Source organism: Chlamydotis macqueenii, chromosome 13 (assembly GCF_036417535.1).
Source record: "Chlamydotis macqueenii isolate bChlMac1 chromosome 13, bChlMac1.mat, whole genome shotgun sequence".
Classification (NCBI taxonomy): domain Eukaryota; kingdom Metazoa; phylum Chordata; class Aves; order Otidiformes; family Otididae; genus Chlamydotis; species Chlamydotis macqueenii.
In genome coordinates, this window is record NC_141568.1 from 3,726,661 (window position 1) to 3,870,839 (window position 144,179).

Consider the following 144,179-nt stretch of genomic DNA (forward strand, 5'->3'; position numbering starts at 1 on the left):
TCTTGAAAATTGATCTTTGGAGCACTAGAAACTAAAGCATTCTTAGCCTTTCTTATTAAGGATTGCTATTCCCCTAAGAACCCTTTTGACCAAACCCAGAGTTTCTGTGGGAATTTCCAAGGCAGAAGCAGAACAGGTAGCTAGCTGACAGAGGACTCATAACCATCCTAAAGCAAGCCACTCCCACATCTGAATTGTGGTAGTGACAGGGTCCACAAGTGGAGAAATCTGTTGGATCCCTCACCACATCCACTTAATTCTAGCAAAGCAAAACAAGGAACGCATTCACTACTTCTCATCAGCAGGCAGGTGTTCAGCAATCTGCAGGGAAGCAAGGCTCCATCACATGTAATGGTTACTTGGAGAAAAAAAAAAAAAGCCATAACTCCAAATGTCCCCCAACACTTCCTCCTTCACTTGGCCTTTCTGTGCTGAGCATGACATCACATAGTGTGGAATATCCCTTTGGTCAGTTGGGGTCAGCTGTCCTGGCTGTGTCCCCTCCTTGACTCTGTGTGAGCCCTGCTCAGCAGCAACTAAAACATCAGTGCATTATCAACACTGGTTCCAGCACAAATCCAAAACATAGCCCCCTACTAGCTACTATGAAGAAAATGAACTACCCCAGCCAAAATCAGCAACAAATGTACTCTCTTCACAAAACAGAAATAGCTTCTCTAGATGGAGCTGCACCATACTACCAGACAAGCCTTCTTAGATTGATCTTAGGGTTGTGTTTCCTTTTTGTGAGTGACTGGCCTCTTGGTCAGATGTTAATACAGCCTTCAGGAGAGCTGCAGTATTTTTTCCCCTGTTCAGTACAGAAAGCACAGCCAACATCACAAATATGTTCCTCAGACTGGATTTATGTGGCTAAAGACTTCACGTCATGTCACCGGCTCATGGTAATACCACCCTTTTCCTCATAGGTGCCCAAGAGGCCACAATGTGAACCTGTCAGGAGATTGATCTGGCTTTAAAAATCAGGTGATTTTTAAGCTGGATCAGTTCCTTGATCCACTTGGCTATATAACAAATTCCTTTGACAAAACCGAGGGCAGGACAAAAGCAGGAGCTAGTGAAAATGCAAGAAGAAACTGGAAGGGCAGCAATACAGCAATGAGACACTATCACTGAATAAAGTCATTTAAGTCATGAAATCACTGCAGAAATCACATTACTGTGCCTTAAGCAGAATTAGGTATTAATACTGATGATAGGTAGCTGTGGAAAGCTGCTTGTGCCCTCAGAAGACTTCAGCTTGAGAAATCTCCACTTGAGAGAGCTCCTGAATGCCTTGAACCAGAACAGGTACACACAGCCATTCTTTCTCAACACAGCAATGTTTAGAACATCTTAACATGTATGTGTAAAGCACCTTAACTAAGGTTTTTACATCCCAGTGTGATGCACAAGATGTGGGTTAGCTCTGAAAACTTTCAGGTAGAGGATTTCAGGGAGTTCATTTTTTTTTTTTCCCTAATTCCTCATCTTTCTCCTAAAAAGTTTAATGAGGAAATATCTTAAAAATCCTGGAAAAGGACAGGCCTCCTGTGCCTATTCAGTAATGAGTAATGGACCAAGTCTGCCAGTTTGTTAATACATGGAGAGGGATTTCTGCTCCCGTCATGCAGTCTGAGAGTAGATAATAAGGAAATATGGCTAATTTAACCACATACCTGAATAAGCCAGCAGGAAGCAATGCAAAACTCTAGATCTTCCTTGAATTTTCTCTCAAACTTTCCATGGGAGAATCCTTTGAAGAAAAGGAACAATGTGTGAGTCACTTAAAAATCTCTCCTTTTAAACAAAGAACTGAATTACTCACCCACTCTAGTGGGGACAGGTATTAGGCTGAAAACCATAACTTTACTGCTTCACTATGCAAATATCTCAGAAGATAATTTATTCCTGTTGTCCCGGCAGGCTGGACATTGCTAGGGAGCAGGGAAGCTGCCCATGCAATGCTTTACAGGACCTAAAACTGGAAGCAAGGGAGGTATGATGCTACTAAAGAGGGGGAAAAACCCACTTCCAGTCTTCATTTACTTCAAAACACAGACATATATTCAGCAGAATTATAGTCTAGGATTATGACAGCTATATAGGAAATAGATGGGACATGCCTCTTCCCTACAAGGATCAGCAATAATAGTGAGCAGGTGAAGGCAGCTGAAGATTGCTGAAGTACTCAGCTCATCACCATACAGCCAGGACAAGCTGTGCCTGGGAGGTAGCAGCTTCTCAGGGTGCTGCGCGCTGCCTTAGGGATGCCAGCCTGCCTAGAACTGGTTGAGCAACGCGCCAGCTCCGTACAGCGCAGACATGCCCACAATTATTAAAATGCACTCTCTGCTTGGGAAAACCAAAGGGTTTAAGAACATCTGTGTAAAGGGAGAAAAGGGAATTTACAATCAGGATATGATTCTTGGGCTTAATGCAGAAGTTACTAGGTGAAACTTTGTGGCCTCCATTATGTAAAAGGCAAGCTAAAATATTATAGTCATCTCACTGGCTTAAAAAAAAAAAATACATCATAGGGCAAATAAGGAAATAGACTTCTGAATGAAAACAAACAAACCATTAAATAGATTCAAGAACTATCACATTCAAGGTAATGCAAATAGACAACACAGGCAGCGTTTCCACACACAACACTGATGGTTTCCTAAAAACTGTAGGTTCTCTCCCTCAGACTAAACAGGGCACAAGAACTGATTTGGACTTGAGCCGCTTATGGACAGTAGAAAGATCATACTGGTGAGTGCATTTTGTACCAATTTAAAAAAAAGCATAGTACAAGACATAGATTGCTCATCTAATTTCTTTGGCAATTTCTTTTCTCACATATTAACAGATACTTCATCTCGACTTTCAAACATCGCTTTCAGTGGGAAGGTCACCTGCAAAAGCACATGGCACTGTGCCTTTAAGAGTTAGTAGGACGGTGTATAGCTACAGCAGTGAAAAGGCAGCCAAACAAAGTGATAGGAAGCAGAAGATTTAGCACAGGAAAGCACAGACTAAACAAGAAGTTCCTAGAAAAAGTGTTTGATGCACCATGATTTAACATCTAAATCACTAGCCTTTCTATTTATTCCTAACGTGTATAAAAACGGGGAAAACATTTTGACTTTTCCTTCCCCCCCAACAATTGCAGGTGGTGCTTCTCAGCTTTGAGCATTTCATCCCTTAAGTTGTCACATATCTGCTCACTTCCTACACAAGCGTTCTACTAGACACAGTCAGAGAAAGCTAATTTCCAACCTAGATTTTCACCTCTGGCATTTAAACGCATCACTACCAACACGCCAGGTATTAGCTAGTTCTAGAAGTTACCCAAATCAAAAACCCTAAACACATCTGAGAAACCACCACGCTGTCCATTTATACAGCCACTACTCCCAATGAGCACAGCCTACCAGCAGGCTGGGATTTATTTATTCCAGAAATTTGTGAATAATTTCTAACAACAAATCCATCTGAGAATTTTGCAATTTGTCAGCAAACAAAAGATGTGGCAGATTTTCTCAGATAAATTAGTTTTAATGAATTATTCACCAAAGCTTCCTGTACAATGAAGTAGAGAACAATTCCACATTGACAGACAGAACTAGGATAACAATCTAACAGTTTTTTTCATATTTTGTTTCTACAAAGTGACAGAGACTAGAAACATTCATACTTGTGTCTTTCATCGCTGCCTTTAGCACCACTATGACCCAAAGCAGATTTAACATACAGCCTATGATGAAATATTTACTGCCATGGCATTGCATCACAGATTTTTACTTTTTTCTAATAAAGCAAAAAGAAATTCTTACACATTTAAAGGCAATTTACAACAAAACATCTCTAAAAATCTTGAAAAGGCATTATCACAGACTAGTTTGCCAACAGAGCATTCCTTCTGGCAGCCTTACCCCAGGGCCCACTCAAAGCTAATCAATCACCCTCTGCCCTCAACCTCATCATTTCCTTTTAAGCAAGGGCTGGAAATGGCCCCATCTGCTTTAAAAATCAACGAGCAGCAGCTGGCAATCGGTCCTCTTTACAGAAGTCTGTGAGACTTAAGGATATTGTCCTGAGCAACTCAGTCAAAATTAATTATAACCTAGATGGAATTAATTAGAGGCTATCTTTATTTCATCGCCATTGTTGGGAAGACAATTGTTTAGCTGCTCCTCACATGACTTGGTAATTACAGTAAGATGAAACCACTATAAAATGAAATGTCCTGAATGGGCTTTGATTTCGATTTACAAGAGTGTGTTTGTGGAGGAAGAAAGAATGCTGGCTGTTAAATATATAGCAGCTCTACACACACACAAAAGGATTAAGTTCTTCTTATCACTTAGTTGTGGCATCAAAACAGAAAAGTTACCTCAGAACAGCGCATTTCAGCAAATATCCACGAGAAACACAAACAGCTGGGTATCTAGTTGGGAGGACACAAGCCCAGAACTGTGTGGGTGCTATAAATCTCCAGGACTTCAATCTAGCTGAAATCATTCATGTGGCTGAGGACTTGGTGTATCTGTCCTGAAATTAATCCCTCAACACAGCAAAGGAAAAAGAAGATTATACCTAGCAATGCATAAATATACACAGCTATAATGGCAGGCGCGAGTGTGTAGATAGGTGCTTACAGCATGTATATTTATTTTACAGATGCATTCACATACATGTGCTAACTGGTACCATGCTTTTTTTTTTTCCTTTTCTGCCAGTAGGCATTCATTTGTTAATTATTAGGTGTTCCCATGATGATCAGATGTTGAAATACTTTGCAGCTGGTAATTTGCCACACTTAGTGAGATGATGTTTTAGAGGAAAATCCAGTCTTATATTCAGAAGTGGCTTTTTTTTTTGTTAATTAAAAAAGGAAAAAAAAAAGACTAGCTAGAAGCAAGTTATCTTTATTGTAGACCAACTTTGGTGGAATTCGGTTGTAAGACTCAGAAGATTTTAGATTCAGGAAACATTCCCCTTGTATTTTAAGGTGTAAGAAACCTCCTGAAATGTTGTCACATGGTGAGGAATCCATAGTTTTATCTTGCACTGTGGGAGTGAGTTCCTCTGGGCGCTTTAATACCAATCCAGATCAAATGGCTCTAACTAGCATTTCCACAACCTGCTATCACGTCAGGCATGTGCCTACAAGCTTCCCAGACTGGTGGTTTTTCAGAGACAGGTAAAAGGAAGGAGTCTCATCAGGACTGAAAAGAGACTGAGGCCATTTTCTATTTGGTTAGTAACTGCTGCTGTCATTGCTAACATCTTTGATTGGATTACAGGAATCAGATTCTCTAGTTTGATACTATAAAAAACATTTGAGAACAGAAAAAAAAAAAAACCTCCCTTGCATTTAAGAGAGAGGAAAACCCACCCATCTAGTTGTAATCTATCGAAGTGACTTCTCTCTATGAACAGAGAAAAGCTTAATTGTTCTAAAATAACAATGTCTCTTGGACATTGGCTTGTGGGAGGCTAAATGCAAGATGACTCGCAATGGACACAAGTGCTTCATGCTTCCAGGGGTCATAAATAAAGTATCCCTTGTTGAACTGGCAAATGCATGCTTGGCGCTCCTGGGAATTAAGACAAGCTGAGTCTATGGCACAAAAGTGAAGGTGGAGCTGAATGCTTAATTTATGTGATGCCTCCTTCTAGGAAGACCCAGAGGCCCTACGTCATGAAGACACTATTTTTAGAGAGTGAAATCCTATGAAATTATCATGAGTTTCAGATGTATAATACATGAGGAGGCAGGGAGGGCCGCGCTCGATCTGGCTGTTCTTACACAGAGGGGTTCATGACAGAAGTTTTGCCTCATCAGTCATGTGGCAAGCTCAAGAGAAGAAAGGAAATGGCAAAGAAAATTGGTTCTAGATAGCAGCAAACTATTGCACGTGGTCAGCTTTCTCCGTTCTAAAAAACTCCCACACAGCAGCAATATGTTCGGAAAGGAAAAAATCAGCCAGTTTTGGGGACAGGTTACAGTTACAGGCAGAGGCGTTTCAGTGGGAGCCCTCCGAGGCATTCTAGATTAATCCAAAACCATCCTGAGAGAAACTCAAATTAAAATGAACTCTCTGGTTCTAGTACCAGCCATCTCTGGTACTACACTACTGGTTTTGGCACAGATGTACAGAGTTATACCCAGTATTATGACTTTGTGTACTAAAATGTTGCCAGTTATACAAGACAAACATAAGATGTTCAGAAAAAAATTAAACTGAAAAAATTACACGACTCTGTTATGGCTGTCACAAATATGCAGGAACAACTAATTGTACCAGTAAGTAAAATAAAATGTGAAGGTGCATAATTTCTTTAAACCCTAACAATCCTGTGACAATCTGACTTGATTTCAAAACATAGAGATTTTCCCATTTTTTTATCCTCTGGACAGCAATTACTGTTTACTGAGTTGCTTCCCAGAAACACTGCAGTAAAATTTTAAGACTACTGTAAGCGGGAAAAGGTCATCAATTACATTATGTTCGGCAGAGCACAGAAAAACTTGATAAATCCAAATAAAATTAAATGTATGTGTTTTTAAAAATTACATCTTCCCATTATATAACTGGTTTAATGAATAGGAAATTTAGTCTAAATCCAAGCTGGCCACAAAAGGCTCTCCATAAATTGGCCAAAAAAAATCTGTCATTTATTTATGTGTGCAAAATCCTAAATATTTCACACACTGTTGTTCAAAGATATCTTTCTGTGATACAAGTCTCATTTTAATCTTAACAGCATAAGACAGACTATTTACAGTTCCTCCTGCTCTAGAAGAGGATTTAAAAACCTTGTGTCCCAACCAGCTACACTCTGATTTCCTGCATTTAATTAGAAAATAGATGAGATTGGTTTATTTAAACTGGTACTTGAAGGAAGCAATTCAGTGCTTCACTATGTGCAGTAAATCTGGCCTTCCATTCCATGTACAGTTCCTAGCACAACACGTTTCTAGTACCACAGAGAAGCTTGCAGGCATTGCTTTAATAAAAATATGCCATTTAAGAATATTGTGATGTATTTCCACCGCCTCTGGGGGACTTACACTAATACAGCCAATTATCTGTCCTTATTACACAGAACTAAGTATGCAATTAATTGGCAATCTGCAGTGGCTTATGGAAACATCCCAGATGGATAGGGATTTATCACAGTATTTTCCAGCAGCAGCTGCTGTAATTTCCTAAGTTTGGGACACTGCATTTACAAGAATTTATTTCTTTGTCACGTAGGTCTTCTGAGCAGAATTTCCATTTCCTTTTACATCAGAGGCGACAGCTCAAGACGTAGCACAAAGCATCAGTGAGATAACACAATATTGCTACAGCAGGCATGTCTTCGTGATCAGACACACAATAGGATGTGTGGGCTGAACGCTCCCTCAAGAAATGAAAATGCAATCAATTGACTTAGTTAATATTTTGCTCTGTGGGAAAAACTCCATCAGACAGTCTGGAGTTTCATTAGTCTGGCATCGCACGAGGGGCAGCAGCCTAAGCTGAAGAAAGCCGCTTCGTGTTTTATTCTCGCCGTGCCAAGCATCCTTAGCAATCTGGGGGCAGGGGGCAGCTGTTAACCTTTCCAGCCTTGCCCTCCAGTGCCACTGTGGTAAGGTAATGCAGAATAAAACCAGGCTGATGTGTCTGGAGCTGTGTCACGGATGGCTTTGCTGTTGCTGGTGCCTGTGGCCCTCAGTAGGGAAAGCTCTCCTGGAAGCTGAATCCAGCATCCAGAGGAGGCCAGCAGACCTTCACAGTACATCACGGACTAGGGTTGGAGTTTTGAACACACCGCTCTCTCAGGGACTGTTCTTTAAGACATTCAGATAAGAGGTTATCGTTGTGCACAAAGCTTGTCAATGTAGTCTCTTTCTTTAGGGAGACAGAAAAAAAATGTATGGAGAGCTCCTTCTGCTCTTCATTTTTTCAGCTATTTTGCATCTATCAGAACATGAGCTCCTGATGCGATGCACAGTGTCTATGCAGTGAACAGAGGGAGAGACCATAGGAATAACCCCTCCCATCGTATCACCCTTCGGGGCAAAGTCACACCATCCATCTTCTACAGCAGCAGTAAGTACTGTTCATCAGACTGTCTAGGCTGGTGTAGATAAAAGGCCACCTTCAAATAGCACTCACATTATATAGCAGCTCTTATTCCATGGTCTCAAGACTTCTGTTTTCTCCTCTCAGAATAAATATACATAAAGGTTACTAAAATGTATGGTCAAGAGTTATATTCTTGTTTGTCTGGGTATACAGTTCCCTAATGGTGAATAGCTGACTGCTTTTTCTATGCACTCAGCAAGTATCAAAATTCCTGGGAAGGTGTATAAATGCATATTTGCATAGATCACAGTTCAGCCAAGTAACCTAATACGCATGTGAACTACACGCCCTGCTTTAGGAATTTTCACTTTTATGTAACTTAAGACATGCACCTGACTGTAAAATAAGCATCTTTTTATTCTTCCAGCCATACCTAAGCCTTCTGCTGATTCCACCTCCTCTTTGGCACTTGCCACTCTCATTTATTTTCAATTTGATAATTGCCCCCTTTACATTTCCATCAACAGACCCCCACACATCCAGTGCATCGCCAAATGGCTTTTGCCATGTGTTAGCATGAATTATTAATGAAACCAGCCGATTGTTCCAAGTGACCCATTATCATGTCAGGGGAGAGGTGAACCAGAGACAAGATAGGATTCATTTCTGAACCTCCAGTTTCAGTATCAAAGTTCAAAATCAAAACACCATCGGCAACATAAATCTATTCCTCTCAAGAGATCTATTTTTTTTCTGACAGGTTGTCAAAAAAGCCCCACAGCCCAAAAAGCAGATAATATCATGCCCAGGGCTTTTAACATTAAACTACTTTTAACAATAAACTACTTTGTTCTTCAGTATGTGACATTTCTCAGGGCTTTTCTGACATTTAAGTATCACCCAGGCATTTAATAATAATCAAGAAGAGAAAAATAGGAAAGGGAAACATATATTAGCACAAAAGATTAAGGGAAATGAATATGTATAGGATACAAAAAAGAATATATTGCTGGTATACAATGGGATGCCACAGAGTAGAGTGGGAGGGCTTCTGTTCATTAAGTGTTGATATAATGGATTTAAATAAAATTGAATAAGATCCAATTTAAATGCTAGAATAAAAAGACTTGAACGACCAGCTAGGGAACAGAATGGGTTTCTGCCTCTCAGAGGTCAGATCAATGGTTGACCGACAACAGCTGCAGATGGTCTGACAGCAGAAGCCTGCAGAAATAAAAAATTACTGGGTTAGATCAAGTCTGCTGCTTCTTTTTAACCCCATTCTTTGCTTTCTTCTGACATAAGAGTTATCCTCTAGCACAAAAACGTACCTATCACAGATGTCTTCACAGAGTTGCTATCTTACTAATTTTTAACATATCTCAAATTACGTTAGTTTCTATGTGCATGATCCTAAGATAGCACTGTTCAATTTTACAAGAATAACTGATACTTCAGCAACCGGACAGTCAATTCTCCTGCTGAGAAAAAGTAAACAAAAAAATAAGTGGCAGCTCATAAATTTATTCCAAGTGATGAGAAAAGCTTTACTGGTGATAGCACTACAGAGCTTATTCTCAGCCTGATGTTAATGTGGGGCTCCCTGCTTTAAGATTATTTAAGGATGACTAACTCATGTTACATTTATTTCCTCTAAACTTGCCCTGGGCTACATGAAAAGCAGGAATCAATTAACTATTTGGATGAACTTTCAGACAGTGCCACAAACAAAATTTAGAAATTCAACACAATACTTCTGTGGGGTGCAATATCAGATGAAGTTGTACCACAAGTTGTACCAAACCCAAAGATGTAAAAATCATGTCTTTTCCAGTGCCCTGGGTTATAAAACCACGGAAGTGTTCTAAGTGAGATAGTAATTCAGAGAAGGAAAAATTGATATCTGAAAAGTTAAAAGTGCAATATGCAATTGTGTGGGTTTCACTGTTTTCAATTGTGTCTACTTTCTATGTCCTTGCTTTACTCAAAGCAAAAATTTATCACTTACCACTCACATAATTAGCCTTTACAGAATGCAAGAGCTGTCTTAAGAGTCATCCTACTGCCCCAGGATCAGTACATTTTCCAGCAAATGACTCACTTTTTTAATCCCCTATGTGTAACAGTAGGGCACAGAAAACAAGAGCGTTTATATTGTTTCTCGTTGGCTGTGCAGCTAGAAATTGTACTGCTCTGACTTCATTCTCACCGAGGGACTTGCTGTTACGGCAGGCTGATCATCATGTTTTAGTCATGACAAAAGAGAAAACCTGTGCATGGTTATTTAAGGCAATCACTAAATCACTTTTGTGTCGTGTCTGATATTGATTCACTCTTAAACGCGCTTGGCTTTCAATGATGACTATGTATGGTCAGCAATCTCATCCTACCATGAGATGCACTAGGTACTGCACAGTTAGGGACTATGTGTTCTTTGCTTAGGGTTCAAAGATTAGCCTCTAAGGTAAATTACAGATATGATCTCTTAGCACACGTTACAATAGTATGGATAAAACATGCCTAAATGGGATATTTCTGCATTCTGTCTTAACGGAGAGTACCTAACCCACACTTGGATCTTCCGCTCCAAAAGATGTGCTGGAAACCCCAGCATTCAGATTAACTACTTGGAGCAACTCTGTACCAGTTTAAGGAACAGCTAGATGATTTATCATGCTGCTCCCAGCTCAAATGCAAATAAGATTATAATGCCACAATACAATGACACCTTGGACGTTATGGTTCCATAATGTCTTTTACTCAGAGAAATTAAGAAGAACCCTATGAAAAACAAACAATAAACATTTCATCTGCAACCTTAGCGGACTGCACATTTGAAGGTACTTATTACCCACAAAGACGTAGGTACCTCGTGATTCTCTGCAGGAAAAGGGAACCAAGACCCTCTCCAGGGATTTTCTGAAGAGTTTGCAAAAAGTACTTCTTAATCATTTTAGAACGGCAGTTACTAAACCACTTGTATCACAGAGTACCAACAGCTGTCTATCTTCGTTTTTCCTGGAAATGTTAAAAGTAAAAAAAAACACTTGAAAGATCCTTGCAAAGCAGCTGTGGATTATTTATGATGCTTCTACTACCCACAGTCTCAAATGCACTGCTTCACATAATTGAAGGAATATGGTTGACCCACGAATGATCTACGAGACAGCCCTAGCAGTCCATTACTGAAAATGGGATCTATTGAGGGAGAAGAATATAGATAGTGAGAGTCTGCTTCAAACAATAAAGTGCATTCAGTACGAATTCATCTCTAAAGTTACCATATGAACAGACTGGCTAGATCCTCTTTATTTGGTTATCGTCCTATGTGCCAGCACAGTGTTATTCAGGGCTACCGAATCAGTTTGTTAAGTACGTAACGGTGTGGTGTGTGACTACATTTCCTGGGGTTACATACGCACTTGACTTTCTGTGTACAAAAAGCCTGACTCTAGCTTGTGCTGGGTCTGTGGTGCCATTCTTCTCATGCATTTCTCCCTCATGTTTCAAAGCACTGACTGAAGTTTCCAGTTTTAGGTCTGCAGATTTTCCTTCAAGGCAATCATTTTGCTTGCCCATCACACTGTTACTGGAAGGAGACAGCAACACTTTCCCACCAAGATAAAGTAAGGGGAAGAAATACCCTCAAAAATCAGATCTGTTGTCATGGAAACCAGAAGAAGGATTTTCAAGGCCAAACGATGCATTTATAAATCAGAGATGAGAAAAATCCTACCCATTTATAACAATGCATTAAGTGGAAAATGTTTTTATTATAGGAAGTCAGATATCTACTAGCTCAACGAATGCTGCACTGTAAAGCAGTATGTGAATAATTATTTTCTATAACACAACATAATCTTGTCAGAACCAATGGTACATGTGTTTGAGAGAAAGGCAGTAGTAGCCATAGAAACAGCCTGCTCTTCCTGAGTGGCAGACAGTATCATGTAACTCCCTGTTTTGGTGGTGGTCTCATGCTCCTGCCAGCTGGGAGGCTGCTTTTGAGTGTGAGGGGGTTTTTGGTGCACCTCAAGCCACTGGAACCAGCACATTTTATTCTGCACAACTCCGCTGCTTGGCAGGTGTGCTGGCTCTCAAAGGAGGTACCTAAGAAAGGGGGGTTCCTTGTGTAGGATGAGAATAAAAGGTGGTTCCAGGGGTACTTGTAACAACAGTGCTATTTTTTCCCGGTGTTGTTAGAAGGCGTATTGCTACAGCACTTGAGTAAAGTCAGGACATTATGCTCTGCACTTTTTCAGTCCTTGAATGGACAATCTCAGCCACAGCATGCTTGCAGCATGACTCCAGGAGCTAGAGAGACGTACAAGAGAACTACTAACTTGCCTGCGGCCATAAAGCAAGACAAGGACAGACCTTGGAAAATAAATGTTTTTTCATTTTTCACTCTGAGTTTTCCCAGCTCTTAGTTCAGGAGCTTATTTTTCTTCCCCAGTGGCTCTCAACCATTTGCAGAGTGTTTCACAGTTTCACCTTCTTCCCCCCCCATCACCTTGAATCTCCTCTTCCCCACGTCAGCTGCCAGCAGCGAACCCAACCTAAAGGCCTGGCAAAGTTTGTTGGTCTGGACTCTGATCTGTGATATACCTCCTGTTTAATGTTGGAAATCACCACTTTAAAGTGCAATTTGAGCCTTGTTTGGGGACACACACTCTCTGAGACACCTCTAGCACAGATGACATACAACAGCCCTTCAAAGCTATCCCAGCTGTCTGTTATGATCTTGATCTCACTGGTACCTTTCTCAGTACAAAAGCACACGTTATCCTCTTGCTTGTGTAATGCCTAATAGGGCCCAAGCTGTAAAAAGCCAGTCTGACCTTCAGGACAGCTCATTATACTGTGGAGAATAGAGTTGGATTTACAGTTCAAGACCATTTGTTGTTAATGATGGTTTACTGTAATGTAATAAAGTACAACTTGAAAACAGAAAATACAGAGACAGCTGGCATGTTCTGCTCAGGAGAGTATCTGTGAGAGACAGATCTGCTACACTTGTTTTGTGAAGGTACTGGACTACCCACACATGGGATAAACACAGAGATGGGAGCAATTTACTGCTCCTACCTTCCTCCCAAAGCTTATGGTTCCACTACACAGGACAGCTGGACCACACAGGAAGCTGCTCGAGAACCAGGCTTTTATAGCCCGAAGTTTTGAAAAAAGCCTGCAACTGATTCGGCATCTAGCGATGCTGAAATGTACAGGGACATGGATGCATATTATTGTTCCAGCCACGGAGGCAGCAACCTCTGGGAAAGGCATAAGGCAGGAACGGCTTCATCTCTCGCACTTTAATCTGGTGTCTCACCTTTTACCAGATACTTCCGGAGCAGAGATCCTAGCACTGAGCAGTCAGCAACAACTGGGTGCTCCCCGAATCTGCACTGGTTTGGCAAGTATTGCTTTGGGTAATAACAATCCCATCATGGGCACTTGTTTACTCAGTGAAAGGAAAGCCAAGGACTTCGGACTCCAATAGACACGCTCTGCTTAACCTGGACAGAAATATGGGAAGGAGTCAAAAAGATGAGCTACGTTGAAAAATAAACTGCACAGCACAAAAAGAAAATTAATAGATAAAATCGAGCCCAGGTGGTAGGGAAGAAGCTAGTGATATGGGAAAAGAAGCTTCAAGTAATAAAGCAGTGCAATGCTAGATGCACAAACACCCTAAAATTAATTTGTTTACTTAAGGACTCTTCAAATCACACAAGCCCTGATCATGTTTCCATCACTTCTTTTCAAAACCTAAGAGTTCACCATACAGCAGATGACAAAACATTGGTTTCTTGTTACATGGTGGGTGTAAATACTGTACGGTGCCAAGAAACACAGCTGTCCTGCTGAAAAAGACTTCCTTCACTAGTAACTACAACTCTAAGATGTTTGTAAGGAGTTTCCTCCCACTATTAGGAGAAAGAGAGAGAGTCTGTATGCATTAAAGAGGTGAACAAGGGTGAAAATGAGTTCAGGAATGTTACTGAGATTTTCCCATCTCCTCCGCTTTTTTGTTTGTCTTATACAATGCTCTAAAATTGTTTGATTTTTTCACTGCATTTCCACCTTATTGTCTTTGCTGGTGTTAACACTTCCAGGGTTTTGGATTGGTAGACCAAACAATCTGACCACAAGAACACCATTGTGATAGCACACTGTGAGATTATCTGTGTTCATACCCTGTTCCAAAAATCTGGGCCACAGCGCTACTACGCATAGTGTCGCCCACAGTACAGTTGAAATAGATGAAATGCAGGCTGTGCTGTGAGGAAATGAGACCTTCTGTTTCCATCTGGAGCAAAAGGATCCTCTGCTTTTCATCCTGAAGTACTATATATGGAAACAGCTAAGGCTATGAATCGTCAGACTCTATGGAAAACTTCCTTATTAGAACAAATACCCTAAACAAATTCTAAAATTCCTTCATGGAAAGCAGCCTTTTTAAAAAACAAGCCAAAACAAAAACAAGCCAAAAAGAAACAAACCCAAGGACTGTTGATACTCAGCAAGAGAGAGAATTCTCACAGTCCAGTTAGACTTGCTCTGCTCCTCAACAGTTTTTATTAAACACAGATTACAAACCTTTGCAAACAACACCTGTTATCCTACCTGGAAGTACATTTTCTAAGATACTGCACGTTACCATCTTTACCTATCATCAGGTTCACCTCTTCACTCACCCTTTCCTTCTCCTTTTACAGAAGGGAGTTGGTTACTAGCAGGCAGAGGTTTTTGCAAAGGGAAGTAGAAAGACTTGCAAAACCCAGAACTTCCTCTGTGACTAGCTAAGGACGCAGTTCTGGTTACAGTCGGACTCCTTCTTTTCGCCATATATGGCTATCCCATAAAAACCAGAAGACAAATCAGGTAACTGCAAGGTTATAGCTGTCACAGCAGCCAACTGAATGCAGAAGCTGAATCATACGTATATAAAAGGGCATCAGTGTGTAGGTTTGGACTATACCTTTTAAAGTCAAAGGAATTTTGTGCTGTCACACTACAAGATGATCAATAGGCAGAGCCCAAAACTAATTTCATCAGATATCAACATTTTTGCAGATTTCACTTACTGTGACGGTAGGTGGCTTGTAAAAATTCAAGTCTACAATGAAAACAGGAAACACAGAGCCTAATGGCATTAAAAAAGGTGCAAGGACTTTTGTGTTCACTAGACCCTAAAACATGAACAAGCATCTTTAATAATTTAACTCCACTGTTTTCACAAAGTCAAGTCTGACCTCTTTTGCAAAGGCCAGAGTTCTGCAACATAATGTAAACTAAAATGCTGAGTAATAACCGGGAAGTTAAAATTATCAAATGTGTTTCCTCCATGTGACTTAAAATACTGCTTATTTAAGCTACAGGCTGCAAGAGAGTTTTGAAGCCCAATGGCTTGTTTGGAAGTATAGTCCCAATCTTCCCTTCCCAAAAGGGGAACACACCCCAAAAATACCCCGCTGAAAAGTGCCACTGATGCGATATCACCGTTCTTTGGAGTTCACAAAATTTTCTGATGCCTGTAGCCTGAGGGGGCTGGTTTTGTGCTCAATGCATGTATGAAAGCAGCTAATTATAAGCTCTTTGGAACAGAAATAATCTGTATCTCTCTGTCGCATAGTCTTTGGTACAGCGGGGTCCCATTCTCAGCTGGCCTTTAATAAGAACAGAGTGGAAGGTATGTATCGTATCAAAGGTGAATCAGAAAGATTCTCTACATCACTGCCACCTTAACATACATATACAAGAATGACAAGCAGCAAAATTTATCTGTTCTAACTCAAGATAGGAAAAAAATAATTTTAAAGAAACTAAAAGATAATCTAGGTAAAACAGATGTGCTTAATACAAACACACAGCTGCTCAGCTCATAATTTACATTCTAGGTTGTTACCTTGCAATAATTTCCTTTAACTGAAAGAAAGCATTATTAGAATCACCTGGAACTAAGGCTATTTAGATTTTTCTATAGTCTTGGCAACTAATAAAATAAAACCTACTCCATTTTATCCAAGTCAAAAGTATACAGTGTTTTAAATAAAGTAGTTTGGGGGTTTTGTGCCTTTGTTTTTTTCACTCTGCAAACAAATACACACCTATTACTAGCTCACAAAATTAGCCACAATTGTTTCCAGAACCCTCCTGTGTCGTCTTCCTCTTTTTTATATACCACTATATTCTTAAATGTCCTTAAAAGGCTTCTTAGTGCATTCTCTCTTTCTTACTGGCAGAAACAAAGTGACTTGAGGCGCCTAACTAGCTCAGCTAGAGCATGTGAAAATACACGTGAAGAAGTAACTAGTCATTTAAAGAGTGTTGCAAACTGTTACTCTCAGGGACCAGGTTTCTAACTTGACTTTATACACTCTGGGTGCAGAAATGCTATGAAAGGGTGTTAGCCCGTGACCTGGGAATTCCCCCACAGTAGGAAGATAATCTGTACGATTTAGTGTTAGCATTTTGTGGCTTTAAGAGTATGTCTACCCTGCAGATTACAGCCTAGTGTTACAGGCAAGTGACAAAACGCCATCCAGTAGCAGCAGGAAGCTCACTTTAGATTGACAGGCAAGGGAAATAAACCCAGAGTTTGCAGTCTGTTACAAAGGGGCAAGACTTGAAGGAAAGAGGGCAAAGCTGCAGACATCTTCTTTGCAAAAGCAGCTGCTTAGAGCTAAGGAATGCCAGGCACCCTTCAGTAGCTCTTGACTGGTTCTGAGCTCATAGTTAGAGAAGAGAGGTCATGAAGTCACTGAATGTTTGTGAAGATGATACTGGTCAGCCAGTCTGCCAGTCAGTCTTAGCTAGCTGGCAGTCAGTCTTAGCACAAGGCCAGTTAGACTAGAATCTCCAGTCCTGTATTGCCAGACCGAAATGATAACCTACAGACAGAGCTACAATATGAAATGCAACCCTTAAAAAAAAAATAAAAAATCTAATTGCATGTGAAACAGTGTGATCATAGAAACATTAGCCTTTAAAAATAAATTAAAGAAAAGAAGAAAAACCTAAATTGAATTCAAAAGCTTTGTTTTTCTTATTCTGTAAATTTCATTTTTTCTCCTTAGGCATCAACTGGAAATTCATTAATACTGATATCAACCAAACCATCACAGCAATTTTTTCCAGGACCTGTTTATGCAGCCCAGGGAGGGAGCTTCACCAAGAACAGAGTTTTGCCCTCATGGTCTATATTATGTTTGAAGAGCTAAGGGGAAAGAGATTAATGTAGGAGTTTTTACTTCTACACACATCCAGTTTATAAACATGGGAATCTAAACACACTGTCAACAGTGTTGAAGCACAGCCGACTTTCTAAGCATACGATGCCACCGTGTGGACATAAAAGTCCCAAGCAGGTTCCAGATGAGCTTTGCTGAATTTATGCTCACATTAGCATGAACTCCCCATTCATCTGCTCAGGCTTTACTTGCTATGTCCTGGCGCTGCTAATAGAAGCTGTGGCTCTAGTGATGACCATAACAAACCTGAATCTTATCCATTTATTCAAACATGACCATCTTGGAATTTGGGTCAATGCGTTTTTAACTCTGAGCTGGCAACAAGAGTAATATTCTGCAGGTTTTTATGAAGTTTTGCATACCATGAAGATTTTTTTTAAAAAGAGGGTAGTTTTGGAACATAGCTTTGTCAGGATTTTTACCTGGTGCAAAAGAAAAAAAAAAATGAGAGCTCTGCCATGGCTAGTACAGATTTTTTTTTTTTTGTGCATATAAAGGAACATAGATTTTTGTTGTTGTTGTTGAAAACACACTGATCAGACTATTATTGAAAGTTAAATGCCAAAGTGTCTAACCTGCTTGATGGTATCTGCTTGCAGGAATGCAAACAACACCAGCTTCGTGAGAATCCACATCTTCCCCCTGGCTGGAAGGAGGCTTCATTCCAAGCTCTGGCTGCAAACAAACCAGAGTTAAACGAACCACGGAGAAATGAGGCATCGCTGCTGCGAAGGCAAAGGCCTTGATATATGACAGGAACCAAACCCTGTGGCTAAAAGTATAAGGGGAGTGCTGCTGAAGTAACGTTAACCGAGATGGAAAGCTGTTGATATCAACAAGTGAGTTCTGGACCAGTTGTGCAACCACTGAGGCTGTAATTTTTCTCGTTAAGTGTTCAGGTCTCTGACTGAAGGCATGGCCGATTGCTAAACACTGTCCCTGTAACCTCCCATCTGGCCCTTGTGCAGCCTTTTCACTTACCCGCCTGCAGAACAGCGTAGAAGTTTCACCTATTCATTGAGAAGTTTCTGTGCTTTCTCTCCACTCCCCATTGCCATTGAAATTCACCAGAGCCTGACTGTGTATTTTGAAAATTACATACGTGTGCGTACATACATTACGCACAGGCATACACATCTTTTACCTTCCCAAAAGCCAAGAGCGGTTTCCAGCACAAACCAGGGCCTGCGACACCTTCTCCACAAACCCTTCTGGGGGCCTGGCAACCCAGGCACTTTGGCTCAGACAGGGGCCACACGGCGTCTGCACCAGCTACAACTTGGAATTTTTCACCTTCTTTTTGAACCAGGTTTCAGGGCCGGCGGGCCGCAGGGAGGAGGGGAACAGGGCCGCCGCGGCCTCCCTCGGCTCCGCAGCTCGCAGGCCGCCGCCCCGCCGCCCGCCTCTCCCCTTCGCGTCGCGTCCCTCCCCGCCGCGGCCCAGCGCCCGCCCCCGCCGCGCTCCGCCCCAGCCGGGCCGGGCGGCCTGCAGGGCCCGGGGGGAGGCGGCCCCGTCGGCCGGGGCGCTGGTGAGAATCCGAGGGGCGGAGACGGCCCGAGGGTGCCCTGCCGGTAAGCAGGGAGGTGGGCCCGCCGTGCTGCTCCGCCCCGGAGCAGGGGGTCTCTCTCATCGCCTATGTGGAGGAGGGGGGCGGGGACGGCAGGGCTGTTGCCAGCCGGGTGGGGAGGGATGGACTAAGCGTACCGGGAAATAAAATGGCAAACCGCGACTCCTTTAGCCCGGCCCTGTACCCCGATCCCGCCTTCCGGTGTGGGGAGAGCGGTGTGACCGCGCCGGGCCTCGGCCCCGCTGCCTAGGAGAGCCGCGCCGGGCCGGCCTGCGCTTCCCCCGGCCGAGGGAGACGGGTCAAGGAGCCCTTCCTCCAGCGGTTCGCTGCTTTTAAATTAATGTCTTCACGGTTTGTCTTGCAGGGTACAGTCGCTTCCATTGACCCTTTGGTGTGCACCCCACGATCGACACCTTCCTGACAGGCAAACAAGGCTTTTGCGTCCGTAGTGTTCTGTGGAGGTAAAGCAGCCCAGCCCAGCCTCTTGTGTACAGTTATTTATCAAAGTCAGCATCAGTTAGTGACAGAAAGGTTGCATGAGGTGAAACGAACAGTCCTTCTGAGACCGCTGACGGGCTGTGCGATGGGCTTGTCTGCAAAAAGTGATTTCCGTGGAACTGGGAATCCCGAACCAAAAGCAAGGTGCCAGAAAGGACGCGGGATTTGTGGAAAGAAAACCACGAAAGGGTCTTTTATTCTGCTTCTCATCATTTTTGTATTGTCATCCCAGGAGCATCTCTACCCTGGGTGGATGGGGAGGATGTTAACAGTGGTGACTGTCATTGCGGTCATGGTGGAATTTGGGATTTCAGGCCCTACTGGGGCACTGCTAGGTCCCGGCTGTGCTGCTCCAGGGAGAAAGCCAGGGCACGTGGCCTAGACAATACTAAAAAATTATTCTTCCTAATGCAGGTGAATCCTGGGACAGTGAGAGAAATCGTAGTTGTACCATTAAATGTGTGAAACAAACAAACGAACCCCAAACCACCCCCCCACTAATTCTGTGGGTACCAGCTCTCAACATTTTGTTGACTTCATATGAAGCTGTGTGTTTTTGATGGGTCTTGGGTCATATTCCTAAATGTTTTTGTTACTGTGTTTCTTGGCAGCTTTTTGAATTAGTTTTGTATTACATCCTTAGGAAAAAAACATTCTCATGTCGTCTTCAGAGACTTTCCAATGATGGTGTTTTAGTGTCACGTATTATTGGCAGCCTTCGCTCCAGTCCATTAATGCATCAGAAAAATGTAGCATAATCTGTCATAAATAATCCATAGTCAGGCTATTCCCTTCGTGTTACTGATGTGTTCCAGCTGACAGGCTCGTGGTCACTTTGTACAAGCTAATTTAATCATTAAATCATATTGGTTTTTCCATTTGATAAGACTGAAATGAGGTTTGAGTCGGTAGACACGGTGGTCTTAGCAAAGAGCTGACAGATTGTCATTTTTTAAAGCACGGTTACAGTTCACGGATGTTCTTCAAGTTCATTAAGTCTCAGCAGCTGCAGAGAGTAAACTAGTTTTAATAACAGTTTCCTGGAAGGCTAGTAATTTGCTCCTTTTGTAAAACTTGCACTGGTATGTTAGTTTGAGATGTCTTTAATGGCTGTTGTGATACCCTTCTGTGTTTACTGGAGTTTTTTTTTTTGTTCCTTTTCCTTTGATTCAGGTTGAAACGATGGGAAACGCAGAAAGCAATGCCTATCGGAATCACCTCTCCAGATTTCTTCCCGAGGAGCAGTCTGACATTGATGGAGTATTTGATACCTTATCAGGATCGAGTGGCTCAGCTGGAGCAAAAAATGGCAAAGCGACAAAGAAAACCGTGACTCTGGCAGCACTACAGGCAAGACAAATCTGTTATTCTTGATACATGTAGGATGTAGTGCATTGAACATAATTCCAGGAAAAAACTAAAGACATGGCAATAGTTACTTTTTAAGGAGTGCTCGTCTTGATACAATACTTAATGTTTTGGGGGAAGATACGTTTTTAACTTTTTCTTACAGTTTAACATGAGTAGTGAATTTCAGGTTTGTCTTTATCTCTTAAATTGCACTGTTGTGTCAATTTGCAGCTTTCCTGATTCTGAAGTAAGTGGGGATGTATGAAAATATTTTTTGCAGAAACCTGAAAAATGAGAAGAATATTCTTCCCCCTGGAGTCTATAGTGTGTGATTATTTACAGATTTTTCTAGAGAAGCTGTCACAAAGTCAGTTTGTATTTGGTTATATCGTTCTCCCTCAATTGCATCACCGTCTCTAATCTTTTCACTTGCATTAAAAGGAGCGAATTCAATTTTGCTTGATTAAGCTGTGGCTCCCTGGTTTAGCTAATTAACACACATTATGCTTTCTGATTAACTTTGCATTCATTTTCTAATCAAGAAAGAAGAGGAAAATGATTCGTTGCAATACTTGATAACTTCAGTTAGGCAGGAACCAAGTGGCCAATATATATTTTTATATATGCTACACAGTTAATGGAATCAAATTAAAACTCCAGGAAAGAAGCAGGATATTTTAAGGCATTTAGTGATTCATCTGCATACAGCCCAGCTTTAGCCCTCCTCCAGCCTGCGTGTTTATGAGCTATCACCAGTTTGGAAGCAGTGTTCTGCTGCCCAGCCTTTCGACCCTGATACGACCAAGAACCTGGTCCCTGGTTTCTGTTATTTGATTGGGATCTGGAAGAAGTTCTCCTCCTAGCTTTGCTCCTAGGTCAATGTCACATTTGATGAACGTTTGTCTTTTCCCTTCCTGCCTTTTTGTTTGCCAACTTAAATAAAAGCTTTTGAAAGACTGCCCGTAGGTACCCAATTCCTTCGTGCAGGGACTAGGGCAATGGCGTGCCTGCCTCGTAGGTGTGTATGCTCCTGCCTGAGCTAGGTTGATACGTGGCAGATTTCCCCTAGCAGCAGTCTGGTAACATTGATGGGGCCCCAAGTATAACCTCAGGTACTCTGCTTAGGCTCAGTGCTTTAAGAGAAGGAAACTACATGGCTTCTCGACCAGAGCAGGCTGCACTGCATAGCTTGGAAAGCAGGTAGAGCAAGTCTCTCTAGATACTTTCTTGAAGCGGTTTATAGCAAGGATTCTAAACTGTCAGAGGTGTAAGTTTGTTAGCTGTTCATTAAAGCTTCCCTTTTTACAGACTTCCCGCCCCCAGCCCCAGGTCTACTCATTGGAATAGCTGTAAGCATAACGAAACAGTGCCACAGAGGTAGTGGTGGGTGGGAAATAGGTAGGTACTACTGCAGTGTGAAGTAAAAAGCCCTTGAATGTAGTGGTTTTAATTATGTTCTCTGCTGCTTGTCTCACTCCAGGCTCATGTAGCACTTTTAGAAAGCCTTTTAAAGAGGCTGTGCCCCCTGTAACCATCCCTCCCTCAATGTGAAGCGCTCTACCATGCAAGGCTGTGGCTGCTAATTCTGTTTCTCCTGAAATCAATAGGAATTTTACCACTGACGTCAACAAAGGCAGGGCACAGCTTGGCATATTGGATCTCACCCTATATACACAGCAGCAGCCGTTAACATCAAATGGGAACGGTCCTGGTGGCTGCAACAGGAGTGGTACTGAGCCAGCAATGGATTGGTAATAGCAGCTCCCTTGAATAGAGCTGGAGTGCTTTTATGAAGGTGGAGCTCCATTGATTTGGGCACAGCCCCCACTGGGCTGCACCCCAGTATGTAAGAGTGCTCACCATGTTATGCACAGTGCTTTGCAGGGTGAAGACACTGTGTAATCATGTCCCAGAGTACGAGTGTATTTTAGATTATTTATTTTTAAACCGTGTAATTATCTTGAACACTGTGAAAATTTCTTGAATCCAGAGTCAATCTTTTCCACAGTGTTGTGATGTATGATGATGTATACCAGTTAGATTTCAATTCCAAGGGGCAGTCATGCAATTTAGATGAATAAGTTTTGATTTCGACTTCAGTGATGCCTTATAAAAATCAAGTGATCTCGATTTTGTTTTGTGCTTGAATCGGATGTTGCTATGCAGAGGGAAACTTCAGAATTGTTTCTACCTATTAAATGCATTGCCTGCATTGTCTTGAGGCCCAAACTGAGATATGTAAAAAACTTTACTTTCTCTTTGTTTTTAAGTGTCTGTGAGCTCCATTATCAAAAGCAGAGTTAAAACACAATTTTAAATGTTGGACTAGCAGAGTTGTAAACCTTTACAACAGTTATCATCTAGAAATCCTTTGCTAATATCCCGTTAACAGTTTACAGTGTTGTTTTTCTTTAAAGTCCATGGCATTTGTAGAATAAAAATGTCAAATCACTAAATAGTATTGGAAAGGAGATATTATAAAAATAGAGATTTTTTTTTTTCTCTTGGAAAAATCAATCCTTTGACAAAAGTTTGTTGCTGATAATAGATATGTGGTATTGAAATCCTTCATTCATAGCAGTATAACTCAGCACCGATTAGCTAGAATATGTTTGTTATTTTTCATTTGTAAAAATACTTTCTTTGCGATTTCTCTTGTTGCAGGCATATATGCGGGAGCCATTGCCAGAACAAATGACTGTTCGGTTATACAATGGAATGAAAACTATTGACGTGACTGGGAAATCATCTGGGCTGAGTGAACAGATTGCTAAGGAGCAGTTTGTAATTTTTATGTCAAACCTTTTAAAAGGGAATGCAGATGAGAAGATTACCATAATAATGAGAATGATCTCCAAGACTGAAGGGCCTGTGAAGGGCAAACAAATCCAAGAGGTAATCAGGCAGTTAAATCTGTGTTGGGGGGACAGCAGGTAACTTGAAGGTAATCTTTAGAGCACAAGATTGAAAACAGAGATTCCCAACTCTTGTATTTTTTTAATCTCTTTACCACTGACTTGCTGATCTGTGACAAACAGCGTAGGCAAACCAGTTTATATGGGGTGACTGTTTCAGCTGTGGGCTTTTCCATGCTGATTTGCCTACTTTGAGAGGCAGGATCTGGATTTTGGGGAGCACACTGTTTTCTCTGGTAGTTTGTGAACTCACTCTAAAGGGTGTAGAGACTGGCTGGAGTTAAGAGCCGGCAAGGGTTGGGGTGTGGCTGGTGCTTCTGGGAACTGAGCAAAATGGTTTCTAGAGCTTTGTTTGCAGGATAGATGTGTGAATTGCATATCCAGCTTTCAAGGTGTGAGAGTGGGATCTCACAAAACAGTAATTCACTAGTGGCTCCTACTACTGCAAAATTTGGAACATGCCCCCTGCCCTTTTCACACCGTATTTTGTGGAGATGCTTTGTGAAGTAACACTTACAAAATGTCTTGAAAAAGGATGCTTTTCAAGATTTACGACACTGGGATAATGCTTCTGTTATTTCTGCCTCTTAATGAGAGGAGATGTTTCTTCCATTGGGATTACAGCTTCAGTACTACTTGACTTTATTTTCAGAAAGTCCTTGGAAGCTCTTGGCAATTTTGTTTAAGAAATGCCAAAATGGTGATGTTTTCACTTTTTAAGTTCACAGAGGATCTGGTCACGTCTGTAGTCCAAGTGCTGAGCTACCGGAAGGAACTGAAAGGTTGGAGGTTGGAGAATACTAGGGATTCTGCAACTGGAGTAAAGGCTCTGGCTTCTCAGCTGCTATCAGAATTGAAGCTTGCAGGTAAGCTGCGCTGATGTAGTAGCTCCCAGAATGGCACAGAGCTCGTGTAATCATTGCTCTCACAAGAATTTCTCTTCAGGTCACATCTTTCAATTTAAATGGTGAGACCAGTATTTCAACCCTAGTGCTTTGTGAACGACTTGGGAATTGTATTTCTTTTACCTTACCATCTTTCTCCCCTGAATTCAGGAGAGCTTTGGTTTGAAGTCCTGGATTAAGTGCACGTGCAAAACTATTTGTCATGGAACATGTCTATTTTACCTGGCTTGCAGGTGACAGGCATTTAGATGCATGGGCATATATTTATGACTGTATGCGCTTTTACAAAGCATAGGTTTATCTTTGCACTGCTGTAACAATAGATTTTGCTGTCTTACAAAGAACATCTCATAAGTTGTAACTAGGAGTCCGTATTTTTTAATCATGACAGGCAACCAATGGATGTCACAGGCAAATGTTTTTCAGTTCTGTGGCTGCATCTGCTTAATGTACTTGACACTTCCCTGTCACTAACTCCTTTCATATGTGGTTTCATGTCCATTAAAGTAACAGAATATTGTGTTTACACTTAAAGCTCAACTGATTATTTTCCAGACTGGGAGACTTACTACTGTTCCTATGTGTCTTACTATTCAGATGGGACAAAACCTGTGGGTCCTCAGCTGATGGAGACAAATTTTGATCAAGGTGTCATTGAGGACTGGGTGTACCGAGTTCCACAGATCTCAATTTTCCTCAGTGTTGTTATCAGGCAAGGCCTCCATGTTCTGCATTCTCTCCCAGACCAAACTAAAGACATACTCAACCTGGTTCCAGCCTGCAAAGGCATCAAAGGAAGAGGACTTGTCAGTCTCTTTGACATCCCATCCATCATCTACATCAACTCCCATCTGCCTGCAGAGCTACAGCACAAGTGGCAGCTTTTATTTTCTTCTAGGCTTCATGGAGAAAGCTTTTCACAGTTATGTGGGCATATAGTGAATAAAGGTCCTTGCATAGTGATCTTAAAGGACTTGGATGGTTATATCTTTGGTGGGTTTGCATCTCACTCCTGGGAGGTCAAGCCACAGTTTCAAGGTAAAACTCACTTTTATTTTTCTCCTATCCAATGGCTCTGGTAAACATTGCCTATTCTGTGCAGGTACAAGAATCCTGTCCACATTTCCCTGTGGCAAAAATAACACTCATTTTTTGAAAAATATAAAATACATGCTAAGTTATTCCTGCTTTGTACCCGGTCAGGCATATTACATACGTAAGTTTTCAGTGAAATCTACCTACCCCTGCAGCTGCATAGGTTGACAAAGAAATGAAAATGAAGGAAATACAGCACAGACGATGAATGAGAGTTTAAATAACGTGTCCGGCAGATGGCAATGTTCCATCTCGGAACAGCTGAGCCAAACGCCACGTTCAGCCTCCTGTTGCCATTTGTGCACAACTGTCTGTCTTTGTTTCCCTCTTAAAATCCATCAGCAAAAGGGTCCTTTGCTAAACTTTTTGTTCCGTTGAAACCTCTGGGGAGAAGAGAAGGCCTTTTTTGGAACTCCAATTCCTGTACTTAATTAGTATTTCATAATTACCACTTGAATCAGTTAATACAATATTGTGTTACATTGATTAGACAACCCTTTCCTTGTATTTTTTCCTGATAGCATAACACATGGAGGGTACTAGACAGTCACACCACAGGTTCCCTGAATAGCAAACTGGGCATAACTAAAGTTGTATTCTAAATCATTGACCCTCAGCTGATCTGCATGTCTGAACAGTCAGAACTGAGGGTGTCTGCACTCGTATCAGTCTGTACGGGTCTAGTGGCTGGCCAGTTTTGGATGAGACAATGCAAGCCTGTGCTAGGTAATGTAATGTGCCAGTCATGCCTCTGACTCTGCCCTTGGTCACAGCCGTATAATCGCATTGATTTCTGTGCCCCTGCACAGATTTAACTGAGAATAAACAATGGGCCTAGATCTTGATGAGAGATAGGTATTGGCTGTCTGAGATTGCAGCTGCTGTCTTTGATTTATTCAGCTGCACTTCTTCAACATTTTTTTCCTGTCCTATTTGTAGCGAAGTTATTGCTTGGCCAGTTGCCTGACCTCAGATGCTTTTCTGTTTACAGGTGACAACAGATGCTTTCTGTTTTCTGTTTTCCCCTCGCTTGCTGTGTACACTTACACAGGGTATAATGACCACTACATGTATTTGAACCATGGCCAACAAACAATGCCAAATGGACTTGTAAGTATTAAGAAATGACAATTTGGAAATTGGATTTGTGGGTTGTGTTTGGAAGTGTTTTATGGTTTTTTTTTTTTTTTTTGCTTCTGTTTTTGTGAGCAGATTTATTTCACTTGTTACTCTCTGAAAAAAGTTTTCATCCCTTCTCTTTGCTATTTGTGCCATGCTTTTAGTAGGAGGATTTTCTTTCTTTTTTTTGCATTAAAGCATCAGTGTAAAGTGTGAACGACAGATAACAATGGAGAGCTGCTTACACTACTAATAAAGTCTATACTTTCTTTACCGTTGATATGTGTATCAACGTTGATATCTATCCTTCCATTGGCTGTTCTCACTGCCACACTGACTGTTTTTTAAATTACGGAACGCTGGGAGAGCCCAACAGAATGAGGGTACAGGAGTTGTGTGTAGGCAGAAGCTCCTTTTACTCAAGTTCATGAATGAGGAGGGTTTCTACAGAGCTACAACACACCACCTGTTTTGAGAAGTGCTTGACAGTTTTGTAGCATTATGTGCTCATAACTTGGAGAGTTGCAGCAGTCTCAGTAAATTTGCTCTAAACAGCGCAAACAACATCAAATTACATTATTTGTAGATACTTTTCTAAAAGGAAAAGAGGCAGCAAACCTGAGCACTTTCACCCTGTTTAAAATGGAACTGTTAGTCGATAAACAAAATCCAGTGAGCTAAATTTCTGGCACAGTACACAGCTGAACTGCTTGCAGATACTGGTATTCTGTAAAGTGCAGAGGGAGGGCAGTACCACTCAGTTTGTCTTCAGGAGTACTGGATTTGGGTACAGAAGCCTAGGGTCACTCAAAATATCCATTTTCACCTACCCATAGAAGTGTGGCGTAAACACTGCAAATAGCAGGTTATACCCTAGGTTTCATGACTTGCCCAGTCTGTTTTACACGCGTAGCAAGTGTTTATTGTGCCGCTTTGGTTCACAGGGTATGGGCGGACAACATGGGTACTTCGGACTCTGGATAGACAGCGACTATGGGAAGGGACACAGTAAAGCAAAACCTCGATGTACCACCTACAACAGTCCCCAGCTGTCAGCGAAAGAGGATTTTACACTGGATGCTATGGAAGTTTGGGCAGTGGGAGACCTCCCTGAAAGTGCAGGGGTAGGTGAACTGCCAAAATTGTGTCCTGATTGGAATGGAATATGGGAATGCAAAACTTAGTTTTCTGATTCAACAGTGTCTCTCTGTGATGCTGTATATTTTGTAGCAAGCAAATAGCAAAACAGTAGCGGAATTGTTGAGGGTGCTAAGAAGAAAACATCAGGAGCCACGAGGTGATGGAGTCAGAGAGCACTACGTTAGTCTGAATTTCAAAAGGCCTTTCTGATCTTGAGGAATGGTCTCCACATGGAACCTCCTTGGAGGGGTTCAGTAAAACCCAGTGTTTGTACAACAGAAAGCAAGCTCACAAGTAAAGCCTAATCTATAGTTCAGGAAGAGAACCTAAAAACCCCAAAACTATTGTTTTACAGTAAATTTATAGATTTATATTAGTCTTTCTGCACTTGGTTTATCTCTGAGAATGAGTAGGTGACCTCTTCCCAGTCTCCTCTGTCCCTGTAATTTTTTCTCTTATTAAACTGAACAAGTCTTTTTTTTTTTTTAATTTTAATTTCATACTAAATTCCTGTGCCCTGTCTGTTCACTGGACACAAATCTCTAAACAGAAACAGAACAAATTGTTTACAAAAACCGTTGAATGGTACCTGAATCTCTTCCCTAAAAAAAGTTCACATCTGCACTCCAGGCTGAGGTCAGGTTAACCAGGATGTTCTGGCTGGCTTGTAACCTGAATAAATAGGGAAATAGTTCACTGTCATTTTAGCAAAAGTTTATTGCTATCTTGTGTAACTGCAGCAATAAAAAATGTTTGATGTATCCCTGTGAATCATAAATTCCTTACTTGGAAAACGTGTATGCTTCATTGTGACAAGCTAGCAAACCTGATTACTTGTGGACTCTTGAGTACGTCTCTTTCTGAGACATTCATAACGTGATTAATTCATAATGACATTTTAAATTGACTGTATTTTTTTTTTTTTAAGACAAAAGGTAAGAAGAGTATCCTGGATGTGGATCCTGAGGCTCAGGCCTTATTAGAAATGGCTGGAAAAAGTCGTCAGAGTGAGGGTCTACGAGAACCCGTTGAAGAGGAGGAGGAGGATGATGAGAACTAAAAGAATCACAGTAACATGGAAAAAACTTTTCTATGCTCCTGAATGTTAATGTTCCTTGGACAGGATATTTTTTTTGTAATTTTTTTCCCCTTATATTTACCTAATTATCTATGATGAAGCTTAAGCCTCATTCTTATGCAATTTTTAGGTCCCATACAATATACTGCCTAAAGGGTTTTGTTTGGGGATGACATAAAAATTAACTAGATACTTAAGCATTAGACATCTCTAAGTTCTAGCTTCATATGGATTTGCTAGCATTCCTGATAGATACTGTCTGCGTACAGAATTGAAGTAAGTTATTGATAGTACTGCTTACTGACTTGGAGAATTGACACGTATTTATTTAAAGGTTGTTCAAGATGTTGATTAAGGCTCTTGTACCTCAACTGCACATATTTATTTGGATGCAAGGGAAGTTAGTCAAAGCTTCCAAATTGTAATGATGTCTTACATTGGTAAATGGAATAGTCCACCTGATTCCATATGAAGGATGCTATTAATTTGCATTGCTCCAGTTAAAGCATTAAATTTCATGTTTTCTGGGTCAGATTTTCAGCAAGATGGGCTGTAAGATGAACAGAATGCTAAGTATACAGCATCCGGTTTTATAATACTACATTTTATAATACTACACTACACCTTAGTGCATTTCACTTAAGATGTTTCTGCAGAAATTTGCCTATTGCTTTTTAAACTTAGTAGAGCAGAGCCACTGGGATTAATTCAGCCATATTGATCCTAAGAATGGGCCATACTTCCAGTGGAAATTCTTTAGGGAAAGTACCTTATTTAGTAGCCTCACTTGAGACTGGAGTAAAAGATTCACAGGATAACTTGTAGGAAAAAAAAAACCCAAACAATCAGTTAGGTCTGTAACAGGTTTAAAGAAGACTGCTGTACATTTTATGTCCACATAATTCATCATGACTGTATGATGGAAAAAAAATACCCTCAATGTGAAATGTAACTTGTGGGTTGGGGGTTTTGCTCTGTTTTGTTGGCTGTTCACCAGTCAATGCCAGTTTTGTCAAGCCTGTTATACTCAGGGCTTTTTCTACTTGAATCCATTCACATCTGTCAGTAATTGTTCGTTTGACCTTGCTAATTCTAAATGTAATTAACTTGTCAAAGATAACTGTGATTTCTACCAGAGACTGTCATTTCTAACTCAGCAAATTGTGTTTGGTTATTAGTAAGTATTACTGTCAGTCTTCCTCCTCCAAAGGAAGACGACTATCAAATCCCCTTTGTCCTAGTGTAAGTTTGTCTTCCATGTAGCTTGGAGCAAAAAATGTGCTGTAACAGTCTATAAAATGATGGCAATTCCTGATCATGTGGCCTTCCTTCAAATTCTTTCCCTTAGCATCTTCTTGTATATGGTATTTTTTTTCCTCACCTGCTGTTTTTATAGGAAGCCAGACTGACTATTCTGAATAATCTGTACTTGTGCCTTAATGTAGATCCCATTTTAAAAAATTTTGTTAAACAATATGAATTTAGCCTTGAAAGGAGAGCATGAAGAAATCACTCAAGCTGGACATCCTAAAACTGAACTGTGCATTTTGTGTGCTACCTGAACTAATGACTGGGGCATACCTGCCATCTGTTCCAGTATAGAGTATGCTGTGAAAAGCCTGAGCTCATGTCCTTTTATCTTGTGTCTGCTTAAATAAACCAGGTAGTCTCCCAAGTTTGTAACACATAGAAAAAAAAAAAAAAAGTAAGCATTAAAACAATTACACTAATACTTTTGTATAATTTTCTTCTATATGTCTTTTCCTAAGAATTTAAAATGGTACAAAGGAGGCAGTGCTATATAGACAGTGATGCTACCTTTTGTTTTAACATTCTCAAACTCTCACCATGAGTCTCAGAGGTATTCTTCCCTTAGGCACTGATCAAGCGTACTAAATACTTGAAGTGGATGGTATATGGGAGTGAGACATAGCTGAATTTCTGCACTTACACATAAAATAAACAACTAGACTTTCTTTTCCTTCCATTACAAGGCTGATATTCTTCTTTGAGGACTGAAACCATTTGCAAGGATTTTGAAAAACACAGTGAGCAGACACCTTTCCAGACTCTCATCTGGTGAGCTGCACAATGCTATTCTTCACCAAGAATATTTCAGTGGCCAAGTTTTCTTTGTTATAAATAAGTGTCCGTACAGCTGCTTCTTTCTAGGCTATGAATCCAAAATGTAATGCTGTTTAAACATCACCTGAAATTGTGTTTTCTGACACATCTGAGACTCAATCTTCACTTTGAATGAAGGTGTTAAACTGGGGCAAGAAGAAAACTGACACTATGGCACTTTTAGCAAATGTATCAGAGAAGCATTATTCACTAGGACACAGATGGGATTATTCAAAATTGTTCTTTAAATGTAAAGGATTGACTCAACATTATTTTTTTTCCTGAACCTAATAATTAAGCAATCTGCACTTCATATTCATGCATCTAAAAATGTCCAGAAAGCGTCTGTCAGCAGTGAGCTTAGCTATGATCTAAACATCTCTCAATCACTTTTATGCAGCTGTTGATCCAACTGCAAGGCTTAACAACCCTGCTATGTACATGAGTCATCCTTATTCTGAGCCCCTTCCCCATTAAATCCATCCACCACTGGGCATCAGATCAGCCTTCCACTTTGCTCCTATTGGTCACAGAGGTACAAAAAAAAAAAAAAAAAAAAAAAAAAAAAAAAATCACTGGCAGCCAAGGGTTGGCACTTTAGCTCTCTGTGCTTTATTTGATACCTCCCCACAGTTTCCTTGAGAGGCTTCCTGAATCAAGGCTGGATATCTGGGAATCTAGAAACACTAGAGGTTAGATTGACTATAGGAAAAGAAGTGCTAGTGAGGGCAGGTCTTGTCCATTCATCTAATTGAATATAAAAGGATAGGTTTAAATCAAGAGTCTCATACAGATACTTATCTGTAACATTTTAAAATGTAGATTTTATTAATAAAAATCATTTTGATTTAAATAAATAAAATTTCACTTTATGCACAATAGATTTTTCTGTGCAAGTGTGAAACTACGTTATTTTGTCAGGAACTGTCACAGCTTTCTCGACATATAGATCAATGTTATAAAAATATACCTGATCTTGGTTTTAAAACAGGAGCTGCTCCGGAAGTTTCTGTAGACAGCTCAGACAGCTCAGGTAGAGCGTGTAGAAGCAACAGACTCTGCAGTAGGAAGGACTGTCAGTACAGATTGACTTGAGCGTCTTCAGAAAGGATGTGTGGCATCAGAAAATGGTGCATTTGAATTATCCAGCATCACAGCTCCGTTCCAACTACATCTTCAGAGGAAGTTTGCATCAGGTAGGACATCTCTTTGTGTGCTTGGGTCGGCAGCAGTGTTTTTCACAGAGTTTGGCCAACTCGGACACAATGAAAACTGAGGAAGCCAGGCCGGTGAGAAACAGCAGGTCTGCCGAGAGGAAACAGAGGGAGATGAACACGACGGACAGCTGGATTTTGCGCTGGGCAGGAACCCCCAGGTAAGGGCCTTCCTGCAGCAGATACCTGTGCTGGCGTAGCTCCATAAATGTATGGCCTAGCTATGCTTTTGCTAGCTGTAGAATTAGAGAAATGACAAGGAATACCCATAGCTGCTACAGTCCACTTGACAGGTGGAAACCTCTACATTAATCATTTGGGATCACTGAACCCTGCTTCTAACAACATCCCTAACGTTGATGCAATACAATGCAGTATGGCAGCGTTTGCTTAGACGGATTCAAACGGTAAAATACCCTTTGCATTTCAGGGAGGAAACATTCACCCTGCTTTTTCTAAATGGAGTGACAGCATAATGGTGCTAGATAGATTTTTGTAAAGAAATATCACCACACAGCTCGCGGAAAATCTTGGCATGTCTGCATTTACATGCATTTATGTGCAGTAAATCAAAATTCAAATCCTAGGCTGGGATAATATCATTAAATACTATTTGTGTATAGCTATGTGTCTATATATAGAGGTACAGGAGCTGTTGATTGATTTCTCCCTACCAGCAATCTGTTGGGAGCTATCATGTAACAATTTGGCAATCTCATCTGCTTTTTAAAGTCACTTTAAAGAAAAAAAAAAAACAACCCAAATTTACTTTGCAACTTACCTAGCACTCCTAAGTTCTCTGTCTGGAAGATCTTTTGTAATGGAGGGACGTATATAACAGCCAGCTGTCCCAAAAATGACCCAAGCACAGAATATAAGAACATGCGGTTTCGAAAAAAGCCTATTTCAAATATCAGCTTTGTCTAGAGAAGGGGAGAGAGGAAAAAAATAAAAGAGAGAGAGAAATGTAACATTTCCCAATGTCCTGTTGGTACCTGAATGTCACACTGTTTCTTTGCAGGTGAACTCTATTACTTTTTGAAGTTACATGAATGCTAATTTAGGCAGAGCTACACAATTGAAAGCGTAGTCACAGTTGAACTATGATGGATAACCATCTATAAGGATGATAAAAATCATGCTGCTTTAAATGACATTTAAAAACTCCCCTTCTAAGGCAAAATACTAGTATGCTAATGTTTATGTTAGTGTTTTGCTGACAGAGCAATCTCACCTGAGAGCGGCACGTCAGGGCATTGAAGAGGTCAAAAAACACAAAACAGGTAAAAGTCATTGTTGTGGTTCGAGGAGTTATGCCACTTTTGGGATTCTGAAAGCATACGTAGGAATTCAGGGGTTAGTTAAGCCTTACAAAAATATGTCAATTCAACAGCTGAATTAAATATTCCCTTTAAGACCTCAGTGAGTTCAAAGGGTAGTGAAACAAAGAGATAAATTAGTTTTAACCATTACAGATAGCATTAATTTCTCTCTGATAATTGTTGAGTTTATGATCTTATCAATATGTTTTAAATTACTAAACTGATGGGGAAGTTGAGTAAAACTATTCTAAATTAAATTATTTAAACTGCTATAGTAACAGTCACTATATACTAACAGCAATCCTAGTAGTACTAATGTACTTGGCATTTCTACTTACATGGAAATCTAGAGGTGAAAAGTACCTTAAAAGCATTGATATCTTATCAAGTAACAGTTTTCCCATTCTAGATAGGAAATTCCAAATGAGAGGCAACCCTGGAAGGCAGAAGCAGAGCTTAATCTCGTGCCTTAACCCTCTGCCCGTACTGATCCTTCCCCACTGGATGTATTTCAGAAAGTCCTTCACACATACTTCAGAAATTGCCCTTCGTTTTGTTCACCACCCTGATGAAAACAAGATATGATTGCAGATTTCCTCACCTCCTTCCAGAACACAAAGAGGGTTCCACTGATGATAATTATAGCTGACATGAAGATTTTCAGGATCAATGATTTGCTGAGTATAGTATCTGTGATACATCGGGGTGGCTGCTTGATAGTATCTCTATCAACAGGTTCAACTCCCAAACTGCCTCAAAGGGAAGCAGAGGGACATGTTTAGTTAGTGCAGATCGTCTCGAAACGATGCTGATAAAACAGGATGGATCTAGGGGATGGAATTCTTTGAAGTACAGCATGCAAGATATCAGTATTCTGGCAGGGTTACATAAGGCCCCAAATTTGTCTGAGACACCCATGACAAAGGTCTTTTTTTTTTTTTTTTTTTATAACGAGCTGTGAAAATTATATATTAGACTACCATGGTGCACCAGACTGGTATCTCACCCCAGAGGGAGAGCTAGCTGTGAGACTGTGGCCAACATCCCTTCCACGTTGTGGAAGTAGTAATTGTAATTAGCAGCACTTGCAATTAGCAGGTGGATGACGTTCCTGAGTCTTGTGATTTTGGGTCATATACCCCCATAGGTACCCAGTATTCCCCTGCCAGACAGATCTACAGGGCTATTAGCAGGGGATGCACTCAGGACAACAGACCATTCCTAGTCAAAAAGTGTAAGTGAGTCTATCACAAAACAAGAATATGTAAAACCTCAAGTAAATCTGAAGTAAATGATTTTGGAGGAAACCAAAGTACAACTCATCTAACCACCAAATGACTGGTGCATTGGTAAGAAACCAGAGCGGCTTCTGTTCCTAAGCAAAATCCAGACATATTAAAACCAATAATATTTTGCTCGTTTGACTCTTCCATACCTCTGGGCTGGTGGCCCATCCATGATGATGTTGATCCATAAGATCTGCATAGCATTGAGTGGATTTGGTAGGTTGAGCACCGTTGACAGAGTAATTAGGCTCAGAGCTGAAATGCTCCTGCAAGGCACAGAATAACATTTTTCTGCATGGCCTCACCCAAAAGGTGCTTTCATTGGAATTGAAGCAAACAGGAACTTACGTGCTCAACTGGAACCGGACAAAATTTTTTATGTTGTAAAATATTCCCTTTCCCTCTTCTATTGCATTCCTGGAAGGGAGAAGAGAGTTTGTTAACTAACTAGTACTCGCACTATTTTACACTGAGCTCCCTGTGACACTGAAAATACAAGCTGTCTTCTCTAGCACTTAGTTCAGTTGAAATTCAGACCTCAGCTCAGGAGAAGAACATCAATACAGCTTCTCAGTTAAAATGACTTTATCAGGACTGTGAGATCTAAAAAGCCTGGTTTACATGGCCAGGTCTTGGTTCATAAAGCAAGCACGTGACCCATTTATATCCTCAACTCTCCTCTGCCTACTCTCTCCGTTATTATGAACCAACAGAGCATTGCAAATTATGTCTTTCCTCGGAACTTCCTGGACGAGGCAGAGAGCACAAGTTATGATCTACTCAGACTTCTAGGCACTTTCAAATCCCTACTGTTTCAAATCCCCATAGCTGTTAGCTACAGCAATGAGAAACCAGGGCTTTTGGATGAAAGGCAGCTTTGTCACCACCACTTGAAACAAAAAAGTCATTGCTGTGTGTGCAAGTGAAAATGAGCCAGATCCACAGCGAGCATCTCCACTTACTGCGTGTTGACTTACATACCCTGCGTCTTCCGTTATTTCCAGGGAACACAACAGGCTTGTTGCAACGGATAGCCAGAAAGTGTCTGAAGTAAGAAAGTGTCTGATAGCAAGGAAGTTGCTAAACCTACATTAGTGTTGAGAAGTCATCGTCCACGAGAATCATGTTGGCAGCCTCTTTGCTGACATCTGTACCAGCTTGCCCCATTGCAATCCCAATATCGGCAGATTTCAGGGCCACGGCATCGTTAACACCATCGCCTGTCATTGACACAATGGCACCAGCCCTCTGCAAAGCCTGCAAGAGTGGAGAGATGAGAGGCTCTCAAGTTGGGAGAAGATAAGTCAGTCCTGTTGGCAATCACAGGATTTGCATGTAATACTGAAAGAGAAGTGCTATGTGACTTTGAGAGGCTCTTAGTACCTTTATGATTTTCAGTTTGTGCTTTGGACTTGTTCTGAAGAAAATGGAAACCTGAAAAACAAATAATACAATCTTGTATTAGATGGATGCCATTGGAAATAGAACCAGGCCTTGTTTTTGTAATCCAAACCATTACATTTTTGACAGTGGATGATAGCTCTGCCTCTGCCAGTTGGTCCAGCTCTTCCCCAGACATGGCTTTCAGCTTCCCATTGCAGAGACCAATATTCTGCCCTGCAAAGAAGAGTCCAAAATGAGATCTGACCTACAGCTCCGAAAAAAAGACAACTATTTCCTGATTCAAAGAACAGAGGCAGCAATTAAAGAATTCACTGGAAAATACATCTGAATCTGGGGCATCTGACAGGGCACACAGCGCCCTGGCGCTGAGCTGGGCTGGTCACCCTGTCCTTACTCAGCTGCAGTTATGGAAACAGTACAATACCCCAAACTGGAGCTGATACCAAAGCTGTCACTCTCTTCTCTCCTGCTTGCTCTGTGTATTTTTAATGGCCAACGCAAAAATGTGAAACACAGAGATACTCATCCTCCAAACATTAGTGGAGTCTGTAATCCCAGCAATGCCATCTGTCTCATTTAAGGGTCTTACACTGAGATTTTGCCATTTCTGGTGCTAACATAGTGGGATTAAGTTACTGGAATTTGGCCTGTAGTCCATAGATGCTCTATTACTGCCTTTAATAGCATTTGTTTCAATGGAAAAGCAAGAACTCAGTGGCATTTAAATCACTATTTCACACACAAAAAGAATGATAAAGTTGATTATCAAGTAACGTAACATTTAACTGATTTGACAGACATAATACAGAGCCACAGGAAAGAAGCTAGGTTTGCTACCTATAGCCACAGCAGTTTCCAGAGCGTCTCCGGTTATCATCTTTACTGATACGCCAGACTCAAAAAGGACTTGAACAGCTTCTCTCACTCCAGCCCTCGGGGGATCAATTATTCCAACCAGACCTAAAAAGGTCAGTTTGCCAAGTTCTGGACCTGAAGCCAAAGCAAGTACTAGAAACAGAGGGGGAAAAAAGAAGACAAGACTAAAATATTAACAAAGTGTTTCCATACATTAAAATGAACATTTAGAGGAGATCTTAACTTGCTGGTTTTCCACAGAAAAAGTAATAAAAATCAGATCTTTAGTCATTATATTCAGATCTTGTATAGACACAAAAATTTGGTCTACTCAAATAATACCAGTTTATCTGAATCAGAGCATTTCTTCTTCCTGTGTTTCTCTTAGGATTTAATTCTGTCTAATTTAAATCTGTCTACCAAGTCTTGCCTAAATGCAGATGGATTAAATTGGGACAGTGCAATGTTAGACCAGACACTATGAAAGCACTGTGTTAAAAAAAAAATTAAACTTGCTTTTTCAATCAAAAAATGTGAAATGTAAATTTATTTAAACTTCCATTGTGTAAACAACAAGGCTCTGAACATTTTGTTTCTGTTCTTGGTGCCTAACCGCATCATTCAATCGTTCTTAAAGCACTCAAGGGTATTTTGCCAGGGTTCATGTCAGTGTTGCTTTGATGATCGAATCACAAGCTCGCAGCAGCTGCTGGAGTTAATTGCTTTTCTTCAGAATGGTAATTTACTGTTCACAACAGCAGATGATTCAGATATTGTCAAGCAAGCGCCATACATGAGTTACTAACCACAAGAAGGGCTGGAGAACGTGTACGTTAACTATACCATCTCCCAGACCTGGCCGCCAAGATTTGCTCTCATCTACCTACAACCTGGGAACACGCACAGGAGAGGGTGTCTTTGTTCTTGTGTGAAATCTCAGACATTTCTGAAAGGATGTTTCTAGCGATGAAGGAAATGACACGTGTATAAAAACTTCTGTGGGCTGTGCACCAGCATACAGTCAGGATCAAAAGGAGATAGTTAGATTCGGTCTTAATAAAGAATTGAACCAAACTTCAAACAAAAAATCTCAGTGGCCAAATCTGTGTTTTGAACCCCTTTAAAATCTGCTTTTTGTTGCTCTTGAAACAATTTCTCTCAAAGCAATACTTGGCAGAGCAGAGCTTAGATCAGGTTCAGCACAAAGGTTTTCAATGCAACATTCAGTCTGTATCCCAGACAATCGCAACATTCCATGGAGGAAAACCATTCACCTTTTACAGTGTTTATTTTCAGCTCCTTTCAGTCCCACTCATTTAACACCACCACTCCCCCATCCCAGAAAAAAAAAAAAAAAAAAAAAAAAGTATTACTGAAAAGGAAACAACCAGATCTAAGCCAGGACCCTTGGCAAACTCTCACAGGTATTACAAAGAGACTATGCAAGTGATGCTGAAGGTTGAGCCTCTGTCCACCCTGACCAAAACGGAGCAGGACAGTGTTAGGGTACGAGAACCTGGAAGCTGAAGGGATACAGACAGCAATGACTGACCCCGTAGACCTGAGGAGCCCATTCGTTTCTCTTCCTGCTGGTAGAAGGCTTTCTGCTGGGGTGTAAGTGATAAGGAGATGCCGCCACTATTATACAGAGTGCAATATCGAATAACTTCTTCAAATGCTCCTTTCATAAAGTAAATGTCTTCCTGATCCTTTAAAGTAAGGAGATAATATACTTGATCAGAAAAAAAAAAAAGGAAAAGAAGACATTTTAAAAATACTAATGATTCATTAGGCTTTACATCTTACATAAAAAAGAACTGTTTACTCTTTCACCTGTTTTGTAAAATGCCCAGGTGCATGTATTATTTATAGGATGTGATATTTTTTGCTCTTGCCATTTTTAATGTTCAGCCATCACAGACAGAATGGTCATGAAGAGGCTGGTGAGTTTTTAAACCACAGGACAAGATCAGCCAAAACGAGCTCCTTAACCCAGCAAGGGGAAAATGGGCAACATTTTCTTCCAGACATCGTATCTTTCTTCCCCTGTCAGTTATCTCTGAAAAGCTTTTGTTTTCCTGCTCAAACCACTGTATGAAAAGTATTATCTTCTCCCATTCAAACACAGCTTTACAAGCTAAACTTACACCCAAGTTGGGAATTTTGAGCTTTGTTCGGTTTTCTCCTGACATAGTTAAATTCTGCAAATGTTATTTGCTAAAGAGATACCATTTCATGCCCATTGTCGAGGTGCACAATTAGAAACACGAAACCAGCCAACACCACTGTTTGCTTTACCTGAGTTTTCAGTGTGCATTTCACAGCCATCCACTTTTGTTCAGAGCTAAACGGAATTTCCTTCTTTCTTACATAAATATCTTTTATGTCAGCTAGTTCCATCTAAAGTAAGATAAAACAAAAAGAGCCCTGTAATGCTGAACAACGTATATATTTTCCATATTACAAGCATTGACTGTTGGCCACGTACTTCCAGGCAGTCACAGAATCACAGAATCACAGAATCTTAAGGTTGGAAGAGACCTTCAAGATCATCAAGTCCAACCATGCACCACAGAGTTCAAGAGGAAGCATAAGGAGAGTAAAATTCATATTTCAAACCCATCTTTTCCTTTTGTTGCCTCTCCCTGAGCTCCCATCAAACCAAAAAATTAAAAAAAAAAATTGAAGAGACAACCCCCCTCATATTCTGCTATTGTTTGGCTACTGAATGGAGGAGCAGAAGGAAGATTTTAATTTAGCATTTAGGGAAATAAAATGTCATTGTTTTACAAAAAAATTTTTAAAAATCACGGTTTCACTGTTAGAGTTACAAGCTCTAAAAGCAGGAGGTAAGAACAGATGTTTGCAGGGTCATCATTTCGTCAGGCACTTTCTGTGCTTTATAGCCCCATGAGGTCTGTGGACCACAGCCTGCGTAACACTGATTAAATGATACCTTGAGGCATTTTACAGCCCTCTGCCTATGAGCCTGAATTCAATATTCATTAAAAAAAAAATCTTATTTTACATAATCATGACTAGAAAAAATTAAAAGCTAGCAGATGACCCAAATCAAGGACGACCCTCTGCCATGCTTTCTAGTACGGCCTGTTCTTGCTCAATCCTCACTCTCTTCTTTTCCTCCTGAACTTTTAAACAGCATATACATAAAATTTAACAAAGCAGTCCCATCCGTGAAAGACACCAATTAAGCAGCATAATTGCACAGACTGACCAAGCAAAACAGTTATTGCTGCTAGCACAGAAGCTCAGGGAAGGTGTTTGTCCATGACAAGAGGTTTACATGGGAGAGGTGTACATCCATGACCTTGGAAGGAAGAGACAAGGAAAGACTTAAACCAGTCTGGGGACTTTAAAGAAGCCTCATCACTGCTGTCAGACTTAACAATTTCAGCTTTTTTTTTTTTTTAATTTCCAGAAACTTTTAAATGTTAACAATCTTACCTTCATTGCAAGGGCAATGAGAGCTCCTTCTGTGGGCTGTCCCATCACGCTATTTTTCCTGATAATGGCATTATTGACTACACAGCCAGCCTAGAGAAAGGGACATACTTACATGGTTTATTTTTTTCATAACTAAATTCATAGCTTTTTAATCTCTTCAGATGAAATAATGAAAGACTGGAGAACGAAAGCAGCCACATCCCAAAAGAGGTGCAGCATCTCTTGAGATCAGTCCTTGTGCTTTCTAAACCTGCTTAATCCATAGGATACACCAATATTTTGGTAAAATGTTACATTTTGAACAAACTAACATCAAGCAAAACATGATATATATCTAATGAGCTTGATAAACCATGAACATGAGAACTTCATCTCTCCTACTATTGCTTCTAACCTGTGGTATGGGTAAAATAAGACCTAAGCTCCATTTGAGATTCCAGCTCAGATCATCTCACTACCTAAACACTCCATTTCAGCCTACAGTTGAATGTGCAAGATTTTATTTAATGTTAACACAAAACCTAGAGACCACCACAGTACGTTCATAAACTGACTATGTAGCTAGCTAAAGTCTAGAATCTGTCCACGTTAAAAACCTGAACGTGGTAAAATTAATCAGTCTCTCCTCTGCCAGAATTGCATTTTTATCCAAAATGTCATTGACACTTTAAACCGACAACTCTGGTCTCTCTTTACATGTCTTGTGATTGCTACCTTTCACCCAGAAGCTTCAGGTGTTGTACCACAGTCTCTCAGAGCCTTTCCACGAGAACGCTCTAGCGAGACAGTCTGCTTTAGAGTTACACAAGTGGCTTTTTTTTTCCACACTCACTACCCAGAGTGATCTTGTGCAAATGAAAATCAAATGTAAACAGGACAAGCTGGTTCATAATTTATACTTGCCTCCACTAGTTTCCCAACTGAGACATTGGAAAATTCTTTAAGAATCTCCTTTGATGGCAGAAGGCAAACGTTTCCCTCTCCGTTGTAGCCCACTCCACTGACCTGAGGAGAGACGGAAAGAGCAGATTTCCCAGTCCCAGGCAGGACGACGCTACAGTGGGGTGCACTTGAGCACATTTCTGATTTTGGAGGCGTGCTGGGATTATTCTTTCTAGCCCAAAGCAATGCTTATAGGAAAGGCTGCAGACCAGGGAAGTGTAATATTACAATAGCCGTATAGGAACAAAAAAAAAAATCAGCTTGTTTTATGCAGGACTTATTCGCCATGAGTTCAGAAGTCTCTTGCAGCTCAGTCGAGAGATCCAGCCCTTTGGGAGAACTGGGTTCACTGGTTTTACCCTATGGATGACTGGCCTGTCTCCACTGCCTTACATTTTGCATGCCTGCATTTTTCACCCATTTTGCACACAGGTAAATGAACCACGCGGAAGGATCAAGTCACTCGTACAATAAATATTCCTACAGAAAATGGACCCACAAGGGCCAGTGGCAGGTTCCAATATTTACAATGATGGCAGAGAACAGCAGACTAGGTCAATGAACATCTTTAAGGTATCTGAGCAGCTTCTTTATGCTCAGCCCCACCTCTGCCTGTCTCCAGCACAGCAAAAGTCCTTTCTGTTTCATGAAGATGTGCAGAACACTGCTTGGTTTGGGACTGGCTCAGCATCCCTCATTTGGCCCTAACTGAACTAAAACCAAATCGGCGCTGCTGAACTTGAACAGGAACGTCCGTGTGACCGCCTCATCCGTACCTCCGCCTGGAAGCCATCCGAGGTCACAAGCCGAGTCACCGTCATCTCATTGGCTGTCAGAGTGCCCGTCTTATCCGAGCAGATGACATTGCAGCAACCTGATGCAGGAGAGGTTTTAATCAGAACCAATAAATAATGCAACCGAACAATGAGGTTCAGAAGAAGGAGAACATGATTCCCTAATGTAACCTAAACTGCGCCAGTGAGAAAAGGGAGAAAATACCAAGAAATGGATGAGTTTCCTACTAGGGTGCTGTAAGGAAAGGATTTGAGTGCACATCAGGGTACTGTGCATGTGATTTGGATGTGAGATTTTGTAGGAGACATCTGAAGAGGACCACCTTGTCTTGAGCATCATATGGTGGGCAGTCAGAGAAGGCATCGATCGCCAGGGAGCTGGTCAGTGTTTCTGAGCTGCAATATTACACATCCATGGAACAGCTGTTACATTCTGGAAAGACATATCGAATTCCCACTCTGCCACATGCATCCTCCAAGGGGCCATTTCACCCTTGTTTCTCTGACTTGGGAATAACAGCCCTCCCCTGCCTCACCAAGGGACTGTGAGGGTAGATGTGTTAAAGACTGTTAGAAAAAAATACTTTAAAAATCCACAGGTAAGAGCAGAAGCTGCCCCACTCGTACTCCGCCTCGTGACAACCCTGCTCAGTAAAGCACGTTTCTTCCAGGGCCCATCTACACCACAGCACAGCAAAGGAGTCAATTAGCAGAGTCACCACACTCAGGCCAGTTTCCACTCCCAAGAAGGGGGAAAAAATTAAAAAAAAAAAATCAGATTCCAGCTCCCTTCTAGGTCTGAGTGTTTCCCCTGGCTCTGGAGATGACCACATGGCTCGGCACAGACCCCATGAGCACGATGAGCACCGGGTAAAAGCCTGGAGAGAATAAAGCAGATTGGGCTGCGATTAAATTAACCACAGTTTTGAAGGATTAGCACAGAGCAAAGCTGTCACCTCCAATATTTTTAGTTATTTACAATTAAAGAATCAGGATTATTTTTCTGCTTTTCAGAGGTTTAACAAACATGACGCAGTATGTGAGAGGCAGTTTCTGCTGCGCTCAGACCGCCTTGCAGAGTAGCTGGGCATCTGGCAGTTACGCTCTTTGGGCGCAGCCCTACCAGAGCGAAATTCTTCATGAGATAAGGCCGTTTCAGATGTCCTGGGTCAGGGCAGATACAATAAAACAAGGGCGATAAGATTCCTTAACTGCAGAACAAACAAGGGCAGTTCAAACAATAGCAGCATTACCAAGGAAGATCGGTTTTAGCTGAAGGATCTGGCTGTGCAGCAGATATTTTGTGACCGCTCGGGCCAGGCCTGGCATTTAGTGTACTTGTTAATGACTGGTACTAAATGCACCACGTCTTCTCCTTCATATAACTGCCACACTGACCAAGGTCAGAGCAGCAAAGCCTGGAATACAGTGACCTGGGAATAAGGGCCAACTGGAAGATAAGGGGAGGTGGAAGAATAATTTCGTTACAGTTCATTCTGCCCTGCAGTTGTGAGGATGGGCTGGACGCCTTCTCAGGGTCCTCCCTGTCCCTGCTTTCCATGACTCTTTGGATGTCAGGGAGATGGGCACACCAGCTGCGGAAAGACAAATGGTTTTATTTATGCCACCAGGCTCGACTTGAGGGGCTGCAAGGTTTTTCAGCTAGACACAGAAGAAACAGACAGGATGGACCTGCAGGATGATCCCACAGAATGGGGAGGAAGGAGAAACCAAGCCTTTCAACTCGAGCAAGGCATGCGTGTCTGCAGAGGGGCCCTGCTCCCCACGGGTTGGGTTGCACCATTTCTAGCATGTTAATATCACTAAAATAAGGAAAAGACTGAGAAACAGCGTAGAAAATGTATTTAACTTGAAGTGGGTTGCTCTGGCCCAGTAAGCATATTCCAAATTTATTTTTTTAATCAGACCAGGGCTCATGTGGCCAGCCTGTTGCTGTTCAGTTCAGATTTTGAAGCTTGGCAGACAGGCGACCAAGCTGTGCGTCCCCTTTCCACTCTTACCTAAGGTTTCTACTATGGGCAGCTTCTTCACGATCACCCTCTTCTTGGCCATCCGGAGAACGCCCAGCACCAGCGTTACCGTGACCACGATGGGAAGGCCCTCTGGGATGGCAGCCACCGCCAGGCTGGGGACAGCCGAGAGAGAACAGCTTCAGCACAGGGGGCAAACTACAAATACCGACCAAAGCGTGTCAAAGGGACATTTCCAGGAGGTGAGTTTTCCTGCTCACATCTGCAGAAGTGTGCAGTGCTAACCATTGGGACTCCCTGCACACTGTAAACACAAAAGCAGGATATTCATCCAACCCTTCAAGCTTTTTCTGGACGATTTTAAGAGAGAAATTACTTTTCTTCTTTACATTGCCAAAAAGCATTAACTTCTGGCTAAGTAGGGATTTAGGGGTTGGATTTAATTTCATTTATTTAACTTGCTGAGGATAGAAGTTTAGTATTCCTTGGCACCATGGCTCACAGGTTAGCTGCTGGCTCCTGGCCATACCCAGCCCCTTATCTCCTCTCTTATGTGTGGGTACAAGCGACAGTGGGACAGAGCCAGCTCCCCAGATGTCCCCATGCGGCAGACACTGAACTGGAGCAGCATTAACACCTGCAACCCTTGACATGCTAGAAAGACCCAGATGCTGTCTGTATCTGTCCCTTAGTTATTCCTTGGCTGACTCTGAACACTTCTAGGTATGCATGAAAAATAATCAAGGAGGACTTTGGAAACCATAGGCTGCTCCCCAAAACTCAGGCTTAACCACTTCTCTTTGCCACCACAGCCCCCCCCCCAGGAGAAAGGAAGCTGGGCGCTGAGCCAGTTTGGCTCCTCCTTTGGTTTTGTTTTTATTTCCATACAAAATGTCTGTCTGTCTTTTTAAAACGATTGATTTTAAAGCCATGAAAACACCAAACAACAAGTTTTATGGGTAGTACTAAAACCACATGGTTTAGTATGTTTGATTAAGAGGTTGCGCATGCTTTTTATGCCGCGTAAAATGCACATTCCTATCTTTAGACGTAAATCCAGCCAGAACGGCAAAGACTAATATTTGCTGTTGCTACACTCCCACTAAATTCATAGTACAGATAGGAAAGGACATTCACAGCAGGATGAGGTGGAAAAGCCAGTGAAGATTTTCAAAATACTGATTTCCAGAATTAAATAAACCCTCAAATTGGTTTTTTTTTTTCCTACTAAACTCTGTTGTAAAGCTCACATTAATTTCACCAGTGCAAGATCAATACGTATTTAAGAAGAGTCTTACTCAAGTCTTCCTTTGTGACATGTCCATTGTTTTGAACAGGGAATTCCCTGGGATGTGTTTCATTAGAAATCAAACAGAAAGGTGCTCTCCAGTCCTCACCTGACTCCAATTGTGAACATGCTGAGGAGATGCTTCCCTTGTAACCAGCCAATGAGCATTATTAAACCTGGTGGGGAAAACCATCCGATTAAAAAACTTCAAGGAATTAATAAATCTCTAACCTGCTTTAGCTGTTGTTGGGGAACTGACTATGCAATAAAGTGCCCCAAATCTCTCCTTCCGAGGTGTTTTTGCTTGAACCCCCGAAGTCCAGGTAAGCCACATCAACAAGAACTTTTGAAAAAAGTGGCCCTGGATCTTTCAAAAGGGCTTTCACAGCTGACCATGCAAGTATGAGCATCGTGTCTGACTCACCAATTATGCCAAAGGAGAAAAGAGTGAGTTGCTTCCCAAGTCTGTCCATGCTTTTCTGGAGAGGTGTTTTGGGAGTCTGGAAACGTAAGAGAATAGCTGGTTTTCTTTGCTTATTATGCGAGATGAGAAGATGGTGGTCAGCCCAGAACAGCTGACCCGCACAGTCCTGGTCATCATTACTGTGGTCCCTACAGCTGCCCAATGTACCCCAGTGCTCACCCACCCCAAACGCCCAGTGGGGTCTGCTGGGCACAGACCGTCCCACAGGGAGAGAATCTCTGCCTCGGTGCACTCCAGACGGGCAAAAAAGTGGAAGAGAAAGAGGAATTCTATTAATTTACAGCTAGGGAGCCAAGGTAGAGCCAGACTGAGGGCTACATTGGAAAAGGACCGTAGCAATCTTTACCTCTTCAGCTTGCATCATTTTGAACACCTCTCCAAACTGTGAATTTTCACCAGTTCCAATAACTACACCCTGAAAAAGAAGGAGAAAACAAGGGGAGAAGAAAAAAATCTAGAGATTCTATAACTAATGTGAAGAAAAAGATAGAGGCTGACAGGACTCACTTTTCCCTTCCCGTATCGCACCAGAGTCCCCATGAAAACAACGTTGCTCAGCGTGGTTATGTCTCCGGCTTCCAGCAAGACGCTGTCAGTCTTGTTGCAAGGCTCAGCTTCTCCAGTAAAACTGGATTCATCCACCAGCAGATCTGTAACCTAATTAAAAAGCCACATTTCTGGCACCGGTGAGACAAGAAATTTCCAACACGGGCTTTCGTACCTATAGCTGTATTTACCTCTATCAGCCTGAGGTCTGCAGGAACCCTGTCGCCGACGGACAGATATATGATATCTCCAGGCACAAGCTCTCGCGCTAGAAGGTGCTGCAGTTTTCCTTCCCTTAGGCTACATTAGACAAACGGAAAAAGAAGAAAGGAAACCAGGCTGTGAGGGTTTTATTCTCTCTGCACGCTTGGGAAGGTGACTGGCAAGAAAGCAAGGGCCCTGCCCCAAAGAGCTTCCAAAGTAGATAAGAACATAAAATCTTAATAATGACGAGAAGAGATGATTATATTCACTTTGGGCTCAGTTTTAATTCATAAACAGACGGGCAGGTTATGGAAGACCTGCATTTCAGCAATAAGTGGCTTAAAGCCTACTTATACAGTAGACAGCAGTAATGAGAGGGTATGCCTTCTTGTGTCTTATGCTTTAAATAATGAAATGCAAATTTCTTAACCTAAAAAAAGCTTTTTCACTATTGTATTAAAAGTACAGCCTTTCAAGAGGCTAGATGCTTATGATGTCATATCATAAATAAATAAAGAGCAAACAGTGGCATTTGTAAGATTCAAACCGGGGTGAACTTTGGACCAAAACCCCACGCTGCTTTTGCAGTGCAAGGTTTCTCTGAGCCTCACGACTTATTTATGTTGGCCGTGACAAAGCTGATTTGCAAACACATAAATAGGAAAAGTGTTTCCTGTAATCTAAAGCACTGGTACTGAACATCAAAGCAGCCAGGGAAGAGATATCTGATACACCCTACAACTGCTCCACGGGCGACGGTGCGACTGCGCTCGTGTGGGGCCAGTCTGCACCGAGATGCCTGCTGTGCCCGTGCCTGGTACGTACGTCCAACGACGGACAGGCGTGGGGGAGGAATCCCAGCCCACGTGCACCTCTGTTCAGAAGCCATTTTGGGCCAATTAACCAAGGGCAAAACTACCCTAAAGCTAAACAAATACACAGCTGAGGTTTTTCCTGCATGGGGAGCAGGTGACATGCCAGGTGCTGCAGGGACCCTCATGCAGGGTGTGGAGAGGGACGTTTCTGGGAGCCTGCTGTCTCTCAGCATGGATCCCATTCCTCTGGGTGCCTACTTTAAAATTTCAGAGTTATTTCACCCCCTTTCAGCTTCATCCACACCTGGTGCCACCCCTCCAGACTCCAGGTTCTCATCACGTGCATGACAACCTGAAGTAATTTTCTTCACCAGTTGGTTCTGCTCTCGTAACCCGCACCCTGCTAAGACCCACCAAACCAAAAATGCCTCACCAGTTGCACTCAGGGGGCACCAGCTTGTTAAGTTCTTCCAGAGATTTTTCTGAGCGATATTCCTTTTAAATGAGAAAGGACAAGAAAGCCAAGTTACACAAGCAGGCTCACTCACGACAGCCCCGGCTGGTGAGCCGAGCGCCGGCTGACGTACCTGGATGAAGGCCACGGTGACCACAATGAGCACCGCCTGCGAACAAAGAGGCGTTACAGGAGTGGGCACACCAGCACCCGAGAGCGAAGGGTTGAGTTGCGGGAGAGGTACCACCTACCATGGCGATGCTCGCGGCGTCCTCGTACTCCTTCGTGATGACGCTTACCAAAGCAGAAGCCAGCAACAGGAGAATGAGGGGATTTTTAAACTGAAAAAAAGAAGAAGAACAAATTGCAATAGAAAATTTGAAGTGGAGCTGGCCTCAGACCTCTTCAGAAAGGATTAGACGTGCAGGTTTGCTGCAGGGACCCTCGTTGCTCATGACAACAGCATCGCTCCGCCCGGACAGGATGGGTGCAGCGGCTGTGGTTGGGCTGAAGCCGGATCCTGCACCCGTACAGGGGACAGATGGCGCCAGGGACTGGCAGGAGGAGGCGCACACCTAAAGACATGAGATTCCTCTCTTTTCCCCTGCTTGCACGGGCAAGGGCTCGCCTTTGCAGACATACAGAGCAGGGCTGACTCTAAAAGCTCCTTGGAGTACAAACAAAACTTTATTGTCTTTTTAGAATTTGAAACCAGAAATCCTCTTTCTTTTTTTCTTTCTTTTTTTTTTTTTTAATTAATCTACTAAGCCGTGCACTGTAGCCAGCACTGTGGGAGTCAGATCCTCACTTTTTTCAGTTTTAAGCACAGATTTTAAGGACCTTTCTCCCACCTGGGAAAGCCACAGCTCTGTTTAGCTAACGTGGGAACAGACATAAGGCAATTAAGCCAGGCAAAGACAAGACTGCCTGTTCTGGGTAACAGGAGCGCGGCGACGCATGGTAGGAAATCCAAGATTTAAGTTTATTCTCTGCTGAAGCCGAAGGTGAAAATCTCCTTCATTTCTCTTCAGAAGGCCTGGGCCAAAGGGGCTGTTGTACAAGAACAGCAGCTGGAAGAAGCCACGCCAAGTGTCTGCTGAGGGACGATGCTCGAGAGCAGAGGTGTGAATGGTGTGGGGCCGCAAGCAGCTCTTCCAGAGAGACCGACAGCTTCTGGAAGGATCAGAGATGCACTAAGGAGTTTGTTTGCTCTTCCCGTAGGAGAAGCAGCTTGTTAAGAAAGAGCAGAAAAAAAGCACCATCTCACTTTTTATTAAGAACAAAAGAATCCTTGAAGAGACTTATTGATCATTACAAAGCACTTAAAGAATATTGATCACTTAGGAAAAAAGGGATAATCCATGAAATAAAAATAAAGTCTTTCAAAACAACTAAAATCTTCATGATCCAGCTAAGCAAGAAGAAAATCAATCAAATTGAAAATAAACAAACAAAAAAGACCCTTCCTGTTTAAAAGCTCTAAAAGAGAAGCGAAAGATGCATTAAATACTGATGAGAACCAGTAAATAAAAGCAAAACTCAAGGACAACTCAGCTGGGGAAAACCAAGATAGCAAATACCACCTTCTTCACCATGTGTGAATGTGTCCGTTCCTGATGTACCGCTACCAGAGACACTAACGCTCACCTGGGCTCCACCCCTGCCTCTGCTTTTGCTGGAGGTTGAGGGCTTTCCTTTACGGGGTAACCAAAATCAGAGCGGCTCTCAGCCACTACTGGCTTTCCTCAAACCTTGCATGATTTTATCGCTTGCCTTAAAGGGAACAAATATGCTCCAGAAAGCAGGCCACTGATCTGTGGCTTTTGATTTGTGGGCTGCATGGAGATGAAAAGGTTTGGTTTTATTTTTAAGATGTTATCTTCACATTAAATGACCCCACATCTGAATCTCACAACGGCCTTCCCGGGGGAACAGATAGTTTCTGTATCCGGAGCACAGCCTGTTCCATGGCTGAATCTGTGGAAGCAGAAATCCTGAATATTTCAAAGTACAGACACAGTCAGACCAACCCGGCCAGGGGTTTTTGCCAGGAAATGAGAATCTGTGCAGAAAATCCTTACCTGGTCTAGGTATTTCTTCCATATCGGCTCTGTATTCTCTACTGAAAATTCATTCCAGCCATGTTTTAACCTGCGCTGTAGCACAGAAAACTCAGAGAGTCCAGTTTGTAAGTCAACCTAGAGGGAAATTAAAAAAAAAAGCAAAACAAAACAAAACAAGAAACGTTACATACTGTATAATAATTATAGAAAACTGCTTAAGGCAGAATTATGTTAAAAACCTGTAACTAGACTGGGCAAGGTATTAATGGTTCACTTGTCTACAAAAAAAAAATAAAGCTATCCACTGTTTTTCTGTTCAGCTATTTATTTTTGTTTAACTACAAAACTTCACCATCAAACATCACAGAAACCCATAAAATAAGCACAAGTTAATTAAAAAAAACAACACCACTTCCACAAGTGAGAAACCATGTAACAGATGACAAATTAGAACCGACAGTAGGAAAGGAAAGAACTGATTTCTCATTTCACTCTATATTTAAAGAAAAAATAAAAACAAAAACACCCTGACAAAATTCAAAGAGAACAAATGGAGAAGGAGTAAGATCTGTTTTGCCTGGATTAAAAAAAAAATAGTAAGGTCAGACACCAAAATATTGCTAAGCATTACAGCTTTTCTTGGTGAGGGGACTCAGTCTTTCAAAATTTCTATCTATTTTTCACAGATGGGGTTAAGCATGAGTTTTACATCAGACTGGAGTTTCCTTCTGCAGCCCCAGTGTCCCTCCATTCCCCCAGCTACATCCATGTCCCGGCTGTGGGGAAGCCGGAGCGGGGCCGGGGCAGAGCGGCTGGTCCTGCCTCCGCCAACATCCCTGCCATGGCCGATCTCCGCGGGGCAAACCGGCCTCCGCACGAGCTGAGCCAGGCGGCTACGGCTCCGCTGATCGCTCGGCATAGGGATAGCGAGGTGAATATATAGCCAGCAATTCAGGCTGCAAGCAAGCCTTTGAGAAGTTGTCTAGGATAATAAAAGTGAGGAGTTTTTGCCTCTGAAATGAAACTTGCTACAAAAAGCAGGGGAAAAGCGCTGCGTGCATCTGCGCAACATTTTCCAAGGAGGTGCTGATAATTCGCGCCTGGGGCTGCTCTCCAGCCTTAGCAGAGCACTGCGAGCGCTTCGTTTTCCAGGCTGGACAACTGAACTCTTTCACCTGCAGCTCACCCAGCCGCTCACTCCAGTGAAATCCTGCCCTGGGACGAGGGGAAGCAGGAACGCCCGGTGCCGAGCCTCGGACACAGCCAAAGCCAGGATTCGTCCCACGTAAAGGCAGAGGCACTGCACACTCCAGGAGTTTGCACGTGAAACTAAAGACCAATTTTGCTGCTCAGTCTCTTCCCTGAGTCAGATTGCACAAAGACCTGTAAAACTTCTTACATTTAAAGCTTTTGCCAAGTCTTCCTTATGGCATTTGCACGCGTCTTTCGGGGGCAGAGCTGTCACCTCCTTCTCCTGCTCAATTATTTTCAGCTCACACTCCTCACGGCTCTGAGTAAACAAGACAACGCAATTGTTAGGCAAGAGCACAGTTCATAAAAGCAGTTCAGCATCTCTTTTTTCTTCCCTTAATGCCATCCCTTTCCCTCACCTTGCCAGCCGTGTGGCTTCACAGTCAGCTAAAACTCTTCCTAAATCACAGCGCTTTTAACAGTCACTAATTAATGCTTATTACAGCCTCAAAGCCAGGTGCACGTTCTCGCAGTGGAGAGAAAGGCTGTGAGGAGCTGGATTGCCCACAAGGCCACGGCTGTGGTCAGAAAACCCTTGCCCAGAGCAAGGAAAAAAAACTATTTTCCCTTGTTAAAGGCACAATAAATGAACAGCAAATGTGAGAGAGAAAACTCTCTGAGCCAGAAGCAGAAAGCAAAAGTTTCTCCCATCTCCATCTCTGTTTTCTTCCGCTGTTGGTTCTGCAAACACCTCCGGGTGGGACAAACCCCAATTACACTGCCCGAGGGCTGCGCTGAGCTCAGAGCACCCAGGGGCTCAGCACCTCGACCTCTCTTCCCTTTTGAGATCCCCCATCTCCTTTTCCAAAGTACTTCTTCCAGAGCGGCAGCATCCCCTGAAACCTCAGCCCAGCACACGGCGGAGATGGTGCGACCGCTATTGCAGGGTAAGTGCAGGCAAGGAGAAACCTCATCCTTCCCGAGGGACAGGAAAATCTGTTCCTATTTACCTTCATTCATAAAGCACAAGGCCGTGTGTTCGTTAAGAGAGGGATCCTGAGAGAGCATGGTGCTCAGCCCTACGGGCTCGGCAGGGCGGGAGGAACGAGTGACAGAAGCACATGGATGGGCAGAGCCGGATGCAGCCAGTGCTGGCTGTGGATCAACAGAAACGCGGCAGCTCCGTGCTCCTTCCAGCCGGGGGCTGTCAAATGAACAGCTTCACTGGGATGCGTCAATTTGCATTGATTAGCTTACGCCTGTACGTGATTTCCCCTGGACCAACGTGGCACGGCTTTTCCTGCCGCACAGACAGCTCCAGCAACGTACAAGTGGAAAGGCATCAGCGGAGCCCCATCTCCCTCCTCCTTTGCCCCTAAACACATCCCACCCCGCAGCTGTTGGGCACCGGGCAGCGTCCTGAGCAAACCGCTTCCCAAACCAGCCCCTCGTTGGGCATCGTTTCTGGGCAGGAGGAAGTAAAAAAAAGAAAATTTTTTACTTTATCTATTCCTTTGCAAGCAGCTGGCCCCAGCGCACCAGCATGCCCGGCACCGCCGGTACCTGCGCCGCTGCCTCCGCATCCCTCGCCCCGGAACAATCCGTCAATTGTTGCGGCCAGCAGCCGGTGCGGGAAGGAAGCGAGCGTGGGGCTTTCTGCAGAGCACACAGCCCTCTCTGTATACTTGGGCAAGCAGCCCAAAGCTCCGTTCTCGGGGTTTTCCCCCACCTCTGCCTTTACTGAGTTTTTGCATATTTTTTTTTCCCCTATCTTAGATTACTTTGGACCAGCTAATGTATTGTAATCCAGTCAAAAGTGGGCTGAGCTATTTAGTCTAACATGAAGCATTAAAACATTAAGCAGAAACCCTCTTCTTATATATTCTTCTAAAATAAAGAAATCAAACCATTTCCCCAAAAGCCCTTTGCATTGCTTTTTTTTTTTTGGTGCGCGTGGAGGGATTTTGCGGGTGCAGGCAGCACGCAGAAACCAGCGCGGAGCAAACCGCAGCCCTGCTCGCTGGGCTCCATCATCCCGGCCCCTGGCCCTTCCTCCCCCACCACCATGGCTTCAGTTCCTCTCACACAGTTTCTTTCTCCCCCATCGCATGTCTGTCACAGAATTGCAGATTTTCTACATGAAACAAAGCCTCTGGTTTCCCTGCTTGCAGATATAAGCCTCAGCACAGACGCTTTGATTGCTCACAAAGCCAAAGGTTTTCCAGAAAAGCTGCTTGAAACTTATTCCCTGGGTTTTCCGTTGCCCTCAGGGGTACGTGAGGGCTGACTCCGGCTGGGTGGGCACTGCCCAAACCTTGGGCTCATTGCCCCCAGCTGCACATCCCACCCCCCATTGCTCTCTTGTTCCTGCTTAAACCTGGCTTTTTAAAAAAAATAAAAATATTCCAGCTCTCTTTTAACTAAAGTAAAGCCCCTTGAGCTGCAGGATGGCATTGCCATCCCTGCAGAGAAACCCAGTCACATGAGCTGAAAGGCCTCCTCATCCACCCCACCCAGGCCAAAAAAAAAAAGACTCCCAAACCTAACAGGATATGGCACCTTCTTATATAAGGTCTCCTGGAAGGGAGGTGCTGCAGCTCTCAACCCAAAAACCTGTGGAGGGAGGGAGTTAACTCCTTGCCTGCTGGGAGATTTCAGAAGCGAGAAATTGGGCTTGACGCCTCCAAAGGACTGAAAACACAGGGGTGCGTACGTGAAGTCCGCCTCGCTGCTGCGCGGAGGCAATCCCACGCTCTCCCGTTTATCCCATGGAAGGAAAGCTGTACTGTTTAGTTTTATTTTCAGGGCATATAAAAAAAATAGGTAGCTGCACGATAATAAAACTATTCTGATAAGGATGCCCTGCATATGCAGGACATGAAAACTGAGCCTGTGAAATTCTCCAGGAGATAAATGTTCATTGGTGTGAAACCTGAAATGGAAAAAAAAAAGCCTTGGCCCAAGCTGGAATACTAATTTAGCTCTGAATGCAGACAGGGCTCACGTCTACCGAGCCTTGAATGGATCAGGTGTTGTGGGGGAAAGGGTCAGCAGGGGATTTGGTGAGGAGAAATGGAACAATTGCCAAGGAAAAGCTCTCGCAACTCCAAAGAAACGCTGAAGATACTAACGTGCTAAAATCTACTACTCAGAGGTGTCTGGGGTGGAACCCAGCTCTTTCTAAATCTAAGGAGAGAAAAAAACCCTAACTCACAGCAGGTCCTTGGTGGGCTGGCAGCAGATCTCCACGACAAACTCTTTTCCCATCCTGATGTCCTCTGCGACCTTAAAGGTGCTTCCTTCTTGCCCTGGGATTCAGTTGTTTTGGGATGAAGGAGGCAGAGGGATGACTGCACCTGCCAGTGGCTCCTGTGGGACTGGGGCTGAGCATCGCCAGTCCCAGCAGCACCGTGCGTGGGAATGGAGGCCACCCCGCAGCGCAGAGATGGACAGATTACCCTGGATGGTGCTACAAAACCCACCCATCTCATCAGGTTCAAAACTGTCGGGAGGGGAGGGCTGCAGCCCCCTGGGAAATCTGGCCTTGACCAGATTCACTGGGTGCTCTGGGTGCCATGGGAGTGACCCCGGTATGTGGCCAAAGGGAAAAGGAGATGTGAGCCACACATTGCACAGGGGGTTTTCGCTTTCACACACAGATGTACACAGAGTACGTGTGCTTGTGCACATGTGCGTGCACAAACACACTTGCAGGCTCAGAAAAAAAAAAACTTCAGATGTTCTCCGGGTTTCTGCAGGAAACACATGGTTCTCATAACCCCAAATCAGCACCACAAAAATTCCCGGTGATTCTGAACGGGTCATGGTAGATAAAGAGTTGAAACCATACACGGCAGCTTCTAGACACAGGCTGGTGCTTTGGGAAAGCTAACTGTCCTGCGCTCTCCAGACAACCCATCGCCATCACCTCACAGCCACCAGCACTGGGGCTTTTCCTTCACAACCCACAATTTGTGCATGCATCCTGGCTTGGGTCTCATCGGCTCACCTGGACTCACATCTTTAAGGGCCAGGACAACCCTTTGACCAAAATACTTAAGATCTATAAGACTGAAAGTGCTCTGCAACGATTTTCAAACAAAGACGCAAAATACCATCCTCAGGGGAAACGCGAGACCTTTACCAGCCTGAACCATAACCTGAGAATACATTCTTGATTTATCGAATTCCTGTTGTCATTTCCCATGGTTGTGTCCCTGTCCTGTTATAAACATATCACACTGAGCGGACTAGAGCTAAAATTCAAGAAGGGTTTATATTTGGAAGCAAATATATACCATTATTTATTTTGGCGCAACCGAAATGGTACTGCCAAAGAACAAGCCAGACTAATTGGTGGTGGCCTCCTGCCTATGAACGATCAGAAATCTCAGCTTCCCATCAAAGCAAGATTACAGATGCTCTGCGTAGATGTCCCATCCCTGGAAGCGTTCAAGGCCAAGTTGGACAGGGCTCTGAGCAACCTGATCTGGTTGGAGATGTCCCTGCTCCTTGCAGGGGGGTTGGGCTGGGTGGGCTTTAAAGGCCCCTTCCAACCCAAACCATTCTGGGATTCTATAACTTTGTAACCTTAACAAGATCTTCCTTTCCTGGGGTTCTGGGCTATTTTTAAGCGGTGTAGAGCAGCATTGCACAATGCACTGCTCAACGTCTTATTTTCTTCTCCGAGCAGCACTGACCAACCTCCATACTGGAAAGACGAGACTCAGGGGAGAGCAGAGGATTAGCTGAAATAACATCTGAGAAAAGGCCTCAATCAGACAGGGAAAAGAACATGAATATCTCAAAAGTGTGTGGATGGCGCTTGTTGGGATGGAACTAAGGGCTGAGCCTGCACGCTGAAGGAATTACACAAATCAGGTTTAGGTGGGAGGGCACCCAACCGATCTGTTGCGTGGGAGAAAAAATCAATGCTCATACATCAGTATTTTTCAAGAAAATAAAGTATTATTTCAAAGTGGGCTTCGAAGGTCTGAGCTAACGCTCTTCTCGGCCATTGATTACCAGTAACAACTGCAGCGGCACAACAGACAGATGAGGGGTCACAGCCCCCCAACACACAACTGGTACCAGTGGCAGGGGCTACCCCCGAGGACAGGGTTGCCTCGCGCTTTGTGTACTCCTGTGCTGAGAAAGCCTTTGCATTTTGTGTGAGCACTCCAGAAAGGCCCACACAGCGCCCGTGCAGCTCACGGTCATCGCTCTGCTATGAGTTTTGTTCATTTTGAACCTCCTCAGCACAGAGAACAACGATCCTGGCCAGGACTTTGGCCTGAGCTATACGTCCTGGGAGTATCGCGTAGAAACAAGGATCCCCATCTCGCCCCGCTGCCTGGTAAACATCATTAATCTCGTCCCTTGTTGCACAGGGAAGGACTCAGCGCAGAGAAAGGAGAGCACAGCAGCAGCAATATCACGTTAAGGTGGGACAAAGCAGACAAAATAGACAAATTCAACTCCAATTATACAAACTATTTCAGCAGGTCCAGGCAAGAGGTACAGGCAGTTCTCACCTTCTCTTCCGGCTCGCCGCTTCCCAGGGGCTGATATTTCTGCGTGAAGCCGAAAAACGACCGTTTCTGGAAGAGTTTGGCGAAACCTCCTTCTACCATCTTGGCTGCGCAGCGGTGGGAAGCGTCCCGGGGGCCACCAGGACGGTGTCACCCGCTGCCGGCAGCGCTGGCTCTGGCTCGAATTCCCCTGCAAGCGCGGGGCTATGGTTACAGGCAGGGAGAGGCAGCGTTCATCTGCCGCCAAGTCACGCCTTTGGCCGCCGGTGCGGAGAGAGGCTGCACACCCTTGAAGCAGCGACGCAGGGTGCTTCGCCCATAAAACCCTGCCAGGGGAAGCTTGTCTTGTGTTTAAGACCGTGGCTGACAGAGGAGGGAGGTGGCTCTACCTGCGTGCATGACCGGCACCTGAAGAGAAGGTTGAGGTCTTGCAGCTCTATTTTTTCTCCGCCCTCTGAAAAATTGCTGCAGGAGGAGCGTTGGCGGGTGCCACATGCGGGCAGGCAGACAGGGAAGTTGTTTTCCCGAGGCCGCTGCGTGCAGAGGCAAGACAGGTTACACACACTGCCGAGCCTGTTTGTAAACTCCCAGGCTGGAGAAATCTTCCTTAAGAAACGCTTCAGTCAGCACCACGCCGGTATTTACAAGTATGTACATCAGGGAGAGGGCATAAATGCGTGATGTGTGCATTTGTGATGCTCATTTATTAAAAAACCCACAGGTTTTAACTCGGTAGAGGGGAGCGCTTTCATGGTGGATCTCAACATACGGCCGAAGTTAACCAGTTCCATCCTTTCTGAAGATTTATAGCTTCCTGTCAGGGAGCATCGTGCTCTGCTTTGCAGCAGGACACCTACGTCTTCCCCCAGGCATCATGGCTACAGGATTCACTTAGGCTTAAATTGTCTCTGAGGTGTAAACTATGAGATTAAGGTCCTCCTTTGAGGAGGAATAAATTCCCTCATTGAGGGAATAAATGTCATTCCCAGTCAAACATATGCGCAATTCTCTGCAGGAGAACAGTTTCTTCCCAGGACACCCAGCTGCCACCTTCCTACCTGTGGGGCAGTGGAGGTGGTGACACCCCAGCCTTGCACCTCTGTGACAGCCCATGGTGCTCAAAACCTGGCCACCTTCCATCAAACTGGTGTTTTCCCATGGAGCATTTCAGTCTGGCCTATCTGCATCTCCCAGGTGATAAGCCCCATGGGACATCCCACCAGCACAATGCTGCCAGAAGCTACAGAGAACACACGTTGTCCCAAGCTGTGTCCCACTGAAGTGGTCTGGAGAGAGGCCTTCTTTCCAAAGACCAAGGAGAAAGCAAAGTGATTAGGAAACACCCTACAAATAGCTGGGTTCTCGTAAATAACAGCTGGGACTTCCTAACTCCCTTGGCTCCTGATTGAGAAATGCTTTCTTAATGACTTGAACTGGATGCGTCAGGCAGATGAAGGAAGTTCCTGCATCGCTGCAACAGCCCTCCTTCCCATGAGAAAATATCCAGGGATAATGCTGGGCGCTGATTTTCAGGCAGCTCCCATCCAGGCCCTGCCCAGGGTTTAGGTTAGGTGCTTAGCCAGGGCTCAAAGGCAGCCCAGGCTCCCAGGGGTCCGTAGAGATTTAGACCTTATCGAAAAGTACGGGAACTAGGTGGTGAAACATGTCCAAGCTCACATACGCTTTTGAACTGGTCCCCTCCTTCTGCAGCTTTTGTAAGGATCTGGAGCATGGCCAGCTGGCTCTGCTGTGGCCCCGATAAGGCAAAGCCTGGCAAGGAAGCACATTCTTCTGTTCATCTGAGGGTGTTTGTAGTAGTCATAGCCTTGGGATCATACCGAATCGTTCCTCGTATCTCTGATAGAAAAGTGGTGAAAAACATCTTCCCCCTCTCCAGGCAGGTAGGAAAAAAAAATTCTCCTTGGTTTTGTTCTTGCTTTTCTCATCCCAAAACCTCACCCATCATCCACGAAGCTGGCGTACGGCACGGGGAGCTGCCACTCATGGGGAGCCTGGGTGTTCTTCTGGGGCTCTGCTGCGTGCAGCGTGTGCGTGGCCTGTGCGGTCCTCAGCGCGGCTCTCGTTAGCCAAGCGCTGCTGACAATCCGGCTAATTGAGCAACAGGCTCTCACTGCCGGTTTCCTTATTTAACTTCCTCCTCTTGGCAAAAAGCTGCCGCTTGTGGAAACACATGTAGCTCAGTGCTGTGTACACAATCCAGAGAGGGACAAAATCCAGAATCCACGCAACGTGGAGACGGGCCAAGACGCCACATCCCGGGTTGGCGCGGAGGCACCCGCTGCGCTCCGGCGTTGCGGTCACCTTCCTCCTCTCCCAGCTTTGGCGAGGGAGGGGGAATGACACAGTGAGGGGTACAACAACAATACCGAGACAAACAATACCGGCACAGAGAAGGAGGAATAGGAGTTGACGAGCATAATAACGCACCATAATAAGCGGGGTGGTTTGGTTTATTACCCAGTAGACCTGCAGCTCGGGAGAAACGGCATTGTCTGGGCTCAGGACTGTGGCCCTGTCTGTTGTTTGTATGTTCATTCAATCCTGTAACATGAAATTACATTTTAGCACCAATGAAACTGAATAAATGCAGGAAAAAAATGTAGCTGTTGCTGACTATTTGCCATACATTCTGCAAAATTGCTGAACAGACTGAAGTTTCATCTTCTTGCTATCTGATGGCTCAGAAGATGCTGGGAATAAACCGACTCAAGACTATAATGTAAAGAAAACATCACTAATACGAATTGTATCTCTTCATTCTGGTACAAGAGATAATTTTCACACTATAAAAATACAACACGCAGCCCAATTACAGTACCTACCATATTTCCTATTTAATTGGATAATAAAGCTCAGGGTCAGACTCCAGTTCTAAGCAGGTTCTGCTTCCCTCGCCACAACCAGGGCTCGTCACACTTTTGTTCCTCTTGTGCCACCTTGAGGGAAAAATCCTCTGGTGCATGGGTAGACTTTACTGAGTTTTACCCAAAAATCCAAATACTCTGCTTTCAGGTCGGATTTTTCACAGGCCCTTGGGCAGAACATCTTCTGCTCCTGGTTATGAAAGCAAAGAACAAAGTTTTGGACCAAGCTTCCTTTCTCTCTTCTCAATGCTGCTGACAAAGGCCAGGTAAAATCCTTAGGTCTCTCCCTCGGTGTGTCACCAGGAAGGAAGGGGGAATTTAATTAAATCTCTTGGTTTCTGTCTGCACAGCCCCCACTGGTTAAACTGGGAGACTCACCTGGTGGATCGGTCAGGTTGGGTGAAACGAGCCCTACCATCTCCATCTCCATTTTGGAAATTGTCAAAGGTCTGTTTTGTTTTGAACAGCTTTCTGAAGGTAACCAAAACACTTCTGCACCACAAAGCTTAATGGAGCTCTGAACTGGGCATGCCAAAAATACAGGAATTTATGGTTATCATTCTCATATTTACAACCTCTGCAGATTGCTGACCTGACTGTGGTTTTAATGCAGACCCCTGACTTCTTGAGGACCTATTATAATGTTTGTCCTTCTCTTGATTCCAGCTGTTGGGTTCGTGGATGCACCAATAGCACTTCAGTGTCACCTGCAGATGATGCCTTGGGTCACACAATGTTTTTTCCATGAAGACTGTTAGCCAGCTACATTAACAGAAACTATCTGCTTGCATAAACATGGAAACAAGTTGACATCAAAACATAATTTTGTGGTGTTCACCAAACAGATCCTTCTCTTGAAAGCCAAGGTGCTTATTCCATCTCACAGTTCACAGCAGGAGGCATGAATCTCCCCATCCAAATAGGCCACTGCCATGAGAAGTTGAAGGATATCTTCACTGCCAGCCTCAAGAGCCACCCTGACATCTAGCGCTAGCCGCTGTCTTCTCAAAAACCACAGAAAACCTTTCAAAAGCAATGAAACCCACTGCTCTTCCCTCCTGGGCTAAATTACAGGCAGTTTCTCTCTCAGTCACTTCTCTGTTGCGGTTTCAGGGCAGAAGGGAAGCAATGCAGAAGAACTCCTGCCCACTCCTGATGAACAGGTAGAGCAAGACCGGTGTGGGTGGAGCTGGTGGGATGGTGAAGTCTTGCTTGCTCCTGGAAACGCCAGGCTCCTCTTTCGCCACCTCTCCTGTGGTATCCTGCAGTGGGCACCAGCCCAATGTTGGCTTCTGACTCAGTTTACTTTTCCACCCTTCGAGCAAGCCTTGGCCTCCTGCAAAGCTGTCTGAGGAGCTGCTTGTGCTGCACAAACCCCCTGAGATGGCAGCTCAAACCCATGTGTCAGCGAACAACAGCTCTGAATCAACAAGGAAAATGCCTGATCAAATAAGAGGGTCACCTTCTACCTGGGTTACCATCACTATCCTCTTCATAGTCCATCAGCTCCACTTTGGGCAACAGAAGTGAAGGCATCAAGAATTGAGCGAGCATCTGACCACAAAGGTGGCCCCTCTGAAAGAGGACACTGGTGGTAGATGTGTTTCGGGGGTCTGTCACCTCCCTTCCAGTGAACAAAATGCCATTTGTCTCCCTGTGCCCATGTTTTCTGAGCTCTCCCCATAACGACAATTTAAAAGATTTGTCCTTTGTTTCGTACTTCGAAGCCAAGCGCACGTCAAGAACACACAACTGAAACCAGGCAGAGTTGAAAAATATACTGGTCACTTTTTATTGAGCACCAAAGTGGCAGAACCTGTACACATCTAAGCACCAGGGGCACAAACTGCGATGGGTCCGCCCGGGGCTGCCACAGATCCTCAGCTGCTGCCAGGCAGAGCAGCTCCACCCGCCACGCTGGGGGATCTGGAAGGCCATGAGCATTGCTAGCACAGTGATACACGGAAAGTTTATTATAGCACCAAACATGCTTTAAAGCATACACGGGAACGATAAAAACAACCTACAGTAGTGATTTCCTGCCGTGCTTCGGAAGACTGTTGTTAAGCCATTTGTCTTTGGAGAGAAGATAAGCTGAGGACAACTCATATGGTCTGTGTTTTCGTTTCAACGTGTGATGGATGTCAGCGTTGAAAACACAGGCATTTAGACAAGCCTCTTCTGCAGCTTTTGTTTCCAAGTTTGACAATTAATAACTCCAAAAGAGTTAACTTGAAAAAAACCCCAAGCGTTATAGCACCATAAGGACGGGTGATGTCTTTGATAACACCCAGTAAACAGAAATGCATCAACAAATTATTAATCTGTCAATTTTCTTTTTTAAAAATGCCTTTTGCAAGAAGAAAATCTCTTTACCATCCCATCCAGCAAGGTGGTCAGGTACGTGCTTTTGTGGCTACAAAAGAGCAGCCGCTGAAGTGAACGTGCCCACACAAATGAACATATTTTTGGACGCTTTGCCATATTAAGTTGAGATCTGAACTTTTAATCTTGCAGGCTTGTTAATGCTCTACACAAGTTTTTCAGCTAGATCCTCACAGGCTTTTAGGCACTGAATTTTCTACTTTAAATCAGAACAATTTGGCATTTACTCTTTGAGGCTTAGCAGTAACCACTGAAGGGCTTTGCTCATTTAATCAGAATTTGATTTTTCTGCAAGAAGTAATGCTGAAAAAAATCAATGCATTTCACTGAGCATGACTTTCATTATGAGCTGCGTTGCTTTAGGTTGCCAAGTAATGTCAGCGGTACAGCGTCAAGTTTCTGGCCTAAATTGAGATTGGAACCATAAAATATGGATGGACTCCTGTCTCTCAGCAGGAGTTAAGATATCATTCTATGTCGTCTATGATAAAATTCTAGAAATAGATCTGTTCGAATATGGTGTTCCATTTCATACCCAGAACTTGGAACACAGGCACAAAGAAGCGAACGGAGTTCAACAAATGGAGATATTTAGGAAAATGTGGAGCCTTTCAACTTTTCCTTTGCTCTGCGAAGCATCAAGGAGCGTGCCTGTTTAGAATGGGAAACAGAAGAGCGGTTTGGCATCTTTCATCTCTCCAGCTGCAAATGTCACATGCAAAGTATCAAGCGTTTTACAGGCGTCTTAGCTTTGGCTTGAGTGGAAAAAAAAATCCTATAGTCTGTGGGTGGAAGCAGGCACTTGTGTTTGTGAATTGGGTATTTATATACACCGCTACTACTCTGCATATTAAAATGCTGATTTCCTGCATGCAGATGGAGACACGTACTGAACAAGGCAGCAAATGTGGCTTCTTTCGCCCAGCAATTCTGGCAGATTTGTCAAAATGACCTCAAGGATTTATGGAAGTCAACATGAAGGTGCAGGACTTCCGAAGAGGAGTTGCCCATCTGCCAGACAATCCTTGTAATCACACAAATCGATCCTGTTTTTGCTTTTCTAACATGCGCAAAAAATAATCCGGGCTTCAGCCCTCTTGCTGAGGTTTTGCAGGTACAAAACTGCAGATGTGCATTCTGTGAGTATTAACTGTGCTGGCTAAAAACGATGACTTAAAAAGGCACGTGTGTGTGTCTGCTTAGAAACTGTAGAAAGAAATCTCTTCCAGCATTGGCCCTCGATCTGCAGCTCACCAGAGTGAGAAGCTAAAGGAAAGTAACTTAAAAAAAAATAATTATAAAATCTGTTTTGCTCCTAGCCCAGAGTTCCTCAGTTCTTAAGATTTCAAATTTGGGCTTGCAGATTGGGTGTCAAACCTGGTGAACGCGAGGAATAAAGAGGAAAAGAAGAAACCTGCAGTTTCTTCGAACGTTAAGCTTATGAAAAGGCTGATTTAAAGGAGTTGTTTGAGATAGGCAGGCACTGGATTTGATCCAGAGAGCCTCTTCACTCTTACAGTCTTGCCTGTTTTAATGCAACTTAGAGATTATATTTAGGTACAATTTTGATGTCACTTCATTTTTATAATAGCTATGTTCATGGTGATGAAATCTGAATCGGTCACATAACATGCACATAAAGGGCAGGCTCTGTTCCAGCAGCCTGATAATGGCACTGTGGCTTATGTGGATCCGCTTGGAGGTTTTTGGATTTCACTGGGAGAAGGGCAGCTCATAAATGGTGCGGTTTCTTTCAGGGGATCACATTTCTCCCCTTCCTGACAGGCTTAAAATCTAGACTCATCTTGTTCCTCGAACAGCGAAGTGTTTTTATCAGCGATGGGCAGGGATCAGGGTAATGCTGGAGACGTGCTCGTGAAGATTTGGGACCAGAGTTCTTCCAAACCAGAAAACTGTTGGGTAAAGCATTCCTTGACAGCTGTTTAACAGAGCGGTCCAGCTGGGTGAAAATCAAACAACAAAAAAAGAGGAATTAAAATATTTGTCCTTCCTGGGATGTTTGCACAGAACTTGTCCTTACGTAGCTGTGTAATCTGAACAGTCAGCCTGACGTAGGTACACAAAAGGCACACTGAACTGCTTTGTTTTCATAACCGCCAGTTAAGCTGAAGTAAGTTTTAAAGTGAAGCTGAAAGTGTTGAGAAAACCATCTTGGGACAGAACCTTTGGTATAATAAATATTTTCATTCTTGCCTAATTCCAAGCCTGATAAAACAACTGGAGCATTTTCAGTCAGCTTCGCTCTGGCCAGACACACGTACATTCACTTACGCGAATGGCTCGCACTGTTCTACGCAAATGCTCACACACATGAAGTTATCCCATAAAACCACCCATCAGTCCAGAATAAAGAGCTTTTTGATTTGTCTTGCTGGAGCAGTTATACCTGCATTAGAAGAAGCCCCTAAACAGAGTTTAAAGTCTTAAGGCACACAAAGTTTTGCAGCACTTATTTTTCATCCTGAACACCGCTCCATCCTCCAAACACCCACAAGGCAAAGGTTCTTCAAGGAAATCAGGTGCATCTTGTGAAATGAGAATAAAAAGTGGGAGGGGGACAGTAAGAGTTGGGAAGGACATTAAATTCTCCGTGGACAGTTTGCAGAGCTTGATCTCCAGCGCCACAGGTTCTCTGTGTCGGCACAGGCGTTTCATGGAGCCTGAGGTATGTGCTTGTACATAGTTTTAAGGTGCTGTCCTTATACTGGAATAATTTCACCCTCAAACAACCATTTCTTTAAATAACTGCATACTAAGCATCAATTCTTTTCACCCAGCTTTCCCTTTACTCACAGGACACTTACCCAGGCACACCTTTGATTAGCCTAAATGCTTCTGCTGGTTTTTCACATAGCCGACCACATTGTTGGAATTGCTCCCTGCAAAGCAAGTGCCAGCAAAGTTAGATTTTAAGTTAGTCTGTGGCAAATGTCTCCTCAAGATTCCCTAAGCAGTACAGTTTTACCGGTCTCATTACTCAGCAGTTCTCTGGGAGAGCTGCGATAGCCCACTAGACAGAGGAAAGGAAATCCTTTTGTAGTTTCATCAGCTAAACTGGACCAATTTGGCTGTTCTTATCACACAAAAGATGTTGTCTAGTTGTATCTGAATATCACTTCCAATCTGATCTGACCGTCACTCTCTAGATCCAAGAGTTAGCAGAAAACAAAAGCTTTGAAGCCATAAGGAAAGAGATCTTCTGGAAGATCCTCCTGCTTTCTTTGAGACACACATCTATCAATCTGTGCAGGGACCTGACATCTCTTGTGGTTGCAGATAACAACGGACTGATTCGTTGGGCTCCAGTCACCTCTTATCACACACCGCAACTCAAGCTCTTGGCAAAAGACCCTGCTTTTAACAGAGTTCTGTGTTCATCTGCAAGGAGTCCTGGGCCATGAGCAAAGCTCCAAAAATATACTTAAAAATAACAAAAGGTTATTGGATTGAGTGTGTCTCACCCCTAGGGTGGGAACCCCTGGCAGGAGGCTGCACCATTTAACACAGTGTGCCACAGCTGCAGATACTGATTCTCAAGAGCCCACAGTCAGGGCAGGGCAGATCTTAAAATAAGATCTTTTGACCAAGGCGTAGAGAGTTGAGGCTAAAGGATCTCTTCTTGCTATGTATGTACCTTCATTTCATAAGCAGCAAATTCCTTATTAAAAAATGCAACAATTCTTAATAATAGCAAACACTTCATGCCAGTGGCTTACCAAAATATTCCTTGTAGTACTTATGCCTCAGGTTACGTCCATCTGAAAGAGAAGGTATGTAATGAGAACATGTCCAGCCAGCCTTTATTCTTTGTGTTAAACTCTGTACTTCTGTGAACAGTGCAGAGAAATTACAGATACGGAAATAATAACCTCATAAACAGGAAAATAAAAGATCTCTGTAGCTGAAGTAGTGTAAGCTGCTACAAACCTCTCATGAAACCTCTTAGATCATTGAATTAAGTGGACACAACTCACTTATTCTGTGAGTGGTTGACTGCTGGCCACTAGCATGTTGTGTTCTTTTGAGTAACTATCAACCAAGGAATCATGGACTTTCTCAAATTAAAGAAAATTTGAGTAAAATTTCAGACTGTCTATTAGTGTTTTACATAATTCAAGTTCCAGCTAGGTTTTTCTGTTTACCATTTATATTTTTATTTAAGCTCTCAGAAATACCAAGTGTCTAAGAACCATATATATACATGACATTTCTGACTATGGATGTTATTAGAGAAAAACATATAAAAGAGTTGGTAAAAAAAACCCCCAGAAATGGTAAAATTCTTAGTCTTTTATGGAAGTAGCTCAGAGATCTGGTTGGATGCTTCCTCTGGCTTTTACAGTGACCAAATGGAAAAACTGATGTCGCATGTTTCCACACTGAGATAAGTCCAGTGCAGACTTACATACCCTACGATTCAATGAAGGCACACATACTTAGACATGTTATGAGCTTTCCTGGAAAATAGCTTGGCCTATGTACATTCCTTTGTTGGGCAAATGTGTCAGTAGAATAAAGGGGACAATATTTTGGATACAGAAAGCAAAGTCAGAAGTCAAAAATGGAATCTGAAACTCATATTTCTTAGTTACGTGTGTAGTAATATACAAATATTTCTATTTTTTGTGCTGCATAATAACAGCACGTGCTTATACAATTCCAGAGGACACTGGCATACAGAGCAAACAAGAAGTACATCCCCTGCTTCAGGTATTTCACAGAGCTCAGCCACCACCAAGGGCATTAGAAACCTGAGGTCGCTGCGGAGTGGGGACTGTCTTTCAGCCCAGCTCTCACACACTGCCCTGGGCTGCCCAGAAAACCCAGGAAGCGCATGAGAGCAGATGTACCACCAGATCTCCTTCAAAGTCAGTGAGAGCACAGCGTCCCTTACTGGTGTTTCCATGACAGAAGAAGAAAGGAAAAGAAATTTCCAGTCAACTGACCTGGATTTCCACGGAGCTTGATGCACTGGCCCCTGTTAGGGATTCCTTCAGCTGTGTTGCCCGGGTTGATGATATGGCATTCATAGCCTGTGGGGCAATGCAGAGGCTCATCTCCATCCTCAGTGGTACTGCAGGCCTCAGCTGCAAAAGAAGCCTGCAGGTCTTAAATCATGGCTTTAACACCCACAGGTAACCAAAATATGACAACATGGACACTTCCTTCTGTATCTCCTCCCAGACAGGATCTCAGACTACTTCCCACCCAAGAATACCAAGGAGGTAACACCTCCAAAGGAGCCTGGCAGTGCTGGTGATCCAGTTCACACCTTACACAAGAAGCTGGCATGTCTAACCCAATATGGGGAGCGCAGGTCAGCCCGTTTACTTGCAATGACACCATCCCCACAGCCTGATGTGCAGGGTCTGTGCGAGGGCTGGCCAGCAGTGAAGAGGGACCACCGCTGCCCACCACGCTTGCAGTGATGGGTGGTCCCTCCACGCGGTCATAAGTGTTCCAGCCAGTGTTTCAGGCTGGGTGAGGAATTAGGGAAACGTGACCAGGAAGCTGGCAGTTTGATGCTTTGTTCTTTGCTCCACACCCATTAACTTAGTGATGAATTTAAACCTCAGAAGTGACTCACTATGGAGCAAGGCTGTACCACCCCTGTTACAAACTCAGGCTTTAGCTGCCTTGGCCCCGGATATCTGGCAAGTGCAGAGCAGAAGAAGAGAGTAAAGCAGGACTCGCAGGCAGCGTGTCCATTAAATGTACAGACCATGCAGGGACAACTCCACCCTTTCATCCACCAGGATTTTAATTTCAAGGACCTCTGCTGTAATTCTCAAGCTGTGACTGATGATTCTTATTTCGCTAATTACTCCCTCAAGCTCAGATGAAGGTGTTAAGATAAGAACAAATAATATAAGCATTACAAGGATGGATGAGGAGGAACTTATTTTATCTTATTTCTAGCAGTGCAGCTTCACTGAGCTGGAGGCAGAATTTTCTCTTGAAGATCTAGGAGTTTCCATAATAGATGAGAGTCAAGGTTTCAGCGAGTGTGATACCATCTGTGCAAGACCAAAGAGGGTAATTTAATGGTGCTACCTGTGTCTGACTAAAGCTGATCAAAAGCTGAAACAGCCTTTCCATGAAGAAATTAAGAACTTCAGGCATACATACATCTGGGAATGTCTCGTAGACAAAGACTTCTCTTCCCACCTCCCTACCCTGTCCTTGTTTCAATTTAAGGTATTGGAAAAAAATAATTAAAAGACCTTTCCCTATGGAATTAACCTGAGAAGCCCAATCTCATTAGCAGTCCCCGAGATTAGATGCTCCCAGCTCCACATCAGCTTGACATAGTTCTGCAGCAGCTTGCCAGGGCTCTTCTTCAAAGCAACCTTCAGACCTGACAGCTGCAGATCCAGCCCAAGGCATCTGTGTGATGAGGCCACTGTTGATTAAAAGATCTCCTAATCCAAGTCCACCCATAGTCTATCAGGAAGCTGGCAGGAGATATGTGTATGCTGACAAAGCCTTTTTCTAAAAAAAATAAAAAAGATGTATTTCTACTGATAGAATAGAATCATAGAATCATTTTGGTTGAAATGGACCTTTAAAGGTCATCTAGTCCCATTTCCCTGCAAGAAGCAGTCTATTTATTTCAAGAACAGATATAAATCCAGTTCCCTGGAGTACATAAGTAGCCATATCCATAAAAAGCAGCTGATTTCCTGCACCAGAAACAAGCCCCCAGCACCACACAGAGTTATTCCTACGGAAACTCCAAAAAAATACCAGCAGCCCCAGTATCCCAACATCTCTGTGTATGAAGAATATATTATTTTGTGCCTTTGTATAATTACTGATATCCCAGAGAAGACAGTGGAATGTACTGTACCTTGTAAGACTTCCTCTGGGCCATCCAAAAGCCATCCATTTCCTCCCAGCCAGCGGGGTTTGGGCTGAACCAACCAGTCTAAAACTGTAAAAGACAGGAACAAGAAACCAGAGCATCAAGGTGGAGTAGCCACAGGGCACACAGCTGATGGAAAAGTCATGGATTTCCCCTAACAGCCAGTGATGAGGTTGCCAGGCCTCTGAAGGATGGATCTGAGTTTTCAGTGAGATAGTTCTATTCATGCTCTTGTCCTAGTGGCAAGAGAGCCACGGATGTTATCCAGGGCCACAAGAACCTGGTGTCACAAAGGCCAAAGCAGCTGTTGTTTCGCATCCTCCATTCTTACAGCACGGACCATATGAGATGGCTGCCTCACTTCTGAGCACTAATTCAGATTGGGATTACTTCTTTTCCCGAATATATAGTCCTAGGAAAAGAACTGGCCTCAAGTGCTTTCTACCATTTGTGCTGGTGGAAATTTTGCAACACCAGCTGATTTGAGATAATTTTTTGATTCAGCAATCATCCCAGAAATCAGAACTGTGGAACCGAAGCTTTATCTTCAATTTAGGAGTCGTGGATGCCCCACCCCTGCAAGTGTACAAGGCCAGGTTGGACAAGACTTTGAGCAACCTGATCTAGTGGAATGTGTCCCTGCCCATGTCAGGGGGCTGGATCTAGATGATCTTTAAGGTCCTTTCCAACTCAAACCATTCAATGATTTTGTGATAACTCACACTCGAACCAAGCCTCCCACTCGAGATCCAACACACATGGGGATGACTACCATCATTTCTGCATGCTTCTCTCTACCAGTTTGACCACTGGGCCCACCCTACCTGGTGGTGGCTGCACAGACTCCAAGCAGGCATAGATACAGCCATTGTAGCAGCAGCGCTTGTGCCTTTCACACTCTGAATCCGACCGGCAGCTGGGCACCTCGCAGGCTCGGTCAGGCAAAGTCTGGGGCGGTGGGGGGCAGCGGTCATTCTTCTGGTAGTGCGAACTGTGAGAATGAAGAGGGTACTCATAATCCTTGCAAAGAAAAGAAAAGGAAACAAAGGTTTGGCATAAGGTGAATACCAAACATCCCATCAGCTGAAACAGAAGAGGGATTTTCAAAGTGATTTTTAAATATTCATTAGAGAGAAGAATTAACTGTTCAGCTCCCCCAGCACTGTCTTCAGCACACGGAGGAGAGAGCTCTACGATCACCTTAGCACACTGCTTTGGAAACACCAAACCACCAAATTATTGTGTGGAACTCATTTTATAATTAAGGTTATAGTAATGACAATGAGGAGGTAAAAAAATATCCTTTAAAGTCTTTTACACTGGTCTGGCAAACAGTGAGAAAGACTCCAGGCACCCTCACGATGAGCACACCAAAGCACTTTGATAGTAAAGCAATGGAAATGATGACGCTGTACTGTTCTGAGGTTATGTCCTCAAGTGGGACCTGGAACTAATGTCCCAGGTAGCATCTGTCTCCTCAATAAGCTCTTCTACATTCATAACATTCTTCTGGACCAGAACTTATAGGGGAGTCTTTCAAGCTTACCCACTGTGGGGTCCTGGGTTGTTAAATTAGAGGGCATTTCTAAAACACGAGATGATGTGGGTGAGATCTGCGTGGGTGATGCCAGTTCAATCCCAAAGAAAATGAGGCTGCGCTTGACTGTAGCAGAAAGGAGCCCAGCTGCTCATTGCACACCAAAAAGACAAGGGAGATTTAAAGTGGATTAACAGGCACGGGATTTTACCAGAAACATTTGTAAGAGGCAGTATTCAGATATTATTCATGCTGGCGGCATTTTAGCAAGAAGCCAACTCCCTCCGACAGAGGTGAATCACCCAAGCCCACTCCTTTCTCACCTGTGGCCAAACGACTCATCTCTGGGCTTGAGCTCAGGTCCCCAGAGCTGCACAAAGTACTCACCAAGGGCAATCGGTTCTCAGACACATTAACAAACATTACTAAGCTCTAATCAAATCAAAAGAGGGATTCTGGATTTGCACTTTTATAAAGAGATCAGTATCTAGCCAGAGATATGAAGTGAGCGCTGCCACGCACTCGCTAGCAAGCTGTTGAGTTTAGAAGCCCTATATACTTGGCCTGATCGCTGTCGTGTTACAAAATCAGTGATGAACAGCTGTGGTTATTATTCCAAGAAACAACATGGTGCAACTGTCCCTGAGGGGGCCTCTAGGAAATTTCACCATCAGGCTATGGAGAAATTTGAGGTGAGACTAATACCCCTCTCCATCTACATGCTGCTACATCCCCGTTGTTGAAACCTCCCAACAGCTTCTGTAGAGAGCACGTGCCTTTGCAAAACAGCATGTCTCCACATGTAGTGTCCAAAAAAATGTCCCAGGAGAGGCCCCTAAGAGGTCCATGGCCCTGGGGACTGACCACTGGCCCGCATGGCCTCTGCTGCCATGTGTGACCGAGCAGCACTCAATCATCCATAGCGGTGAAAATATCATCTCCACTTCCTTAGGATAATTTGTAACGCAGAGAATGAGGCTAATTCCAAGGGACATCAAAAGAAATAAAGACGCACATTGTTTGTGGTACTGATGTGAGAGACTTTACTGCCATACTGTACACAGGGTGGAATCGTGTTGTTAAAGTGGTGGGTTTTACACCAAAGCTGACCTCCGTTCTTCGGCCCATAGCTCGGGGGAAACAGAGCAGCAGAGTTTCTCTGCTGCCTGGTTGCACCGCAACGGAGCATCAGCCAATGCAGAAGTATGGAGAAAAGCCGGGGTGACTAAAAGTTTTAATTTCTGTTACAAAGTGGACATTAAAGAAAAAACATAGCCTGTTATATCTATAACTGGTTAAATAATGTGTGTGTGTGTCTGTGTGAGACAGAGAATTCCTAGTATTTCCACAAATGGCAGCCTCCAGCTCTGTTCCCAATATCAGCCTGTGCTGTTTCCAACACCAATAAACATTTTTCTTCTGCTTTTTCCTTAGTTTTTCCAATTCATTGAACAAGAAACTGCTCAAAACTTCTTCTGTGAGGTTGTTTTCTCATGAATTGATAGGTTGTTTGAAGCACAAAATAGGTTTGAAAAAAAATATTCCTAATTTAGCTGATGTTTTCAATGTTAAAGTGTAAAACAAGGTGTAAGCTATCACATCATCCCATTCCTCAAAAGCTGAAAACACTCCAGCTTTGAAATAAAGCGCTTTTGAATTCAAGATATTGCAAGTTCAAATTTTTTTTTTTTGCTGTTGCATTTTAAATAGAGAAAATGCTTGGACTAAGTATAATTTTGGGATACAAGAGCATTTAGCAGTAAATGTAGTCAGCTCCAAACATTCAGCAGGTCTTCTTGTTGGAGGGATCATCCCGGAAGGTCACAGGTTACTATTCTATTCTTTGAAATGTCAGCTGCAGACTGAAATGTGACCAAAATAATACTGGCAAATAATGGATATATGAAGAAAAAAACCAAACCTCTGAACAATTCCTGTAGTTGTTTCACAGATGATTCAGAAACCAAGAAGCCAAAACTGCAATGAACAGTTGGCTCAATGAATGAGATTTCCGTTCGGGAACAATATAACATTTTTAGCCAAATAACTTTGTGCCTCATGACCTCCCTGCCCATTTTCTCTGCTCACCTATTGCTTTGAACGCCTTTATTTTAAAACTTCATGGTCAAAAAAATATATTTTTTGTGCGTTTGATCTAATAAAGGCATTGCTACAGGTTTATGTATGCATAAATCATCCCAGTGGGAAACAGGATTCCCTCATTCCCAAAATAGCCTTGTTAAGGATGTCTCCAGGTGTGGGTTACAAGATCTTTTTAAAAGCTCTCCCAGGATTCACAATTTGGCTCTCGGCACAGCTCGGATTTATTGTTTTTACAGATCGTGACAACGGTCAAGATTTCTTCCTTTAAGAATATTTTTCAATGCAGGAGGCAAATTGCTCTTTCCCATGGAGACTTTTAAAACCATTTTAAAGACAATATCTGCCTTAGAGATATCCAGACACAAAGCAAGGGGAAAAGTTCAGAGTTCAGCTGAGGAACCAGGAGGCCAGCAAAGACGACCAGGAAAAAACCTGAATGCAACCCCTCACTCTCAACCCACCTTTTCAAGAGTAATTGGGATGCAGGCTGCCTCCAAAAAATCCAAGATCAGTTATATTTGTGTCTGAAACTGGACCCTGGCTTGTGTCAAAGCTCAATTATCTGCTAATTCGTATTCTCCATGGTCACCCCTGAGATCACGCATGAGGTTTATTCCCAGTCTCTGTCACACGTATTTCCAAACACTGTCCATAAACCACTTCTTCTCTGAAACAAGATACAGTCAGGAGGAGTTTAGAGCTCTCTAATATTTCTGTCAAAGACCTGGGAAAACACAGATCATCGCTGATCAAAATTGCAAATACCAGACTGAAGAAGGGTTAAATAATCTGAAGGACATGACCAGAACAATAGGAATCACATTGTCCTGCTGTTGACTCTGGATTAGTAGCTTTGGTTCTGGTGTCTGCAGTACTGGAAGATGGTTGCAAAATTAGGGTGGGCTCAAGGAAGATGCACAACAGTGATCAGAAGACTGGAAAACAGAGAACAGAGTGCAAGACTAAACGTGCGCACGCAGGTTCCAAGGGGGAGGCTGAAGGCTGCCCTGCTCACATGTTACGCTGAGGCACACGCGGGACAGAGCCCTCGTGGGAGGTGTGCTGATCTGGGAGATGAAGAGTTGATTTATGACAGCTAGCTGGAGGGTAGATAAATTGCTGGAAGAACATCACAGCAGCTGCGAGGAATTCTTCATTTCTGGAAATCTTTAAAAGACGGATGGATTTTTTTCTAAAATGTTTGATGCAGTTGACACTGGAATAACATCAAGACTGCCCCAGGTTTTTCCAAAGGATATGTCAGTGTCTTGATAACGAATTGAAAAGCATCCCCAGGTGGCTCCCTCCCTCTGCCCTTTGGGAACAGTCCACAGCCTGCGCAGGGGCTGCAGAACACCAGCCGCGCATCACTAAACTTGACGAGTGTCCCTCTGGCTGTAAAATACAGAGATTTCCTAAAAGCTGGAAGCCCAGCTTCTCCATCCCACTGTGACCGCCAGTTTTTTTCTTCTCACTGCATCCCCTCTCCTCTTTCTCCCTTCTCCATTCCCGCTTGACCCCTCTTTGCCAACCAACACCCTTCCTCAGAGTCCTTAATGAAAAACTCCTGGTCAGACCTCAAGCCAGCTCCTCATCATAACACCTGCTTGTTTGGTGGCTGCATCGCTCCTGCTGTGGACTCAGTTTTTTTTGGACTCAGACAACATCACTCTCAGTCATCTCCCTACCACTCACCGCCTCTTCCCCCTCCAGACCTTGCCCATGTCCTTCTGGGGGTCCCACGGGGATGTCTATGGCCCATCTCCCGTCTGGCCGTACGTCGCTGTGAGCACCTCCATCTGTTACCCCGCTATCCAAGTGACTCACAAATCAGCTGTTCCACCCACAACCTCTGATTTTTAAACTGTAGGGAACATACAGCATTTGGTAGAAAAGAAAGCATCTGAGAAACAAGAGGGGCTGCCAAAACAGACTTTTGGTGGGTAAGAGGATGGAGAGAGGACGCCTTCCTCCTTACAAGGTTTTGAGGAGAAGGAAAAAGAAAAGCATTTTCTGTTTTCCCTAGATAAGATGTTTCTGTCAATATGAGCAATTCTAGCCGAGCTTGCCAGATCAGTAGCACCTGGATTCACGGCTGCCAGGAAAAACAGTCCTTTGAAGAACTGCAGATTGAAAGACGAGGATATATCCTCAGGGGAGCGGGCTCTGTGCCCCTACAGAGCACATTATCTGAAGATCAACATGTAAATTCCTGTTCTACTCCTGTCCTGTCTCTCTGGGTCACTTACTTCATAGTTCCTACTGAATCTGAGCTTCGCATTGAAACACGACAGAAGAACACACTCATAGATACACTTTCCAGTAAGTGACTGCAGGAAACACAGCTCTTCATGTCACCATTTTCCAATTACAGTGTGAACCAGATGATACCCTGTCCCAAGGGAAGCTAGAATGAAGAAAATTTCTTGTTGTAAAATACTGGGATGCCTTTCAAATACTAACACAATGTTTTCTGCAACATGTCAAGGAGACAAGAGCACGTATTTCAGTTCATTCAGCACGGGAAAAAGACACGTGTCACAGTTCTGAGTCAGCAATTGCACAAACGCCAATGTAGCTGTCCCCAGCATCACCCTAGATGTCAGGGGCAAAAAAGCATCCATTTTAAATTAGATGCTTTTATACGTGGTAGCAGAAAACAGGTGGAGGAATCTTCCTGTGACACTGAGGAGCTGTTTATACACATGCAATAGCTGGAAGATGAAATCAGACCTGAGCACGAGAAAAAAGATGGGCTGGGGCTTCCACCGAAGTCATTCAAGGAGCAGAAGCCTTGAGTCAGTGCTGGCTTCTAAGGGGATTGTAATAGAGTAAGTCAAAATTTCAGATTCAGAGCTTTTTTCTTTCTAAACAGTGGGTCCTGAAAGTCAAGCTATCAAATTATTTTCCTCTTTTTTTTTTTTTTTTAAATTTCCTCATGGCCATCTCTAACATCCTTTTGTCCCAGACACACCAAAACAGGACCCAGCACCATCCTCTTCTCCCCTCACAGTCACTTCTTGCTGCTTCAGTTTCAAGTCCAGCACTACCGCAGATTTGGAAACGGAAGTTGTGCTCAGTACCCCGCGCAAGGCTGCCAAAGGCGGGCAGGGACAGGTGGTGCCACTGAGCGGCTGCCGGGGCGCGGGCAGCGGAGAGGGGCTCTGCTCCCAGTGAACACACCAGGCATGAGAAAAGATGTCTCTCATCTGCTCCTTACGCCCGTTAAGGTGATCGGCACATTGCTCTGAGCCTCTGGATCAGGAGGTCTCTGTGCTTCAGCGATTTACAAAGCCCTAGGCAATGCCACCATCCCTCTGGTACACATCACCACCAGGAGCTGGAGACATTTACCCAAAGTTACCCCAAAGGGCAGCGGAGGAACTGGGCGGGGAACCCTCCTCCCTGCTCTAAGCAATAAATCATTCTCTTCTTTTCACTAAATCTATCCCAGACACCGAGGTTTTGCATGCCTGTTCTCCCCTCTTGCTGTCCCATGAAGTTCATAGGAAAAGCAGCGATGGCTGCCGTACCAATGCCTTCGCCCCACTCCGAGCGCGCTTTCCGAGTTTCCCATCGCAGCAGCTAGGTGGCAAAAGTCTAGCACAGCCTGGGAAACTTAAAGCAGCCCTTTTACAAAGAGCCAGCCTGCGGATTCAAATACTTCTGCTGAAATGATACATGCACATAAAGAAAACTCCCCTTTCACGGTGAGCACACCCAGCTCCCCCAAAATCGCTCCACCGCGGGTTACTCACATCGTACTTCTCCGTCATTTTCAGATGGAGCGCACGCTTCCAGAGATTCCTTGCACAGCCTGAATCTGGCAGCAAAACTAAGACACACAAGGCTGCAGTGAAGATCTTTTTACAGAAATGCATCTCTGACAGCGCCCTGGAATCCATTTTCCCAAGGAGAGATCAAATAATGAGCCCGGCTTTTGGGATCCAGACGATTCAGTCTTGGCAAGGAGGGAGACAGGGAGGGAGGGAGAGCGAGGGCTGATCGCTGGTGGGAGCCGCTTTTCACCGCACAGCTTCTGGGAAGGGAAAGGGAAAAAAAAAAAAAAAAAAAAAAAAAGAGCCCGCAAGCAGAAGCCAGGAGCTGCTGTTGAACTTCTTTACTCAAAGTTAGATCCGTTTCTCAGCTCACATGTTCACACAAAGCACACACTCTCCTTGAATGATAGATGGGAAGATTATTTGGAAAGATTATTTTTAGACCTTTGTTCCCAACATCTGGCATCCTCAGAGAGCCCCATTCAAAGCCAAAGCGTGGGATCAGATGACAGCTGCCGCAGGGGGAAATAAAGGTCTTGGAGGGGTGGGCTGGGTGGCTTCTAGCAAACAGCTCACCCAAACTTCCCAAGGCACTCGGTTTGCCCTTTGTGTGCTTCCCAGTGTGCCCGGAGCTGTGGTTTTGCATCGTGTTTTGACAAACTGATAACTTCATATGAAGATTGCTTGAAGGAAACGATTTAAAGACATGATAAACATGCAGGGGCTTTAATTAAACCAAGTTGACGTTAGCTTTCTGCAAATCATTTTGAAGAAGGGGAAGACGTGGCCACTGGGGAAAAATAAATCCATACGCATGGGTGGGGAATAGGGAAGGAAGGCGATTTGGAAATGATGTGACCGAATGGAAAGTGAGGAAGGGGACGTGAGTCAGCCTGTGCCTGACAATGGGTGATACTGGACGTGGGGTATTAGATACCTACATGGACATTCAGGCACCCAAGCACCTGAAGGACAAGAATGGACTTATGAAATCAGGCTGAAAGCATCCCAGCATCCTGCCTGGGACACTGGCAGGTGCTAAAGAAAAAATATGAGAACAGGGCAACTGCTACACATACATGAGGCTGTTTATTTTATAATCCCTCATGAACTTCTCCTCCAGCAGCTTGTCCATCCTCCACCTGGAAAGAAGGAAGAACTGGAACCACAAAGCCAGCCAAGATCCAAGCACTAAGCCCTGCTCACCATCAGTTTGCCCTGACTGCAGCCCCGCTCTACTGCCTAGGCAGAGCAGAGGGGAGGCTTGCTGGAGGCGCTGAATTTATTTTATATCTGCTGTAAAATGGATCTGCACAGAGGTGTTAGGTCCTGTGGACAAATAAAAAAAAAATCTTCCATTTCTTCCTTATACCTGAAAGCTGTGGCCAGTCACTTTGGTCCATGCCTAAGCCTCAACAGCCGCATGTAGGTGGCAGCCAAAGGACTTCACCTCCAAACTTGCCAGAATATGGTGATGGGAACCTGAAGAACAAGCGAGGTGTGGGTTTTAAAAGCTCTGTATTTAACTGAATATATATGATTCATTTAGAGATAAGGGTTTTACAGGGTTTCTAGCAGTAACTGTGCTTTGGGGCAGCACTGTCCATATCTCTACTGCTGTAGAAAGCTTCTTAGCAACAAAACCTGTTCAGTTCATGTCAGGGAATGTAGCTGGTAAGAAAAGCTGAGCAGGTTCTATTGTTATGGGAGGAAAGCAGAAAAAGAAAGGTGGGGAAAGAGAATGAAGAGTTAAATTGGTGAGGGTCACCTCCCTCACAGCTGCAGCAATACAAGGAGCTCCTCCTGAGACCGGCAGAGCAAGCTGTCCATGGACTCCCAAAGGACCTCTGAGGGCAAGCGTCTTGGAAAGGATCTCTCTGGAGATGCAACGACCACATATTGCTCTGGTTTTGTATATTCTTCATCACTGCTTGATCCATACATTGCTCCTGCAATAACATGACAGTCACTCCCCAAGGCATGAGCAGGGCTTTGGGGGGCTGACAAGATTTGGGGGGACCTCCCAGCACAGTTGTTTCAGGCATGGAACGTGCATTTGGCCTGGAGAGCCTTCCATGGCACAGAGGCTTCATCATCCAGGCTGCTGAGAAGACCGTCTCAGTAGAAAGCATGGCTCCAGGTCCCTGTCACCTGCCAGTTCTCCTCTCCCAGAGCTGCAGTCACCCATTTAGAGCAGTATTTCTCCCAGTTTTCCTTTAAATGGGTCACTTCTTGCAGGCTGTCTTTTCTCTGCTGCATTTAATAAGGACAACTGTGGACAACTCATGTCCACAGCTCAGTCTATGGCTGTGCAAAGTGACTCCCTAACAACTGAAGCGTTACCTTCTCATGAAGGTAGTGCTCAGGACCTACAGGTCACTGTCGTCTCCACCCAAATCTCATCCAAATTTCAGCAGTTGTGCTGGAGTCAGTGAAAGGCACACTCAGACTTCTTCAGTACATCCAGTGAGGAATGTATCACTACCATAAGACTTCAGCTTGTGGCTTTATTTTTTATTGCTCAGAGAACTTTGTCTGACACAAAAGGATGCCTCCAATTCCTTCTAAAAACAAATCTCCCCTGGTTTTTGCAATATTAATATCTGCACCTTGATAAAGCACCTTTTAGGCACAACCAGGAGCTCCCACCAATGTCCTGACTGCTCCGTTGCAAGGTGACAAATGACATGGCTGGTTGCACAGAACAAACAAGATTTTTCCTTAGAGTATTCCTACTTAGTTTATCTCTTTGTGCTGATATTTCACTTGCCTGCGCTCTTGCTAAAACCCAAACCAGCATGGAACAACAACTGTTCACGATAAATCTCCCTAATTTAATTTCATTTTTGTTGTTTGTTTCATATGCTTGCAATCTGGACTTGGAGCAACTAATTCTGAAGATGAATAGCTACCTTCAGACACCGTTTGCTGGCCTTTCTTTGGCAGATATACAGCTTTGACATTTACCCGGGAGAAACTAGGGTCTGTGCAGTGCAGTTTAGAGGCCTGCTGCTTCCTCACCAGCTCTGCAGAGGTTCTGCTGCCAACAGCAAAAGGCAATGGTCTTCTGGGGATCAAGCAGGTTAGAGAGGGTTGATAGTCCCTGTTCCAGTGGGAAGGCAAGGTTACAGCTGCTCTGCCTCTCCCATCTCCTGCAAACCCAGCTGCTGGTGGCCAGCCCAGACATACCAGTCGGGAACAGGGTTCCTGCGGCTTGCAGGTGTGTGGTGGGATCAGCAAAGGGTGATAGAGAGCTTCCCAGGGCTTCTGATGGGTCAGATACATCAGGAGAACAACTCCACTGATCACAGTGACAAAAACCCAAGCTAACGCTCCTCCCTGCTTCTCCTGGCTGCCTTGTGAAGGCTCAGCCCTGCGAGCTTACCAGTCAGACTCCCACTCAGTTTTAGGAAATCAGCAACACGAAGCAAACGCAGAGTGTGAATACGAGCACAGAAAAACCACAGCCCTGGTTCAGCTTCCCTCAGCTAAACCCGTCACGGGAAATTCAGGGAACCCTACCATAAGCGCTGGGCTCCCCAGCAACGATGGATGGCATCGCTTTTATCTGTACGGTCACCTCTCCGACCTGTGCTTTCTGTAAGGTATCCCAAAGCAGCAATATTAGAATTGTTACTTTTTTTTTTCCTGCCTAAGAGTCACTGGGACTGCTCGCCGCATGGCCCAGCAGCAAAAGGAGTCCCTTACGTGTGCCCACCCAGGTGCGCGAATGTGACAAACAACAAATAAAAGAGGCGGCAGCGACCCTCGAGGGGTGACACTGAATGCAGATGACACACCCCCTCACCCAGGGGGTCATTTGACGGCCAGCTCTACAGGAAGACACCACATCTGGGCTTTCGGTATGGATTCATTCCTCCCCTGAGCAGGAAAAGCTGGCTGTTGTGTCTGTGCCAGATGTTTGCTACCAGGGAACTCCACCGGGAATTTATAGGATGAAATAAAAAATCAAAAGCAATTCAAAACACAGACGGGTGATTCTCTTTAAGCATCTGGCCTCAAGCCCTCGCAAAGCCTGGCAGAGGTCAATGTTAAGTGGCCCCTGACCATTTGGAAAGGCCTATAAAGAAGAATATAAAGTGTCTCTACTTTTAAAGAGCTTTATTGCGTATGAGATATAAGCTATGCAGATGAATGTTATTAGAGAAGCACTCTCATGAGCGCTGCATCCCACTAGCAAAATTAGCAGCAAGTCTTCAAATATATGATCAAAATAGCATTAATTATGTGGCAGAAAGGTACTTAATCTGGGGGAGAGGCTCGCCTTTGGGGTGCAGCGTGTGGCCGTGCCTCCGCTGCGATGCCGTGTGCCCCAGGGAGACCACTGCGAATCCCAAACAATTCCTCCGGGCGGGACCGCCGGAGCTGCGGTTCTCCTCCACACGCTCCCTTCTGCCAGCTCCCTCTGGGGCATCGCTGACCCAGCCTTTTGTCTCCAAAAAGGCCCCTGTGAGCAGTCAGCATCCCGTAGGGAGGTGGGAGAGGGGGTGGCAGTGGGGACCCTGTCCCTCTCAGGCCAAGGGGCATTCCTGTGTGTTTGGGATAGGGTGGAACGTACCATGAAGCTCTCGCACTGCAACTGGTGAGAGACGTTGAGTGCAAACCTCAGAGAAATTTTCCCAAAGGACAGATTTCACCCTGAAATGAAAGACATGGGCAGTTAGTCTGTGGATTCGCATGGATTTCACAACAAATCTGCAGCCCTTTGCCATGCTCTGCACAGCAACAAGACTGAATTCCCTGGGGGCAGCAAGACTGCATCCAGGGGCCCCTGGCCCTAAAAAACCAGAGCTGTGCTCTGGGGGCTCCAAAGAAGGAGCTTGGACCGTGGTAAGGTCCAGTCAGAGCCAGGGATCACGCATTTATGTCAGCATGGACACTGACAGATCCATCTGAAAGGCACGCAGCATTAGCAAAGTCACCATTCTACAGGACAGAAGTTATTTGGTGGCCAATTCCCTGCACTGACCACAAAGACTCGGCCAGGGTGAAGCACTTTGTTTTGGGCGCTGCATCTCTCCGAGTTTGAAATCTGCCTGCCTGTAGCCCTAGAGCCAGATGTTCTCCCATAACAAAAGCGTCCTGCCTACATCCAGAAATAGCGACTTACTAGACAAAGCGCCTGTCAGCGGCACCTGCAAACACTGGACAAGGCAGGCGGAGGGCCAGATGTATTTCAGCGCTGTGCTTGCATACGATTTCCTTTACAAAACCTTCGACCTCTGCGTCCCACACACCGTTACAAGTGAACTCCCTTGCCCTTTGCTCCGGCTGCTCTGAGGCAATGAGGACTTCGGCAAGGACACCAAGTGATTTCCCAGGCCCAGTTAAGGCAACTGTCTTAACTGCTCTGAAAAAAACTTCCACCAGCTCTGAGGATGTCAACGCTCTCTGGAAGAGCTGGTGATGTGCACCTTGAGCTGTGCTTCTACCACAGCACAGGCTCAGCACTCTGCAGGAGCCAGCAGCCGTGCAGGGCCCTGGCAGGGCAGGGAGCATCACTGCAGCTCATCAGCCATACGGGGATATTAAGACTGCCAGTCAGTAATGTTGCTTCAGAATTTCTTAGAAGAGATCCAAGGATTTAGAAGCCTGAGAGTCACATTTGCTGTATCATCCCATTGCTCTTACGGAGTTTGCTATGAGAAGATGGATAGTTTTTCTTGTCTTCTCTTATCTGAGCAGCAGGGTGAAACAAGCTATAGAAAATCCCACTTGCCTTTGACCCCTTGACAAAAGTCTTATCTAAGGCTGGCTAAAGATAGATAGCAGTATTTTGAGCTGTTGCAGACTGGGCTTATCTGGGAGCATTCCCTTTTATGTCCTTCAGCAGAGTGTCTGGAAGTCAATACATATGTTTCCATCATCTGCCTGGTCTGAAGGGGACACGCAGGCTCTCTCCTCTCCAGCAGCTCTGCTAAGTGGGCTGGATCTCATTCACCACTGACTCCTGGTGCCCAGATGGGGCTCAGACTCTGGCTTCCATCCTTGCACTCTGCCTAGGCATTGTTTCGAATCTTCTCTTGGCTTGGGCTTTCAATATAATTAGATGTCATGTCAAAATCAGAAATCAAGAGATGCAAAACTGGCATTGCAAAGCAAAAACTTCCACAAAGAAAGTTCTGAAAACTGCTTGCTGATATCCACACGTGCCCTTGAATACCTGGGGTTGAGCCCTCTCCAAAAGCCCCCTCTGGGCAGACAGATAGCTTTTATAAACTTCCATGTGGCAGGGAAACACAAGACACCTAAGCTAGAGTCCTTTTTTTTTGATGTATATACCCCTAATTAAGAGGATGCATCTCATAGCTTATACCTTGGGCAATTTCCTTCCTCAGCTGAGCAAGGGACTTCTTTTAGCAGTCAGATATAGCTTAATTTTTGGAAGGTGCTGGAAGCATAATAGAAGGAATTTTCTCCCCTTATGTCTCTGTGTGAGGTCCTGAACAGCAAGGCTTAGTATTCCAGCTGAATTCCCTCTGAATCGTTCAGCAGGCTGGGAGAGACACATGGAGAGTTTTCACCTTTTATCTCAGCGCAAACTTTCCATCCGAATAGCGTCTCTTCAATGGGAAAGTGATTGTCCTCCAGTGAGTCACTCATTTTCAGGATGACAGTAACTGGCATTTTGCCACAGATGTTGCCTATTACAGTGTTTCCTATCCCTGACGTAAAGGGGAAACAGGAAGGTACTTTGGACGCGCTGCGCCTCAGTCGCCGTCAATCGATGCTTTGCATTCACTGCCACGTTCAGTTCGCCTCCACGCTCTGCTCTCGGGCAGCTGCAGTAAAGTATTTGGGCAAGGCAGAGAAAGGAGACCAGAGAAGGATGTTTACATTATGGGAGAACAACGGCATGAGAAATGGTGACAATGGTGACATTTCTATTACAAAGTCAATGTTTTGAATATTGCACAGACTCCAGTGATGGGCGTCTCTGCTTCTGCAGCAAAACAATCTGGATGCTGTTAGCTGAGCACAAAGCACAAACTCTCTAAACACCCTATTAGCAGCAGGCAGAGAACAAAAGCCGTGCTAAAACCAGACTGTATTACAGACCTGGGGTCTGTCACTGGCGCTGGATCTGGCTACAGAAGCTGGTCACATCTCTAACGCTCAAGGGAGGACACTCCCAGCTCCGCATGGCACAGTTGCTTTTGCCATGTGAATTTTATATGCTGGAAAATGTTTATTTCAGTTTTAGTTCAATGTTCTAGTTAAATATTCTATATTATGAAACTACATGTTATATAAAGATATGTTTTACATATATTTCTATACAATTATATATGTGTACATGTACATAAACTTTAATCTCCAGCACATTGCTTGTTTATTCACGCCCACCTAGCCAGCCCCCTCAAAAAGGAATGGAGTAACATCGTCAGATCTCCCTGCTTGGTACGTTAGAGCTCTTCCTAACACAGGCTACTTAATACCTGCAGAGTGGGTACAGGGCTTGCCAGACTTTGAGTTTAGATTTACACTTGCGGTTTTGCCCCATTTGGCAACTTTTTTTTTGCTACTTCAGTGTTCATTTACCTGAGATTTCCAGTGCCCAGCAATTCCGGACCAGTGCCAATGCGTTATACGGAGCAAGTCGTTATCCATTTTGTCCAGCCTGAAACACCGCAGCTTAAGTCCTCTGTGACTAGGTATTGAATTAGTAGAAGCAGGAGAGCATTCTCAAAATATCATAGAGACCACTGAACACACTAGTCCCATGGGCCAATGAGGTTTTGGTGGACATTGTGCTGTTTTTTTCAGTGGAACCATAAACGTTTTGAATGTTCTGACACAGGCGTTGAGGTGAGGGGTCTGTCCCCAGCATCAGGCTATGAGACACATCTACACATGGACTCAAGCCCCACTACTCATTCAGGCATCAAACAGGCCAAGGTCTCTGCTTCCTCCTTGTTTGCTGAACTTCCCACTGGTGTGTCTCAAAATGGGAAGCAAGGGAAAATGCTGTACCCTGGGCAAAAGAGAAGGAAAACCCAAGATCCTCCAAATTGTTGTCAGGACACTCCAGAAGTGTCCAGGCCAAACTAGAACATCTGGTTTGTTAGGCATTCATTTAGCACATTTTCATAGTACAGAATAAAGATGTGAAGTTGATTTGGCACGAGTTCCAGATCCCCTTCCAAGCCTACCTGTCTTAACCTATTCTTGAGTGTAACTAGCCCTAAGAAATAACTTTTTTCTGCCTAGTCTTCCCAAAGTAGCTGCATTATTTCATTATTCATGTTTTCTGCATTCTGAGAGTGTTAAGGGAACTGGAGGAAGTGAATAGCTGAATATTCAAATATTTTTTCACAGTATCTCTCCATCTTCTCTTTAAAGTCTTGAATTTTATTTTTTTTTCCAACTTACATCCAGCAAGCTCTTTGGCAAGCGAAAGCTCAGATGAGGCTTGACTCCTTAATTACATTATTGGCAGACTGTGGCATTCCTTTGTTACTTTCTTGATCCAATTCCCCCAAAGAACTGCAAAAAGGAGAATGGCAGATTAATTTAATCATTGCTTTTTGTGTGGTTAAACACCAACTACTTTATTTTCCATATATGTATTCGGGTGCTCTGAACTTCATCTCTTCCACCCAGAGTGAAAGCCTTTTCTCTTCAGACTTTATGTCAAAGAGTGCTGCAGACTAAAGTCCAAGTGGAGACTCAGTAGCTGGAGTAGAGGATTCAAAGCATTTCCTATTCCATCAAGTCCTTCAGAGACAAAACAGCAAGGCTAATTTAGCTGAGGGTTGAAGGACATCTCCCATGGCTCCTTGGAGCAGCTGCAGGCATGGGGAAGGGTCCTTGTAAAAAGGATGAATTCCAGTGTCAAAAGTCAGTGTTGGAGCAATGCATCTGCTTGAGGTTTTTGGGGCACTGAGGTTTGCAAGTCCCAGATTTGTATATTGCGGAGCAAGCACGCATATGTAGAGGGGAAAATCCTTCTCATGACAAAGTAATGGAGACAAATGCTGTAAACCCTCTTTCATCTGGGGCTTCATCTCAGCAGAACCTGCAGTTATTACAAACTTTCTGTCTCAATTAACTCAACACTTCCGTCAAAGAAACCCAGGACATGCTGTTTGCAGCAGGGCAGATTTGCTTTTCTGTGCAGACTTAAACAGCTGTGTCAGGCTGTGACTGAAAAGTTATGGCGTTTACAGCTGAGCTTTTCCAGACTCTTAACCGAAACGCAATAGCGGAAGCATTAGCGATGTCTCTTCATCTCTGGATGCACGCCCCAAGATGTGAGGCCTCCTGTCTTTGTCTCAAGGGGTGAAATCATGCTTCTCACAAATTAGCTTTGTAGAAAACCTACATACCTCCGCCTAGGTTCCCATTCCTCCAGCTTCAAATTGGGAGCTTGTTGCCGGCACTAAGTCTGAGGCAGCGTTTGCAAATCAAAGTATTATTTAATCTGAACATAAGGCTCTAAAGGCTGAGTAACAACTAGCACCCTCTGCATAGCTATTTTTCAATTACTGGCTAGAGGACTGGATAGTCCTGCTTCTAGGAACTTCAAGGCAGATCTCTACCTCCTTTGGACATCTTCCCAGCAATATCTTCAGCAGAGAACCCTTCATTTTCCATCATCATCTCCATGTTGATGTTGACAAAGCTGCAAAACTTGGCTGAAGTAGGATCTTCCCAACGAACAGCTTAGGGTTCATTGCTGAGCTGCATCAAGGAAAGGTCTTGTTTGGAACCGAGGTCTTGAATTCCCATACAGGCAATTCCTCACACTGCTGTTATTAACCTAAACTGGCATATTTAAACATCTCAATAATCAGCTTATATACAATAATTGTGAATTATTACAAAGCAATTCCTTGTTCTCAAAGAACTACCAAGGAAAACAGATTTAAATGCTGTTTGGATCAACAGAAGGAAGTTACTCAAATTAAGGGAGAATGAAGACTAATAAACCGCTTCTGCCGTCTACACTATAGGAAGGCATCATTACATCCATGAGAAAACACTGGAATTTAGGTCACAAATTCAGAGCTCACACATGATCTAGCACAGCGGCCAAGCTCCTATGGCCTTCACCTCTCTCTTAGAAAGAAAATGTGCAGCTCTCCCTCCTCTACACCAACTTAAATTTACAACTACATGTAACGCAGCATCATCCTGATCGCTTTGCTAGTAATTGTTTGCTAAGCAATTAGAACAGATAACAACTGAGAACATAAGCAACTTCCTTCAAGTGAGTATTTGCAAGAGTAGCCCCTTTGTGAGAGTCACAACCTGCAGCTTCCAAGTGGCTGCTGGGTCAAACGCGAAGTCTCAGGAATGCAGAAGCAAATGCATTAGACACAACACATCTACTGGAGCAGTGATTCATGAAACACAGCAGCTTCTGGAAACATGGAAAAAATATGTTCAGCACAGGAATAACTAAGGGCTTTTCCTCCCAAAAGGGAAGTAATTATCCTAAGTTGTCACTGCTTATAAAGTGACCACCTAAACATGTAGACTTCAGGGCCTCACTGTTAATAAAAACCTTCTTGCCAGGTATATCACAAACCCAAACACCAATATATTTCATCAGTTTCCAAATGTTCAGGAAAAAAAAAATCCTATAGACTTCAAAGCTGTTTGACTGGAACGGGAATTTCAAACAGAAAGGCTGAGAGTGTGCCGACCAGTTTCACTGCGAGACATTTCAGCTGGTTTCACCTTCTCCTCATTATGTACTAGCTCACAGTTGTTTAAATTTCCATGCTCAGTGGAGAACGGACGTAGAGAATAATTTCTGGTTTCTCTGAAACATAAGCAGCATATTTTTGATGGAGGCCTTTGTAAAGTAACTCCTTCCAGATCAGAGGTTTGCAGCCACCATGAAAAGAGGGGCTTGCTGATCGGAGATCAGCGAGTGCCCTGATGCGCTGCCCAGAAGACGAGGGGTTACTGGCAAAACCACTGAGACATGGAGAGGGCCCCAACCAGCCCCACAGCGCCTGCAGATCCACAAGAAATCTTGGCCTTAGCCCTGCATATCTCAGGACGTGAGTAATGTCTGCACTTCTGCTTCTGCTCTGGTCTAACAAATGCCAGGCTAAATGGCTAGATCATTACCGTTCCCAGTATGGGACTGATCCAGCTCCCACTGGAGCCAGCTGGAGCCTTTCCATCGAATGAAGCCGTGGTGGATCGGCCCCATCGCTGCTGCTGTTTGTCCTTGTACGGTGCACACTGCCTCCCTCCCACCGCGCCGGGAGGCAGCGGGAGACGAAGGTCGGGAGATGAGGGCAAATCCTGGAATCCGCAGCTATTCCTCAGAGGGGACGAAACTCCTATTTAAGGAAAGGAGAAAAACCCAGAGGAGGTTTTATGACTAGGTCTGGAATGAGGCAGGGAAAAACATTAACGTGAACAGTTCAAATCAAAGCAGATGGTCTTTATGTTTCAGTCAGCCTGGACCTTGAGAATTAATGGATGGCAACGCCAAGGTACACCCCAAAATGTTTCCCTGGGAAAAGGTTTTAACTGCCGACACTGCAAATACGAGTCTAATACTGGGGAGGTCTCATCGCAGAGCAAGAATTTGTTGCTCCAGCTACTGTACAAAATGAACACAAGGATGGTCCCCACCCCAAAGCAATTAACGCTTGGAATTGGAGTTATCCTGTGTTCCCCAATTCACAAGTTTTGACCCTTTGCTGGGGTCATGGACTGGTAGAAAGGGAACAGTGAAAGGCTAGAAGAGCAGTGATGGTTGACAGCAGACCGGCGTTGACAGCAGATGAGTGTTTCCAAGAGGCAGGGATGAGCAGGGGTTGTGTTTACAGGCTCTGAGGGCTTCTCTGGGTCAGGACACTCTGAAATGTAATCCGATCCCATCCCACCCAGGACAGGGAGTAAGGGCTTACAGCAGAGTATGGGTGAAATTCTAGTTTATAGAAACCAAACTTCACCAGAGGCTTTACATTCATCTGTCTCTGCTTGGCCTCCCTCTTCACATAAGAGCAATACTTGGGGATTTATTCTCACTTATGACTGACTCCCCCTCCTGTTTGGGTGTGTGTTGCAGAAAAGAACAGAGAAAAGAAAAACCCTGACCCTATAAAGTAGGATCGTGGGGAATGTAGTAAAAAAATTGACAACAGGGAGGGAAGAACCTGAAACTATTTCTAATTCATTTTTTCAAAGTTTCAAGTTATGTCCCTCCTACTTTAAATCTCCAACTTATCAGCAGATCCTCAGCTGGGGCAAACTGCTCTGGGACCGTTGTATTTTAGGATGAAATCCTGTTCCCATCGCGAGTGAAATTGCTATTGATTCTCACAGCACAGGGATTGCAACATCTGTGCTGAAATCTGTGGGTTTCACACTCTGCAGGGGGGCAAATATTGGCTTCAGAAGCAGTTTTCATAGAGGATTTTATGCAAGGAAACATTCCAATTGTTCAAAAGCTGCATTAAAAAAAAATGCTGGTTCTGCAACATTTCTAATTTGGAGCCAAATTTAAGTTAATACCTACCCTTTCCCCATGTCAGAATCAGCAATATGGAAAAAAAATGACAAAAGATTTCTTATTAAAACCTGAGAAGTGAGGTCACGGGGTTAAGGAGCTCTGGAAAGCAGAAATCCTTAAGATGCATGTCTGCTTGTTTTTGTCTGAACAGGAAAGTTGCTTTGCTTGAGCCTTTTAAATGACAGGGTTTGCAGAATGGGAACAATGGCTGCTGATAGAGATGAAGAAAAGCCCCACATCTGAGAACAAAAATGGAACCGAGACTCCACCTCAGGGCAGCGGAGATCCCTTTGTTTTGGAGGAACTGACCCCTAGGGATTCCAAAGTCAAATACTTGACCCCACAGAACAAACATGAAGACGTTATGTTATTTTTTTTTAATTACTGCAAATATAAGGACCACACATAAAGATCACACATGCAGAGAACTACTCAAAATACGGAGGAGTGAGAGAAAATACCTTGCCTGCCTCCACAGAGCGATGTGATCAGCCTCAAGACTTTGCCTCCTGCACTCTGGCCTTTTCCCAACTTTTTGCTTTTTCTTTCTCCTTTTGGTCACTCTTTCTCCCCTCCCTTGAAAGAAAAAACAGCTTTCCCATTTCTACCTCCGCAGCCCTGGGCTGCCTGAATTGCTGGTGCATCAGGATGGACAAGGATGCACCAGTGGTGAGAACTTTAAAGGCAGGACCTCCTTGGATGCCAACTCTGCAAAGACATCAGCACCTGTTCCATGGCCAGGACATGGAGCTGGCTCACCAAGTCCTCCTCAGATGGGGACAAAAATTTGCAGGCTGTTTCTTTTAAAGAATGATCCTATGTGCATTCCTCCGGATTGCAAGTTAAAGTATCTTTCAAGAAAAAAAAAAAAAACCACCATCAGTTGTTCTTATTTTCTCTAAGATATGTTGCATAGGAGTATGATAGGAGTATAATTACCTCAAATCAGACACAGACCATGAAGGAAACAGATGCTTCTTTCTTTTAGAGATTAGACAACCTTGCAGACTGCCCAATAGGAAACGGAGTAGAAAACAGGCAGTGTATCTCATAAGCATCAAGCAAATTATTACATTCCTCAGGAAATAAGTAGATTTTATGGCTGATAGGAAAAAAAAAAACAACTTTTTTTTTTTTTTAAATGCAGGCTACAGCAAGATTTCGTTCAAGTTGCCAGCCTCTTTAGCGATCGCATTTTGGCCAGCTATACATTCTGGTTCTGCCCGGTGGTTTGAAAGAGGAGAAAAAAGTTTGTTTTTTTTTTTCCTGAAACTACACAGAGCATCTACAGGACAACAATCAGCAGTCTTTCCTGAACTTGCCGTTTGAGAATTTCAGTTCAGGATTTCTCAAGAGCTGCTGATCGTCACCTGCATGGACTTCAAAGTCTAAATGAGGACCTGGGGCTGCTCCCCAGACTGGATCAGTCCCAAAAGCAGCATTTTTGCTTTTGGAGTTGACTGCCTGTCATAAGACCAGCTCAGCAGAGGTGGGAACCTGAAAGCATCTCTCTGGTTTCTGCTTAGTAGAGATTTTCCGGTTCATTAAAGCCTTGATACATTAATGGCCTGTGCGTGATTTCAGAGACTGGTGTGCCGAACTCCCGCGGTTCAGGCCTGGAGCTTGTTAGTGTAATTTTCTAAAGATTAGCAAGCATTGATTCCACTGGGAAGCCTTGGGGAAATGCCGTTAATCTCTTCTGACGGCTGCGGCACTGCGTGTTTACGGAGGGTGCCTACTGGGGTTCTCAGTGCTGCCGGGGAGCTGTGATTCTTAAGGAAAGTTTTTCCCTTTAGAAATCCTGCATCAGTGGCAATTGAGAACCATTACCTAATGGCAGCTTCATTGAGGCAGACACTTCATTTTACTTCTCCCAGGTTGTCCGAGCCCCGGAGGCCTTCCGCAGAAGATAGCTACTGACTCAATTCTGGCTGCAGTTCCACTAACGTAACTCCTATTAACCTTAACAAGCTCGGACAGGTGTGAATTAGGTGGAATTTTACCTGCTGGAAGGACACTGTATATATTTTACCAGGGAAGTATGTGTATTATTACACAATGCAATAAGAAAACCAACCTGGATAATTCAATTTCCTAGTCAAAAGGTGGAAAGTACTAAAATTAAGTAGAGGAAGTAATTCAATTTTCTGGTTACAAAACAGAACATTCTTGGTAGAATTAATGAATGAATGCCGAATACAGGGCCAGGGTTTACCGATCAAATCTCACAGTACACAGGTGGGAAGGGACAATAAAAAGCCTAATTCTACATTAGGGCCACCAAAGGAGGAGCTTGGATGCTGGCTTACATTTTTAATAACTTTTTATCAACTCTATATAAGCCACGGAGTTAGGGATGTGAATGCTGCCCTTCAGTACTGAACACACAATCATTTTCACTGGTTTCCAGTTTTACACTGGGGTAAAGATCAGCGGAGCCGTAGCCCAAGGAAAGTACTATCAGTTGTACATCAGCAATCTCCAAAACAGGGAAACATGGAAACCTAGAAAGAGATAAGCAAAGTGCCTCAAGAAGGACAAATTGTTTGGATAGTCCAGGTATTGTTTTCTTATCTTTAGCTAAGCTGGGGAAGTAGATTTGTTGGTCCTGACAAAAAAGCCCTTTGTGCATTGTAGGAGAAGGAGACCCTGGGGGACGGAGAACAATAGGCTTCCTCCCACACAGGGATTGATTACCTTCAGGAAGGGCATGTGGACTGCTCAGTGATTGAATTCCAATATTGCTTTGTCAGGATCATCTAATTTTATTACAGACTCTATCATGGTCTTTTAAACAGCCACAATCTCTTTTACCACAGTAATGAAATAACTGGTGCTTAAAATAATGATGTTTTTTTTTTTAAAAATGGGCTTAGCAGCCAGCACTAGTTTCCTCCTTGACAGCAAAGAGAGCTACCGGGATGTGTTGTAACATCCAGGCAGGCACTGTGGTGTGGATCTGGCCCTTCACTCCCCATCCTTCAGAGCTGGCTAAATCACACGTGCAGGAGTCTGTGGGAGCCAGACGGCTCCGCGCTGCTCCTCGTCCTTCACAACCAGCAGTGAAATGGCTGCTGATAGACAAACAAGAAGAAACAACGGGGCAGTGCTGGGTACCTGTTCCATCAGCAGTTGCATGGGCTCGGAGGACACTATGGCCATTCAGCGTTGGAGGAGACACAAACGGTGTAAAACTTCTGGTAGTGAAGCCCATAGCTGTGGCACTCACGGAAGACCTTGAACGCCGACATCCTCCATCGCTGGAGGGCTGCCCTCCCCACGCAGCAGCCCAGTGCATGAGCAGGGCCTTGTGAAGAACAAAGGACGTTCATGGCTGCTTGCTGAAAAACTTTTAAAAGCATAATGGTAATTTATGGGAGATTTCCCCTTCCTATAATCAGTGCTAGACCTGGAGGAAAGCTCTGGGTTGCTCATTGTGGTTTTCCATGGTTTATGTGTATGCAGTCCTTCAACGCTGAGCTACCAAAGAGATGTTTCCTGCACAGATGCTGGGGGTTTTTTTTGCTGAAAGTGATGAATTCCAGAGATCACAAAAGCTAGAAAACTGTCAGCAAAGAGCCTGTGACTTGAGGAAAGAAAAGGCGGCCGCCGGGAGCACCTCTCCCTGCGGGGCCCCTGTGTGACCTCCACCTCTGGCAGGGAATCACCGAGGAAGAACAGTATTTCGGTGCACGAGCCAGCTCCCACATAGAGGTCATCAAGAGCCACGGCAGAGGCGTTTGGAGATGAGGAGGGCTTCCTCATCAGTTTTAAAGGCTTGTGAATAAAGACCATGGGAGTGGTTTACAAAAGATGCTTTCCTAAAAAGAGAATTCAAATTGACAGAAATTCCTCACCACCATTGCTTCCTTGTTATTATAGCAATAAGTCACAATCTGCTTAAACTAATTTTTTTTTTTTCTGATTCTGTGTAAAAATGCTCATGACTTTTACAGCTCAGTTATGTGAGAGCAGAGACGGGATCTATGTGTAAACCATTCCTCCTTTTCAAACTGACCTTTTGCTGCCGTGGATTAAAACCTCTGCTTTATTTACAAACATCAGCTTACTGAATAAGCTATTGAGGGCTGTAACTGCTGATCGATGCTAAGGCCATCTGAAACATCAAAGCAAAGGCTATTTATGAGGAAGAGTTGAAAAAACATGGCAACTTGCCTCTCTTCCTTTCTAGCTATGTGCAGCAACGATGGCTTAATCTGTTCAGCTTCTGTGAGTGTACTTTCAAAGTAGGGGTTGCAACTTTTATGGGCTGAAGATTAAACACTAAATGTAGTCCTGATGGCAGCAAGCACAAATCTCCTGATTCCGCAGAGCTACAAGGCCATTTACTTCCGTGCAGTGAATAAATATGGCAGCGGAGGCGCAGGAGATGGTGGGGAGGTCAGACCTGGGTTTTGAGGCATCAGGGTTGGATCGATGTTGAAGGCACTGCATTAGCATAGCCCTCTGGGCTGTCTTACTCCAGCAATTAAAGTTGCTGGCACAAGAAGTCAAAATGGCTTTATCAATAGCATCAAAATGATATAAAATCCCTGCTCATTCCTAACTTCATGTTAGCAGAGAGATCCCTTTATCCCCTCAGTCCTAGGACTTAAATAAAAAATGTCCCCTTGAGATTACTTCCTCAGCTTTCCCAGGCTGCAGATCCCACAAATAACACCAGCCAGGATTATTCCCCCATCATTTAGATTTCCTTCAGTTCCATTTGAATCAAAAAGTGGTTTGTTGCTTTTCATTTCATTTCATTTTTTTTTCCTGGCAGGTTGAAAAGATTAAAAAGAGCAATTCATTTTTCAGATAACGTATTTCACTGAACACCTCCAGTCAAGAACTGAGACGCTTGTAATAGATTTCAGATTCACGCAAGCTACTGCTTTCTATTTTTCTTGCAAAAAAACCAAATAAATATGCAAATCAAAGCTATCAGTATCTTAGATTCTCATCAGAAACCATAAATAAACCTGCAGTTTATTCAGAGGAAACACGTTTTGGAAAAACTTCCAGCTTTCAACAAGGCTACAACGCAGTGCAAAAGGAGAGGAAACCTGGGCACAGCTGCCTCTTGCTCCCCCTCCTTTCATAATGCTTTACCTTGGCATTTGCCATTTGACAGATAAATGATGTGCACCAAAATGGGAATATTTCCGTTGATGAGAGAGGATGTGCGCAGTCCAGAAGAATACTTTTGAGGGTGGTTCCTCTCTATGTTTGGCTACTGACCTCAGAAGACTATTTTCAACAGTGAATGACACTCAAATATAGCTTGCAGGATATGCTTGGCTAAATATAGTGACCCAAAGCAAAAAAAAAGGCATTTTTATAAAAAGGTCTTAAGATATTAATTTCACCCAGGCACTTCACCCAAAGCCTTTCAGCTTTGTTTTGCAATCAAGAAAAAGTTTGAGCAAATTAGTTGACAAACACATTCTTATGATGTCAACCACTGAATGGTAACGTTAGCACGGTCTCTCCAGTTCTTCTCCTTGCCACATGGGCAAATAGCTCGGATGTGGAAGAGAACACTGCATTTCTGTTGTTAACCATGGGAGGGAGCTCAGCCTAATAGACCCAGAGCTGGGGCAGAGCCTTTACCTCTCTCAAAAGTTGCTTGTGTGTTTTTTTGCTTCCTGTAACTCGGGGTTAGATGTTAGCTGCCCAAAATGGACCTTCCCCAATTACTGTTGGGAAAAGCAGCCAGGTTTGCTTACAACCACAAGTCTCATGTGGCTTTAACCCTTGGTAACATCCTCCCTCAAGCCTTCATTTTTCTGCACCTCAGGTCCCTCTCTTGGGTGTGTATCTTCCTTCGAACTTCGGCTGAGCCATGGAAAGAGAAAATGAACCTGTAACCTCATGGAGTGAAAGAGGAGATACTCTGCCACACACAATTTCTTACAGTTCTCTCAAAAACTCTTAGTTACATCCTTGTGTTGCCTTTTGAACTAATGTTCTACCTTAGGTCCTCATGTCTCCATCACACAAACACCAAAGGGCCTCCATCCCTTCATACGAAGACTGCAGACATTTTTCACTTTTCTAAAGCAGTCCCAAGAAAAAAAATCAAATTACAAGCCCAGAATATTTCAGTAATCTTCAGGTGAAGATCACTCATAAGCATCAAAAAGCAGATAACTTCATTTGCACACGGCTTTAAGCATACGCTTAAACTTAAACAAAGAAGCCCCACAGAAGGAGAGCTCATATGCTTGAAATTACAGATGGGCTGTAGGGTTTTGCTGGTTTGGGGTCTTGGACCACAAACCACACAAAGGAGATCTGCCAGGCTTCAGATGAACCACAAGGGCAAATTAATCTCCTTAGAAATCTGCAGCTGATGTGATACAGATTTTCTGGTGCACAGATCAAAGAAACAGTTGGACACTAGGCTAGCTTGTGTCTCCACGTGTGAAATAGATGGAGAAAAGTGGGACAAATGTAAGAAAACAACGAATGGGGTTTCAATCTATGAAAGATTCCCTACATTTGGTAAGGAGACTCTACCTGTTGGCTAGTAGCGAGGACTGGGGAATGCAGGAATTTTGTTGGTGTCTTGTGACTGCTTCAGACAAACCCTCAAAACTGCTACAACAAGTGGCCTGAGTGGTTTGCTGCCAACTTCTTCCACCTCCTTGGAGAAAATGGGTTCTTTTAGCTTGCTGGGAGAAGTGGTTAGGCAGAAGTCATTTCAGATGGGAGAGGATGGGATGGCTTTTGTATTCACAACATCTGTACGGCATATATGGTGTAGGACAACCCAAAGGGTTGAGGGAATTAGGTGGCAAGTTGTGTGGCTTTCTGACGTTGCTGTTGACAACAAAGAGTAAAGAAAAAAGCTGGCTTTGAGGCTTCTGATCTGTTTAGAGTGTTTCTGCTGTACGTACTTGATCTAGGGAATAAAGTAACGGTGTTTGTGGAAGGATTTAAGCAGCAAGATTGAAACATGGTCAGAGAAAGAATGTAAAGATTTGGTATTTCTGCAAGCTGTCATAAACCAGGATTCTGTACCCTTCCCCAGACAGGACCTTGACAGCAATCAATAACTGGAAAAATGAAGCCAATTGTTGGCAGCAGGATTTAATATCTATTCAATACAGTACTTTGTTTTATTTCTGTGTCTGGCTGTCAGAAATGTCTTGCTGGGACAAGATCTGGGAGAAGAGAAACAAAATTCAATTTTTGTTGTGTCTTCCATGACAGGAGCAAATCTGTCTCGCACTATGAGACTGCATGCTCCACAGAATAAGTACTCTGTTCTCTGCTTGTCCCCATCCCCAAATTCTTGAATTCCTCTAAAAGGTTAAATATAGTTCTGCTTTGACCTGGAAAACAAGATATGTCTAACGGATTTTTAAGGATTAACTTTTCCAAGGTGCATTATTTAACTCATTACTTCAGTGCTCAGCTGAACTGTCAGATTTTCTCGCTGTTGTGACACGTGAAATAATCTCCAATTAGACACAACAGATTCTGCTGGGAAACCAGACATAAATCAGGTAGCACCGAAGCTAAACGGGCAGACGAAGCAGAACATAGGCTCGGGGGTCCCCTGCCACTCTGCATGAGTAGACATGATGAGATTTGCTGGGAGGTATGTGAAGTGGGCCAGCAGTGGAGTATAGGTGTCAAATTCTTGGTACACTTGCCTTGCAAAGCAAGTTCCCCCGCTTTGTTAAAGGCAGAGACTATCTTCCGGGCAAACACCGGCAGCGCCCAGCTTGACGGTGGCTCTGTGGAAAGCAGCTGCCTCCTCCGGCAAAGTCGCAATGATTTCCTTGCATCGGTGAGATGCTGGCATTATCAGCACCAGGGGCAACAAGTGGCACCGAAGCATCTGCTCGTTCAAAGCAAAACAACATCTGAGAGTCGGCAGCTCCTCTGCACAGAAATGATATCGTGAGTTACTCTGGCTGCAAAGGGACTTCAAAGCCGTGCTTACTGCGTGTAGCGGGGGATGAGGCATCCAAAACGGAGCTGTGCAGGACCTTTTTTTCCTGGGTGTTTAATGGGACAATCCCTGCTTAATCCTAGAGCCTGCTGTAATTTTCAGATTACCAGTTGAGACTCCTTATTCTGAGACTTCCAGGACTTCATACTACAGGGTGGGTCTTTTTTTTTTTCCCTGTAATTTTGTATTCAGTCCTCACATAAAAGATCACTGTAGGAATAAGTAAGGGACTACTTGCCTTCCAGCACTGAGCAGTCCCAGCTATCCTCCCACTCAGTCCAGCAGCACATTGAGGTCTCTTACAATGGTGCAAGTGAGCAACAGAGTAAGCACACACATATCCAACATCTGGAATTAGAGGTACAAGACTTACTTCCCTGACTAGTTTTAAACATGAGTCCTCACCTTAAAACAAGTATTATTTTCTAGTCTCAAAGAAGTCCTGCTACTGCAGACACTAATACAAATCAATGCCACTTGTCCTCATCAGTGTCAACAACAGTTTTATCAGGAATTTAGAAAGGTGATAAACAGATATTTTCACGTTTCATCTACAAACTCAGCCCTCCTCCAGGAAAACGTATGTTTAGTAAATGATGACATGGAGCACTTCTTATTGTTTGAGTTCAATTAATGTCATAGACTTAATTAGTCACACATTTCCCTAGGAGGAAATGGCAAGCCATTAAAACTACTGCATTAAAATCGACCTTAATTATTGCTTCTTTGCAGATCATTTCAGTTTTGTTCATCTGCCTTTTCCCATTGAGTGGTTTCAGCACAGAAGTTTGAGAGCCTCACAGGCTTACTCAACAGGTAGCATTCTGCCTTTCAACTCACAGTGTCATCTCCATAACAAGGACAATAAAGAAATAGAAAAAGCACAAAGAAAGAAAATTAACAGATTGAAAGCCTTTTAGTTTGTGAGAGTTCAAAGCAATGTGCTCAGAGGATAACGAGCATAATGTACTGCTCATTTCAGTTCAGGGCCATGCTGAAATAAGCTGAGCCATTTAATTAATGAATATACTTAAAACAAGGCATAGAGGGATAAAAATCACTAAGAGGTACAATTATTTTGACAGATGCTACAAATAAGGTCCTGTAATTCCTCACGGAAGGATTGTGCTGAGCTAACTGTGATGCCATGATTCCACAAACAGGGTCTTTTTGGGGACTTTTCTGCCTTGATGGTAAGAGCTGGAACGGGTCCTTCCCTAGGACAAATCTCTCCTAACCTCACACAGCATTAGCACACGTGTTTGAGTAAGGTATTGGAAGCTGTAAACTCACATTTTGTAATTCCAGAAACTTGTTTACTTTCTTATTTGATAGCATCTTATATTTTCTGATGCTTCACTTCTTCCATTCCAGTTCCTATTGACTCTTCCATTACCTCAGGACTATCAAATATTGCAAAAGATGAATTACGTGGAAATAGATGTTTGGTACTTTGTTAATACTACTCAGCAGTAACAATCCAAAAAGCATTCTAAAGGCTCTAAAAGCCACTCAGAAAAATAGAAAACATTCATTTAATTTATTTTAGTGATGCTGTTAGTGTCATCCTCAAATGTCATAGCATTTTCTCTTCTTTTAAAGGCAATTGAGAATCTGACTGCAATTCTGTTAGTCATTTTGCTACAACTGTTGAGTTAACTTGAAAGGATGAGTGTTTTTATTGTGCACAAAATGTCACAATAGAAACAGCCTTGCTCCAGAATACAAGGATCTTCCACCTTCTGAAAGCACAGCACAGCACTGCAAACTGGGACTGGTGCAGGGGCTCAGACTCACTTCACAATTAGACTGGGAAATGTCTTTGCTGAGACATTCAAGAGCATCTTAGTAATTTTTTAAGAATGTAACTGTCACAATCAAAATAAAGAGTTTTTTAAATGAAGATACTGCAATGTTCATGTGTATGATGCTTTCCCAATAGGAGGACGAACATATACAATCTTTGCTGCTTGAATACAGTTGCCCACGCAATGACTTCTGAAAACATCTCAATATGCAAGCTGAGATTAAGGAGCTATCTGAGAAACCCCATTTCCAAGTGGCAACATAAAGTCCCATGGCGTGGAGGCTGGGTCCCCAGCAACACCCAAGACCTCAGCTGCACCTCAGCTCTACAAGACAGTTCCTGTTTTGCTGCACTCCTTGCTGGTGTAGACACTCAGAGGTACCTGGGACACCATCTATTCTTCTGCCTTTTACAGCATTGATTAATGTCAGCTAAAAGCTTTGCAACGACTTTGACAACCAACTGACAATCTCTGATCCAGATTTGTCTCCGCAGACATAAACCACATGTTGTACAGAAGAAAACAGGACAGATAAAAGGCAATTTCTAATTTTTATCGCATACTGTTTCTTCTAAATGTGTAACATCATGTTGCTCTACTGCCATTTTTAACATTGAATATTCATCTGAGAATAGAAGACCCTACACAGACAACAGGAGACCTCTTAACACCAGCTGGATCTACAAACTGCTTAAGACAAAGGAATTCTCACAGAAGCTCACATGGCCTCCTCCACATTAAAATAAAAATCATCTCCACAGACAGAGGCACTACATCTACAGCAGTTACAGTTGCTGATTTAACACAACATCATTACAAACTACTTGGGCTAAATTTCTACGCCAGCCACACTACAGCTGAAATAAAAGGACTGTCCCGATGATCACGCAGTGATGTTCCACAGCTGAGTGCTGCAGACATCATCACGGTAAGCGATCTTTCCCCAGAGGTATGAACAGTTGGCACAAATGAAAGGGAATTACGGAACGGGTTTGTAATCAGCCAAACTAAGCACTACAGGTTAAGGGCACCTCCATTCCTTCAACCGGTGACGTAAGCAAGCACTCAATTATATTTAAACCATAATTGGAGAAAAAACCATTATGTACACTAAACACAAGAAAAGCACTTCAGAAAGAGCTCGTACAAAGCAAAATATTTACTAAGCCTTGGAGAAACCTACTGGTGGCAGATGTCTGACTTCCAGCATCACCAAGGAAATACCCTCTTACAAGCTCTTTGCAGCTGGTGGGGACTTTCCAAGAATATTCTTAAAGTTAGTCCTAGCCTAACGTATCTGCTCTTCAGAGTAACGCTGCTCTGCTTCTCCCAGGTTCCCTCATCACCCTATGCTGTCAGCAAGGAGACTCTGCCTGAGACCTTAATCTCCAGGTACAACATGGGAGCAGCTGACAGGGACACACTGAAACCCACATACAAAAACCCAACAAATGTGGCAAACACACTGTGGTGCCAGGAAAAGAGACCTAATTTTTCATCCACAATTAACATTACAGATGAAGCAAGAAGGTATCCAAGCCAAAACTGATGATGAAAGGTAAAACAGCTAGAAAAATTAAGTGGAAAATAAAGAAACCAAATCTGATACACTCTGTATCTGCCCTATTAGCCTGACACATCATGTGAGTTGTCACTAATGGAAAATTCAGTTTAGACCAAGAGGCAAGCATTTGGGCACACATTTGTTGACCCCCACTGCAGTTTGAAAGCAAAATTTTAGCAGCTTAGGGGAGAGAGAAATAAAAAGAAGTGGAAAACGTGTTGCTATAGAAGCTGAGCATTTACAGAACTTCTGTTCCCAACAAAGTGCAGAAATAAACAACTTCTTGTGGATACTGCCCTCATGCTGCCTTTTAATTGAACTACATAGATCAAGGAGTGCTACGGGGAAGAGAAAAACAAACCAGTGAGGAATTTAAATGAGTTTTAGAAAGGAATTGGGAAAGTTGCAATCAGTCCAGGACACAGTTGTGAATATCACAGATCCCAAACATGCATTCCTAAAACACTCTGTCTTCAAAGAGGGCTGGCTGGCCCCAGCAATAAATCACTGGGTTACAAGCAGGCACTTCTGAACAATTCACCCACGGTGAAAGGAAAGCACTATCTTATGTTTTCTAATAAACTCTTCACTGTTACGACAAACTTTGTTAGTCTCAAGGTCTGCTCCCTCTCCCCGCCTCCTTCCACCTCGCCTAGCCGTTCCATTCCACAGCTTGTCCTGCTTGTCACATTGAGCGTAATGATCTAAAAAATAAATAGCCTGGAGATCCCAGATGCTACCAGATAATAAATAATTATAATGATCATCTTCAGAAAAGTCCAAAACCCCAAAAGCAAAATTTGATTTCCACTGAAGTCAATGGAAGCTTTGCCAGAAACTTCAATGCTGGCAAGATTTCATCCCATGTTTCTTTCCCATTACATTTAATTAGTGGTCAGTAATGAGGCACTCTTAAAATTCTCCACATCTGGGGAAAGAGAAACATGATTAGATTAGAGTGTACAGTTATAATTCACAAATTGGATTGTTAGAACTAGTTTTATTCTGCTTTTTTTCTCCTTCTTTGCCAGGAATAACACAATTAAACTCAGCGTCTCCACACATAATTCAGTCAAGAATGACTAAATTAAGGTGGTATTAAGAAACCTGCTGCAGACTACCGAAATGGAGGCCTGATTTAGGGCTCTTATTTCAGATTCAATGAAAGTCAGATTACTTCACATATGGTACCTTAGAGAAGATTACAAACTAACCACAAGTCATCCAAGACCATGCCTTCAGAACCACGACAAGATGGAAAATAAATCAAGAGGAAATTAGTCAAAAAGTAAACACCAGAGTACACCAGAAATGTGTTTCTGGTCTTAAGACAGGACCCACAGAAGCCAAGATGGTGACACACACTCTGCAATGCCATGCCACACCATCGCCTGCTGAGACCAAATCATGGACTGGCTTAGCCCTAACAGGACCTTTGCAGGTCCATGCAAGGTTGTCCATGCACTGGGCAAGGAATAAATAACAGCGGAGCGGGGTGGCATGGCTGGTACAAATGATGCTCAAGGGATAAGCACAGCAATAAGGTCACACACATTCGAAGAAGAGGGAAAATGGGTGATAAACAGAGGAAGTTCAGATGACTGGCATGTGATTTTCATATTTCTTGGAAAGCAAATACAATCAAACCAAGATTATTGATATTTGAGGATTCCATAGGAAGCTGTTTATTTGATTTTTCTAAGCAAGCACTTTCTTGGTCATATCAAACTGCTTTAACATTCCAGGTCAGCAAAGAACAAAGACTGAGCTTGACATAATACTGCGACATAAAAACAAAGTCAGACACCAGCTGTAATAATGGCTGGAAATGTGAATTTTAGTTCCATTTGCTTTCCTGAATAAGTGCTCCCTAGTTTTCATTGACATTTGGAAGAAATCATGCTGACTCCGAACCGATTAGAACGGGAAGCCAGTAAATGTAACATGGATTACGGGATCACTGTCTGGATTAAGCTGACCAGAGAATGGCTACAACCTTCACTTTCACAGTAGACAATGATTTCCATTTGTGAATGCGAACAAGTGAACAGCGTAGTTACAACTATATTATTTTATCCAGGACTATTTTTCCTTTCCCTTCCCAGAGGATTACTACTTTAGCTTTGAATAATAAGCAATAAAAATGAGTAGGCTGTAAAAGCCAGTGATCTGGATGGGTTCACTGCCAATCTGCTTCAGAACATCTAATGTTCATGATCCCTGGTCAGGAACGGCAGAGGGAATGGACCATGGCCAGAAATCTGCAACAGTCCTGGGAAGGACAGACACTCATGGACTTCCATGCTCCCAGGATGCAGAAGGATGACTGTATAGTTCCTCAGTGAAAATTCACATTTTAAGATTTTTCCCTGCCCTTCAAACATCCTCTGCTATATCTGTGGGGCTACGGAAAGGTGGTATGTGTTTCCCTAAACAGCCTAGAACAAGTGTTGAGTTTCTAACCTGCGCTTGCTCAGTTAAAACCCAAATGAGCAATGACATTCAGCACAACCACACGATCAAATGTCATAAATAGCCTAGTGCCTTAATTCTGCCCTGACGGTATCATCTTTTCATCCCCATCAAGGTATAATTGTCACATCCACGCGGAAAAAAAGTTGACTTTGCATCTTACACACAATCTGAGATGCTGCCAGTGATGCTAAAGAAAACTTCTATCACTCCAAGGCTGTTTAACACCATCATGCTCCTGTACAATTTACAGGAGTCTGTTATCGGCATCAGCTGACATCTCACTAAACCCACAGAACAGGGGTTGACCTTGTATGAGCCTTTTTCTGCTTAAGAAGTGTGTACCAAGAATAAGTTTGCTACAAAAAGACTCATCTCACTTCTCCAAAATGCTTTTGGAAGCATGCAACCTTCAGAAAACACGGTGATAGTTCATGCTCCGAGACTGAGGAGCGGCTCAGCAAGCGTGATTCTAATATCTCATGTTGTAACCTGAAAGAGGCACTCAGTGCATGCAGAGTTCTCTGAATTCTTGACTGCAATGGTAAATCTGGGGACTTGATCCTTACATACACCACAAACCACATCAAACTGTTCAGAACAAATAGAAACATACTTCTGAGAAAGCTCCCCCATATATATATAAAATTGATATATAAAATATATCAATAATATAATATATGTATGTAATTATATTATACATATATGTATAAAATTGATACATACTCATAAACCTTAATCCATTCACTGGGGAATGTTGAATATACAGCCTGTGTGTATTACAGCCAGAACCTGGAGCACCCTAGGGAGCTGCATATATCATTGTACTGATTTGATAATATTACATTGCAGAATTGTGCCCTGTCACTGTCCGGCCAGGCTGTGTGATCCAGAGGGAGCGAATCTCTGCAGAGCCTATTTCTGCTCCAAGCAGAGGAACAGAGCTGTTAAAAATTAAGTGCTGTCGGTGTACCAGCCTTTTCTCAGGATTCAGGTCTGAGAACAAAGACATTTCCCCCTCAGCAGCAGGGCAGGGAGTCTGAAACTTTAACAATTTCTGCTTTTTTTTTTTTTTCTGCAGGATTTTTTCACTCCAGGGTAGGAGTACATCTCTCTTCCCAATTCTTTTCAACTCCTCAGACAGCAATCACCTTTTCTAATGGAAGTGATGCCAAAACTCCTGGGAGCACAAGCATGGCCCGAAAGAATATAAATCCTTCTCCCACTTTCTCTCTTAATCTCTACTAAATCCCCTTACATTACGCTGAATTAGATAACAGGAAGGGCATTAATATTTCTGCAGATAAGAAATAAGCTGCCCTCAGTTAAACATCTCCTATTATTTATATCCATGTGAGCAATGATCATGGTTTAGAAGATGCTGGCTTCCCTGCCTTTTTTTTTTTTTTAAATCCATTTGCATATTTCAAATAAACTTGTGAAGCTGGGGACAGAAGTTATTAGAATAATGGGAAAAGCTTGATGGAACAAAGCTGATCCAGAACGTGGATTGAGGAATATTATATAACTATAAAATGTTTCCCAAAAGCAACTGAATAGTGCCCTGAATCTGCGGAGATGACATCACTGCCTCCTAAGAACTTAATTCCCACAGATCCATTGTATCTTATCATTATTTACAGGGAAAGCCCCCAGTGAGGTTGCCTCCACGCCGCACGCCGTTGCAGCCATGAGGCCTAGGAAGCGCTGCTGCCCGCAATGGCTTCCATAACCGGGTCTGTGAGCTCATCTCTTAGCGGTGCCGCTGAGATGGGGATCCCCTTCGAATCCACCTGCTTCTGCGACAGGGGGAACTGAGTGTTTTTGATGGCTAGGGTATCTGAACAAAGGTGGAAAAGGATCTTTAAATATTTTGTCCAAGCCACAGACAGGAGCACTAAAATCCCAATTAGAAAAGGACATTTCTTTGCACCCACTTGAGCTGAGAGGTTAGTCCGAACTGTAAGCATGGATGACACCACCCCAGGTAAAACAAAATTCATGTAGCAACTCAGCAGGAACTGCTGATGAAACAATTACCACATAAACCTCTCAAATCTGCGTTTCTGAGGTACAGGTCTGACCGCCTGGCAGTTAAATTAACAGCCAGTCGAAAGCTCAGTGCCCAAATGGTTCAACAGAATACTCATTTGCCATCAGCAAGCACACACAACAGGAGTTAGGTGAGATGAGATGTACCGTGAAATCAGCAAAATCCAGGCAAACTACCTGTAATCATTTCTTTGATGAATTAAACTTTTCCTCCTTGGCAGAGAGCACACATTGTAATTTTTCAGAATGTGCTTATTATTGTAAATTGATTGTTCTATCGTTGTCTCAGCAAATGAAGGGAAATGGAATTTTTGGAAACAAATACCCGTGGTTATTCGATCTGTATGTTTAGTTATAAAAAGGGCATCAGTTTCTGCTCCTGAATAGAAATCCATTCTTCCCCTGTGCTATTTGCTACGTGTTTTCTTGCAAAACAGAACATTTTTGCAAGCAAGCATAAAGAAGAAACAGTAACAAGCAAACCAAGAGTTTCCTAGTCAGATTGTTGCGTACTTTTATTTCTGTTCAGCCGCTACACCAGGTCGTCCTGCAGACACCTCTCATTTCACATTATGGATCGCATCCACTACCCCAGTCTATCTCATGTATCCACATCGTTCCTCCCCTCAGTCATTCTCATTGTCCAAGAAACGAACCTGCAAATTGCCCAGTACACCTGCAATTTCAATAAACTAAATATAAATCCAGCTGCAAAGATTTCCCAGCACCAGGCAGGGAGATGATGTTAATAATTTACACCTACAGTGCTGAAGGCACATAAATCTCTGCAGGACCGATGATGTGCTCAGCTCTGCCTTCAAACGCCGGTGAGCAGGGGAGCACAAAGGGAGATGAGCAGAGGGAAGGTGGCTCTCCTCTCCTCCCAAACGCTGCCCTCTCTCCTCCCTGGCCACATAATGGATTTTTGTCCGACCTCTGGAGAAGCTTTTTGTGTAGCAAAGTGAAGAAATAGCCTGACAGACTGCTCCCTGTGTCTAATCCTGCAAATCAGGAGCAATAATCGTCTTAACTGTTCAGCAGATCTATTTTTAATGAGCGCCACCCACTCTCTGACTTTCGGCTCCCGATTCCAGATGTGAAGCTATTGGCTGGTGGCTAATGCTGGACTTTCACTGGGACGGTATAATCCCTTGAGATTATTCAGTGAGACGCTTCCCTTCTCTTCTTACATAACCAAGGGGACCTTTCTTATTTATCATCAGAATGGAGCGCTTGCTAAATTCAGGCCAGCAAAGCTGTTCTCTAAACGCACCCGCTGTGCACTGATATTTATCCATTTATAAATACAATATACTGAACTGAGATAACTGGGCTCCTAATTTCAGGGCTTTCAGCTTTTCAATAATGGTTGCAATTAAATCTCAAATAATAATACATCTAACTTTTCACTAGACTCCAAATTTCCTTGGAAAAAAAAAACTCCAGATTTTAATCATAATCAAAAAAAAAATCTTACATAACTCTTCAGGATATGATTCACGGCACCATCGCATCGGATGACAACTGCATTTTGAAAGGCACACACATAGACGTTGTCTGCCAGAATACCACTTTCCTTTGAAACATATAAACTCACACTGCCTTCCCTTGACTGAGGGAAGAAATCTGTCAATGTTTCTAAAGTTCAGTATGAAATATCCCTGTTGCAACAAGAACTGAGTGGGAAGGTTTTTCCTGTTCCCTGAAGAACTGTAAGATTTTGGAAATGTCTCATGGTGCGCATCAGGACAATCTATCAACACTTTGAAAATCTTCAAGGAACAGAAATCGGTTTTCTTGTTCTGGGGAGACGAAAAGTTTCATTCCTGTAATCTGAAAACATTTTGTTCCTATTTGAAGCATTTACACTTTTTGAGCTGGAGATACTACCTTAAATATTCAAAATGAAAAAATAATGCCTTCTGGAAAAACACCAATTTTCTCATTTTGAAAATTATTTTTAAAGTCATTAAAAACTAACCCGAAAAATTCCTTTTAAAATTTGTTATTTACCAAAGGAAAAATTCTATTAATTTCAGGTAAGAATTTCTCAGGGTGGCTATTTCTTTAGGAATCACTAGGTCTGTGGATGCAGTTACCTGTATTACAGTGTCTGAATTAAAACAGCCAACCTGAATAAGAGCCAAGGAGATGACTACACCTTGGCATTGTCCTACCAGTGCAATATCCAGAGGAAGACTGGGAACAGTGGAGGGCAGCTGGCTGTGCTATCTGTTCAGTGAAGTAGACATATCTTTCTAATCAGGAATCTTACAAATATTAAATATTCCTCACGGTTTAATTAAGGAAAATACTGCCACATGATTTTATTTTATGGAAATTGGAAGTTTACAGAGACAAAAGCTGTCCCCATTTTGATTGTAGTGTTTTTGGTGTTTCCTCTTACTCTCTAAAATCTCAATCTAAAAAAAAAAAAGTGAGATCTTTTCTTTACAACTTTTCTAAAAGATAATATTTCTTTAAAACACCCAGTCCATAGATAGTCAGATACGTAAAAACCAACGTATTTCACAAATAAAAGCATTAATGAAATATCCGTGCCTGAGTTTGACTTTTGTAACTGAAAACACACAGCATTTCTGTAATTTCTTGACTGCACCTATTTATGTCTTTCCTTCACACCTTCCTTCCCGTTCTGCCCTACCAAGCATTTCCACAGCGACCTGCGCATTGCTGATGCCGGCTGCAGATGCGAGCCCGCAGAAGCGTGCCATGGGCCCTGCCCACCCAGAGGTGCTGTGAAAGCTCCGTGACTCCATCGGTGGGTTCACTCAGCCAGCGAGGGACACGGACAGACTGAGGGATTGCAAAACTGTGTTTCCTAGGAAACCAGAAAATCCTGAAAATGCAATATCACTTGATGAAAATAGTTTTCAGTGATTTGACTACTTCCTCTAGATTTATTTTGTTCTCAATAACAATTTAAAAAAAAAAAATTGACTCTTTAAGTAGAAAAAACCCCGTCATTTTACTTTTATCCACATTTTTAAAATGACACAGATAGATCACAGGACTAAGGCAAAGATACAATAAAGGTTGCTGGCAGGACCAGAGATTGACCTTTGATCTCTTGACCTTCTAGACCAGTGCTTCAAGCTTTCTACAGATGATTAATTTGAGATATTTCTTCACAAATCCTATGGTTCTGGTTGAAAGTTCAGGCTTTGTCATTATCGTGTTTCAAGGATTGCAAGAGATTTCAGACCTGTGGCATGTCCGTACCAGCCACCACAAATCAGTCACACAGCTAAAGGCAATGAGATTGCTCCGTGCGTTTTGTCCTTGATCGTCTCTCCACTACAGAGCTGGAGATTTTTCTAAATCATGCATTTTTAAAAACATTTGGTTAATTTTGAAAGGTCAAGTAAAATGTTTTCCCATGCTTTGCATTTAATGTCATTTGAACAAAGGTTGGAACAAACAATTATGAGATGCAGCAAGAGATTATGGGTGTGCAATCAGTGCCTGCGTAGCAAATCCGGTTTGGGAAGAGCTGGAAGCAGATGCCACAACTCTTGTTGTTCCGGTGCTGTCTGAATGAGGTATCACATACAACATCCTTTGTTACTTTAGGACAATCCCTAATGGACTGAACCACTACATCACTGTAATCTGATTTAAAATGAGAAATAACCATAAACACCTGCTGCATCACCGTCCAGTTTGGCTACGCTAAAATCCTGGGTGAGCTGCAATGAAGAAGCCACCATCTGTGGTGGTCTTGCCCTTTCCATCTTCTGTGCCTCTACTAACAATCTCCAAGAATAAGAAAATCTGCAGAATGACCCAGGTAGAGCAAGACTGAGACCAGAGCTCAGTGAAAGATGCCACATTGCGTGGAAGGTCGAACATCCACGCAGTCACTCACAGCCACCCACACACTCCGACGCAAACCCATGAGTGTACTTGGAGAAGCCCTGGCTGCGGAGCCATCCCACAAACATCTCTGCCTACACTTCCTCCTCCAAAGGATCATGGCAACATCAGTCAGATTTGGAGGAAGTCAATTGACTTTCCTGAGCTAAGAAGGGGATGAGAGACGACTGACTGTGAACCCATAGTATGAAATAGAAATAAAAGCAAGCCCAGCTGCTGTATATATTGGTACGTTTGTGTTGTCTTCTTGCTTATTTTTCCACTGTGAAAGAAAATAAATTGTAGAAGATCCACCAGAAGCTTCATCTGGCTGCTTCCAGCTATGCTGTTACAAATGTTATGGATTTGGAGAATGAATAATATTTCCTGACCCTCCCAGTCACGCTCCAGCTCCTCATAGGCAAGAGCAACAAGTAGCACCACAGACCACTTTTGGGGTTATGGAAGACCTTTTTCCCTGACTGGCCAAAGATTTTCACAGCATTTTAGTTCAGCCTCAAACATTAATTCTGGATCCCAACGTTTTTATTTTCCAGCCACTTTTGCCAATGACAGCCATAAAAAAAAGTAATCATGGACATTGCACTCTGAAAAGAAAAACAGCCCAGAGAAACTCCTTGGCAAATTGTCTTCTAAAAAGCCTCCTGTACTGAATTAAAAATAAAACACATGCATGATAGGAAAAGAGAGAAAGGAACGAGTCACTTGCCTTCACTGTTTGGCTTCTTCTGTATTCGATGTGTTGTGCAGAATATATTATTCAATCCCTCTTCCCAAAATTTCCCTTTCACTGACCTAAGGGCCTTAGGATTTCAGCAGACAGCTCTCTCACAGTTTTTTCAGTCTTAAAATCTCTCTGCTAAGTAAATTTATGTAATCCAGTGACAGATTGGACTCTTACTGTGTAGACAGAAGAAATAATCAAGTACAGGACAGAAAATCCCAGACACCCATATGACTTTACTGCCAGAGAAACCAGACAATTTCTTAAATTACACAGAATATGTCAACAAATAGCAATAACGTAGCGAGCCAGGGCACAGAGCCGCTCGATCACTAGTCTAACACAACGCTTGGCTGGTCCAGCTCGGGTCTAATCTTCTTTCATCTTTGTGGTCTGAGATAAAGGAAATGCAGAGTTGGCACGAGTCTTACAGAAAGAATTCTGGGGGCAACAGAGATGTGTTTCATCTCCATTTCATCTCTCATTGCATATCTCTCTGGTAGTTAAGTGGGATCAGTTGTGGTAGGAGGACGTTTTTCCTCCTAGTTTTTCAGAGGTTGATTCTTTTTAAAATAAGGTCTGTTTGCAGAGGTTACAGCTCTCTGACGTGCAGCACACAGGTTAGCACATCCATAGCACAGGCAAGGCCAGCAGCTTCATGCCGAGAAAGGCTGCTGTACCATCTTAATACCAAACTCACTTCCTTCCCATTGAGGGACCCATGAATATGGGACTCTGCTCCCTGGTATATACTTTCTCTTAAAACAGTGGAAACCCCGACAACAACGTTTTATATGTTTCATATATCACCTTACAGAAATCCTCCCCGTGTTAGTTAGCACAGGCTCCCTAAACCCCGTGGATGAAACCAACTTGTGCAGATGATTAAATCCAGGAACGGTAACATTCTGCAATTCAATCTCCTTCTCCTCAGAAGTCAGGGCCCCCCTCAGAGAAGCTGCCTCTCCCTGATCACGTGTACAAGAAGAGAATTGAAGTTGTTCTTTGTAGATCGATCCCTGATGAGCATTTCAGCCCAAGACTCTGAAGTCTCAACTTTGTTGAAATAGGTAACAAAGCTCTCAAGAGCTTAATTAAGCCAAATCTCATCCCAGTTCAGTGTTTTCCAAGTCTAGGGCTATATTACATTAGTCCGTGATACTTGTAAATGAGAGACAGTTTCCCACAGAGAAAACATTCAGCCATCAGAGCCAACAGACTGGATTTACCTAGGTAACTTTTCTTCTCTTCTAAGCAAGTGTGTGAAGTAAGAGATGAGCAGATACTTCAGCAGAAGCTCAAATTTACAAACACACTGGCATTCGTCATGGTGTCCGCCCCTGCCTGATGGTCACTGCTCTAAGCAAGGAAAGTACATTCATCCATCCAAAGCCTCCGGCACGCTTGGATGGAAAGCAAATTTTTAAAAAGAGCAACCAACCTGCAGTGCAAGGGCTTGGGATGTGCTGATACAGGTGTGATCCCTAGTATCTTGTGAGAAATCACGGGCTCCAGTTGTCCTCCAGGAAAGGAGAGGGAGGGCAGCGCCTGTGCAGCAGATACCTGGCACCTGACAGACACTGTTCCCTAAACAAATGAAATGAAAATGCTTTCTTCTGGCCACCACTGACTTTACATAACCATCTGCCTTTCTCCCCATGTCCTGCCTGCTTTTTGGCTTTTATTTTGTGATGCTGAACTTGGACTGCTCTAGGCTTTTGCAGCCTTAGGCAAACATTAGCAGATCTCTCCCTTATTACTATCCAAACTAATTTTTTAAATACTTTTTAATTGGGTTATTTAGCATAATGTCACAGAATTAAATTTTAATCTAAGAAATAACAAATATCTTGACAGGTTTTGTCTCCCTTATCCTGTTTTTCATTCCCTGATCAGCAGCACCTGACTCATTGCCTTATGGAAAAGATGCTGCAGAAAGGGTACTGCATCCCTCAGACACTTTCAATGTTCATTTTTTTTTCCCCCTTATTTTTCTCTATCCCATGTGATTTCCTTTCCTCCTCTTTTTCTCATTTTAGTCTGTTTCCTTTGATTTTCTGTCTCCTTTATCTTTCTCCTTTGTCTTGAGCTGCAGGTGCCCTGCAATACCCCAGTTCTTCCACCTGCTTTTGTTTTTCAGATCCCTGCAGCCGCAGCCAGGAGGAAAGCAGGAGGGTTCAGAGTCCTGCGGCCGTGTGCTGGGAAGCCAGGAGCCAGAGGTGGGCAATTCGACCGAGGGGTGTGAGGGACAATCGTCTTGAGAAATGAACACCCTGTGAACCTAATGCGAAAACATAGCAAAAAATTATAACCAGAGAAACTGAGCGGTCTGAGAGTGAATTCAGTGCCTCCTGGAGTCCTCCCTCCCCTTAGATCCTTTCAAATGGAGTTAAATCTTGCGGTCCTCAGACAGGCAACTTTCCCACCGGCAATTTTGAAGAATCCTGCTCGCACACCTCCTGAAGGATACATCAGGCCCTGTTTCCACAATAAAGAAATTATTTCTTCCAAACTGACACGCCAGATGGACATACAGATCTCCAAAGACGTTAATTCCAACACCCGTCCTCTAGTTTGTTTGAGGCAACCGCCGTAATGAAAATAAATGCCTTGGGCCTGACAGAAAGCAGGCGTTTGATTACATTAACAGCTAGTTTTCCAGCCAAAAGTGGCAACAAATTAAATAGCCATCTGAGATATTAAATAATGAACCCATGTATTCTGGCACAAACTGCCATCTGTGGCTGGCTCACTGAGGGTTCAGTCTTCAAAGGCACCGAGCGCCGTAGCCCAGAGCCAGCAAAGCACGAGTGGTTCCTTTGAGACACACGTAGCAGCAGCAAAGCCCAAGAAACAACTCACATAACGAACATTCAGCCTGTACTTAACCACTTTGCTACAATAAAGCCAGAAAATTCAACTTTAATACACATCTCAACACTTAATATATATGTAAACAAGCACCTCCTTAAGTAAAGCAAGTGATGAGTCACTTGGAATTTGCACTATTAGGAATAATAGTAGATCCAAATAGCCTGTGTTACTTTATAACAGTTAATATTTAAACCTGAAGCAATACAATTACAGTAATTCAGAGAAAAGATTGGACTTGAACTTCTAATATCATTATTTTAGCAGACCCCACAAGCAATTTTTCTCATAAAGGGTGATTTCACGTTTCTGAGGTTCACACGTTCCCGTGTAAACATTTGCTCTGCACAGCGATGTAGTTGAGGAAATGTCAGTTTGGGAACATAAAATCCCACTTCCTGAGGTCTCAGAGGTTACTACCCAGGTGTTAAGCCCTCTCCATAGGTAGAGAGGTAACTTTGTGTGACGTTTCTGTGCTCCTAAATAAAGGAAAAAGCCAGAAATCGCCAGCTCCACAGGTGCAAACTACCTGCCCCGTCTGCAAGGAGCATTTTAATTGCAGCATCACTGAGCAGAATACACACTTTAAGGTTTCACAGCAGCAATACACAAGATTAAGCCATGTAGCCAGTATTTTCAACTTTATTTTCCACTCTTTGGTGCTCTTCCCTCTTTCTTTAAGTTTCAGGTCCAGCAAGTTGGTCATTCTAAGAGTTTTAGTCTCTATTAAACAAAAAACTTTAAAAAAAAAAGAAATTCAACACTAAGTCTCCCTTGGTTGCAATGAAAAGATTAAAAACGTAGCCTAAATATGCATTTCAGACCCAAACAGGAGGCACAAGTAAGAGAATATATTCATTTTTTTATAAATCAGTAATAGTTTAGGAAACTCAATTTGTGATTGAACGGCAGGTGTTGTTAGGCACCAGCTCTGTCCATCTGAAATCCTGTTGGCTCTTTCAACTTGCTGACTTAAATTTAAGTATGTGAACAAGTCTGTTCCTAAACCAGAGCTGCTGGCAGGAAACAGCCCAGCAAGACTGAATTCTAAGGTAATTGATCTCCAGACCTCTCCTGAAAAATTCCCTGCTCTACTTGCCTACAGTCAAACTGAGACAAATTCTCTATTAAAAGGAAAAGCAATTGTAGATGAGTTTGATCGTTTCAAGAACTAAAGAGGGAATTGCAAACAACTGTCAATAATTTCAATACTGTAAAAATGTGCTTGTTCTTTACATGGGCAGTGTGTTCATTCCATATTTAAAATCATGTGCTTTCTAGCAGCTTTCTTTCTCCCACATTTCCCAATGATGCACTGACTGCTGAGGAACGTGTTTCGCTGTAAGTCCACATCAGTTGCCTACTCCTTCACTCCTCACCAAAGAAAACCTGCTTCTAGTCTCTGCGGGCACAGATTTCCATGTTTGCCAACATCCACTTCTATCCCAGCCCAAGGACAGCTGATCCCAGCGGACATGTGCAGAGGAGACCTGGCAGCAGAACGATCACGTCATGCAACACACAAAATCTTCCTTTGACTCCTGAGACGGGCCCAAATCCCCTTGGCTGACTGAAATACCAACTGTTGGAACAGGCTTTGACAACCTGACCCCTTTGTCTGTGTTTAACTTAGGTCACTCACTTCGATTTTACCAACTTTCTGCACTCATCAGTCTCTTGGTTGTCTTCTGCTACTTCATCACGTGCTTTATGATGTCAAATTAGTAAGACCTACGAACTTTTATATCATTCCCTCTGGCTTGATATTTAATTTTCCTAGAATTAAATTTAATGCTTAATTTCTTTGAAATGTTAAGATGGGACAATTTTTTTTTTTTTTGTTATTTAAAAAACACCACAGTGACTATGCTGCATATTTCTCATATGAGCAGGTAGATAGATGACACCAGGAAATGCGGCTCCTGCAATTTCTCGTGATACTATGGGAAGGGCACTCAGCACAATTTCAATTTTTCTGTGCTGTTACACTTTTTTTAATAGAAGGCCACCAGTTCCATATGTCAATAAAAATTAGAGCATCTGAGTAATTCAGTCCTCCCAAGTACTAGCACTGTGTAAGCAGAACAGATGGCCAGTCCTACAGCCTTGGACGTATGTTCTCCTGATGCGTGAGCTGGAAACTGCAGCGCAGGAAAAGTGAGGTACTGGGCTTTTTATTAGCTTTATCGGGTGACTGACATTCTGCTGGAAGACAGTCACGCTATTTCTGGTTGCCATGCGTGCTGCTGCTCATACCTAAAACGGAGACGAAACTGTGGCAAGATGTGAAAACTGTCGGGATGCAGCAGACAACAGAAAGTCATTGGCCTAGGCAGATTACGACAGAATCACAAATTTTAAATTTAATATTGAAGGGCATTTCTATCAGTACTGGCAACGAGCGGACACATTCTGTTCCATGACAAAATAATCAAGTGGCTCTACACAAGGAAGTGGTGTCATACAAGTAGCAACAAATGACAGTACATATATAAAGAGATGTTATGGGCTTCTTGCATCTAAGTGCCCCGACGAAAAGTTGGAGATAGGTATACGTACAAAGAAATAATATCTAGGCAGGCCACCAGCTGTCAAGGTTTTAGTGCCTTTGTACCTCTCATTAAATACAGGCCTAGAGCCAAATTTTCTCCTAACTTTCATAGCATTGAAATAAAAATGACAGAAAAATAAATTCAGCCCCGCCTCAGCTTTGTGATTTAGCATCTCTGAGCAGTAACGGGTTTTTCACAAAACTTTTCAGCATCTCTGCAGAAAGGAAACCTAAAATTGTGGCTGCACTTGTTTATTCCATGATCAAGTAAAGATATCTCTATTTCCAACACAGTTATATTACAAGAATAACCTATTCTCTGATGTACTACTAGAAGCACACACATTGGGATAATTTTCATATCCTAAATGTAACAAGAATCAGATAAAAAGTTGCTGCCATTATATTTTGCTGCTGTCCAGGGAGCAGGGCTCAGCTGGGATCTTTGCAAAGATGCTGAGAGGGGTAAAAGCCCCCGTCTCACGGAGCGGCTCAACTTTGTAAGGCAGGACTGTGTACATTGTTGATGCTCCTTATTGCTGCCTTTCACCTTGCATTTAACTTACACCTTCAGCTCACTGAGGTGTTCGCTTTCTCTGGGAAACCGTCTCATATTCTACACGTCAACGGGTCACACCATATACTGCTGGAGGCAGTGCAGTGTTTATACGTGGAAATAATCTATTTATTTTCTGCAAATAACAAAGGTATTATTATAGTATATTATGATATTTATCTTATTCCTAAAAAATATGTTGCATTGATACTATAAAGTACTGCAGCAGGGTGACACAGTAACTCCCTGTTAACATTCCTATCTGGCACGTTAGTCTAACTTCCTTCAATAATCTAACGTGACTAAAATGTGTGTTGTCACCTTGAGGCAGAATGACATCTACACAAATTATTGCATAAAAGTCTGGTTTCTAATTTCTGAAGTTTTCTGCTGGTTTTAGCTCAGATTCACACTAAAAATTGTACCCATTCAATGAAAGGCTTTAGAAGTTACGTTCCTCTGCTATATCTCTAGAAAGGATGATTCTAAATCTTGCTCCAGTGCTCCCATTAAAGTTGTGTTGACACATGAAATGAATAAATGATGCGTTATATTGTCTTCCAGATACGACACTTGGCAACAATACGCAGGTTAATGTTTTCGAGACTGGGAAAGTGAGAAATAAGAGCACTGCTGAGAGTGCTTCCAGATACAGTCACAATGTAGGACTGGGGTTGGTTAAATTTTATAAAGATAATTTACAATCCAGGCATTTTCCTGCCAGCTATTCGTGTTCAAAAATTATTACATCCCTACCCACAAGAATACATTATGCCAGCAGCCTCTGCTTTGCAGACTCAGCATATTCCTGGGTTGCCTGAACTTTTGCGAACACTATGCAAACATCCTCAGGGGTTTGATCCTTTCCTAAGCTGGTACCAAATTTTCTGTAATTTCTGAAAGTGCAGGATAAAGCTCCAGTTCTGTGGTTGTGGGCCCCCGGTCAGACTGCTACGCAAGGCGCTGCACAACCCCACAAGTTCCCACCTTTACAAGCCGAACTATTTTGGTATCTGTAGCCCAGGGGTGTAAAGGTTATTATAGCGTGTCTCTTGAAATAAGAGGAGAGCAAGAAAGCTGATGGGAGAGCTGGAAAACACCACTTACAAGGAAAGAGTGGAACCGGGATCGTTTAGTCCAGACACTAAAAGAGCTGTAAAAGCCTTAAGCTACAGGAGACAATTTTGCCGACTGCTCTTCTCTTCGCAGATCTCCATATCCACTGGCAAGGGGCAAGAAAGAGCGGGCTTGAACTGCAGAAGGGAGTTTGATAATCAGAAAAAAGTCAACAATTGTCTTTCCGCTGTCAGAGGGAGCTCAGCATCGGCAGCACAGGAATGGTTCAACACGGGACGTTCTCAATTTGCCATTGTGGCAAGAGAGGGGGAATGGACAGCAAGGGATCAGTTTAGGCAGGTATCTATTAGAAATAATTTAAGCTTGCTTTGGGATGGGGCTGATGTGGCCCCAGAAATTCTTCCCTTCCCTGTTTTTTATTGCTCTATGTCAAGTAAAGCTGGGGGGTTTCTGCAGTGGCTCTGGGCACAGGTGACTGACTGCTCAAAGGCACCAGTATTTCTCCCAAGGAGAGTCTCACCCAACAACAGGGGATACACAGGGTGTGTTAACTACTCCTGTGTTCCTCGGGGAAGTAATTCATGTGAAGTGCAGCACTGAGTACCTCCTCCCTCGGTTTCTTAACAATGGTTGTGATAAAAGCAAACCGTTAGGTACTCAGAGGTCTGTGGGACAGTCTAAAACCAAAAATGCTTTACAACTAGACTTATCTCCTACTTATTCCAGTCCACAAATAATTTTCAGTCCCACCTGATGTTTATGAACCTCCACAGTCACACTGTGCTCCATCCCAATGAAAACAATTACAGTACATGCATATTTTTCCCCAGCACGTGTATTTTTTGCCAGTCTCTAGCTTATGAGCTGGGTACTTGCCAGGCTGCTGGCATTTCAAAATTCATCACATTCCCCTTGTTCTGTCCTTCTGAGGTACTCATGTCAAGCTGAAATTAGAAACTAGGTATTTCATTTTGCTCCATTATGCCACATGTTAGAAAGACATCCAAAGAGGGAGGGGAAAAAAAAAAGAAGAAACTTTTTTTTTTTTTTTTTTTAATTTGGAGCACATCACTGAGGCAGATAATGTACTCTTGATCTAACTGCTTCTTTCTTTCTGGTTTTCGATTTCATTATTTACTCTTTATACAATACATGAATAGACTGAACAAAATCCAACAGGAGGTTCACAGCAGTGAGAAAACTCACCGCTGAGCAAACTCACAGTGAGGAGTGAACGCTTTGGGTGGCCACAGCCTGGTGGGACTGACGTGAGACCAACAGAATCAGCTTTGTGACTCTGCTACACAGACCAAAATAGAGGCTATAGATCGCTTTGGTTACAAAACTGTCTCTGGTATTTATGTACACACAGAGGTACAGGGACAGGTACTTCACAGCTCTGTTACCGGAGCAAGGTGAAGTTTCCCAGCTGGTCTTTCAGGACAGAGAGTTGTTACGGACAGAGCAGTATGGATGCTTGAACTGGTACTGGGAGACAGTCACGTGCTCCAGATTGTACGTACTTACATTCCAGTATGCTGCGAGAATACCAGCTATTTGACGGAAAAGTGTTGCCTGAAGCCTGCTCTGCAGAAGCCCGATGTCAGGCAAGAGCGGCACAATCAGATGTAATTATACTTCTCAGAGTGAGCTGTAGTCACCCAACTCCTTCATTCAAAAGCGATGCTAAGCATTGCCTGTGGATATGCTGAACTGGAAATGAATGCCTGGGCACCCTTGGTATTCCTCATCATCGAAACAAATGCTTTTATACTTAATTATGGCAGAGAACTGTCAGAAGAGCATGTCACACACGCAGAAAGGTACGGATTAGTTTCTTTTTGCTTAATGAGCACTCTGCTGCCAGCGTCAGGTATATAGAAACCCAATCTAGAGATCAGCTCCACACACAATACGGGTCAGAAGTCAGCAGTAACCTGAAGACAGCTCCCTGCCCAGTAGAGAGGCGGTAACTGGGCAGTTTTAGTACCGAACAGCACAGCCGTGGGTTCTCTTGTTCCCTGAGTTTGCTCTTACATCTGCTTTTCCTTTTTCCATTACAGATCTTTTCTTAAGCAGACAATAACGGTTAAAAATATCACCCTTTCCCCCAATTTAAACCAAAAATTAGCACTAAGAAATAACACATATTCCTAAGTCCTTGCAAAGGCTGAGTATTACAGCTACCACATAAATGGACTGCAGTGCTGCTCAGAAATCTGAATTCATGGAATCATAAAATGGTTAGGGTTGGAAGGGATCTATGTTTCATGATGTTACTTATTGTAAGAGATAGATTACTAGTTTGCTGAACTTGTCCGAGTAATTTAATTAATTAACTTCGGCCTTGCTCACTATTCTGCTGTTCCTGAGACAGCCAGCATCATTAGAAATCTCTGAGCACTATAAATCAGAATGAATGCAACAGTAAGGTTTGCTTCTCCCTCTAAACACCCAGAAAACTTCACTTAAGAGGATGGCAGCTTGACTAATATCCACACTTGGAACAAAAACCTGGCTCCAAAGTGTCTCATTATTGCAGTCATCCTTGGGTGGAACAACAGCTTTAGATGAGGAGAGATTTTCTAGTGAACTACACAGCAATTACCTGGCTTCCAGCCCTCAAACAATAGCATACCAATGACACCTTTTTAATAAAGAAGTTATTGAATTTGTTTTAAAATGTAAAACTTGTGACCAATTTGTCCTGCATCTTAGAGAGTTACATAATAAAAAACACCGGGAAGATTTTAAAATTCCTCAAATTTTTTTGTTTTGTTTTGATCAAAGCTGGATAGTGTGGGAGCAGACAGTCCTGGAGGTGCTGGCTGACACCTGCAGGGTCCACAACATGCTCAGAGCATCTCCACGGAGGTCACCGGTAGGGATGGGGCAAGAGGAGCACACCAGAAAACATGTCTTCATCCTCGTGAAGATCTAGCCTATTGCTAGCCGTGGTGGGAAGGAGGTCTGGAAAGTTAAATACTTTCTTTCACACATTTCTGGCAACAGAGTGAAAAATGGCAAGCACACAAGTACAAAGCGAGACCGCGTCCTGGTCAAGAAAACCCATCCAGGAAGCACCACAAAGTCACCTCCAGTTTCTCAGTGGTCCTGAAGTCAATAAAAGTTTTCCACTTACGCTTTAAAAAAATACACATAGACATAACACATTCACATATGTGACACGCACATTGTCACACAATCTTAGACACTAAGAGTTGCATGACTACAACTCCTTGCAGTTAAACAAACATCACCTAATGGTAGAACTTCTAAAATGTTGTGATGATTTTGCTAAGCAAGTCTGTAGCTGCTGGGCCCAGGCTCATGACAGCCTGAGAGATGGGCAGAAGCACATTTTCCTTTCATTCTTTTCAGACTCAAATATAATCCTGAAGATATTAAAATATTAATGATACTGAATATTTAAATTCTTCCACCCTGCTGGCATGGATACTTCTATATTCACCAAAAAAAAAAAAAAAAAAGAGAGAAAACCAGGGAGTTCTAACACATGCAAAAAACGTATATAAAAAACGAAACAAAAAAAAGTGTTTTCAGCAAACAGAGGTGAGTTTTTGGGAAATAACAGCTTAGTTGAAGGGTGATAAAGCATTCCCTAAGAAATAGATGAATATATTACAAAGATACAACAATGAGAAATTACCTTTCTCACTGTACAGTGGCACACAGAGAACTAAGGGGCAGGGTCAGCTCACTTCACAGACCTTAAGTGTTAGATTTAAAATTTAGACCCAGATTTGATTCTAGAGCTCTTCAGACTTCAGGGTCATACAGCCGTATGCCAGAGGCCTGCTGGATTTTATTAACAACACATATTTTTCCTTCTTGGAATATCCAGACGCAGGGATGGAAGGCATTAGTTAACTCACAAACAGGCAACGGGCCAGTCACATTTGGGTTTGACTGGAGAGCAGATCTATTGAAAATGGAAAGCTACAGATCCTCAGGTGAGAGAGTTTTCCTTTTTTTTAAAAACAACTTCTTCAGAGAAAGCAGAGAAGAGAGAGGAGTGTGAGACAAGGCACTAAAACTAGGTACTACTGGAGAACCCAGATACAGAAAGCCCCCCCGATGGGAATTTCCAAGGAAGGAGCTGGCGGTTGGCATTCCCAGGAGCAGGCTCCACACCAGACCGCAGGTAACTCGCAGGGTTTCAGATGAGGGAGTACTTGCTCATGAAGGGAACTGTCCCTCTCAATCACAAAGGATATTCTGAAGTCTTGATGGGCTGGCCTTTTAACAGGTAATGCTATGAAATACGTTTTAAGAACCACTAGTTTGAGTCTAAAATCACCTCTTTAGATACTTATTAACTGAGACATCCAGATCCCCTCTCACACTTGATTTTTACTGGTCAGCCTTTATGTTTTCCAAAAACTCACGGGCCAGAATCATCCACAAATCCATGAAAAAATGTTGATGTCGGTATGCTGAATACAGAAAACATATGAGCAAACATCTTCCAGAGATGTTACTAAAACTAAAGTAATAAAAGTTTATCCAATGGAAAACACAACGACACATAAGAGCCAAGCAAATAAAAGGCTGGTTTAACCTTGGCAGTTTGACTTTCCAATGCAAAACCCAAAGCATTCAAAACAAACAGAGCATTTCTTTCATTTCCAGCCACGAGTGATGCTGAATTAATATTTAGGTGGCACTTGAAAGGTTTTCCTCCAACATTAGGCCTTTGAATACAATTTTTTGCTCCTTATTTCTTTCTCTCATTCTCTTTTCTATAATCCTGGGGTACAGACGGTACTTTAATCCTTTAGATCTTCAAGGTTTTATCCACCTTGATATAGCTGCAACCACAGCACGAGGTCACTTCATTGCAATAGCAGAAATGTGTGCTGTTACTCATTATGCTGTGATCAGCAACAAGAATTCAGAGCTTGTAGGGAAGAGTCAATCAAGAGTAAACTGTTTTCCAGAATGGTTTAGAAATACAGTTCTTTGAACTCACTGGGAGCAAATTGCCTAAAGTTATAAAATTTCAGAGATGATTTCATTTTTTTTTTAGGATTTCATATGAACCCAATATACGGTCCCTGGAATTTTCATTACAAGCTTTTAAATCTAAATATTCAGCAATTTAAAAACTCACATATTTTCTGAAATGTTTAGAGTACAAAATTTACACAATATTATAAAATACAGATATAGACAGAATTTCTTTGAAGATGGGGATTTTTTTTTTTCCTATGCACAGCCCCGTGGTGCCACGTGCTTCACATTTGTGCCCACATTGCATCAGTGTGAGCAAAGAGGGAGGATCAAGCTTTGCACCAGAGTGAACGCTACTGGTGCCTACACGAAGCTTTTTGTTCTTTTGCTTAATCTGGTCTGCTGGAACTGATTTTGCTCTTACTAGTATGGTGTAGGCAGGAAATCAGTTTTTGCCAAACAACAGACTGATCTTTGAAAGAGCTGATGGGCTAAGTAGTATGCTGAAAAGCAACTCTGATCATGGCAAGCAGCCACACTTTCAGCTCTGATCTTACTGAAGCATGATGGCAGGAACCACTGGACATGCCTGTTTTCTTGACATATACCATAAAAAACAACACCAAAAAAATCACAGGGAGGAAAAAAAAAGTCATTCCCACCCTTACCCTTTGTGATGAGTTTGAGCTGGATGGGTCACGTGCACGTTTTGAACCCAGAAATGCTTTGCAGAGAGGCGTGTGGAAGGTGCATCTCATTTCTGGGTTGCAGTTGGACTTCGGCACGGGGTGAAGAAGCAGAAGCAAAGCCCTGGGCTCCTCAGCAGACTTAAGAACTCAAGTAGCTACAGAGGGCAGTACCTTCACATGGGGATGGAAACTGAGAGTGGGTTTTTAGGACTGTAATTCCATCATCCATCATCCATCCCCCCCACCTCAGTCTCATTTTCAGTATCAGTATCGCTTTCTCACCCTGGCTCTACCAGGTGAGGAACTCCTCCTTGCACCGTGGCTCCTGAGGAAGGAAACCTGCACATGCAGGAGGTACAGCATGTTCTACACAGGATTTGTGGTCTGCATAGTGAGCGGATGAGGAACCTGGAGTGCACAATCAGTCATTCAAGTGGGCAAGGAAAGATGCAGCCTCTTCACCTCTATCCTCTATAGAAAAATGGGGATGAGGGTTCCTTGCCCCTCGTGAGATAGCAAAGATGCTCAGATCCTGTGATAACAGACCCAATACAAGCAACATAGACTGGAAGAATGTCATTTCTAGACAGCAATCTCTCTTTACTTCCTTTTCTATCAAAGACAAGCTTTAGCTTTCACAGCGTCAGTTCATTCACCAGGACTTTTTAGACAATTTTCAAAACCTTTCCATACTCTGCCCCAGAGATACTGAACACAGGAAAGCAAAAGCTGTGAGCAGCCACATTACACTACTCTTTCCCCACCTTTCCCTAGAAAAAGTGCTTAATACGAGCACAATCTGCCAGTGTCACCCACATGACAGTGCTCTGCATCTGTGCAGCCATATGATTGCTTAATCTGCCCGTTTCATAAGATAATTACTGAATGAGGCATTAATATTAGCCATCAGCCATAGCCTCACTAGTTGCACTGATGTTTTGCCAGCGTGTCTAAACTAGTCAAGTTCAGACACGATTTTGCAAGGAACTTTGAACTCTTCCTTGAACATGGAAGTTGAAAGGACAAAGTTAGGACTGAGCCTGAAATCCGCTGCTCATGAGCTCCGAATTCCCAGTCAGTACATCCCTTCTGATCATTAGCACCAGACAAGCCGACGTGAATATTCCATCAGCCATTTAAATAATTTCCCTCTGATTTCTCTAGCCAATAAAAGAGCCTTAACGCTCTCAAAATAATTGCATTGCAATGGAAAATGTTGTGAAGTGTGTTAAATCTCTTTACAGGAAATTATAACACTGAAATATTATGCAGAAAATGATTTCTGCATTTTGTGAATCAGGTCTACAGAAGTGTTAAAGAAAAATCTCCTCATTCCTGTTCTAGTGAGAGCCCAAGGATTTCTTAAAGGAGAAATTTCTTAAAATCAGGTACGATATATCATTCATTGTTTGTGACACGTCTATACCCTACAGTGGGTGTGCATATGTATATTTATTTACACACACAGACAAATACATCCCACACAAGTAATAAGAATTAAGAAAATGAAGTCATGCAGCATTACACAGTAGAAGTAAACAACAATTCTTATAAAATATGCATGAAAGTGATCCATACAAAAATGGCTCTGAGGAAATGTTCTTTATACATCATCTTCTGCACATACACTGCATGAAAAAAAAACGCTTTTGAAATGACATAAATATGAGTATCTGTCATATTCCTCTCTCAGTAAATAACAAATCCTTGCCAATGCAGGAAAAATACTTTCATTCCTGGCAAAATGCTTCTTTGCGTGTTTTCTTTGGATATATTTTGTGGCTGTTACCAAACCCAGCGCTACTCTCCTGCAAACGCAGGGGCTGTGACCCGACGCCTGGCGACGCCGCTGCAGTGACGGCGTGTGAAGGAAGCCCTGGCCTCAGGTTTCAGCATTGTTAAGCGGCAGGGATGCAAGGGGAAGGCAGAAGAGCAAGATCACCTGCTTGGCAAACACCACCAAACAGGCCGGTTTCAGAACAAACACGATACCGCTGGAGAGATGGGCTCTTTGACGACAGACTTCTAAACCTCCTCTCCTGGAACGATTCTTTCCGTGACTGAGTCATCACATTTAATGACGCTTTCTCGCTGCTCATGACCCAAGAGAAGATCTTAATCAAACCACTGCTGTTTGATTAAACCATTAATAAGATATTTGACAGCAGGAGGACTGTCTATTAAAAGGAAGATAAACAGCCTTTGGGAAGAGAAGTATTTTCCTTCATTAAATGTAAGGGGAGAACATCTCCAACAACTGAGCAAAACCAAGACCCTCCAGTGAAGAAAACTATTCCTGTCACGGAGCTCTACTGATTCCAAACAAAAATGACAAATTCACACAATAGGATGCTTTAACAGGTGTCTGAGGTGACCTCAAATTTCTGACCTCTCCTCTAGTTTTTTTTTTTTTTTTGCCAAAGAGATGCGAGCTAACTCTTGCCGGACTAAGAATCTACCACAGCTGGCACAAGCCAAGCGTGGATAGCTGGTTGCCTCCCAACCACTTTGGAAGCATTCCCCACGTGGTTCCTGCTGGATAACTCACTGGATTAGAGCATTTTAGAAGCCAAAATTTCCACCTCTGAAAAAGCAAGGTGTCTATCAGATTAAGCACTGCAGGATTAAAATCAGGTTTCCTTGAACCCACCCAACAGGACAAATAAACAGCATAGCATGTAGCTGCTTTAAGAAGATGGAATTACAAGAATAGTCTCAAAGCTTTTTTCTTCTCTTGTCTTTATCTGAAACAAATGCTACAAGGAATAACAATAAAATCACTTTCCTGTAAATTATGTATTGAACTGTGAAGCAACTAATAGAGGAGGTTATGGTTTCTGCACAAAAATGATCAAATATAACAACAACAAAAAAAACTGCTTTGGATTTTTTTTTTATGAGTAATGTCATGAAAATTTTAATAATAAGCCAACTGGCACTTTCTCATGAATATAGCATCTTAAATGAGTTAGTCATGAGACTGCATTTTTGAAGAGTCCACATTCATACTAAAATATGATGTAACTCTAGTAAAATCAAAAGGATGGATGGATAGGTTCTATTTTCATCTTAAGTTAGCTTAAACAAACTTAACTGTAGCTGAGTATATCTGGAGAAAAGAAGGAAAACATTTGCTGATATTGTGACATGTCCCCCACAACCCTGCCCTACGAAGGGCATGACAGAGGACAATCTTGCATTCAGGAACGTGCAGGGCAGGGGGGCTGGGCGAGATGGTCACAAGCACTTTGCTGTGCCAACAGCACTAAAATGGCCATTAGTAAATCAGCATTCTGTATTCTGGGCATGCTTGGCATCAGTAATTAAAAACTGATTTTTAAAAACTTGAATTTAATGGAAATACAAGGATATGGAACTGCTTGGATCTCCATACTGCATCTCCAACCAGAAGAGTTTGCCCCATATAACAAATTCCCTCCAGCTTCCATAAACTGGGCACGTAAAATCAAAACACTTCTTGAACAAACATGAAGTGTTGTACATAACATTTTATTAGAGTTGTAAATGTAATGAAATGTAAATTTTTTTTAAAACAGGGTACTTTGAAGACTACTTCTACATGCTTAGCATTTCACCATTAGCCAATTAATTTCATTATAAATAGATTCTGGAAGGGACTACAATTCAAAGGACTCATTATCTTAAGATGTGCTAATACCAGCCAAAGACTCTTTTACTGCCTGAAGTGAATTTGAAGTTGAAGACACAAATGATCCTAACACCACTTCTCCAGACTTTTCTGCATACGATCTACAGCTCAGCATTGCTTCGCTGGAGTCTACACCACGCAGCTTTGGCTTTGGCCTGAAAACATACGGTCCTTCTTTTTCTCAAACAAGCGCTGACAGATTTTGTTTGTCACGTCCATACGAACATTTTCTACTCACAATTAGCAGGCCAGCATCCAGTATGACTGAAATGAGCAGAATAATCCTGCAACTGAGGCAACAGGATTTGGCCGTTAAATTGTATTTCTCAGGCTAATTGGCCAGTTAATGGCAATTATGGGAATTCACTCAAAAGTCTCAGTGAAACCAAAGACCCAATCTTGCCTTGAAATGGTAAATGTTTTCATACGATACTGAAGTCCAAACAAACCCGCAGTCCCTGGATTAATCTGCTACATCTATTTCAAGGGTGAGCTTTCTGAGGCAACAACCATCTGTTTGTCCTCTGTTTTTACCAAACAAGAGGGTGATCAAGCCTATTCCTTGGATTCTTAAGCTCTGCTGCAACACCACTAAGGACCAAGTAACAGCAATAACAATCTTGTCTCAGATACCAGCGAGTCAGCCTTGAGTTGTAGACAATATTTGTGTAACAAAACATTGGTTTTTGCTGGAAATCATAGAGCCATAATATAGCAAAAACACCACGGGAAGTACACGGCAAGGCGGATGCACTGCAGAGCTGGTCGTGTTCCAGTACCCTGAAACACTGCTTCCCCTGAGTTGGAATATAAATTATGAGATAATATCAATTTACATGAAAATAATAACACTTTTGTAACAGTAAAATAATTATCATCACTACCAGAATGTGAATCTGGAATCTACTAGTCCTTTCAACACCTGCAGCCAGCGAAAATACCTTGGAATATGAAGCTTCACAAAGCTAGTTCTTAAAATTAAGATCTCATCCTAAAACCAGGAGAACATTATACCACTTTCATTTTTTTCCAATCAGCTTTAGTCTTTTCCTTGTCATATCACCAGTAACAAAGAACTTCCAGTCCCAGATATGCCCTCTGTGCCCCTGGGTCCCTTTTAGCTCTCGTTCATCACCGCACTCTGCCTGAACTCAGTGACCAGTTCTGTTGAAAATGCACAAAAAGATGATGAAGTTGCTTCTCTGCTAGCAGGATTGCTTCTGCAAAGCTGGAGGAGAGCAGGGTCGTCAGTACCAGCAGCAGTTCTGCCTCTGAGTTCAAGTAGGGAACGGGAGGTGCCGAGTAAAGCGGCACCATTTTCTCCTTCGTCATTGTTCAGAGCAGATTGTGCTTTCAAGCGATGCCCTCTGCTAATCTTGTGTTTAGATCACATCACCTCGAGTACTCTCCCTGTTTCCATCTGCTGATCCATTTACAGCTGAAGGGGGTAAGTATCTGCATTGATTTTACAAGCTTTTGTGGTATCATATGATCAGCAGGGCTCAGAGGAGAATATAAGCAATAAAACACTATCCTGTCACCTCATGAATAAAAAGATGCACTATGTTGCCTGGTTCCATCAACATAGACTGATGCACCAAGATGACTCCTGAGAGGAAAACAGGCTGGTGAAAGTTCCTCTGAAAAGGACAATTACTGCAGCAGTAGCACAAAACGGCAGCACCAACAACCCCCAGCAGCAATCAGCGTGCAGGGTTATGCAGACTCATTGGGTATATGATCAGGAACCAGGGAGCTGAAGGAGCCCGTCAAAAGTGGCACCAGAGAAAACTTATGGGTACTTCTGCTGCCTGTATTACTTTATGAGCTTATGACAATTTGGGTTATTTTATTCTAATCAAAACCTTTTCATATTTCTAATCCCTTCAGCAGATTAAATATCACTAGAAGGAAAAATCAACACCCACGCACAACGCTTGGACTCATCCATTGAGTTCAGCTACCAAATGAGGTCGTTAAGGTTGACAGTCCCCTTTGGCCAGCTACATACTTAGCAGAGACGGACAAGCCACAGAAGAGAGTCAGCCTTTCTGGGATCTCTGTCACCTTCTAAGTAGTTTCTTGTTGTCTGCTATCCAAATAAACAGTCTGGAATGAACACATTTCAAATTAGTCTCCTTTGTGAAGTGAGATGAACAACACTTAAAAAGGGAAGTTCTAAACAGCAACATCTTGGAGACAGAATTCGTCCTGTGCGCAGTCTGTGAACAAAATCTATGCACTAATGCAAAATTACCAAGGACTTAAAGTTTCTGCAGCACATGTCTGAACCAAGGAATTTTTACTGAGGGTAAAAACACTCCTACTAAATATGATGGTAATTTCTGCTCACCTCGAGAAAAGGGGCGCACGGGGACATGTTTATTGTGCTTTTCCATGTGAAATGATTAAAATGAACCTCAGGAATTACGACTTCAATACATGAAGAAATATTATAGCCATAACAAGCCTTCAAATTCTCTTTTCCCTCTCGCTTGCTGCCATACATTTACAGGTAACACAGCTGCCTGGTTATCTCCCCGGCAGGCAATAAGAGACCAAGCGGTAATGAAGTTACCTCACTCAAACGTCAGCCACGGTAATATCTCAGCATCTCACATAGCGTTCCTGTCCTGTTGTTTAATTATCAAAGGAGCAATGAAAAGGAGCACAGGAATGAGGTGTAGATGAATATGAATTATTGAAAGGGACTAGGAAAAAATCGCTGCAGAAACAAGAGTATCTGTCATTTAAGCTCCACGTAAGAGGTTCTAAAGCGCAAATGAGAGCAGTGAACGTATGCTCTGACTGGCGTTTGTACTGCTTCATAGAGAGTTGGGGTGTCTGAGCTCTCACACAACTTACCTCTCTGCAGCACGGGGAGGTCCAGTGCTGGGGGAATACCCAGCAGTACCCAACCTGTGCAGCCAGCTTCTACACAGCTGCCTTCTCTCATCGCAGCTTCAAGAGGCACCTCAGCAAAGGACTGGGGGATACTGTTATTTTTCTAATGCCTCCTCTCTGTCTGAGCAGCCCTTCAGGACCATTATTTTGCAGTTTACAGCAGTGTATCTTGCCTTTGCTTGACCCAATGGTAAAAATTATTCTCTCAAGCATTCTCTCCTGCTTACACCAAGAGCTTGCACTCATCCAGACCAGCCACTGCCTGCTAACACCTCCTGGCAGGACAGAACCTCTGGGCAGAGGGGCAGCTCCGCTCAAAAAGCTCCCCTCCCTTCAGAAGCCTAAGTAATTTTTTATTTAAGACATTTTCTATTGTCTAGCCCAAGCATTCAGACTGAAATTTTGTGTCTTTACCTGAATCATTCAACACAGTATTTCCTTTCGCTTCATGTTAACATCCATTCAATAAATGGGTGGTTGTCATGTCACTGATAATCTTTTAATTTCTTCTTTTCTTCTTTTTTTTTTTTGGTCTTTTTTTCCATAAGACAAAACTTTCATGTCTTTAAATAGCTTTGCCAACTCCACTCCTTTCAAATTCTGCAAATCTTTTTCAAACACAGAAATCCAAAGGCACAGCAACTGAAAACTTAACACTACTTCCATTTAATCCATGATCCATAGCATTCATTTTAAATATCTCTACAGGCATCTTCTGATTAATTTGGCGGATGGACTACATGAATGGGGTAATTTTATGCTTTGCTTTATGCCACCCCATCACATTATAAACCAAACAGCATTTCTGCTTTCCAGACACCTGCTTTTCATTGCATTCAGCTCTCTTCCTACTTTATGGCTGTTTTCCTTTAGATTAGTCCCCCATAGTGGACACAATGGTCTGTTTCTCCCCAGGTTCAGGCTCATTTTATTAATGCCTACCACTTTCTCTAATCTATCCAGCTCCGTCTCTGTCTCTCTATCTATCCTGCCAGACATTTTCCTTGATTTTATCATTAATTAATGCATCTTTGTAGTGTTTACAACAAAAGATGGGTTATAAACATGAATCACACATCTGTTCATTGCCCAGCCACTCAGAGTCAGACCTTTTCCGCATCAGGATGCTGGTAATTTTACGATTACAGTGAATGAAACATTTTCTGATTATTTTTCCCCTCCAGTATTTCAGCACTTGCAGCTGATAAGTCCTCCTGGCTTTGTAGGATTGGAAGAGGTAGGGAACACAGATTGAGAACAGTGATCAGTTTGGAAAAGGTGATGGTCCAGAATGGCAGCTTTGGGCAGGAAAGAGGCACTTGTGCCTTCCGAACCCTTGTGCCGTTGCATGCCAAGCCAGCTGTCTGTTGTACCTTAAAGCAATCCTAAATTTCCTCTACATGAAGGGCTGGCAAAGCAGCCAGAGTCAGGGAAAAGTGGAAAATATTTACCTGTTGGCAGCAGGACAGGAATTTGAGCAACCCTATAGGTTTTGCAGTACTGAAGCTTTTCACTTCTGAAGTCCTGCAGCCTTGTATGCGGAGAGGGCTCTGTCCCTGGGTTGCTAAGGTGAATTTCCAAACAAATGGGGAAAGAGTTTGTAGGGAGGAAAGTGCAAACCAAGGGCTTACTTTTGAGAAGTAAGCAGCTCCTAATCCACTCCTGAAATATGAACCTGTGAAGAGTAGGTGTCGTCCAACAGATTGAAAGCTGGATCTGATGAGGCGCTTTGAGGGAACAGCTTGGTTTCTCACCTGATGGTGGGCTTTTAAAAAACGTTCAGTCTCTGCCTAATAAAGTTGTCCCCAAAGCAGATGGTAGAACTCCCAGAAACAGCACAAAGAGGAAAAATTCTCTCAAAGGGAAAAATGAAACAGGTATTCAGAGCCCAGTGGATGGGGATCTGCCCACAGGCTTGCAGATACCCCAACGCAAGTACATAGTCTCCTTCTATTGGTTTCATGCTAACACAATCAAATAATAACATCTTTGTATTTTAGCCTGAATGAGACTAGCATTTCATTGATTAAAATAGATACAGATCTCAAAGAGGAACTAGCAAAGTTATTAAGAAGAGCTTAAGGGTAATTTTAAACAACAATATCATTTATGTACATTGCTTTTTAACACAAGGTCACAAGACTTGAGAAGAAATATAATTGTAATGATTCCTTTGTTTTGACATTTAATGCATCCTAAATTGAGAACTGGATTTGTATGGTAATTTGTTTGAACAGTACGGTATTAGAAAAAACAAGATGAAGTAATCAATCTCATCAGTAACAACTATAAAAAAAATTCTCAGACCTTCCTTCACTGGTTTTAAATGATTCGAGAAATAAATTGTAACAGGAGAGGGAAAAAAATCAACAGCATTCAATATTCAAACCCACCTCACCTGCATAGCAATTCACATTTTAATTTGGCAGTCCATCACAGTAGCTAATGTAATTTAACACTGTTTCTGCTTTCTATTTGAAAACTGAAAGCATTGCTGTATTTTATTCTAGAGCTACGTAACTTTAGATAATCAATCTTACTAGTAACTTACCCAACTACTAAAAATCAGTTTTCTCCAGCATAGTTAGTTGAAGATCAACTTTTTAATACCTCCTGTCCTCTCTGAATGGGAGCTTGCTGTCATATCTTAGTACCATAAACAGAGTTCTCCTTACAATGCCATAGTAGTTACATTTATTTGGTTTATGATGAGAAAACCAAGGTACAGGGATATTAAATGTTATGCCTGGGATAGCAAAGAAAGAATTTTACAATGGTAAGAGATAAACAAAGAACTTCTGGATTGTAACCACAATATTACCTTTTCTCCTTCCGTACTGCATCGCCCGACAGCAGACTTCCAACCCTAACCATTCTGTGATTCTATTGCAGTGTGCGCAGTGAGCCAGGTGTACGTCTATGTACCCAGAGAGACACCCACTGCCCCGCGAGCTCTAAAATCAACGGTACTTACAGACATACATATCCCCCGAGCAAGCATTCTCCTCAGCACCTAACAACAGTGTTTGTTGACGCGGAAGTAACGGACACTGCTGACGACCAATATGATCAAGCAAATGCCGATTTATTGTTGATACATCCCGGTTAATATAGCCCTTCTAATTCCGTATCATGAGCAAGCTCTCTACTAATTGGTTAACTATATCATGCACGCGCTCCTAGCTAAAATATGATTCGTTAAGTCTCTATGTTCACGCGCACGGCCCTCTCCACCTGCACCCTGCTTCACGTTCAGCCCCCAGTCACGTATGCCAGCTGTTTTCCTTCTTCTCAAGGTTGCTTCGTTTACTTTCTCACAGGAAGCTTCATTACTTTCTCACAGGCGGCCTCATTATTTTCTCACAGGTGGCTTCAGTACTTTCTTACAGGCAGCTTCAGTACTTTCTCACAAGCGGCTTCAGTGATGTCCTTGAGGCCTGCTGCTCACAAACATAACAATTCCATTCGGTCTGGATTGTTCACTAAGTGCCCCTGGTACTCCAGGTATCCAACAAATCCCCCTTTTTGTTTTGAACAATCCAGACCCACTTTCATCATACGTTCCATAGCTTTCACAAAGCATTTTTAAATATACCCCAAAATCATCAGTGTCAACAGCAAACCCGTCAATAATACCAACCCATAAACTATCAAATCTTTTAGCCAGCCTGTGACCCCCAAGGATTTCAACCAGTCTGTTAACCTGCTTTCCACTTGTATTGCATGCATGTTGCATCATAACTCTGCCAACTGATAGCGTATCGACTTAGAGTGATCAGAAACATTCATGCAACACATACCTTCAAAATCTTCATGTCCATGCGCTAATAACAAAAAATCAATGGCTGCTAGATTCTGCAAAAATATCATGACGCATGCTATCCATGTCTTCTAATAATCCTGATAACATGCTAGAGGTTAAATTCATTTGCTTTTGTGCCCAACAAGCTAATTTATTTAAGTTAGCTAAAGTTTTTGCAGTTGCTGCCCAAGGAACAAATAAAGATAATGCCATCTGCTCAGCGTACCCAACAGGGTTAAATTGCCGTCACAATGGGGAGTCAATACTTTTAGCGATCTTCTTGCTCGCGTATGATACCGTAATGTTCTCATAGGTGGAGCAAACACTATCAATTTTCCAAAATAACATGGTCCTCCTATGGCCCTTTTTGGTACTCCTGACCTTATTTTACTACAATATCAACTAGGTTCATGTAGGCCTCTACTGAATCTCCCCTTTTTTTTTTTTTTTTTTTTTTTTTTTTTTTTTTTTTATTAGCCAGATTGTCTGTATTGAGTTGTTAATCATTTTTTGCAAGCATGGTATGTTAATGATTATGCCTAGTATGATGCCTAGTATCACAATTCCGATTTTAACCAAGGACAGCAACCACCCAATTATGCCACACACAAGCTTAGTTAATAAAATTACTGATCACACGTTATACATATTCATTATTACGAAGCAAAGCTAAGTTTCACTACCTTCTAGTAATTTTCTACTATAACATTCTTCTACTATTACAGATATAACAACTCCAGTAACTTATCTATAAGAGCAATTACTAGTTTTCTGCAGGCCTCTGTTGAAACAAGCCATAAATTCTGCTAACAATGTTTTGTATCTTAAAGCTTCCCTTCTCATTCCATGGCTTTCTTCCTGAGAGCATGATTGCATTCCTCCCTCAAGGTCGGTGTGCTTTCACTGATACCATACTGGCTCAGCGGAATACCACATCTCCCCCTTCTTTTTTTATGAGAAGAGGCTTGTTTCAACGCTTTATCTGTTAAAGTCTGCACACATTTTAAGACACAGAATATAGATCAAAATACATATATAAAAGGAATGAATAAGCATCCCACAACTATTAGTAACAAGCTTATATCAAGTCACCAAAAGATTTCTGAATATCAAAACCATCACTTTGTTGCTGTTTTTGTACTCCTTTTTGCAAGTTTTGAATACTTTTGTGAATAGATTCCGAATGATCAGACAGATTCATGCAGCAAAGCCCATCAAAATCCTGACAGTCATGATTTTGTGCTAATAATAATAAAAAAAATCTATTGCTGATCTATTCTGTTACTAACCCAACTATGCGAAAGACACCGCTGAGCAAGAGGATGTTTATCAGCCGGGTCGGAGCAGAGAAGGGAGACAGGCGCAGCACCTTCAGGGCGTCCCCTGTTGTAAATAAAGTGTGCTCTGGGTCCGTCCTCTCCCCTTCGCTCCGAGCCACCTCTGTTTATACCCTCAGCAGATTCAGTGAAAGAGTACTGACTAGGTGTTGCTGCATGCATGGCCAGTGCATACAACAAGGCCTGTCAAATATGTGCTCTGCAGGCTAACAGCGGTTCTGTTTTGTAAAGTAGCATAGTATATAGAATCTACATCAGTTAACAGCATTGATAGTGCCAATGAAGTTATATTTATTTGCTTAGCAAGCCAACAGTCCAATTTATTTAGCATAGTTAATGCCTAGGCACTTGCCACACCAGGTGTAAAGACTGAAGCAGCAATAATTTTACTTAGTTTCCAAATCTCTGTATTGTCTTGGCAATCAGATTCAATGCTATGTATGCTTCGTTTAGGTCTTTTATGCTGTCTGGATTTTGATATGTGCTCGCATAATTACATCATGCTGTCTCGTTGCAATGTATAGATCTTAAAGCATTTACAATCATTACCCCTCTAGAAACATTAGTTCTTGAATAGTTAAAAAATAGACAGAAGTCCATCTTTACTGATCCCAAAAAGTTCCATCTTTTGTAGTTTTAGCACTCAGCACTCGTGGTTGCTGCTGTTTTACACAGAGTTGCTGTCCTACCGGTACCTGGCAGGTCAATCAAACATGTTCTGAAATACCCGCAGACGATACAGACAGGGATCCACTTGTTTACTGCTCCTGTAAAGACATGAGCATATCCCTTCCCCCATGTTATAAGAGGGAACGGTCCTTCCACTTATACAAAGCTCGACTCAGACAGGAGTATCTGTTAACCACGTCAGGGGCGGGGGGGGTGGGGGCGCCTGGCGGCGGCTGTGGCCCCAGGCATATAGGAGGAAAGAAAACTAAAACCCGAGGTTTAAGACAAGAATAGGGAGGGATCCTTAAAGCCACCGCTACAGGCAAAAAACAGACCATCACTAAAACCAAAGCAGGACAATGAAAAAAGGAACAAGACAACCTCCCCCCACCCCTCCCTCCTCCCAGGCCCAACACCATCTCCACCTCCCTCCCCTGACCCCTGAGCGGGACAGGGATGGGGGGCGGGAAGAGGGAATGGGGGTTACAGACAGTTAATCACGCACTGCTTTATTGATATCAACGGTTTAACGGCTGCACCTACAGCAGCAACCATGACCGGAGCCTTTTCTTGTTCTAACATTCGCTCGACAGCTTCCAGCAGTTGCCCTGTACTAGATCCTTTTGGCAGCACACTAAGGGCTCTTAAGGGCTCTCTTAGGCTTTTTTTCTTTTTTTTTTTTTTTTTTTTTTTTTTTTTTTTTTTTTTTTTTTTTTTTTTTTTTTTTTTTTTTTGTTAGCATTATTAAAGGCAAGCATATCTAAGAACTTTGCTTTCATGTCATCATCCAGATCAGGGTGAGCCATAATTGCGGTGTGCAACCGATCAATACATTTCCCATATGGTTCTGTGGGACCTTGCCTTACTGACGTAACGGCAGGTCCGGACTTTTCATTGTACACCCTAGCAAGCGCTCTATAAGCCAAATCTTGGCCCAGTTGTAACACTTCAGTAGCAAATTGCGCTTGCCAATCAGATCGTGTGTAGGGTCCCGCTCCCATCAGCATTTGAGTTTGCACCCCGAATAATGGATCACCCTGTTGTCGAGGCGATGCAGCTGCCCTATCACAAGCAGCCTGCCAGTACTGAAAGAACTGCAGCTGCTGCGACGGTAGCAAAAGCATCTGGACAATCATTCTAATATCATAAGGAGTTAACAACTGTGACAAAAAAAAATATGCTGCAACACAGATTGAGTATATGATGATTTTAGCCCATACTGAGTAACTGCACTTTTAGCTTCCTTCAATATTTTCCAGTCTAATGCTTGCCACACACTTCTCCCAGTATTATTGGTCACAACTGGAAATGCCATGGGCAAAGGCTCTCCTTCTATCAAAGCACCTCGAATCACCTCTTTCCACTGCGCTATCGGATTCAAAACCCCGGCCCCTCCCGCCGGCGTCCCTTGCAAAGGTGCAAAAAGACTGATCTCACCCGATGCTCCGTTCGGAACGAATAGGTTGGACGCTGGCAGGTCTCGATGTGGCACAGGCGAAGGAGTTGACAAGTTTCCCAGCGACGCTTCTAGGCGAACCTCTAGGGCTTCCAGCCTTTTTAGCGTCTCTTGCAGCTGTGCATCCTTCAAGACGGATGAATGTTCATCCCCCTCTTCCTCATGCCGTGGTGGCAGGGAAGAAGGTGGTAACGGGGGATAAACCGGAGCTGCTGGCGCCGGCGAAAAGGCTCGTGACTCTGAGCCTGCACTGGCGCAGTGTGGCGGGGTGCCTGGTGGTGGTACATCTGATGGTGAAAGGCTTTCGGCAGTTTTTCCTTCTGGTGCTTGTATATCTATAGTTATAGGGGCTGTGGCTGCAGCTCCTGCAGTCCTTGCTGGGACTCGAACCCCCCCACCCTCAGCACGAGCCGGGGCGGCGGCAGGGCTCGTTAAACCCGAGAACAGCATGCTAGTAGCGGAGGTGGACCTGCCGGCTGGAGTTAAGGCCGCAAAAGCAGATGCGGCAACTGAATGCTCGGCTTTCATGCTTATCAGTGTTTCGTTAATTAGCCTCCACATAGTGGAGAGTTTGCTCGCCTCCTTTGATCCTTTACTTACTTCATCCCACAGCTCTTTTCCTATCTTTTCCCATGTCGGGAGTTCAAAAGCAGCATCAACTGTGGAGATTAATTCCCTTTTCTTTGCCCACTGCAGCAAAGCTTCTAGGACGGCCGAGTCATAACTCAGTCCTCTCATAGAGAGCATATGTTGGAGGAGCTTAACCACTGCTGACTCCTCTTTGGTCAGTGTGGACCCCATCTCCTCCCCGGCCGCTCGCCTGGCCAAGACGAGATTCCCTCCGTACCTTTTGTACCTTTTTGCGCTATAGCGACTTCCCGAGTGCCGGGGCAGCACTCGCCTTCGACCGGCTTCCGCCCCCTCTTCTTTTCCTATTTCGGTTCCGTCGGGATGTCCAACGCCGATCTGAGGGTCCCTGTTCGGGCGCCACCTGTTGACGCGGAAGTAACGGACACTGCTGACGACCAATATGATCAAGCAAATGCCGATTTATTGTTGATACATCCCGGTTAATATAGCCCTTCTAATTCCGTATCATGAGCAAGCTCTCTACTAATTGGTTAACTATATCATGCACGCGCTCCTAGCTAAAATATGATTCGTTAAGTCTCTATGTTCACGCGCACGGCCCTCTCCACCTGCACCCTGCTTCACGTTCAGCCCCCAGTCACGTATGCCAGCTGTTTTCCTTCTTCTCAAGGTTGCTTCGTTTACTTTCTCACAGGAAGCTTCATTACTTTCTCACAGGCGGCCTCATTATTTTCTCACAGGTGGCTTCAGTACTTTCTTACAGGCAGCTTCAGTACTTTCTCACAAGCGGCTTCAGTGATGTCCTTGAGGCCTGCTGCTCACAAACATAACAATTCCATTCGGTCTGGATTGTTCACTAAGTGCCCCTGGTACTCCAGGTATCCAACAAGTGTTCACGCTACTTGAAACATATGGTTAAGCGTTTCTTCAGTTTTTCTTCCTAGTAAATTTGCAACACATTCTCGTGCTCATTTCCCTCTTCAAATGCTGGAATAGGTGTTATTTTTTCCCTAACATAGATACAATTTATCCATTACCTAACCTTCTGCAAATACCCTTCAGATAGCTTCTCTCCACAGCTTTCTCTTTCTTAATCACAGAATCATAGAATGGTTAGGGTTGGAAGGGAACTTCAAAGGTCATCTAGTCCAACCCCCCTGCAAGGAGCAGGGACATCCCCAACCAGATCAGGTTGCTCAGAACCTCATCCAACCTCACCTTGAACATTTCATGTCTCTTGCTACAGAGTAGAAATACATGAAAATGGTAAAAAAAACCCCAACCTTGGCACTCAACTGGCAGTTGAATATCAGGTTTTAGAGATTCTTCAGAAACAGCAGAAGTTCTATCTGTATATCTGTACTCAATACCATAAATTGGGTATTTGTGGTATTTCAATGATCCCAAGCTGGATCACTGAAACGACTCTTAATATCAGTCATGAAAACAGTATGATTCGTAAATGCTTTGGAATTTTGAACCAAAAAGCACTTGGTAAGAAAAATATTTCTATAATTTCCAATATTTATCTCATGAAAGGTTTTACATTGTCAAGATGGTTTCAACTTTGATAGAAACACTGTCCAAAAAACCACACAGTCCAAATCTGCCTGCAGAGTAGGAGAGAAAATGGAAGTTTTGTACTCTTGAAGAAAACTTCAATTTACCAGCAACAGCCTCATGCTGACTGTCACCGGGAACTCTGTATTAATTCCCTCAGTTGCTAGGCTCTCTGTGAGGTAAAAAATGCAGACTAATTTTTTTTCCTGTTGCACACGCAGTTAGATAGATGTCCCCTTTGGTCTGTATCCCAGGAAGGGAAGGTTGCATGCATTCCCATAAAAATTTTTGGCACCTCCTAATGGACCAGTGCTGAGAGATGCTAGAAAAACTTCTTCCTCAAAGACTCAACTTGTGTGCGGTGCTCAGGTAAGACTGATCACCAGAACTGCAATCAGGAGGGAATTATTCTCCAGATCAGGTTATGAAAGACTTAAGATTGTCTTCCTCTAAAGCAGGACTCTCACATTACCTGGGCATATCCCATTTAATCAGTCTCTTGCTACATGGAGAGATAATAGCACTCAGCTCTAAGCCGTGGCATTCAGCTCTCTGTTTCCTCTGCCCATGCCACACAACATTTTAATCCTCTAAAACCTTTTAAACCCTAAGTGATTCAGCCCTTACGCAAAATTCATTGGGATCGACATAGAAATGTTTATCCATTTGAAATTAGTTTCCCTGGGTACTGTCCATTAACAGGGATAATTTTCTAGAAAGCCCAGAGGAAATGAGCAGGGAAAACTTTGGGAATCTCATCTGAAGTTAATTCCTAGGTTCAGTCGTCACACATGGAGAATAGTGAAAGGACACAGAAATTTGTGCGTTACGTATCATGAACCTTATTTTACATTTACATAGGAAAGAAATTATCTAAATATTTCCTTTGCTTTAGTGGTATTTTGCCTACTGAGAAGTGGCCCTGTTTGGCTTTCATCAAACTTGACGGAGAAAAAATAAACAATTTTTACAAACACAGGGATAGAAATAAGGAATAAAACCCTGCCAACAATATGTGCCTCAGCCTTCTCAGGCAGTTTGTGGCACATCAGGAGCACGGATCACAACTGAGGTTTCTAATGGCTGGGATGAACTAGCAATATATGACAAAAGTGCTTAACAAATAAAGGGCACCCCTTCCCTGATTCACCACATATTCCTGGGCGATTACAGCATTATCCTACCAGAATCAATAACGCAACTCTGTAAGGCTTGAACAACGAAGAGGTGAATCTAGCCCTTTACTGTCTACTTAATTATCCATACAAGCAAGGCATTTGGCAAGAAAGGGTATTTCTATGGCTCCATAACGACAAATTCTGAGGACATAAACAGGAACATGAAGCTAACATTGTTAGACTCAGTAAAATGTTGGCATAAATCCTGAAAGTTTACCTTGCAATATATAATGTCATAATTAAACTAAGAAAAGAAGGCTCAGCTATTCTTTAAGCCCAATGAGTAATACAAGGATCTGAAAAGATCCTGAATTTCCATGTAACAAGGCCATCTAAATCCAATTACTTCCAGAAGTGTTAACCACCTGTGAACACAATGGAAGCATTTAAACTATTTTTTTGAGTGTTAAAATGCTCCTTTCAATCCCATGTCAATTCTTTTGCAAATAAATGAAAAATCATTTTATTTCTCATAGGAGTTCACACGGCACAAACATAAAGAACCTGGGAGAGGCCAGGGCTATGCATTGGCTAAGGCTCAGAGAAGAATCAGCCCTCACAAAGCCCGTACATGCAATTGGTAAAAGAAATAGCATCCAGTAATTTTGTGATGAAATTGTACCAACTGAAGATTCAGCACTGGGCTAATTTCTAAGCCAATGAGTGAAGACAGTGCAGGTTTTTAAAATTAATTTCTTTCATTCTTATTTTTTTTCTCCTCTTTTTCAGTGGATTCATATTTCCTTAAATAATTATTTTGATTTCCATTTTTGTTTTCTCTCTGACTTTAAAAGCCTGAAATGCATCTTCTGTTATAGATGCCAGGCAAAGTAATTACCTTCGTATTACATTTAAGTGTTACAAAAAGCCCAGTTGGGAATGAAGATTGACAACAGTGCCTTTATTAAATTTCATGCCTGCTCTCTGCAGAATGGTTGGAAGACCTGCAAACACATAAAATTTCAGAGTGCACAGTTTACCCCTTTGTGAGATTGCCCATTATGTACAGACATCGTTAGTCTTCAATATACACATACATATATAATCAGAGTTTTGTCTTCAGCTTTTTGCTGTACTGACATACAGTCCGGTAAGTCCTGCATGATCAGCCCAGAAATGCAGGACCAACCTAGCAGGGCCTAGGCCACCCTCCTTGGGTTTCTCAGCACAAGAACATCTCCACAGGGTCACACCAAGGTCTCTGCAGCCCCCATCTACATCATCTGTCAAAAATCTAGGAAAAAACAGAACAGAGCAAGCATATACATTGTGGTATTTCCACTAAAATATCTCCCTGCTACTCAGCAATTCCTGACTTTCTGTGCCAGACATTGGATCTACCCGCTGGACCTTCCTTGCATAAATTTGCTCAGTCCGTTTCTGAATACTTTTGGCCACCACAACCATCCTGTGCAAATACATTCTACAGTTTCATTATGTGCTCGGTGAAAAAAGTGCTTGCTTGTGTATATCTATGTTCTGTACATTTCTGCTGCTTGATGCAGGATTCCGGCATAACTGCAGAGAACAAAAAATGCAGGAGATGAAATCACAGGTAAGCAAGCGACAGCGAGTGTCACTGACTTTCCCATCTTCTGCAGCATTTGACTATTATCAATACCTAAACACAAGTCCTACAAATGATGTCATTATTGAACTCTCTAAAAACAATCTCCTTACTGTAACGGTTGCCTTTTACCAGATTTTCCTCTGGTTTACCAACAGGGGAAATCCAAAGGGAATTTAACAGAAAGACTACAGCACTAGTCATCGGGGAAAAAAAAAAAAGAAAGGTGAGAAAAAAGGTCAGCAGAGGTTAGAATTGAGCCAGAAAATATGCCTTTCCCAGCTGGGGAGAGACTTCAATTTGTGGTGTCAGCATTACCAGTTTCAGACACTCCACTGCTAAGGAGGAGCTCATACAGACACGGCCGCAGGGTCCAGGAGAACAGAAGGCAGAGACTGGCCAGGGGGAAGGACAGCTTTGGCGGTAAGTTACGTGTTTAAGATCTTCAGAGCTGGGTTCACAGCTTGGCTTTCTCAGACACTAAATAAAGTAGTTCTCGCTTCTGTGTCTTGCATAGCCTATTAATAAAACTAAGATAAAAATATTTCTATCCTTTCTCTGTCTCGTTTATGAAGACAGATGTCTCTTAAGGACTGACTGACATATCTTGTACGGTTCTACCTGGCAATAAGCTACAGATCCCAATAAACCAAATATTAGGGTGCCTAGTACTGGAAGTGAAGTCTTAAACATTAGAATATATGCATTCCTTGATAAATACATATAATACTAAAATTATTCAATTATGTACAATAATTACTTATTGTTTTGCATTTATTCACCTTCTCATCAGCTGGTTTCAGAAATACAGCCTTCAACAACACCACACAATGGCTTCACGAGGTAAGGAGGAAATGCTAATTGGTTTTACCCTGTTGTGAAGCAATCCATCCAAAGTAAATTAGAATAGCTTTGCTTTTTCTTTGCAAAAATAATCCATAAGAAAGACTGATAGGCAGAGCAAACTACATCTTGCACAAAGGTGGTAGGATTTGAGTGATTTTGAGCTACGCTCCCAGAACTCAGTTGCCTTCAGGCATCTATCTGGTCTTTCTCTGTGGACGGTGTAATTAGGACTTGAGTGAAAACCCCAGTGGTGAAGCCTGATAAGAAGTTAATCTTCTGGGCACCACGTGGGCCAAGAGAGATGTGCCAGAAAGTCCAATTAGCAAAGGCTTCCCATCCCAGGCTGTGCCACAGCATCGCTCAGCGCTGATAAACAGCGGCAGTGCCCGCTTCCGAGGTGTGTCAGTGCACAAGTCATTGTGTTACGAGGAAAAGTAGCAGAGGGAAAGCAAAGGGCACCACCTGCACCTTGTACCTTGTGTCCACTGTGAAAAGCAGCTCTGTGATCCAAGCTCATAACACTTCTCTACGTGACCTTCACATTCACAGGGGACACGTAAATCCTACAGACTCGCACACCTCTCTAGTAAGAGGATTCAGGTTTAGTGCTTTCAGCCATGCTGGGTATAAACATAAACACAAGATAAAGCATTTCTTACTGGATTTGGGAGTACCACAGAGGGTACTTGTCCATAGGATCTGGTTGTAGGCTTCTTGAACCCATTGGCTGAGGCCAAGCAACTGGAATATGGGTCAAATCCACACCATGCCAATTTTAGACTAAGGCACTCCAAGACCTACTGGCAGTATAGAACCCAAAAGCATTACAGCAAGCTCACCCCACCTACAGCCATGTACAAGAAAAGCAAGAAAAGGATTATGTTTTATCTCCCATCATCTGTAAAGAAGAGAGGAGAAAGTTCTTGGTCGTTGGAAAAGCACTGCAGGTCTGGAAAATAAAGTGCTCAGCACCTATTCTTTGCAAGCCAGAAATCCTTTCTTCTACGGGAGGAAAGCACGCTCCTAGTAACTAAAGGAATACTGAGGCCCAGCATCCATGGACCCAACGAATTTCTCTCTCCATCTAGAGATATTTAAGTGCAAATCTCAATTTCAAGAGAGATGCAGGACATGGAAACTGCTCCTGAGGACTCTGACTGGTGTCTGCAGAGCAAGCAACTGTGGTATGATTACAATGGAAGGAGTTAATAGACATTGAAGTTGTTTTATTAAGTAGGTTTGCCAAAATTTACTTCTTATTAAACCTCATTAGTCGGAGACTGTCCTCGTACTTCATGTTCTCACCCAGTTGCTGCCTGCTGAATAGACGGAGGGATGCTGGAGAGATTATTTCTAAGCCCTTCCCCCTTCCCTCTCCCCTCCTCTTCCAGGACCACACTGACAGTCCCAAGGGAAACAGAGGAGAGACAGGGAGAGGGCAGCATCCACCACCTCTCACTCAGCATATTTCACCAGGAAGCCCCAGGAGTCCAGAAGAGGAGCTGCCACTCAGGACACCGTCTCCTTTGCAAAGGATCTATTAGTGCAACAGAGAATATATGAACACGTACGAATATTTTCCTCTTCCAGGGAAGAAGGAGAGAAAGAGAAAGAGGAAAGAGGCTCTGATGTCCAGAGTGAGATAGTGATTTCTCATGTAATCAATACTGTAAAATATCCCCAGGTCGTTCTGCTGGATCGTAACTCGGAGGACAGCTGATCGGTTTGCGGCATGTGTACCTCACCCGCGGGGAAAGAAGCCAGGCACCGGGCAGCAGCCCGTGGCGCGGTGGTAAGTAACTTCGGGGAAGTTTCCTTGCCATTTTTGCAGTTCACTGACCTGGAGTAATAAATGCCTTTGAATCTTTAGATATTAGGAACAAAACCAGGGGTTTGTTGCTGAAAGGGGGAAGCGAGGGGAGGTGTCTTTCAATTGCTCCCCCCTGAGCTGATAAAATACTTTGCTTTCAGTCTGTTTAACAAAGTTTTCTCTAGGGCGGACAAACGTTCTCTATGTCTTCAGTAATCTGCAATGACATGAGACCGGGTTGATAAAAATAGTCATCATTTGTACAGCACTTTACCTCTTAAAACATTTCACAAACATCTACTAGCTAATCCTTGCCGTATCCCTGAGAGGCAGGCAAATCGGGCGTGCAGTGAAAGGAAAAGGAATTGCAATCCCAGCTTTCAAGTTAAAGCAATTAAGAACTTCACATCCAGCTGACGGCAGGTAATTGACCACTCTAACTCTAATAACTATTAAGCAGATTAGTTGAGTTAGCAGGTATTTAAGGGTTTATAGAAATAAGAAAGCGAAGCGACGACCAGCAGAAAACACAAGGATCT

General features: G+C 43.1%; 4 protein-coding genes and 1 long non-coding RNA gene across 5 annotated transcripts in view; 2 read left to right on the forward strand and 3 right to left on the reverse strand.

The window, feature by feature from the left end:
- Positions 1-9,127: 9,127 nt before the first annotated feature.
- On the reverse strand, positions 9,128-18,703 carry LOC147599084 (uncharacterized). Its single transcript, XR_015260074.1, has 3 exons — positions 18,474-18,703; positions 17,905-18,004; positions 9,128-9,296 (listed from the first exon to the last, which is right to left on the reverse strand). It is a non-coding gene; the product is annotated as an uncharacterized LOC147599084 (long non-coding RNA).
- A 171-nt stretch (positions 18,704-18,874) lies between these two features.
- Positions 18,875-30,726, forward strand: MEAK7 (MTOR associated protein MEAK7). The gene is made up of 9 exons (XM_086758396.1): positions 18,875-18,900; positions 19,261-19,357; positions 20,568-20,744; positions 23,409-23,639; positions 24,381-24,525; positions 25,162-25,602; positions 26,651-26,769; positions 27,723-27,902; positions 28,847-30,726. The coding sequence occupies exons 3-9, from the start codon at positions 20,577-20,579 to the stop codon at positions 28,976-28,978; spliced, it is 1,416 nt and encodes a 471-aa protein (XP_086614522.1). The 5' UTR covers positions 18,875-18,900; positions 19,261-19,357; positions 20,568-20,576; the 3' UTR covers positions 28,979-30,726.
- Positions 30,727-30,926: 200 nt separating this feature from the next.
- On the reverse strand, positions 30,927-57,071 carry ATP2C2 (ATPase secretory pathway Ca2+ transporting 2). The gene is made up of 27 exons (XM_010128000.2): positions 56,973-57,071; positions 51,647-51,757; positions 50,266-50,382; positions 48,436-48,525; positions 48,318-48,353; positions 48,164-48,225; positions 46,903-47,011; positions 46,673-46,822; positions 46,512-46,580; positions 46,106-46,181; positions 45,791-45,857; positions 44,424-44,548; positions 42,385-42,482; positions 41,570-41,671; positions 40,667-40,756; positions 39,500-39,601; positions 38,754-38,910; positions 37,184-37,354; positions 36,462-36,559; positions 36,326-36,376; positions 36,033-36,199; positions 35,291-35,359; positions 35,092-35,208; positions 34,258-34,405; positions 33,569-33,664; positions 33,116-33,257; positions 30,927-32,425 (listed from the first exon to the last, which is right to left on the reverse strand). Exons 1-27 carry the CDS (start codon positions 57,069-57,071, stop codon positions 32,313-32,315), a joined length of 2,832 nt encoding a protein of 943 aa, XP_010126302.2. The 3' UTR covers positions 30,927-32,312.
- A 4,548-nt stretch (positions 57,072-61,619) lies between these two features.
- Positions 61,620-76,920, reverse strand: WFDC1 (WAP four-disulfide core domain 1). The gene is made up of 7 exons (XM_010127998.2): positions 76,524-76,920; positions 69,950-70,145; positions 69,111-69,194; positions 67,207-67,347; positions 65,977-66,018; positions 65,065-65,139; positions 61,620-64,199 (listed from the first exon to the last, which is right to left on the reverse strand). The coding sequence occupies exons 1-6, from the start codon at positions 76,668-76,670 to the stop codon at positions 65,081-65,083; spliced, it is 669 nt and encodes a 222-aa protein (XP_010126300.1). The 5' UTR covers positions 76,671-76,920; the 3' UTR covers positions 61,620-64,199; positions 65,065-65,080.
- A 66,429-nt stretch (positions 76,921-143,349) lies between these two features.
- KCNG4 (potassium voltage-gated channel modifier subfamily G member 4) overlaps positions 143,350-144,179 on the forward strand; it is a 19,129-nt gene continuing 18,299 nt past the window's right edge. The window contains exon 1 of the mRNA XM_010127999.2: positions 143,350-143,622. The gene's annotated coding sequence lies outside the window, so the exon portion shown is untranslated. The remainder of the gene's footprint in view (positions 143,623-144,179) is intronic.

Excerpts from the sequence above, each read along its gene's own strand:
- MEAK7 (XM_086758396.1), top strand. The coding sequence starts at position 20,577 with ATGGGAAACGCAGAAAGCAATGCCTATCGGAATCACCTCTCCAGATTT. Across the intron at positions 24,526-25,161 it reads ATCAGAATTGAAGCTTGCAG|ATGGGACAAAACCTGTGGGT; the intron begins GTAAGCTGCGCT and ends CTTACTATTCAG. Across the intron at positions 27,903-28,846 it reads ACCTCCCTGAAAGTGCAGGG|ACAAAAGGTAAGAAGAGTAT; the intron begins GTAGGTGAACTG and ends TTTTTTTTTAAG.
- ATP2C2 (XM_010128000.2), bottom strand. The coding sequence starts at position 57,071 with ATGGTAGAAGGAGGTTTCGCCAAACTCTTCCAGAAACGGTCGTTTTTC. Across the intron at positions 40,757-41,569 it reads CAGTTGGGAAACTAGTGGAG|GCTGGCTGTGTAGTCAATAA; the intron begins GCAAGTATAAAT and ends CCCTTTCTCTAG. Across the intron at positions 33,665-34,257 it reads TCTTTGTGTTCTGGAAGGAG|AATCCCAAAAGTGGCATAAC; the intron begins GTGAGGAAATCT and ends GTATGCTTTCAG.
- WFDC1 (XM_010127998.2), bottom strand. The coding sequence starts at position 76,670 with ATGGATTCCAGGGCGCTGTCAGAGATGCATTTCTGTAAAAAGATCTTC. Across the intron at positions 69,195-69,949 it reads GTCTGTGCAGCCACCACCAG|TTTTAGACTGGTTGGTTCAG; the intron begins GTAGGGTGGGCC and ends TGTCTTTTACAG. Across the intron at positions 67,348-69,110 it reads CCCAGAGGAAGTCTTACAAG|CTGAGGCCTGCAGTACCACT; the intron begins GTACAGTACATT and ends CTTCTTTTGCAG.